Source organism: Cornus florida, unplaced genomic scaffold, assembly GCF_030987335.1.
Source record: "Cornus florida cultivar Cherokee Brave unplaced genomic scaffold, ASM3098733v1 CherokeeBrave_3.0.0_Hap2_Chr10, whole genome shotgun sequence".
Lineage (NCBI taxonomy): Eukaryota > Viridiplantae > Streptophyta > Magnoliopsida > Cornales > Cornaceae > Cornus > Cornus florida.
Window position 1 is genome coordinate 77538439 of NW_026775580.1, and position 144179 is coordinate 77682617.

At 34.3% G+C, this 144179-nt stretch overlaps 12 protein-coding genes, 1 long non-coding RNA gene and 2 other non-coding genes across 21 annotated transcripts in view; 7 read left to right on the top strand and 8 right to left on the bottom strand.

Annotated features, from left to right (window-relative positions):
- LOC132278877 (pentatricopeptide repeat-containing protein At2g01860) overlaps positions 1–1930 on the bottom strand; it is a 2279-nt gene extending 349 nt beyond the window's left edge. The window contains exon 1 of the mRNA XM_059780772.1: positions 1–1930. This exon is cut by the window's left edge and continues 349 nt beyond it. Within this exon, the coding sequence (XP_059636755.1) occupies positions 1–1478 (1478 nt within the window). The 5' untranslated portion in view covers positions 1479–1930.
- Positions 1931–3663: 1733 nt separating this feature from the next.
- LOC132280637 (small nucleolar RNA snoR101) lies at positions 3664–3729 on the bottom strand. The gene has a single exon (XR_009471644.1). It is a non-coding gene; the product is annotated as a small nucleolar RNA snoR101 (small nucleolar RNA).
- Positions 3730–4291: 562 nt separating this feature from the next.
- LOC132278987 (uncharacterized) lies at positions 4292–7525 on the bottom strand. Of its 2 annotated transcripts, none has more exons than XR_009471189.1 (2): positions 7454–7525; positions 4292–6696 (listed from the first exon to the last, which is right to left on the bottom strand). It is a non-coding gene; the product is annotated as an uncharacterized LOC132278987 (long non-coding RNA). The 2 variants fall into 2 exon arrangements; XR_009471188.1 differs by having other exon boundaries at positions 4292–6737.
- On the bottom strand, positions 6659–6723 carry LOC132280636 (small nucleolar RNA snoR101). The gene has a single exon (XR_009471643.1). It is a non-coding gene; the product is annotated as a small nucleolar RNA snoR101 (small nucleolar RNA).
- A 6934-nt stretch (positions 7526–14459) lies between the features above and the next one.
- Positions 14460–18337, top strand: LOC132277037 (WUSCHEL-related homeobox 8-like). Its single transcript, XM_059778743.1, has 3 exons — positions 14460–14844; positions 17302–17823; positions 17962–18337. The coding sequence occupies exons 1-3, from the start codon at positions 14598–14600 to the stop codon at positions 18048–18050; spliced, it is 858 nt and encodes a 285-aa protein (XP_059634726.1). The 5' UTR covers positions 14460–14597; the 3' UTR covers positions 18051–18337.
- Positions 18338–19327: 990 nt separating this feature from the next.
- Positions 19328–23727, top strand: LOC132277038 (uncharacterized protein At5g43822). Its single transcript, XM_059778744.1, has 7 exons — positions 19328–19457; positions 19581–19722; positions 19860–19978; positions 20533–20712; positions 21297–21353; positions 21987–22051; positions 23100–23727. The coding sequence occupies exons 2-7, from the start codon at positions 19591–19593 to the stop codon at positions 23141–23143; spliced, it is 597 nt and encodes a 198-aa protein (XP_059634727.1). The 5' UTR covers positions 19328–19457; positions 19581–19590; the 3' UTR covers positions 23144–23727.
- Positions 23728–24281: 554 nt separating this feature from the next.
- LOC132277035 (F-box/kelch-repeat protein At5g42350-like) lies at positions 24282–27742 on the bottom strand. Of its 2 annotated transcripts, none has more exons than XM_059778741.1 (2): positions 27338–27742; positions 24282–26369 (listed from the first exon to the last, which is right to left on the bottom strand). In XM_059778741.1, exon 2 carries the CDS (start codon positions 26276–26278, stop codon positions 24536–24538), a length of 1743 nt encoding a protein of 580 aa, XP_059634724.1. In that variant the 5' UTR covers positions 26279–26369; positions 27338–27742; the 3' UTR covers positions 24282–24535. The 2 variants fall into 2 exon arrangements, with proteins under 2 accessions (XP_059634724.1, XP_059634723.1); XM_059778740.1 differs by having other exon boundaries at positions 27325–27742.
- Positions 27743–33651: 5909 nt separating this feature from the next.
- LOC132277036 (probable protein phosphatase 2C 27) lies at positions 33652–39848 on the bottom strand. The gene is made up of 4 exons (XM_059778742.1): positions 38679–39848; positions 36385–36579; positions 35210–35415; positions 33652–34550 (listed from the first exon to the last, which is right to left on the bottom strand). The coding sequence occupies exons 1-4, from the start codon at positions 38895–38897 to the stop codon at positions 33992–33994; spliced, it is 1179 nt and encodes a 392-aa protein (XP_059634725.1). The 5' UTR covers positions 38898–39848; the 3' UTR covers positions 33652–33991.
- Positions 39849–43654: 3806 nt separating this feature from the next.
- Positions 43655–45359, bottom strand: LOC132279305 (glucan endo-1,3-beta-glucosidase 12-like). Its single transcript, XM_059781233.1, has 2 exons — positions 43973–45359; positions 43655–43858 (listed from the first exon to the last, which is right to left on the bottom strand). The coding sequence occupies exons 1-2, from the start codon at positions 45324–45326 to the stop codon at positions 43827–43829; spliced, it is 1386 nt and encodes a 461-aa protein (XP_059637216.1). The 5' UTR covers positions 45327–45359; the 3' UTR covers positions 43655–43826.
- A 1588-nt stretch (positions 45360–46947) lies between these two features.
- LOC132279020 (uncharacterized) lies at positions 46948–51796 on the bottom strand. Its single transcript, XM_059780935.1, has 5 exons — positions 51594–51796; positions 48921–49050; positions 48603–48696; positions 48341–48427; positions 46948–47286 (listed from the first exon to the last, which is right to left on the bottom strand). Exons 1-5 carry the CDS (start codon positions 51652–51654, stop codon positions 47152–47154), a joined length of 507 nt encoding a protein of 168 aa, XP_059636918.1. The 5' UTR covers positions 51655–51796; the 3' UTR covers positions 46948–47151.
- Positions 51797–52704: 908 nt separating this feature from the next.
- Positions 52705–60495, top strand: LOC132279709 (MLO-like protein 9). Its single transcript, XM_059781739.1, has 15 exons — positions 52705–53447; positions 53550–53607; positions 54034–54332; positions 56472–56588; positions 56885–56936; positions 57091–57179; positions 57938–58012; positions 58187–58275; positions 58417–58466; positions 58605–58645; positions 58730–58903; positions 59163–59198; positions 59283–59350; positions 59600–59660; positions 59979–60495. Exons 1-15 carry the CDS (start codon positions 53319–53321, stop codon positions 60147–60149), a joined length of 1509 nt encoding a protein of 502 aa, XP_059637722.1. The 5' UTR covers positions 52705–53318; the 3' UTR covers positions 60150–60495.
- A 1989-nt stretch (positions 60496–62484) lies between these two features.
- Positions 62485–67002, top strand: LOC132278701 (outer envelope pore protein 21B, chloroplastic-like). Of its 4 annotated transcripts, XM_059780556.1 has the most exons (6): positions 62497–62700; positions 63929–64003; positions 64103–64255; positions 64647–64787; positions 65961–66075; positions 66905–67002. In XM_059780556.1, exons 1-5 carry the CDS (start codon positions 62608–62610, stop codon positions 66042–66044), a joined length of 546 nt encoding a protein of 181 aa, XP_059636539.1. In that variant the 5' UTR covers positions 62497–62607; the 3' UTR covers positions 66045–66075; positions 66905–67002. The 4 variants fall into 4 exon arrangements, with proteins under 4 accessions (XP_059636541.1, XP_059636540.1, XP_059636539.1 ...); XM_059780558.1 differs by lacking the exon at positions 64647–64787 and having other exon boundaries at positions 62485–62700; XM_059780555.1 differs by lacking the exon at positions 66905–67002 and having other exon boundaries at positions 62498–62700; positions 65961–66449.
- A 3327-nt stretch (positions 67003–70329) lies between these two features.
- Positions 70330–71241, top strand: LOC132279270 (RING-H2 finger protein ATL8-like). Its single transcript, XM_059781199.1, has one exon. It carries the CDS (start codon positions 70426–70428, stop codon positions 70969–70971), a length of 546 nt encoding a protein of 181 aa, XP_059637182.1. The 5' UTR covers positions 70330–70425; the 3' UTR covers positions 70972–71241.
- A 5900-nt stretch (positions 71242–77141) lies between these two features.
- Positions 77142–81333, top strand: LOC132278674 (protein MULTIPLE CHLOROPLAST DIVISION SITE 1). 2 transcript variants are annotated; one of them, XM_059780517.1, is made up of 6 exons: positions 77142–77219; positions 77304–77372; positions 77497–77751; positions 78552–78718; positions 79019–79406; positions 80840–81333. In XM_059780517.1, exons 2-6 carry the CDS (start codon positions 77328–77330, stop codon positions 81041–81043), a joined length of 1059 nt encoding a protein of 352 aa, XP_059636500.1. In that variant the 5' UTR covers positions 77142–77219; positions 77304–77327; the 3' UTR covers positions 81044–81333. The 2 variants fall into 2 exon arrangements, with proteins under 2 accessions (XP_059636500.1, XP_059636501.1); XM_059780518.1 differs by having other exon boundaries at positions 77144–77372.
- A 52462-nt stretch (positions 81334–133795) lies between these two features.
- On the top strand, positions 133796–139071 carry LOC132277903 (zinc finger BED domain-containing protein RICESLEEPER 2-like). The gene is made up of 6 exons (XM_059779742.1): positions 133796–134030; positions 134268–134605; positions 136783–137282; positions 137442–137516; positions 137625–138904; positions 139001–139071. The coding sequence occupies exons 1-6, from the start codon at positions 133796–133798 to the stop codon at positions 139069–139071; spliced, it is 2499 nt and encodes an 832-aa protein (XP_059635725.1).
- Positions 139072–144179: the final 5108 nt, after the last annotated feature.

Genomic DNA, 144179 nt, shown 5'->3' on the forward strand with positions numbered 1-144179 from the left:
CCAGAGACCTTGTAGATCGTGAACAAGTCCCGGTAAATGTCATATGTTGGAGTGAGACCTGCCTCCTTAAGTTTGGAGAAATATCTAACAGTCCTTGGGAGATCATTCAAAGCAACTAAAAGCTTTATTACCACGCGATAAGCAGGAAGATCAAATAGACAATTTGAACCTTCCATTTCCCAGACCAGTGTCAATGCCTCCCTGTATTTATTCGCTGAATAATGGCTATGAATCATGGTAGTGTACATAACCACACTTGGACCATCCCCGGATTGTTTGAACCAGTTAAAAAGACTCTCCGCTATTTCAAATTTCCCAAGCTTTACACAGACTTTCATGATAGATGTACAGTCCTGCTGGCTTAAATTCAGATCTTCTCTTTCTCCGAGTTCTTCTAATAAGGTCAATACCAGCATCTCCTTATCTGTGTTCTTTCCTAGTTCTAGTATAAATTTAGCATATATGCTGGAACCCAACATTCTTTTACCATCCTTGGCAAGTAGAAGAAGCCTCCAGGCAAGTTTGAAGCTTCCTCCTTTAATGAACCCCCTTATCATTGCCTCAATCACAGTCCGACTAGCCAAGCTCGTGAACTTCTCAAGGTCGAATGGCAATTTTAACTCACGAGTCCTTGCTAAGACCTCAACAGTTGAAGCCAGAATCCGATCATCCGGGAATAGTTGAGGTTGCTTCTGAGCCCAGGAGAACGTCTGCAGAGCACGGTCTGGAAGACCCATGTGTCCTAACTCCCGGATTGTCAATGATAAGGACCCCTTTCGCAGGAATGGAACCCACTTCTTTAGAACAACAGATGCATCTTCCTCAGAGGGAAGGTTTCTAATTTCCTTGGCCAGATTAATTAAAATACTCGGGTTCTTGTATACTTGCTTGGATAATGATTGCCGAGAAGAAATTGCAGCTGAAGAAGCTCGTTTCTTCGGTGTGGGAAGTCCCAAAGGTCGAAGCTTGTACGGAAGTGGGAGTGGAAGAGGCCTGTCCCTACTCAATTTTCCAGGTTTTTGAGGAATCCTTCCTCTAAAGAGAGATGAGATTGCTTCAATCTCATCTTGTTCCCAAACTGTATCATCATCTTCTTCTTCCTTTTGTTCCTCTTCGTCTTCACTATCCTCAGTTTCAGTGTCATACTGCCCATCAGGCCCAAGACTCTTGTCAATAGAATCAGGTGGTCCATTTTGAATCAAATCTGTATGTGAAGTGGTATCGGTGACATTGAGCGTGTCCTTTTTGAAGAAGGTGTTAACCCCGACGTCTGGTGGAAGTTTGGTGCGTCGAGGATAACGAAGGTTCTTGGGCAGTTTTCGATGGTAAATTCTGGTACTAGATTGTGCCATCAACAATATTCTACATATGCTTGATGGGTGCGTGTCAAATGCAGCTCTGCTGAACCGTTTGACCCCACGAAAAACATGCATTTCTGAGACAGGAAGCAGACAACGGGATGAAATTAAGCTCTCCATGTCTCAATTTTGGATGATTGAGGAATTCAAATGTGAGGTTGCTGAGATTTTGTATTACATGAGAGAGCAATATGTTTCTCGGAAGGAATTGGAAGGCAATCGAGCTGGCGTGGGAATTTCAACAAACAACTGGTGGGCATGAACATAGAGGATGGATATGTACGCTATTACGGAAAAACGATTGGGACTATCAAGGAACTGAGTCTCTCTCTCTCTCTCTCACACACACACACACACACTCACTCTCTCTCTCTCTCTCTCTTCCTTTTGTTGAGTGAGATCAAACAAACACTACCGTTTTTACGGTAAAGGAAAGGAATTTTTCGTCCGAAACAAAAACAGGGCCAATGTGTGATACGGTGCAGAGGTAGGACCAGTAACCAAAAAACCTTACCTTGATATGACACCTTCCATTGTTATTCTAACTCAATTCATTTTATTTCAAGTATTTGTGTAAATGGTGATAATGCCCCCATATTTATTATTTACTGAAGTTAAAGTCTTTATAATTTTTTTTTAAAAAAAATTATGTTGACCAAAATATTAATGTTGACCTGGAAAAATACTATTCACTTTCAAGGTTGTATTACTTTTTGGCAAATATGTATCACATTTTGGGCATGCCGTGTATCATTTTTGTTTTGGGCACAAAAATCCCACTTTTTGTGTACGTAACAAGTACCACTTTTTGTGCGTAAGATACTATTTTTTTGTGCAATATAAAACGTGATACTTGATGACCAAAAATAGTACCTGTATGCACAAAAAGTAGTACCTATGTGTCTAAATATGGTACTTCTATAAGGGTAAACAGTATTTAAGACTTTGACTCTATCAAATGGTAAATATAAATTATTAGCATCATTTATATGAAAATAATCCCTAAGTGTGTAAAAAGGAGAAATACATTTTAAAGAGACAATTTACACAAAAATTTCCAAAGTAGCAAAAAAATTCACTAAAGTATGAATAGTAAGTTTGGTGCCAGTTTGCTAATTCAATTCCGTAATTATGAACCACTTATTATAAAATTTTAAGTGACAAAAAAATCAATGAAAGTTTTAAAAAATGTCAAAGAAATATTTATTTTATAATTACCACTTAATATTTTCAACACTTAAAAATTGATTCTTAAATTAATACTTTTCAGTTCTGCCAAACAGCACTTGGCATGTACCACCTTGCTCTTATTGTTGTTACTTATTTGGCCATTTAAGTTATAAAAATGACAAGCATTCTCATTACCCATTTTTACCGTTATGTTCAAAATTAGTAAATTCACTAATATTTTCAGCACAGAAAGGAGGAGCCTTCATAAGGTCAGCAACTTTGACAAAGTAGTTCCAGTTTCTTGTCCATGGGTTTAGAAATGAAACCTCGCAGTTCCAATATATAAAAGGGAGTCAACACCAACACAATCCTAACATAACACGAATATGATTATTTTTATAGCAGCTGCCAAAATCAGGAGTGTACAAGAAACATAAAAACATGCTGTCTAAATTGTTCCTAACCAACTAAAAAACAAATGACTCCGGGTAGAATATCTCAGGAAACCAGTAAGAACGAACGAGTAACTAGTAATACTTCAGATGTAAAGGAGAAGTTAAATGTGGGAAAAACAATACAAGAAATAGAATATTATAACTTTTGCAGCCAGAGATGAAGGAAATAGATCATGATATGTGCGCAATTGAAATGTCATAAGGAACAACTAGAATGATTCAAATAACATGCACAGCATGCACACATGCACATTTGACATTCCTACCAACAGCCAAAACAATGACAATTAAAACAAAGAAAACCAAAACAATGATAATTCCTACAAAAATATCCCATGACATACAATTACCAAACATTCAGAATCCAGACTCTAAAATGGAACTCGCTATACAATACACAATTTGCTAGTACTGAAATTTAAAAATTTTTGACGATTGAAACTGACTTGTGTTACAGACCTCCAGTGTGGATAAAAGATCTTAAAACTTTCTATAAGACCTCTCACACCATCACCCAAGATGGAAAGCAAAGAAATATATATATATATTTTTTGGAAGTTAAGCAAAGATGATTTACCCATGAACAATAAGGAGGACAAATTGTATTTATATCGCTAAATGAGAAGCCAAAAATAAAAAATAAAGAAGAAGAAGAAATAAATGGGAAGTGTGAAGACTAGGGCATCAGTTATAAAGACTTGTCAACATGTGAACTTACCTGTAAGTTCAGAGATCAAGTGTAAGCCATCATTTGCCATAAGGAAACGCGTGTATATTAATAAAAAAAAATTTGAAACATATACCCATAGTGGAAGAGGCATAGCACTAATTTGTTGCCTTTTATGATTCCAGGTTTAAGCATGTTACACTGGTGCAGGCGATAGCTAGTAACGGAAATATGATTTATGAATAGAAATTTGGTCTAAGCAATGCCACATGATAAAACACGTTGGTATTACTTTATGCATGATATAGTGGAATCACATGATGAGTAGAAAGAACATGAATGTGCTGCATTATCGAATTAAGAAAGATCTGCTATTAGTATCACTCCAACCAAAAAAAATTACAATTCTAGAACATCCCATCCAAGACCATTGGATGGAATGAGCCCTTAAAATTCAAGAATAATGCAAAAAATAATTAATTAATTAATTTAAAAACTAAAAATGAAAACTTAATCTAATTCTTCACTATTTTCTATTTTGGTCTCAAAAATTTTAGAATCAAGTTATGCTGCAATAAGCATAGCCAAAAACTAACTATACAAAAAATCTACTAATAAATTTGTAGTAACCCAAAGGATAATTTACCAAAAATAAAAGTAGCCCACCAGATCTTCATTTTGTGAGATGATTCTTAGGCCGGACGCCTTTGTAACAGATGAATAACCCAAGATCATGCCAGAGCTCAACTTAAATGAGTTTGTTAACCACTAAAATCAAACTGCATACATGACCATTACCATCTATTAACTTAGTACAATCACAATATCAACCATCTACGCAACTATCTCCTTTCATGTCTTCCTAATTTACATGGTAACTCTTTTAGTCTAACAAGAGAATGCCATCACTCACCTTCAAAAGAGAACAAACTAAATTCTGAAAAAAAGTTGCTGCTCAAATTGGTATGTATGATACAATTGCTAGCTTGGAAATATGCATATCTGGAAGTCCTAATGCAGTCGCAACCCAAAAAAGAAACTTCCCTGTTCATCATTCATGAAAAAAGCAAAACCTCTCCACCACCTGAAATGATGCAATCCAAGAACTCCCTAACTTCTTTTGTATCTTTAAAAGAGTAAATATTAGCAAAATCACAATCCAAATATACCAAACCCCACTGATCCTTCTCAAAGCAATCCAACGCCTACTCCAAATCCCACCATACTAATGGCCTTGCTTTTGAAAATTTTTAAGCCAAAATTTTCGATGCCTGTAATTTTTGACAAGAAATGCCTTTGCAAGCATTGCATGCTGCACCAAATAATCAAATGCTGTGGCAAGAAACTCCTAACCAAAACCACTTGTCTTCATCCCCTCTTTATATAGCTTGTTAATATCCAATCGATCCTCTCAATCCTCAGTCAATTTACTAAGGGCAGCAGCTACCTCTCCAAGTTTTGCCAAAATGCTTTCAAGTTGATCTGTCTCATACGAGATGCGACTTCTCTTGCCATGTTGTCTTGATTTGGATGACGTTGCACTTGATGAGATCACTCTTTTACCAATCTCTTTCTCCATTGATGCTTCTTCAGTGCTAATGCCATTATCTAAAGGTACTGACTCAAGCCATCGGTATATTCCAAATGTGTCGTTATCTCTTCCTCCATTGATGATTTACTAAAATTTCCTTTTGCTTTATTCTTACCGACAACTAGAGAGATTTCATCATACATTTCAATATTTTTGTTGAGGTACTTCTCATGACTAGGATTCATCTGTTTTAGATTAAAAAAGAGAGTGACAAAATTTCAAAAACTATAATAGTTCCATATTCATTAAAATAACAACACTGATCATGAAAAAATGCATACCTGAATATGTTCATCATATACAGTTGGATTAACTACTACCATCTTCATATTCTCATCCCATTCAAATCCTGATTTTCAACAAAGTTGGTCTATTGTCGACCATACATTTTTTACAGTTCGAAGACAGTGTTCTACATGATCGGACGAGCATTCAAATCCAAAATGCTCATTTATTGCATTTGCTACTCGATAAAAAGAACTAACTTATACCTGTTATTAGGTTTATTCCCGTTATTCACCTCATCGGCATGCATATTCAATAGCATCCTCTCCATTGGTTTTGTCCATCTAAATTGTTTGGAACCTTCTCCTTTTTTTTTTCCCATGTAGGTCAGTGTCAATATAAGACAACAAATAGAATCATACAATATAGCTAAAAATTAAACATAGCAGACTTAAGTGGTCTCATTGAGATATAAATGCAGTATTATAATTGTCAGAAAAAACACCATTTACATGATAACTAAAACAAAAAGTTGTTGCTCAACTGAGGAACACAACAGATCATAAAACACCTTGAGCGAGATTATATTTTTCTTCTACATGAAATATAATATAAGGTGGTGAATGAATCAGAATTTTTCTTCAACAAATAGAATTATAGATTTATCACTTACCATCCACTGGAAAAAGATTCTAGATTTTTGTTTGTTTGAACTATGAAGTTTATCAAGTTTACAGTTACTAGTTATTACTTAATACTTCAAGATATAATTGGGGCATTAAAGATAGTGATCTGACCCAAAATGTAATTCATATTGGCCTTCTTGTTCACAGCAAATATCATATGGAAGACTCCAGAAAGGATTTTGTTTAGCCACCCCCATTACAAGAACGACCCAAATAATACTATACTAGTTGGATTAATTATGACATGGAATCCAACCTTAATTATTGAAAATTGTGATCACTAAACCTTTAACACATGTCATAAGAAAAAAAAAAAATACAATTAATTTTTGACAATTGAAACTGACAACATGTGTTACAGGCCTTTATTGTGGCAAAAAAAAAAAAAAAAAAAAAAAGATCTTAAAACACTCAATGAGACCTCTAACACCATCACTCAGGATGGAAAGCAAAGATAAATGAGACGCCAAAAACAAAATGAGATAAACAGGAAGCGCAAAGAGTAGGGCATCAGTGATAAAAACTTGTCAACATGTGAACTTACCTGAAGTTCAGAGATCAAGTGTAAGCCATCATTTGCACAAACTTTGCACGAAGATACCGAAAAGTAGATAAATAAACAAGGCAAGACAAATTATGCAATTATTTCATGAAAATATATGAATATTTGCATTGACGATGAATTGCATGTATATAAAATAAAATTTGACACACACATATATATAGTGAAAGAGGCATAGCAACATATTTGTTGCCTTTCAGCATTGTCTGCTGGCTAAGATTCCAGATTTATGCATGTTAGATATTTGGAACAAAAATACCGGTTATGAACTTAAAAAAGAAATTTGGTCTAAGCATGCCATATGATAAAACAACTTGGTACAACATTGTATGCTATAGTTGGGCCATAAGAAATCCAAATTAAATTGAAAAAATACGAAAAAATGCAAGCCAGGAAGAGAATACAAAACAAAATATAGACTCAGATTTCTAAATGCAAGTACTATCCGATAAGTTTTGTTAAACCCACATCTCTGTTCCCCATCTTACTTCATATTTTGTAATATACACATATATATATTCTTTATCGCATAGCTAAATAATTACATCAAGAAATGAAAAAAGAATAAGAGCATATGCCTAATAAGATTTCTTTAACAATATTTAATAAATTCAAACACGAGAAAATTCGTAAAATCTCAGAAACTCATGAAATCACACATATTATCAGATTAAACATAACCAAATCGTTCATTTAGCAGTAATTCTCGAGTAGAAGAAGAGATACGGACAGTCCATACCATATGGTAGTAAATTTATTCACTTTTGAGGATTTGATCAACAGCTTCATTGTGTCAACTAGGGTTCATCTCCTAGGTCTAGCGAGAGTGATGGAGGGTTTTATATGGAGACATTCAGAGTTTTCATGGACCACGTGTGGGCCTGGGTTGGACCAATCTCCTGATTAAATTAGTTAGCCCAAGTCTGACCACTGCGTATTTGGGCTAAGATTAGTTCAGCCCAGCTGATACCATTGTATGACTATTTTTTAAAAAATTAAAAAGAAAGCAAATAAATAAATAAAAAGCTTCTTCACAAGAAAGAAAAGGGAAATGTGTAGCTTTGTTATTAAACTATGGAGTTATTGTGTAGCATCAATGAAAAGTTCACACTCAAAATAAGTAGTCACATGAGCTCTCTGGTGTTCAAATATTAATCCGAGAATTACTTAATTTATACCTGATGTGAAATAGAATACGTTTACTCATTGTTATACACACTCTTTATATAAGATTTTTACTATCTCACGAGGGACTCACACCCATGCAATAGTTCCCTTTACTCAAATTCTAGAGCCCCTAGATTCTTATATCATCATCACAAAAGCCAATTTCACATGCAAAAATACTAATGTTTATGTTACCCTTGTATTAACACCAAAATCACCAAATACACATTCGCATCGTGGTGCAACACAAGCACCAGTTCAATTCACTATAGTTTGCACTGTTTATGGTGAAAGCAAAGATGCTCCATCATTGTTTTTTCATAAAGTTGTTGCATTAGTTTTACTGATTAGACGTCCCAATTGTATGAAGTGTGGAGTGTGTTCTAATTAAAGCGCCAAAGAACTATAAACTGATGCGGGTTGTTAGATGCACCAAACTCTGTCGGGACCAAAGGAAAACCCTCAAATTATTACAGTCTCTGGAACGATTGGTCCGGGCAATCACACAATACTTTAGCAAATGTGTCAAAATGATATAAGTTTTATTTATTTTTTACTATTATTATTTTTTATATGTCTAGTGTTGATTGGCCGGAGCTATTTAACACTTTTAAAAGTGTGACTCGGATGAGACACTTTACTATGTTAATTAAAACCGAAAGCAATATTCACTCACACTAAAACCAAAGTGTTTGCTTAATCGAGCTACAGCTCCAATTTTTTTTTTTTTTTTTTTTTGTTCTTTTTTTCACACAACTACTTTATTATTTTGGGGACTCAAACTTTCAGCATTCGCCATTCACTTTGGGATGAGGAGGAGCTACAACTCCTATTTGAGTGGACTAAATCGAGTCTAATCTAATTGTTCACAGCTTAGAGAATCATTTTCTATCATTAGAATTGCTCTGGACCGAAATAATTATAACTAGGGGTGGCTCAATATAAGTTGAGGTGTTGGACGAAAAATATAGAAGTGGCCTCTTAATATGTAATATATTAATACAACATAATAGATAATAATGTTTATTTATAAACTATTTTTTTATAGATATTTGAGGGAATAAAATATAATTTTTATTAATATCTTCATTTTCTTACTTATTTCACCTTTTTTTTTTTTTTTTTATAGTTCTTCTTCATAAAGATCAAGTCACTAATATATTTTTGTTCTGCTATTGTAGAATCTTTTACTTCTTTAAGATGACTTGATTGTTGATTTGTTTTAATAATTAGTTATAACAAATTTATTAATAGTTCCATTTTAAGATTGAATTAGTTTATCTAATCTTCTTTTCTTTTTAAATTTTTCATTTTCAAATTCATATATTCTCGGAGGCATATTCAACAATACAATTAAAATGTGAGAGAGGAAGAGGAAAAATATGTGAGGAATAAGGGGATAAAAGAGAATATAGAAAGTTTCGCCAATTTCATAGTGATGGATAAAAATAAGAAAAAATGGTGAAATGAGGAGACGAGAGAGGACATAAAAAAAAAAAAAAAAAAAAAAAGAGAAAGAAATGAGATAAGGTAAAAATCTTTTGGAGCAACTAGTATATCTCTCTTTATTGGTTAGGGTCTAACTATACAAGTAAATAAATTTTTTAAGTATGCTACCATAATATAAGGAAATAAAAAAAACATTTGGGCTTTTCTATTGGTAGGGGTCTAATTTTAGGAAGTTTTTATTTTTTGTACACTAATTTTAGGAAGGTTATATTCTAACCAATTAAAAAAAAATTGGAGCCTTCCTATTGACTAATGAACTCGAATTCAAATTTTAACTTGACTTTTGTATATTTATAGTTTAAAATCAGCCTTTCTCTTTCAGTTCATTTTTCTTTAAATTTTAATTTATTGAATATTATTTTTGAAATGTTTTTTCTTGACAAATAATCCTTGGAAAATAACTTTTTAAAAATATATATGTTTAAAATTTTCTACATTCGGTATAATTTGTAACCAATTGATATGTTTGTGCTTGGATTTAAAGATTTGGTTAATAAAAATGATAAAGTGTTACATTTATTTGAACAGAAATAACTAGATCATGATGTTTTTGTGACGGTGTGAACTTATAACATTATAATATTTTTATTTTTATTTACACAAAATGGTATAATACAATTAATTTTTCATGTTATCTACTGAACGACTCATACTCTACTCAGACACAATATTGTTTGTTTTTTAATTTCTCAAATCAGATACTTTATAGGGTTACTACAATTTAATTTTGGAGTTTTAATAGATTTATGATCATAACGATTTTAAAATGCATTGTGTTATAAAATAGTATTGAACCTTATTCATAACATTTCATTTTCCCCAAGCGATATAGAATTATAATACTTTATAATTTGTCAGTGTAATAAGTCGTCCAGTATTTCACACCAGCCCACACTTACAGTTTCAACACTCATTAATCTGTCGGGACTAAAGGTTGGGTTAGACGAGTTTGAGTGGAATGTTCTACAACTTGTGACGTCTAGGTTGAGTTGTCAACTTGTCAAATTGCACCAGCTAACGTGTGTCGTTACCATTTCATACTTTCGTCCTCAACTATGGTTTATAGACATTGAGAGGTGTGGGAAAGGTCTAAACCTTCATTAATGCTTGTTAGTATTCAGAACCCTACAACTATTTCCTCCGACGTACGTAGTCTAAAAAAGGCAGCCCACACATAATGTCGTGTGGAGTCAATTTATTTAGTCTAGGAAAAACAAAATACGTGTAAGAAGATGTTTTAATTTGATATTATTACGAAATTAAATGATGATCCGGGGATGCAAACTCACTCACAAATTCTATGATATTTCAATTTGCTTTGGAAGACACTATCAAGCAATCCAACGGTGATGAGGGGGTAAACTCATAGAATCGGTCTCATCACACACACATATATATATATATTATAAACGTCCTCATTTTCTGACTTACAAGAATGGCTAGACTAAATTGGCATGTTTGCACATGGCATGTCTGGTATTCGTGTTGGAAAAGTACAAAATTCAAGTAAAAGAATGCATGTAGGTTTGGGAATGTCCCAATCAGCCGCCTTGAATACGTTTAAATTCATTTGAAATACGTGCACTTTGAGTTGAGAATAGCACTAGTCTAGTCCACAAACAATCTTTTGCAAGACTGGAATTCTTCTGGTCACAAGCTCTCTGAGTAGAGAGAAAATTCCAAATAATACCGTGTTCTTTCAGAGAAATTATTAAATACTTCATAATATGATATTAAGAAGAGTAATGATAGAGAAATCGAAAAGGAATTTTCAAATTAGCACCGAATTTGGTGTGGTTGGTTATACTTATCACGTATTAAATAATTATTTTTTGTAAACTGTTTAAGTAGATGAGGTGGACAAAAATACGTCAGATTCTGGACTTATTCGAAAAAATCATTTGGTGACTCTATCATTTTCCTATTAAGAATAATAATAGGTCTTGGATCACAGATGTGGTGGTGGACATCACTACATTCAATAACTTGATATACTATATCCTAAGGGTATTGGTGGATTCAGGGGTGACGAAGGAGTAGCCAGAAGCGGAATCCATTTCATTATGTATTTCTAGATCCGCCCTTATCTAAGAATATTTAACACTTTCATTGAACACACACACAAGCACAACAGTAAGCAATGTGTTCATAAAATTTGGGATCACATGCATTTGGAAAGTGGGGTGTTTGGGAAGGATTAGGAATACTCTATGGTATATTTTTTAAAGATATGTTTGCATTCCTCTTACCAAAAAAAGGGTGGGTCACTTTATTTCCCTCCCTTCCTTTCAACCAAATAAATTTGATAGATATGCACATTCTTTTTCCTCTATTTTTTCATTCCTCGTACCAATTGAAGCATAAATATATTTTCTCTTATTTCCTCTCCAACTTGTACGGCTCATTGTTTTTTCCCACACTTTCACCTTCTAGTCACTTTCACCATCCCTCCATGAACTGTTTTCTTCCACCCCACCTTCCACTCCCAAGTCCCAACCCAATGTTTTGTCTCATTGCTATAATAGTTGTTGTATAAGATTTCTAACATATTTGTTATATATTTTTTTTATAATAAAATGTGTCTATAATTATTTAAAATTATATATATGTGTAAGCAATTAAAAGGTTATATTATAATTTGTGTTTGATTTGTTGACACCATCGTTCAAAACATAACCTAAATTAAATTTGAGCGGAGCTTTATATGAAGAAAAAAAAATTAAAAAAAAAATTAATGTTAATATAAAAATTTATAGATAAATAAGAATGGATGACAATAGTGACTAAAAAATATAAGATTAATAGTAATATTTAACGTGTGAGAGAACAATAAGTATAATGCGTGTGAATGATAAAATAGGATAAAACAAAATTAGATGGTATGACCATATTGACCGTATATTAAATGATGAAAAAAAAATCAACCAAATTTTACATGAAAAGAAGTAGTCAAGAATAATTTAAAAAATCATAATTTAAATAGAAATACGATACATAATAGAAAAAGAGATAAAAATATATATATATATATATACGTGACCATCCCATTTATATATCACGATGACTATTATGAAAAAAAAAAATTCAAATTAGTTGTCTAGAAAAGAATTTTCTAACAATAAATCCTAATAAATAAAAAAAGTTGTAAATATAACCATATAAATACTTCGAATCTTTGTTTACATTAATTAGAGCAGTTCAAATTTCAAGGAAAAATTTAAATATTAACTACTTAAGTTGGCATATTTACAAAAATGACCGTATCAAAATAATATATGAGTAAAAGAGCTAATAAACTAAAATAATTACCAAACAAGGATTTAAACTTTTTTTTGTCCAAATTACCCTCATCACTTTTTAATTTTCCATCCCCCCTCATTTATCTCTACTTTCTTTACCACCACGGTACCACCTACCACCATTACCAATACCCACCACCACCACCCACCTCCATCACCGCGACCAATATCCCCCGTCACCACCACACCCCCACCCACCTCCATCCCCACCTTCCACCATCACCACCACACACTCATGATTTTGTCCTCGGTGCAGTGGCCGAGTTCGCAAGTGAGTTGGAAGATTCGGGTGGCGTAGTGGGTCGGAATTTTACTTGCCGGCGATGCACGTGGGGAATAATGGTTTGGAAGTCAATTTGCATAATGTTGAGGGGTAATTTTGTCCTAAATATATACCGACATGTCAAATACATGATTAATAGTGTAGAGTTATCGTATTTGTAATATATTTTTTCTAAAAGTGGCATTTTTCATCCATTCATTTTGGATTTGGTAAAATTACACTTACGTAAACTTAAGAACTCTTAATAACAAATTAGTGTATTTTAAAAGTTGATTTTTTAATTTGGTTGAGTTAAGCAAAATAATTACATATGTATAGAAAACTATTGTTTAGGTACAAGATACCATCCAAACTCTTATTTTAAAATATCATTCCTAATTTAACAATAGTCCTTTCATTCAAAAATTTAGAAAATCAAGATTTTCTAGTTGTCTTTCAACTAGAGGGCATTTTGCATGTGAGATATATATTACCAAAATAAAAAAATAAAATAAATAATATATATATATATATTGCTTTTAACATTAACAGTATCTCCCGATCTATATATCGGTTCAAACCTATGTTAATTTAGAAATATACAAATAATTTAGTGAAAATTTATTATATATATAGAAATTTTATTTTATTTTATTTATTTATTTATTTTTTTTGTGTGGAAATTCATTATATATATAATTTTCTATGCACATAACTTTAATTATATCTCCTAATTCATACCAATATAAAACCTTACAAATGTGAAAATCTTCCTTTGCAAAGAAAATATATATATACACACATACAGACAGTACACACGAGAAAGGGAGATCATGAAATTAAATGGTTGCTTCTGTAAATTGGACATGAACAACTAGTTTTTTTATTTATAAAAAAAAGTATAAATTGAGCTAAATGATGATCATCTTAAGGCGTGCATCACATCAAAGAAGACTTTGCATGCATGAAAGAGTTTAATTATATTTTTCTATTTCAGGACTACTTTTTAATTGCTTGATTTTTTACTATATTGAACTTTTTTTATTATTTGTATAAATTCCCGTGTGTGTATTATATATATATATATATATATATATATATATATATGATTCAAAGTTAACTGAAAGATATTATTTTCTTAATTTTTTTAAGTTAAAGGAATTATATCAAAAAAGTATTTGATTTAAGGAGAATATTTTAATATTTTGAAATAAGAGTTTGGAGGGTATTTTGAACTTAAATAAAAATTATTGATACACATGTAAATATTTTACCTAATCTAACTAAAGTAAAAAATAAACTTTTAAAATAGACAATTTTATTATTTAAAACTTCTAACTCTGTATAAATGGAGATTTCCTATTTGTTATGTATGAAAGTTAAAGCGGTGTATTTTAAATAATCCCAAACTCTAAACCGGTGAAAATTACGGGTGGGGTATGTTGATACACTAAAGTGCGCAGGTAATTACGGTCGTACCTAAATACGCACGCCATTTATGCTAATCCCATTCGTCTTCAACTTTCTTATCTTTTACAACATATATACACTCATATATATGTATGTGTATGTGTTGCTTCAATTGTACTCCGTTTTGTGATTGCTACATGGGGCTTAAATGAAGTAGCGATTGATTGATTCCCAGAATGGGTATGGTGAGAAATGTAGCCGAAGCTGATGAACAATTGGGAGTGATGGAGTGGAACAACCAAGAACAACAATTGAACCACCACCAGTATGTGGGTGTTGGCGGTGGCGGTGATGTGATGTACGCGAAGGTGATGACTGACGAGCAGATGGAGCTCTTACGGCAACAGATCTCTGTCTATGCCACCATCTGCGACCAACTTGTTGAGATGCACAAGAACATTACGGCTCAACAGGATCTTGCTGGTCTATATTTTTCTCTCTCTACTCGCTTTCTCTCTCTGGAACATGCTTTCGGTATTAATTGCTCATGTGGGTGCAGTAGTAATTGTTGGATTGATGTTCTTGTGTTGTGTTTTACTGATTGAAGCATAGAGGGTTTTAATGGGGTTTTGAAGGCATTTGTGATTTTGGGTCCTTTTCTTTTTGTTTATACTCTGTTTGTGTTTACTTTCTGGAATTTATTTATCCAAATAATTTTCTATTTAATTTTTAATAATCAATCTTTCAGAGAATTATAGTTGTGGTTATACCGTTTCTTTTCTTTGATCATGTCCGAATTCACCTTCAAAATTATTTATTATTATTATTTTTTTGTGAATTGTCTTTGATGGTTAATGTATTTTCTCTCTTGGGTTGGTTTGTTAAATTGATATTGAGTGAAAGCATTCGCTCTTACCCCTTTTGGTATTCTGGTATTGGAAACAATAATACTGAAAAAAAGTGTGATTTGGAGTGTTAATTCTGGTAGGATGCAGCATAGTTTGAGGACGAGAAGCTGAAGTTAAACAGGCTGCATATAATCCTGATGCTATTTGACAAACTGTAGACCTGAGTGCGGTGTGAGATGAACAGGCTTGAAGTCTTATTATATGATATGACTTTCAATAACTGGGGTTTATCTTGTTGAAGAGGAAACTTCGTCATTTTGTATCTATCTGACAATGCCTGTTTTGGGTACAAATATACAACTACATGTGACTTGGCTTGCATGTCTATAAACTTTGTCTTCTACTAATTCAATTACCAAAAAAAGAAAGAAACTATGTCTTCTATTGTGGTAGTCTGGATTGAATCATTTAACCGCTAACTCAAATGTTCAATTGGTGTAATTTATATTCTTCATTTCCTAGAAATTATGTTCATATAAAGGACAACTTGTTTACTGTGTCATACATTCATTTTTAATTCATGTTATGCACTTCAAGATTTTCGTGAATATTAACTATGGTTGTTTTAACTTGTATTCCAAGTATGATGGGCGAGGAGGTGTTTTACATGCAGGACGGTTATCAAAATTAGATTGGCATTTAGCAATTTATATAATTAGAATCTCCAATTGATTGTTAAGAAATCATAGATGTTCATTTTGCATAATTTAGCTCTTTAATTAAGTTGTAACATGTAATTTTACATGAAGAAGATATAGGTATAGTATTGCATGCAGTTCATATATTTACTTTTCTCATTCTCTTGATCATTACTTCTAGAAATTAAATTCCTCAATGATTTGCTCAACATTCCAACTTATGTTTTGCTCCAAAGCTCCTTCTGAATTTCATTATATAAGTCCTTGGACATTCCATCTTTTATGACTTTTTGAGTAAGTGGGAAGTAGATGTGGAGCTACTAGACTACTAATTGACATGTATAGAAATATTTGGTGGTGCAGTATGAGGCTTGCCATACAGTTATGGAGTTGGAATCTGGTCTATGTTTGCCCTTTTCTTTTACGTGTATCCTTTCTTTAAGTGGATTTTTAACAACATTATGGGGTTTCCTTCACAGCTTCACATTGTTTCAGTACTCACCTGCCCAAAAAAGAGAGTTAAAACTGCCTCATGGCTCTTTGTATCATAATGAAAGTTCCATCATACTGTTCACTCTTTAATTCTGAGAAGATACAGAGCGCGATGCGTTATGTATTATTATCCACCATTTTCCTTTTACCTTTTTTTTTTTGGTTGCTCTTTGGTGGTTGGAAAGCAATTCTAGCTCTTTTTAAGAGTTTTATGTTTATTTCCTTTATCTGATCTTGCAAAATGATGTGTGTTCAAGAGTTCCCTGGTTCCTTTTTATGTTAATGCAGTATTTAAACTAAATTAATATTGATGCGCGTCTTCTATTATATAAACAAAAGTTCCAATTTTTTTATTTCTTTATAATAATAATAATAATTCATACAGACAATAGACATGCACGTTGTTACTCAATTAGAATGTGAAACTTTAATTCTTGTCTCCTTTTATTGGAGACTTTAAGGCCCTGTGGTCGTTCATAGAAATGATAATGCATATATTAGGTTATTCTTTTCTTGCACTAATTTGTAGTACAATTAATATTTAATTTTCCATTGTTTGAAAAATTGAAAGTTTGAATCACGTTTAAGTAATTAGTCCCCTGTGATCTTTTAGAGATTAAGCTTGAAATGCAAACTTCAAGTTAATTCATCATTGTTGAAACATATTCATGCAAATTGATGTGGTAGGCTTCTGATTATGGTATTTCTGTTCTTGTTTAATTGAGTTCAGAACTGTAACTCCAATGTACATGGATTCCTAATCCTTGGCACAGCTTCAACCTTTTTCATACTTGTCTTTCTGGTTAATACATTTATTTATATGAGGACAAATGTTATATATTTATTTGATATGCTGGGGCCTCTACTGCCTTTTAAAATTATTCGGCTCTTCTCTGGTTTAGGAATGAGGTTGGGCAATCTATACTGTGATCCCTTATTGACATGCGGTGGCCAGAAGATCAGTGCCAGGCAGCGATGGACTCCAACTCCTATGCAGCTTCAGATTCTTGAGCGTCTCTTTGATCAAGGCAGTGGGACTCCTAGCAAGCAGTTGATCAAAGATATAACTACCGAGCTTTCACAACATGGTCAAATTTCTGAAACAAATGTCTATAATTGGTTCCAGAACAGGAGGGCTCGATCAAAAAGGAAGCAACCTGTTTCAGCACCAAACAAGACAGAATCAGAAGTAGAGGCAGAGGTTGAGTCCTCAAAGGAGAAGATGACAAAACCGGAGTGCACTAAATCCCATGAGAACACGGCTGCAAATGATGAAAATGTATATTTCCAGGATCATGAGATAAGTGCTGAAATGCATTGCTTGGATATGCATTCCAGTAAGGAGGAGCACATGTTCTCATCAGATCATTTTTTGAGATCTCCAGGCAGTTTGGGTCATTTAGCTTTGCCCGAGAGTATTCCAAGTATGTATCCACTAGTGTATGCTCTCTTGTTATTGCCCCAAATCCAGATTAAAATATGACTTCACATTCCCATGCATATATGTCATGTATGCATTTGAAATCTTTGATGCTCATGTCACTAGTGGTTTGTGTGTGCAGGAATTGACCAGCTGCTGATTGGTAAAATGGAAGTTTCAGGGGGCTTTAGTCCTTATCATCACGGAGATGGATTTGACCACCTCGGATGATGATCCTCCTATGTTTTTATGTTGCAGTGGCTTGATCACAAACTTATCGAACCTATGGTTTGGAATTATATCAACATTTAAATAGCATAGTAAAGCATAAGTAGCATAGTAAACCATGAAGCGTATATGTTTTGGCTAGAGTTGTGTGGGGTTGAGAATTATGCAATTCCATTCTGCATTTACAGGAACCTATAGAGGTATACTAGTTGATTTTTGTAGTAAACACTGATTGCTGTTTGTTGTGTGTGATTCTATTGGAAATTAAGTTGCTCTGTTTAGTGCTTGTACCATTGAGTTTTTGTCTGTGTTGAACTGGGCTGCTTTGATGGGAATTCTACTCTCTCTCTCTCTCTCTCTCTGGTTTGATTCCATAACGAAAGGGCAAATACCATTTTCTTTGTTTTTTTTTGGTAAAATTTGGTGTGTAGATGAAAAAAAAAGGTCCAAAAATGAAATGCCCCTTAAAGCAGGCTTGAAGGGTTGAGAGAGGATGATTGTAAGAGTTGGGCGGTGGTTCATGCCTTCTTCAAACTGAGGGAAGCAGCAGAATGGTTTCATCCAATGTCTTGCATTGATTGGTGCAATTACATTACTCAGTTACCCTATTTTTCATCAACTCTTTGAAATCAAATTTCAATTTCATAAAGATTCTTTTGTTAAATCTTCACTGAAATGAGACCAATTACACATTAATATTGTCATGTGACTGAAAAATACTACCGTACATAAGTTATAAACAAAAATTGTAAGACAAAGCCAACCATTTCATGTGGAACTACGGAATGATACTACGGAGTATTTTTTTGAATAATTTTGAAAACATAAGACAAAATCTGATTATTTTGAGATGAAGTTTTTCTTAAATTTCATTTTTATATTACAGTTTTTTTTTTTTTTTTTTTTTTGGTATAAAACAATTGACCTGTCAAACCTGCTTTTAAATTAATTTTTTTATATTCTAAAAAAAATAACTCCATTTTTGGAGAAATGGGACTGAACATCATTTTTGACAGAGATTTGGTGTAAAAAGGAAGGAAAATTAATTAACAAAAAAAAAAAAACCAAAATAATATAAACTCTTCTCTATTTTTTTTTTTTTAGGGTGGGATTTATTTGATACCAAGACTCTTGTGATCTTTATGTACCGGTCTTTATGCTTATACAATATTTTATTTTGTGTAAAACCTTTCACATAAAAATAAAAAAAAAAAGAAAAGAAAAAAAATCTCTTATTTATTTATGTGTTTAGTTTGAAATAATATTATTTCAAAATAAAATAAACTCACATAAAAACCAAAAAACAAACTGAACACACGCTTCTCTCTATTTCATTCGCGCTCATCTTAGAAGACGACATACGCCTCACGGCCCAATTCCCTACTCTCAGTCTCATCAATTTGACTTGTGGTATGAACTATGAAGTTGATGACACACTTGTTCACAATTAGAATCTCAACCCCAACTTATATGATTTTTACAGTAGACTCTAAACACTCTTTAAACCCTAATTGTCAATTTTGGTATTTACAGTGTGTGTGTGATGGAGGCGATGGTGAAGAAATATCAGCAGAAATTCAGAAAGGTGAGGGACGAAATGAGCCGATGGGACGAACTTCAATCTCGATTGCTTTCACAGTTCGGAAACGCATCTTCCGTCATCGGTAGATTACAGGTTCTTCTACTATTATAATACGCATATACACAAACACACACGTATGTATACTATTCCTAATTTTAGCTACTCAGCAATTCCTTTCAGAGCTTATAGTTCTTAGTATTAGAATGTGTGTTTTGTCTTTCTATGATCAGGTGATCCAGGATCCCAAGAATTATGGTGCTTTGAAATGCGTTGGCGGCATCAAAGATGCAGTTTTGAAGAAGCAGATGGAGTCTTTGGAGAACATCTTGCTTTCAATGAAGAAGACTCTGTAAGTTAGGAACATCTCTTAATAGGAATATAAATATCTTTATATGTAAATAGATATTTATATATGAATATATAATTCATTGGGATACACGATATACATGTTAAAGTTGCGAGGCAGTTTGCAAAAGGTCGATCAACCAGACTTTGGCACAGAATGGACCAGTCATTTTGCTCAAATCCACGGGCCAAAATCAACTAACTGATGGGAAAGAAAAATGATCAAAAGGGTCAATATGATTTCATTTTATTAATACATGGTCACTGCTTTTATGATTTGGGTTGTATCATCACATCTTATGTTGCATTTGGTTGCAGAGAAAATGTTGGAAAACTGTATACCTTCCAATATTATTTTTGATTTTCAATATAATTAAGTAGAGACGTTTGGTGTTATAACGCATTGCAATGTTGTGTATAACTTTTAATTGTCACAATATGGGCATATTTGTTTATTGTTTCACAAGCAATTGGTTTAGTGTGTTAGATGTTGAAGTTCATGGATGCTTCTGACAAGAGTTTTGACTGTTTGTGCTCTTGATTGTGAATTGATATCAGGGAAGAGCTTCATGGTATAGTTTCGTCGCTTGAGAAGATTTTTCGTGAGGGTAGACAGCTAGTTAAAGGGGGTTCTATTAAGCCAACCCTGAAACAACTGCATCAACGAGTTGGCATAAAACCAACTCTTGCAGATTGCTTAGACGGGCTTAGTCTTATTCATGAGATGCACCAAGCAGAGTATGGATGCCTCTCCAATTTGCTTCATCATGGTCTTCTTTTCTTTTTAAATCATTGTCAATTGTGATTTAAAATGGCTGTTTCTTTGTGCGGTAAATGAGCTATCATGATACTTAATGGGTTGGTAGCTAGGTCACTCGGAGGATAATCATTTACTATTAACTTGGGCTGAGTGAATTTTTATACCATTAGAAAATGACCATGATTCACTAACCTTTAGTCACTTTCTAACTGCATAGTTTTGTATTTCACTTGACTAAGTTTACTTCATGTATGACATTCCTATATTGTTGCGAGTATAGGTCATTGAAAAGTTATAAAGTGATCAAATGAGCTGTATTGTTGTTCCAGTGGAATAACTTGGTCTCTCTCTCTTTCCTCTCTTTTTTCCAATGTTTCTACCTTCATAGTACGTTTTAGTGTTCTCTGCTGAAGCAACACTAAATTTTATATTGCTTGGTCATTGAATTTGTTGACATCATATTTTCTTACAATGATTAGTTGAGACTATTACTTTGGAATAATAAAGAGTCAAAGGCACTTTGATATTGCTTACCAGTGCCTTTGTCAATTGTGATTTTTAGGTACATTCTCAAATCATCAGTGATATCAGCACTTTCAGCACTTACCTTGAAACCCAGGTATGTTTGGGTTATTCAACATCCATTCTTAGGCTTTTATGTCCAATATATTCACTTTGAAAATTTATTTTAGAGTTACTTTCTTGATTCAATTTAATTGAGCAATTTTTATTTTTATTTTTATTTTTTAGAAAATGAATATCAAATGTAAATATTGAACATAAAATGAGTTTTGGTCATAATATTTTTTCAATGCAATTCAGCAATTTTAGTCATGGTGCCTTCTTTCTTTCTTATGTAGAAACCCAAGTCTGTCAATCCTAATCTGTTAGAAAATTCATTGACCAATGTTTCATCACCTTATTGGATCTCTGAAGCCAACATTTGCTATAAAACATGATTTTAAAAAGTAATCTTTACTATTGATTACTCCAGTCCATTATTTATAGGTTTATACGAGTCATAGGTTTCCCAATATCAACACGCTGAAGGGTAAAACAGGAAAAATACTTCTAATATCATAAAAGTAGACATTATGGACTGATTTGCGGCTTTTTAATAGTTTAAGGGTTTCTTTGTTATACCAGGGTGTAATTGCAAAAAAATTGATAGGTCAAGGGTTCTTTTTTGCATTTTGTGTTACATTTTATTTTGTTGGGATTATTGATGTGTCTTGGATTGTTTCCTTTGCAGTGCGAGTGATCTAGGAGCTCTCCAGCAACTTTTGGTTGATCAACCTAACATTCCCAAAGAGGAAGGTAGGCAAAGGGTTTCATAAAAAATAATGTAAGAAAAAGATATGTGAAATATAGCCATTTTTGGGTTGGAATATCAACACACAGCACATGATCAGGTATTTCTATGTGTGATTAATCGATATTAGTCTGATTTTATTTGTCATCAGTAAATTGATTGAGTTGAGAAGTAAATTAGAAAATGTGGGAACTATAATAAACAGATATAATGTATACATCATAAAAGGGTAATGTGGAAAGTATGAGATGCTGCTAGGTACCTTTTGACGGTCCATCAGTTGGATATTCTATGCTTCCGAGTCAGTCTGTTGACATAGCATTGACATCATAGCAAGGTTGAATCAAACTTTCTTAATGTCTACTGAAACTAGAAATAAATAAATTCTTAATTATTTGGAAATAGATTTTATTTAATTACTTTTTCTTGAGTAATCAACTCTTTCCTTGTATAGTTCTCAATGTTTCTACCAAAAATTGAAGGTTAGTGAATTCTTCAATCAGGTTGATGTAGGAACAGATGCAGTAACAATATATGTTGAAAGTTTTAGAGGAATAAAGTTGATACAAAAGATGGATAATTGGGAATCTTTTTTTTTTCTCTTTTTGTATAATTATGAAGTTGGGTACAAAGCTAGTGGTAGAATAAATTTTTGAGTTCAATTTATTTGGATCAATATCTATATGGTTTTTCTTGTGCGACAGATCATGTTGCTGCTTGAATTGGGAGACCTTGGCAGGACTATCCTAGAAAATCGTCGCATTTTTTGTTGGTCATTGTAGGAAGTTCGATCAAAACCTGTAGATATCTATGAGAAACCTGTATTCCCTTTGTAGTGTGGTTGAAAACTCTCTTGGGATGAACTCTCTCGTGTTCTACAAATCAATTGGCACCTTTTTTTCTTTCGTTATTTTTTTCTTTTTCTTTCTCCATACTGAATTTGTAGAAAAAAACTGTCTAGCACAAATATTTAACACTACATTCCTTGGCATCATCGATTCTCCACTGATTTTTACTTTTTTACCTTGTCTGATAGCAATAATTTCTTTGCAGTTCAATACATACTTGACATCATATTTGCAGAAGAAATCTGTTGATTTATTTTCCCTACGTGAATGAGGATTGAAACTTCGAAGTATCCTGCATTTTGGGGACCTCTTGGTTTTAGTGATGATGGCAGTGTGCTTGTTTCCTCCCGTCGAGACTACAAAAGATCCCTGCAAAGGACTTCAGTCACTTCATTTTTGGCAGTCACTATTTCTGGAGATTTGTATGGAACCAACTTGTCTTAGATGATGGAGGAAAAATGACGAGTTTGATGGCGAGAATCATTAAATCACATGTATATTTGTTGCAAAATTTTGAGGAAAATGAAATTATTCTCTCATTTAAATCCGATGCTGTTTATTTCTAGTTTATGCATCATAATTGGTTGTTTGGAAACATCATCTTGGGATGATCTCGTTCTTTAGGAAATGTGGCATCTTAGGCAAGTAAAGTTAATTTGCGGCTGGCTGAGATATTGGTTTCAGTATGTTACATGTATCTTTATTTTATTTTTTTGTAATACCGGTGGATGAATCTGGCAGATCTTGTGTAGTCTGGTTTGGTGGTCCAAATTATACATGTAAGTCCCAGCTTGTTGCTTGGAGTGGCTCTATGCCAGCATGTTTTCTTATCAGCAGCGTCTTTGTCATCTGCTAGTATTATTTTGGGTTCTGTAGCACACTCGACTCAACAATGCAAGAGCTCAAAAAGTAACACGTTTGAACTAGTCCAGAACCAATTAAGCCATCAACGATGTGGAACTAAATTCGTTAGGCAGCCCGAATCATCAAACGAACTTCTTACAAAGAGGGGTTCAGGTTGAAACCCAAGGCAAATTTTGAACAAGTCAAGAGCAGCAGGCTCATTTGAGCAAATGCTTGTTTAATTTGGGGCAACACTTCACACCTTTACTGACGTGACAGCCACAACTTTGGTGGATAAAAGCGTAACAATTGATAACCGTGTGTGTGTACAGGTTGCATGGAATTGAAGTCTTGAAATTGGAATTTGAAAAAAATTTGGTCCAATTCCATGCGGCCGAACACACCCTTCATGAAAATTCAAATTCTCAAAAGTGAAATGAACAAAAGACCTACTTAGCCAATTCATGCATAGAACAGCTCAGGCCTTAAGTATTGAAAATAGCAAGAGCCAAGAGTAATGCCAACTGATGAATAAAGCAAAGCATTGCCATGATAAATACAGAGTCAATTTCTTTCAATAATTGTGAACAAATTACAAGGAGACCTAGCAAGCATACCTTAAATAAGAATCTGAACAAGAAATAGATGCCACATGTAGTCGCCATAATACAAGTTCATTAACCAAAGAATTCAATTGAGAAGGAATATAACATGTCGCAAAGCAGAGTCAAAATCTCTAGACGAGAGCAGATAGTTGCCCAAACTTTTCTGCACAAGGTACACGGTGTGGAAATGACATTACATACGTACCACTGCAATTGATTTTGTCATGCACGAAGAAGCATCCAGTTCATGAGCCGCGTGATTCCTCGAAATATGACGCCAGTTAGGTGTTGCATCAGACACATCACACACAGTCATGAAGTCTAAAACCTGCCCAAATATTTTGAACATTTCAACCCCGAATATCAGGTTTCTATCAGCCACAAATGCAGCATTCCAATCCATTGGGGCATCCGGATGTATTGAAACTTCAGTCCAAGTTAGATACATGAGATTTAGCTCCCAAAGCTTTCTAACAGCTTTGTTTCTCCTGCCTATTTGACCATCCCCTTCACACCAGGAGACAGAAAGCATGAACAGCCGGCCATCACAAGATATGAGTTTTGGGTAGTACTCATGAACACGGGGTGGGGACGGAGCGGTTTGGATTCCAACCCAGTAGCCCCTTTCTATGTCATACCCTGCAATCTTGTCCATTTCAGAATAAACATAAAACATCCCATTACAAACAACCCCAGAACAAACAACTCCAAAGTCCGCAGGCAACCTCTGGATTTCCACCCATTTATTTGATAAAGAATCATAAATTTCCCCAGAATCCAAAGGCTCATCCCAGGGTCCAAGACCCCCTACAGCAATGAGCGCAAACCTTTTACAATCTTTTGTATTTGAGCGGTCACTTTTTTGTTTGACAAACTTGGAAGTCTTTACATTGGCCAACAACGAAATCTCATTTTCATCATGAGAATTTCTGAATTGACGTCTTACAGAAAGCCTGTGAGGATCCTCATAAACATCTGACACCCCACCAACTCGTGATCGGGGGAAGCGTCTCTCTTGCCTATTTTGCTGATTTCGGGCAATAAAACATTCCGAACTGACCTCAGAAATTCCTAAAATGGGTGTTGATCTTGCATACTTCATGGATGCAACTTTACGCCACGATTTAGTCAAGGGGCTAAAGATCAATACACCTTTATGTGTCTTAAACGAGCTCCTGTCCACCTTCCCAAAGTTTGTCAAACTAGAACAACCTCCAACTACATAAACATCGTACTGGAAACTGGCAACAGAGAACAAGAACCTTCCCTTGAGAACTTCAGCATCTATTCGATGCCATTGGTTAAGAGAGACATCCAGTGCATGTATCTCTCCAGGGCAATAGCCATCTTTAACAATACCAAACAAAAACAACCATGGACTCTGATACAAACCTTGCCGTCTCATCCGCATGAACTGAGAAGTTGTAGTCAAGTTTCTCCATTTCTTGCACACAAGGCGAGCATTCATGAGACTAGTTAGCGGGAGTCTTACCAAGCACATTTCCAGAATGTCATCTGGAAGAAACACGTGCATTCTACTGTTTTGTGGTGATTCTTCAATCTCTAGGCCCTTTTTGTTATTCCTCTTCCAGAACCTCTCCTTCATGCCATATGAGAAGCAATCCACAGCAGTTTCCTCAGTCCCACATATATTTGTGTATCCTTTTCCTTCTTCACTGGCGCTTGACCATCTTCTACCGCCTGAATCCCCAAACTCTTCACTTGTGTCAGCGCCTACTTTGCAACCACCACCCCTACCATAAAGAGTGAGACAACTCAAGGAAACCCCCCTTCTATGATCCTCTTCCTCAGCTTCATTTCTATGAATCTTCTTTTTCAACTTCTGGCTAACACTTCTGACAAGACGTTTTGACACGCTCAAAGACTCAAAATCCTGATGAAACGATGTTTCTCCCATCAATTTTTCAGAAATCATCTTGTTTTACTGTCTTTCTCGAGATGAATACAACTAAACTGCGTGCAATTTGCATAGGACGTCATTCTCTATCCTGTTTTTCATCGTTCATCTGCAACAAAAACATGGTTAGGCCAAAACTTTCTCACAGAGGAAACTATCAACATAAAACTGTTCATAAAAAAATGCTACCTAGAAAGGATATCAATTTATAATACCCATTAAACGCATCTACATTGCTGTATTAGATAAGGGAGAGAAAATGAAAAGGAAAAGGAAAATAAATTGAAAATTTACCCTCTTTCTGTTTATTGGGGAAACTAAAAAATTCCACGAAAAATAAACAAATAAAAAAAAAAAAAAATTACTGAATCTTATGTTTGGCATTATTTTGGTTTCTACAAGAAATCTACTTGGGGGGAAACCTCATATCAACTATGCCAACCAGTAGCTTTTAGTGGGATTGGTTGGAGGTTTTCTATTTCTTCCATCCAAACACTGAAACCATTACCTTGTTTGGTTAGGTAGCGGGCGGGGGGGGGGGGGGGGGGGGGGGGGGGGGGGGTGGGGTGGGGTGGGGTGTGGGGTGGCAAATCGAATACGGAACTGACCTTGGGCATAATTCACACAAAGAAAATGCTTTCTTCAATCCAATATTACAAAAATGTAAAGGCTTGGAAACACAAATTTCCATCATTTCCTATCCTTTCTATGCAACCAAACAACAAAATCAAATTTTAAAGAACTGAGACATGAATGCACACCCAGAAAACGATAGGTGCGGTTACATTTTACTTCCAGAAATGGAATCAAACGCAGCACTAAAGATGGAATTACCAGATCGACACCATTAAATCCAGATCAAATCACTTCCCAAATTAAAAAACCCAGATCAAAACAACAAAATCATTTCTACAATAACATGAGATTCGGCAGTTCCATATCAAATCCAGGACAATAAACAACATTTTTAAATGAAAACAAAGTCATAAAAGGAAACATATATAAATATAAACGTGTGTATATACACATACCATTTGAAATTCAATAGGTATAAAAGAGGGTACCTAGAGAAATTGCCTGAAATTGCGATTGTAATTATTGACTATCCGTTGAAATCAGAATCGAACTTCGAGGGCAACAGAAGATTAGATCCAACGGCATTGACTGCTTCCGATTATCTGCATAAAATTCGAGCTTTGGGGACATACTGATTACGCTCGACTACATATAAAGGAAACAAATCTGAATGATCTAAACATAATCGATTGTATAATCTAAACGACTATTATAATTATATGAGTGTACTCTGTATATATATATATATATATATATATATATATATAATTACACACAGATACACACATGTATGTTGTAAGTACAAATGGTGTATGATTTTAGGTTGAAGAGTGAAAATGTGGGGAATTTAGTAAAGCAAGTCACGGCACCCACTGAGCTTAAAAGCGACGCGTCAGCCCTCATTTTTCTCTCTCCTAACCATGTGGAATTCTCTGCCATCAATTATCTTATCTGCCTTTCGTTTTGTTCTTTCATGGGTCACTCAAATCTTGCTCTTTTTCTATTTTCTTTTTTGTCTTTTTTATTGTATATATATATATATATACACACACACATATGTGTGTGTTGTGTGTGTGAGATTCAAATTATTTTGAGGTGCTCGTGAAATTGTGCCACGCCAAAAGAAATAACAATAAAATATAAAATAACATATTTATCCAATAATTTAATTTCAATATGCAGTGATAAAGTTTCCGTAAATATATGTATGAAAAATGATAAAATATAAGAAAACTAAACACATTTGATTACATTTTTCACTCACTTGATTATAGCTTGATATATCAGACTTTCAAATCTTATATTATGATTTTATATGATATTATTAAATTTTTTTATATTTGACATAAATGTAAAGAGTGTTTTGATTCTACTATTAGAAATCTCCAACTAATAATTATTAAGATATTCAATAATATTTTTTACCAATAACTATGAATTGCGAACCAAAAATTCTTCTAGTATCATCCTTTTTGTTACTTTTTCTTAAATCAGTCTCAACCTTCATTCTATTTTTACACGTCTAATTATTACAATTAATAAAGAAAGTGAATATATAATTTACAATTAAAAATTTCACGTGTAGCAATATTAATTGAGTATCATTTTATCTAATACATCAAGTGTTATAAAAATGATCTAATTTAAAGCACAAATGATATTGCATCGTGATGATTAAAGTAAGACCAAAAGTAGAGAAAAAAATGTTTTTTTTCAAAAGATACTTAGGGAAACCTTTAAAATATGTTATAAAGGTGATATAAAAAAACAAAATAAGTTCTAAATAGGAAAGTTGTTACTTTTAATGAAAATCAATCAGTCAGGTTGTCAATAAATATTCACGACTATTTTCTAAAACATTATCATGGCTATATGCTTAATTGCATATATATATATATATATATACAACTAAAAGTATATTTTATTTTTGTATATACACAAGGTCTTTACCATATTGGAGCTCTTTTGGTCAGAGTAGATGAAATGATGCCTTAATCACCAGTTTTAGATTATGGATATATTTATTTATTTGAAATATAATTACACATTAAATAAGAAAATTCAAATTAAACACCAATTATTACATTATTTCAATGTTAGAATTTTCAGAAATGTGTTCTTATGATATAAGATTAAGCAATTAAAACTCTGGATCAATACAATTTCTTCAATGATTTTTATTACCATTCAAAAGCATTTCACCCTTTATTAATCAACAAATCATTGTATTAAATGTTCCAACATAACCTTTTATTTTAGCGTTCTTAAAACACATCAAATAAATTCTTTGATACAATATATTTCAATATATATATTTATTACAATCTTTTGCTCATCAATGAGTAAAAATTCATCACATCAGAATTGTTATATATATATATATATATATATATATATTTTAATAATTACTATTAATTTTACATTAGCGGTCACTATGCATGAATGAATTTATTTTTAAAAAAATTATTTTATATAGATATATACATACGTATGTATATATCTATCTCGATCATTTGTCATCTTTATTCTATCAAAAAGTCTTGAACTTTTGGTTTGAGGGAGAGAGGTGGTGACCCTACCCTCCAATGATAATAATATTTGGTAGGTTAGAGGTGGACTCACTACCAAACAATCTGTTGTCAATAGTATGATTATTCTATTGAAACTATTTTCCAAATTCTTATTATTCAGTGGCGTAGGTGATGGCCATTTCTTTTGGTGGTTGAGATGATTTCAATTGATTGATGTCTGTGCACTAAAAGGTACCTCACTTGATATTTCTATTATTTAATTTTAATCAAATTTATTTATGTGCTCTAAAAAAATTCTATTTAGTCATTTATGCAAGTTCAAATTTAAGGATGAGTACTTTGTATATAAAAAATCCTAGGATCATACCTATAAAAATCTTTACAAAATTTAAAGGTTCTGAAAAGAAAAAGAAAAAGAAAAAGAAAAAGTAAGTACGCATGTTGAGGAAACTCCTACAATTTGGGAAAAACTTCATTACACCTCCAATATTCCGTTATTTATACTATTAACTAATTATATTATTTTATGTACGTAAAAATGTTTTATTTTAGTGTCCTATAATTATGAAAAAGACTTTATGTACCTTTAATACTTTAATTAATTATATTATATCACATAAGTAAAAATGCTTTATTTTAGCATCTGAGAAAGATTTTTGTACCTTTAATACTTCGTTATTTGTGCTATTAACTAATTGTATCTGATCACATAAGAAAAAATATTTTATTTTAATAGATCCTATCACTACATTACACTATTTAATAAATTAGTGAAACCATGTTCTCATTACAACCAACGTAATTAAGTTTTTCTTCTATCGTTACATGCATTGTTTAATAAGTTAGCGATATCATATTATCACTATAAGGCTTAATTAAAATTTCCTCTTATAATTGAGCTTTTTTAGTAGTTATCAGAGTGTTATACCGGTCTTGCCCCCACTTTGTTTGGGACGGCTTTGAAAATGCTTAATAGAATATGGTCAAGCATGGGGTTGAAAAAGTAAAAAAATTATGTTGAAAATTTATCATGATACTAAAAAATACTAAAATATAGCAATTTACTTTCTGAATTCCCTTGCGTTAATTTCTCACCACTCTTTTGTGGAATCACGACTCTTTGTCTCAGCCATTTTTTTGTGGAATCGCAACTCTTTGTCTCAGCCAATGTAACACGTGTATCATCAAGGGCACGATGACTTGACGACATTTTCACTTTCATCCGACTTACCTCCGACAGCCTATTCATAATTTCAATGATACAACTAAACACAAGGTTGCATGTCAATGACAGTCATATGCTACCTATGTCGTTTCAAAGGCATTCTTATGTCAACTCCCGAAACGATATATATATATTAAAATAAATGATTGAGTGGGAGGATGGGGCAGGGAATTTAAATGGATGGGATTTAAACTGAAGGGAAGGGAAATGAAATGAGGGATGTAAACCATTTTGGATGGAAATGAGAAATGCTATGGTACATTAGGAGGGAAGGGGAAAGGACCCACTGTCCCAAACCTGATGTGTTGTTATTCCTGGTTATCAACTAGTCGATGGGACCATATTGTGTTGTGCCCTTTTGTTTGTCACTCACTGCAAGTGCTTGAGCAAGGATGGTTGTTACAACTAGCCCCAAACCCAATTAAAGAATACTTCTCTCTCTCTCTGGTTTAAAAAGACCATTCCATTCTATGGAGGTCCCTCACAAGAAGAAGAAATGGGCTGAGGATCATACATGGAAGAAATGCTAGCACGAGAAGAAAGCCACATGCACAAATACATATGTTTGATGCAAGGCATCGGTGTGACACTGGCCAAAGAGTCTCTGATGATCACATTAGTCTTAAATCGGGAAGAAGAGAGGATTTCGTTAGAAAATTGTGTCGTACCTTAATAAGTTGACCGATCCCTAATTTTATAGGGACAATGGTAGCGTTTATGTTGGGAACATATTTTCCTTTGCTTATCCATCACGAAAATGAGAGCTATTGACTATTCTTATCCTTTAATTATTGTGCATCATTTAATCTCTTAACTTTGGTGACGGTCAAACTTCATGTTGAAAGTCTGGTGTCACTATATATATATATATATATAGATATATATCTCACATTTGAATTCAATAAAAGAAAATTATTTATCATAAAAAAATACTGTAATGTTCTTGGTATATTAATGATTGGTATATTAATGATATGATATCACCAACTGATAAAAGGTTGACACGTAAAAATAATATTATAATACCTATAACATAATATCATTCGTGAAGAGAAGTCCATTTGCCAGATCTATTATATAAAAATTCATCTTTAACCTATAAAATATTTCAACTAAGAAAATGCCCCCCAACAAATTTCCCTTCATATGAATCATAAAACCTAGTACTATATACATAAACATTATACATACATATATAGATAAATAATTAATGGCATTTAAATCATTGGCATCCACTTTGCAGTAGTCCCCATTTACCAACTAACTAGAATATATACCGTTGAATAATAATAAATCTAGCTTGATCACAGCCATGCTAAATAGGAGGACAGCCAAACAACACTTGGTCTCATTAATGACCCACATGGGCTTTGAAATATGCTTTGACATCTTGTACACATACTAGAGCTTTTTAAGTAATACTGAAAGAGCAATAGGCACTTAAAAGAAAGAGAAAAACTAGTACTGCAATGAAGTCACACACATTATTAACTCATTTAAGGCGAGAAAGGTAGACCATTATAAATAAATTTAAATTGGTGAACGTTAACGGTGGACCATCATCACCATTTTTCTTCATTTGTAATTTTGTATGGTGCCCTAATCATATTTTCGAATTAGTAGTGGTCCAAAGTCCAAACACATCATATTATTATAAGGCCTTTGTTATATGTAGTAAGTGGCACATAAAAACCATCATTTATTTCTCTCTCATATTTTAATCATATCATTTCTACTAATGGTTAAACTTTCATTTGATTCCTTTTTTAAAAGTAACATGTTTGAATGCATGTCCTAATGTGAAAACCGAAATAAAATAATTTTGAATCAATTATTAATAAAAAAAACAGTGTTGTTCCAACATGCACACATATATTGACCCACTAATTATGAAATAAGATTATCTTATTCAACGAATGAAAATGAATGATGGAGACGAGAAATTTTAGAATACCTCAGGAGCATGTGTTTTTAATCACTATCAACCGTTGGATCATCTATCAGGGAGCTTCACTACTACATCGAATTGTTAATAGTGAATGAATATTTTAAAACTTCTAGAAGGAGGTAGTACAAGATATTGATATTTTGAAAAATAAAAAAGAGTAGTTAGAAAGAATATAGTACCATATGGTATTGATCACTAAGAGGAACAAAGTTGAAATTGGACATTTAACAATGTATTAGGTAGTCGGATGAACTTTTTTAATGGATGCTGTTATAAAGGCAGCCGAAACTTTGGGTGTGGAATGGTACACATACACCAACCGACTGCTTTTTAGCAAAATCAAACACATTACTAGTTACCCAAATATTCTCCCTTGGCTGTTTGTTTGTATAGCTCGAGATATGGGGGAATGCGAAAATATGTCTTTAGTCTAATACTTACATACACATATTGTATACATATAGTAATATTTTATATATATATATATATATATATATGAAATTTTGTTGTTTTATGAAAGAAAATAAGCTGGGGAAAGATGTTGAAGATGTCATGTAGAATAGTTGCCAAGTTATTTTGCTAGCAACACCACATAGATGTTTTGGTTTAGTCTTTCAAAGATATCTACTTGTATACTTCCTATTTGCATGCCAAACTACCACCATGCGCACACACGTGCGGGAAATCCGACATGTACAGTTTAATTTTCATAATAGAATATAGTAGTTCTCAAGAATTCAAAAAGAATTATAAAGAACAGTTAAATGAAAACATGTCTTTTCACAACCGGTTTCTAAAAATAGAAAATAGTTCATGCTGGTGAGTACATCGTGCCAGTGTGATGATCCTCACCCTGAGTGCACCGGACACCACAGTTCAGTGGAGGGATAAAAGCCCGAAATTAAAAACCATCACAATGCTTCCTATCTTTTTTTAACAGAATTATGTCCATGCAACAACTTCAGGATGCAAAGTTCCTAAAATTTCAACCGATTCACTGTCAAGAAGGCGAGTCCATTAGAAATTCAGAAGGAAGTTGACATAATGACATGTACAAGCAACTAGCTTAAACATATTGACCCTGGAAATCTACAGATGATACAAAACCAAATCAACGATAAAGCAGGCAATGAATAACTCATTTCGAATGTTTCAATAGTAAAATTACAACACACCTCTAGAATTTCTATAGCGGGGGATGGGAGGACATGACCCCATGCATCTGGAAAATTAAACAATGAATTCTTCCAGTTGATACAACATAACTTATATAAAATGTACAGGAATAAATTCAAAAAACGAATCCTACATTAAATTCCCCCAGAATGAGAAAAGAGGCTACAGGAAAGCAACAGCACCAGCACCAGCACCAGCAGCTTGGGATAAAAAATGTCCCGTGAATGGTATGGTAAGCTCATCCTTTTGCACATGCCATTTTTCACCTTTTCCTCTCACGAGTTACTGTCCAGTACACCCTTGAGAAGATTCAGCCCTTCTGCTGATATACTCCTCCTAACTCGGGATTGAGGCACCTCTATCCGGGGAGGAGGGTCGGGAGAGAAACAAACCACAATAACTGTTAGATTATCACATGTATTGCGCTTGAGTGCTTCCCTCACCAGCTCTCTAGAGCATCTTTCAGGGTCATTGTGGAGCATCAGTTCCTTCCTTGCCATTGTCACAGCACCCTGGCTGCTCATTACATCCCAGAGACCATCACACCCTATTATCAAGAACTCATCATCCTCGGTTAATAGCGTCTCCTGCAACTCTGGCTCTGCACTCAAAGGACAGGCAGAACCTTTAGGACCCTTCATGTGCCAGTCTCCAAGGGCACGTGACACAGATAATTGGCCATTGAGGTAGCCATCATATACGGCTCCACCAAGTTGTTCTATTCTTAGTTTTTCGGATGTGCAATTGGGTTTGTGATCTTTGGACAGCTCAACTGCTCTACCTCGTTTCCCCAACACAGCCCGACAATCCCCGGCATTGGCAATTAGCATTTTTCTGCAAAAGTAAAAACAAGGTCAGGAATAATCCAATGAGAACTTTTCACAAAACTTCTCATTCATAATGAAGTGGCAGTGCAACTTTCGAGAATTAAAGAGACATTAATGGTCCTTTATTTCAAATTTGCAGTTCACTATTAACTTTAGTGAACCCTCTCTCTCTCTCCCCAACTAGCGATAACATGAAGGTTACTACAAAAGTAACTACGCACAATCCTTATTATAAAGTAAATATAGGATATGGGTTGAATCTCTCTCTCTCTATCACACGCGTGCGCGCGCATATTCAATCCTTCATAAAAAAAATAGATCACTCTCTCTCTCTCTCTGTCACACACACACACACACACACACTCAATCCTTCATAAAAAACATTGAATCACAGCCGTTTTCTCTTCTTTCTTTCAAATCCTAAAGCATCTCTTACATGTTTTTCCAGTAAAAACTAATAACTATATAAGTATTACTGATGTTTGCAAGCCGAGCTTCAATGTGGGATCCTTAATGAGTACATGTGCTGCATAGAAACACTTGAGAACTGTCCTTGCAACTAGTTAAGGCGGTTCTCAAGGTAATTCCAATGACAATATATACCAGTACCATTTTTAAGTTCATATTTACACTGACAAAATAAAAACAATTCTTCATCCCACTTACCTTCCAAAAACAAAACCAGTCAGAGCTGTGGTGCCAGAAGAGATGTCAAGAGAAGTATCATCTGCAAATGCATGGTCAGCTTTGACAAAAGCATTCTTAATTGCCTTCTCCACACAAACAGGAAAATGGGAGTCCTCAACTATAAATTTAAGGATGTTCTTTCTGATAAATGATGCTGCATCTGTACCACCATGGCCATCAAACACCTGTGAAAATTAAATAATAAATATCACATCATGAAAATAAATAAATTAAACAAAGAAATTGAATACTAGTCCATGTAATCATGGTGATGATTCAATATATTGAAAACCTCCAAACTCACCCTAGGCCATAAAAATTGAGAATTGCAACACCCAGATATTAGCTGAATAAAGAAAGGGACTGTCTATGATTTGATAGAGAGTATATCAGAAGAAACAAGCCAATTAAAAATAATAATTAGGGATCATTTTAGATTTAGCTCATACAAGTTTAAGAGCACATCTGTAACCTCTCATGGTTTCTGGGAATTAAAAACCTCTTGATGCTTTCCTTAGTTCCATTACATCTAACTTCAACCACCTTTACTTCACCTATTTTAGCCAATCCACCTTAATGTTTCAATCGGGAATAAATTGCAATTCAATGTCCAAGAGAAGAACTCTATTTTTAAGGAAATGTAACAATTAAGGCCCATGAGAGATCAGTTATATTTTAAAAGCCACGAGGGAGGTCTGATCTTTTCTGATGACATCAAGCGTATTTAGGATATCAAAATCCAAAGCTAAAATGTGAAATGATTTCCAAAATTCGCGATCTTCTGCCATGATCCAGCTAGATGTTACCCCTCTCAATTAGATGTGACTGATTATAAAGTCAAATGGTCCAACAAAAAAGCACTAATCAAATGCTAAAATAGATCACCTAAGTCCCAATTCAGGAAAACATTTAAAGGAAAATTTGGTCCATGAACATCGTTTCAGTGATTGTACATCATGTGTGCAGGTCAATTATCCAGTATCGGTCCATCAATGTGGGATACTAAGGGATCTGAAGAGGGGTGGAAAAGATAGAACAAGTGTACAGATCCAGACCTTATATATGCACCTGTCTATCATAAGAAATCATAATGCAAAGCAGAAGCAACATTATCACACAATCTAATTAACGCTGGATTCCAAAGAGTCACACACCCCATAGAAAGCTCCACAAGAAGGGAAATCCGCAGCTGCACCTAAATGTTCAAGAAGATTATCTATGCATACGTGCTCATCCTCCATGTATTGCTTAGGTCCTTTCTCAGCACAGCTTCCAGATCGAAACACAGGTATAAAACTTGATTTTCCATCTGAAGGCGACTTGATGCCAAAAGCCCCAAAATCAAAGTCCTGGCAAGGTTAAATAAATAAAAATTAGGCACTTCAAATCCCTTATGCAGAAAATATATATGAAATTAAGTAGAAGATTTTAGGAATATGACCAGTCCTCCACTCAGTTGCCCATAATACAAAGGAGAATAAGAAAGAATTGCTGTTTAAATGGCTTTCACAAGGTTCCAAATTCTTTTCCTTCTTTTTTTTTTTCTTTTTTTTTTTTTTTCTAAGTATAAGGTTCCAAATCAATAGTTACTTTTTCACCTTAATAACAGCAAAAATGAAAATATCTAAAGTGCTAGGCTCAGTTTTATCCAGAACGCGGCAGAAGTGAGAAGGGAGAGAGCGCAGTCGCATTGGTTCACTGTGAACATAACAAGTCTACAAAAACATAAGATCTCAGGCAATAAAACGGTGGAAGGCACAGACAACCAGAGAATATAAAAAAGATATAGTTTATATATATTATAGAAACTGGAAATTAGGTATGAAAGATCCTTTTAGACAGTTGTATGATATCCTAATACACAATCACCAGTGATGATGGCCTCGTATTCCTTAAATTTTCCAATGATGATCACAGGATATCTAAAGTTGACCTTACACCAAGTGAAATTAAACTGTAGGCATACAAAGTCCTAAACTTCTTCTATTTAAACTCAATTACTTCATTAGTTGAATTTATTCAAGGATTCTATTGATTAAAAGGCTAAAAAACGTGGACATGGATATAGAAACGGGATACGACACAACATACACACACCGACACAGCATATCTTTAAAAAGTACGACTCGGAAAGTCATAAAACAACCACCAAAACCTAGTGATACTTCCTTGCCTTCCAAAGTAGAAGGTCAAAGGTTCAAGCTCCCACAGGGACAAGTAGGTGTGATCGTGTATTCTTGCCAAGGTAAAAAAAAAAAAAAAAAAGTCATAAAACAAGAACATGGTATTAAAATATATATTTTATACAGAAAACGGTACTTCGTGACAGCTAAACATAATATTTTATGATATGACTAGATTAAATTCTTAGCTAAAGGAAAGTCTTATAATCTTATGTGATGTATAACGTTCATTGGTCACATGATGGCGAGTTTCCAAGATGTATCGATCATGTGTTGAAATTAAGAAATGTCTTTTTACACATCCAAATTGTTTGAATGTATTGGGAAGCGTCTAAAAGGTGTTGGTGCCCGCCACCTGTATAAAACAGACACAACTTATATGTGTCCACGCTTCTTAGATTAAAAGGTTAAAACAGTACACCCACTTAACAGAATCATAATAGACTATTAAGAGCTTAAACACCAACATAATATATATTATATAGAAACTGAAATGAAAGATCCTTTTACTCTAAATTCCTAATACACAACCACCAGTGAATATGGGCCAATGGCTCCATATCGTTTTAAGTTCTCCAATGATGATGATGGACTATAGTAACATATACAATGAAAAAGACAATAGAGCAATTTAAGTTCCATGGGATATCTATAGTTGACCTGACACCAAGTGAAATCAAACTGAAGGCGTATAAAGTACTAAACTTTTTCTATTTAAACTCAATTACTTCATAACTTCATAAGTTGAATTCATTAATAAAAATTATTAAAAGCTTTGAAAAATTAAAAGGCTAAAAAGCATGGACATGGATACAACACAACACAAACACGCAGACAAGGCAAATATTAAAAAAGTATGAATTGGACACAAGAAGAAGATGACAATTTATACAGAAACAGACTTCATGGCAGCTATACATTAGTATCTTATGACAGTATGACTAGATGAAATCCATAGCTATAGGAAAGTCTTATACTCTTATGCAATGTATAAGGTTCATTAGTCACGTGTTAGCAAGTTTCCAAGAAGTATTAGCCTTGTCGAAATTAAGATATTTATTTTTAAATTATAGAAATATCCAAAATGATTGGCCACACTGGGAAGTGTCTAAAATTGTAGAAAACATATACAACTTATAAGTGTCCACACTTCTTATATTAAAGGTTGAAACAATGCACCCAATTAACAAAATCATAATAGACAGCTAACAGCTAAAACACCAACTTGATATGATCAAATTTGATTAAGTAAAGGGTCATCTCACCAAGTTAGCGGCAGCAACCAGCGTAGCAGAACTTATAGAATGGCGTACAACCGAGAGGTGCCGTGGAGGTTTCCTACTTGTCATTTGCTTCAAATTATCTGAATTCTCTGAAATTTCATCTTCCACATTGGAGGCATTTTCGTTATTGTAACGGCCTTCTGATATACCGAATGGAGGCGAGAAATCAGTACCTGCAGCCATATTCTTTTTCCACAACATAAACTATGTTCCTCGAGAGAAACCTTAAACCAGACAAACTTTCTACAAATAATCCTGTGATCGAAAATGACTGTTCAAACTCTATCAAACTTCAACACTGTTTGCAGACAACCAATTTCTGACTCAAGTAGAAAACCCGAACAGCCAAAAATTGTCAACCAAATGAAGCAAAACTAAAAACTGTTTCTCAAACGATGACCAAATCCACAACACACCAGATACACTTGAGCCTTAATCTTTGTCGGTTTCCTTCAAATACCAAACTTCTACACCGTCACTTCAATCTTCAAAAGCCAATTAATTGTCAAGTCTCTAACTTTATCGACCCAAATCAATTCGCATATAACAGCATTCAAACTTGTACAAACCTTCAGTCACTTCTTATTAGACAATCACTGAGAATTATATCAACATAAAAAAAAACAATTTCACATCCAATCCTCAAAACCCTCACCAGATTTCAAAAACTCGCCAAATACGGAAACTTGGTAATCCAAAGAAAAATATCAACTGAGAACAATAATTCATATATACAAGCTGCCAAATTCGTTAAAACCCAGCCAAAAAAACCCAAGATTTCATCCAATCTCTAAAAATCGCATCAAAATTACAAGAATCCAATTCTTCCTACAAATAAACAGAAATATATAACCCTTAACTTAAAAAGTAGGAATTCTCACATATGACGATGATGATTGCTAAGCCTTTTTGCCTTTTGGTAAGTCGACGGGTATTGACGAAACCCTAGATAGATATCTCCAAAAAAGAAATACAGAGAGAGAGTTTTAGAGAGAGAAAGAAAAAACAGAAATAGCAGAGGGAGGGGCGACAGAGAGAGAAAGGAGAAGTAAATTGTTGTTTGTTGGTATACGGTTGGCAACCGGCGATTCCAAGTAATCCGGTGGATCTTGTAGCTGTCAGGCGGGAGATGCCGTTTCTCAAACGTGTTAGGTTTTTATTGGCGAAGCTTCTGGTTGACCGGATGACCTTCAGTTTAGTTGATGGTCAATGCTGCCAGTGCGTACCAGCCGTTGGATCCACAATGGACGGTTGGACGCTGTCCAATGGTTTCTTCATTTATCTGAGAGGGTAGGTTCGCTAACGGACGTTAGAGGCGTGCGTCTTAGATTTTCGAGGAATACGTGTCCATTCATGATTGGTAGGTAGTGGTCTTCTGGCTAGGACAAGGTCTACCAACCAAACAAATAAACACATTTGTACTGATTTCACACTTTATTTTACTACTACTATTTACTCACTTAACGAATTTTTTTAATTTTAATAGTCAAATTCATGCCAATAATTAATGGGTATTAATTGAGATGTTATGATTTTGAGTAGACAAATTTAAGTGTGCGGCGTTAGTTTTATATATATATATATATATATATATATATATATATATATTTGAATAGTTGAACATTTTAGTCTTTAATTTCCCATTTAAGAAAAAGGAGATACTAATGAGAATTTGAAATGACTTTTGTGCTGACAAAAGCTAAGAAAAAATTGTTTCTCAAAGCAAAAAGAAGTAGGTTGCCAAAGGTTAACCGTTAATGCAAATAAATCTATATTTTTTAGGAGATAAAACAATTTAGTCATATATACAACTTCAACTTAGATTCCAACTCATGACTTTTTTAAAAAAAATTTGAATCTAATACCACTAAGTAATTACTTCTTATTAGTTAAATATATCCACTAAATATATCCACTTGAAATTGCAGTTAGGTACATATGGTTAACATAGATTTCATACAATAGGGAAGATTTTAATTGATTGTCTATAGGAAAAATAATCCACTTTATAAGTTGATATTGATTTACTCATTCATTTAAGTCTTAAAAAAAAGACTCTTTTATTTTTTTTCTTTCTTAAAAGTCCAAAATTTATCTTTCCTTAACCTTCTTACAAATCTTCTGGAACTAATCCTTACCAGCGAAAATGATATTTTTATCATAAGAAAATAATATTAATTGCGAAAGTCAATAACCGACAAATCACAAAGATGTAAGTAATTTAGGTGTGAAGTCTAATAGACACCTTGAGAATAGTTTGTTGTCTTGACTCTCTTAATGAATAGAGTCTCGTAATGAATAGTAATGCTCGACAACTTTAAAGTTTGAAAATTGTCAAAAAAATAAAAAAAAAAAAGAAAAAAGAAAAAGAAAAAGGAAGAGGTAATTGTTGGACAATAATTTTTACCATTTGTGGGATCACAACACAAAACAAAACCAAGTTCGTGAGAATATAGTATTAATTATTGCGAATATTGAGATAGTTGACATCAGTGATCTTTCCCACCTCATGCCTTGGGCATTTGGTCATTATAGCGGGATTTGCACGCGATCGCCTTGAACGCGTGTGAAATGAAAAGGGGACTTTAGTTGCAAACCCCAGTCAGCAATGTCTAAAACAGCCCTCGCGATATCATATATTTACCTTCTGTTATAGCAAATTAATTTCATCATGATTTTTCATATGATGAATTTGTCAACACAATTATAATGAAAGGGCACAGAGAAAGTACCTGGGAGAGCGGCCCATTGGACTGTTTAGTACTATGTTGCTTTAGTTGTATTAATAATTTGTTACGGCCCAAATAACAGTTAGAGGAGACATGGCCCAATAAAGATTACTTGTTTCATTTCACTCATAACTTCTTTGTTGTATGTTTTATTTATTTATAAAGATTACTTGTTTCATTTCACTCATAACTTCTTTGTTGTATGTTTTATTTATTTATTTATTTTTTTTGTGATGCACCTCATGCATGTGGTATACATACATGATACATAACACAATATAATATTTAAATCGAGGTACAACTGAGTCTCCATTAATTTTGTTGCATCCTCCATTAATGTAATCGATGTTGAAAATCATTCAATATTCGTTTCGCGATGCCGTTGGAATGAAAAAATAAAAATAAATGTTTTTATCGTAATTTTCTTTTTAATAAAAAATATGTTAAAGAGTGTTTAGTGACAAATTATCTATTTGGTAACAAATTTTTTCTTTTTTCTTTTTTTTTAACCAAGAGTCTTATGACCTAACGATATTTCCTCTATCTCTTAAAGTGAATGATGAGTGTATTTTTTAAAGTACTTCTATTACTAATTTTACAATAATATTTTTTAATAAAATATTATGATATTGGATAATAGCAACTTTATAAAAGTAGGGATGGAATTGTCTTTATAAATTAAAAAAAGGGATAAATTTGTCTAAGTTGAAACAATTAACTAAAATATAGAACCTCAAGGACGTTTTAAATGTTACCAATTTTAGCTTGTCTTTATAAAAAAATGAAAAGGATAAAATTGTCTAAGAAGAAACAGTTAACTAAAATATAGCACCTCTGCTTGGAATTTTACAAATTACAAATTTTTTAGCATCATTCAAAAACTCTACGGAGCTAAAAGTAATTTTAATGATTGTCGAACATGTCTAAACACAATTTTTTTTTTTAAAAAAAAAAATTTTAAATAGTTGAAAAATAATCTCAAACGATCTCTAAATTGTTGAAGCCACAATATATCGAGATTCAAAATAATAGTCTTTCAATTCAATTTGACACACACACACACACGAACATATCAACATAAAAAGGTGTATGTTGGAGTATTCAATTATCACTTACATTTCAATTTTCAAAGAGAGGGAAACAGTAGTAGGTCGCATCGTTTACTTATGTTGTGTTTAGAAATATTGAATCGATACTTTAGATTTGGTATTTGGAAATATGTTGTGTGATATGGAATTATTTTTTATATTTCGTCAAATGTTTTTAGTCTAAGTACATATCTAAAACACTCATAAGGATTTTTTTGAGCAAATAGCACCCCTTTTATTTTGAGTAAATGACTTCCTTAAAAATTTAAAAATATTACAAATTAGGTTTACCGTTAACAAACCACGTGCCTCACGCATGATTAGTTAATTGTATTAAATAAGGAAAATCTCCTTATTTGACTCCGAAAATGCCCTTACCTTTTTTCTTTTTTTTTTTTATTTTATATATATATCTCATCCTGTCCTTTAATAAAGGTCATAATTGTCATTTTACAACGGAATTTTTTACTACTTTTTTTTTTTAATTGTAGAAAGGGAATTTTAGTATTTTTATGGCTCCATTAACAACTTAATGAGGGAAGATTTTTGTGCACTCCTAAAATAAGCGTCAGAAGATGTTACATATGTGTTAAATGCTTGCAAGCCAATGTTTTATTGTCCGCACAATGAGTTTATGGCACATTGCACAAATGTTAATTTATTGTATAAATGAGTAAAAACTCAGTTAATGGAGGTCACTGAGAGAATGCAAATTCTGAAGATCGAAACCGTTATTTATACAACCAAAATGATGTACTTAAAAGTGATTTATATTAACCCAGACTTTTCCAGTAATGACTGTTTGGATGGACTTGAATAGCATGATCCGATAGTCAAAATGTACTAGTATTATTTCTGATTAATATAAACTAAACGGTGATTCGATTCCATGTGAAGTAGTAATATAAACAGGCATAAAGTAAAAATTTAATGAAAAGAAAAGGCCTTTGATTGAGGAGATGTTTTTAACTTTTATCATGTGCATCTTTTATCTTTTTGCTTCTCCCTATAAAAAGGGTTAAAAAAAGCTAGCTTGAGACCCCACTTTATGAAAAACCAACCAAATATTCAAAACACTTCATGCATGGTACCTTTGAATTTCCTAATATTGTCACGGATCAAACCAACGAATTCTCGGCTCTTTAAAACCAAACAAATCAATGTCACATTTATCTTCAACAGTACTCCGATTAGATAATGATAACACTAGCTACCAAACAATGCAAAACAACTGTCAACACAATTCACACCCGATCGTAATGTTTGAAGTTGGGCTAAAGTGTACAATATTATCAGGCTTTCACACTACTTTTTTATATGTCGTCATAACGGCATGTCCCGTAACCTGCTCAGATGGAAAAGGGGGCAAGTAAATTCAAAAAATGCACATGAATAGACTACTAAACATAGGAAGAAATGACAAAGAGTGAATAAGTAAGAAATGTGATAATGTACTTACTTGGGTCACTGAATGTAACAAGACCAGTGCCTTTGAAATCACAGTTCCAATAGTTCCTCCCATGCATCTGATAGTACACATTCATGGCGTATGATGCATGTGCATGAACTTTATTGGGCTCAAAACATTTCCCACTATCATAGATCTCTCTGCAATCCACACCACCTGACCCACAACAGAAATCCAACACTGCTTGCACCACCTTCTCGTCGGCGTGTGGCTTCGCCACGCACCAAACCGACGGCCCCCTAGCCACGCCGGAAACTTTCTCGCCAAACCCTAATTTCCCACCACCACTGCAAAACTCGCAGCTCAAATCCACATCATACACCTTAGATCCGTCACCATTAAAAATCCCAAAATTTCTCTCGCTAGCATCCCCTTTTTTCTTGTTCTCATTGAACAGTGCAAACACAAATATCTCTATATTGTCCTTGGGCCTCATGGGCGTGCCTCTAGTAGACTGACCACGTTCAATCAACCTAGTGTTGTAAGTTTTTGCATTTTCCGGCGTGGCTGCAGTGTCACCGGACTCACCCTTCGACGGCCAACCGGATTCCGATACTGTGATCTGGACCGACCGGTTCCCGAACCCTAGAGCGCTGATTGCTGACCGTGCCGCATCAATTTGTGCGTCCAACATATTGGTGTACATGTACCCCTTAGGGTCGCGTACCCCGGTACCGGTAGCATTGCCTAGTAATGCATACTCTAGGCTAATCGTGCCGGGGTTGTCCCGGTACGCGAAATAGGGATAGGCATTGACCATGAAGGGTGCACCGGTGTCAGCGAGGAAGCCGACGATGGCGGTGATGGTGGGGATCAGGTTGATGGCAAATGTGGAAGCTGAAGGCGGAAATGAAGAAGCTAAAACTGCCATGCTATGTGGGGTTGTGACCTTAATCTTACGATCAAGCCCACGTGAAATCAGCACTGCATGCAAGTTCTGCATGGCTTGGACTAATGCCTTGGGGTCCAAGTCATCGTGGTCTTGTGTCAGGTACTCGTTGCCCACTGCAATGGCCACCACGGAGGTGGCCGGAATAAACGGCGCGACTCGGGTGCCGAACCACTGGTCGGCCGCGGACGTGCCGGCGCTTATGTTGGCGACGTGGTTGTTTTCTACGGCGACGATGAGGTCAATGCCGGTGTTGGAGAAAGCTTCGAGGATGTCTGGATTGGTGTCGTAGATCTTGACTTTGTCTATGAGGGTGGATTGAAGGAGCTGAGCCACCCTCTTCGGCGGAGGAAGGTTGTTTCCAAGTGTGCCGTAGTTTATTCCGACGCCGGAAACATTATGGAATAGGGTGAGTAGGAGTGAGAGGACAAGGAACTTGGTAGGACTAGGAGCCATTGTGTGTTTTTGACTGAGTGTTGTGTGGACTTCTTATTTAGTATGAATATATGTCCTGTTGCTTGCAGAGAAGCCCATCGAATTCTGTTAGAATTACAAGAGTGCCACTGATTTTGCTGGCCTAATATTATTATATTATTTATTGAATTAATGAGTGAAGGTATGTCACACAACTCATAAATAATAAATGCATTCTGAAGGGTAACATTGGAAGGGAATAACTTATGGCATTTTGGTTATTTTAAGAAGAAACCGGGCTATCTTAGCCAAACTACAATAGACCAAAATCGGTTAGACAGAGAGATGGAATCTTTTTGGTAGAGGCAAGCAAGCTTGACTATTTCTCATGCGATTTTTACGTTGGCTGAATTGCCCTCCTCTTTAGCATCTTGTAACATTATTTCCCAATAGACCTGAAGGTTATAAATGGAACTCCATAAAAGAGGCTGTGGTATCCAGCTGAGCTGCAAAAGACAATCACTCTTTCATGCTTATATCACTCTGATAAAAGTCTGAAATTTTGTTCGGTGTTTTATCTTCTTTTTCAACATATAAAGTAATGTGTCCAAAGTGCAGACACAATAATTGGAAAATTTGAAAAAAGGTCTTCTTGATTTGAAATATGGGAGGGGCCGTGTGAAAGCCCACATTTTGGGTTTTGAGTAGTATTTGGTCATCTAGATTGAATTCAACCCATGCTTTAATTTCTAAATTAGGATTGCATAAAAATTTGTTACCGTACACAATTATATTTTAAAAAATAATAAAAATAGTAATCAATTTGTTATCGTAATAATTAAAATATTTTGATAAAATTGTGGTTCAAGACCTAATCGAACCGATACGATAATGATAATTCGGTTATAGGCCTCAACGGTTCCAATTTTTCAATTCGGTTTCGGATTTTTTAATTTTCAATTTAGTTCCACCCTAACATGGATCCTCATTTATATATCCCCTGTAATAAGACTAAATAATGATGTATTAAATTTGAATATTTATTTATTTATGTAAAGTGGCATGTGTACCATTTTTGTAGATACGAATCACACAAACATATTTTATACAATCTCAACCACTGAATTTCTGTCTTGGTAAAAAAAAGAAAAAAAACTCGTATTAGGTTTGTTTCACTGATATGAATCAACATGATGTACAATCTTCAAGATTTTTCACCTAAAATGCAACGGAATCACTCAGCAGCTGATTTGATATCAAATCTTACCAACCATACGTACACAAATTACACATACCGCGTTGAAATAGTTGAATGCCAACAGAACAAGACCAGGTTACATAAAACTTCATTGCCCAAGAGAGAGAAATAAAAAAGAAGGTAATAATTCAGTACTAAGTTTAAAGTGGAAAGGAATATTAAAGCTTGACATGTTACAAAATTCTAATCCGTCACATATTTTTTTTATTTTTTATTTTCGAATTTTTGAAGTAGAAGATAGTTATATACCCACTCTCCCCAAAGTTTAAAATGAAATTTAGACACAAGACTTCTGCCGAAACCTGCAATGGCTTCGGCTGAAGTCTTCGGACCTTTTAGCATTGTCCTTCTTGAGAACATATCTAAACTGGAATATCAGTTAATGCACCAAAATCGAAGACAAAATAAATAAAAAGTTCTGTATATAAATCAGATGAAAACTTCCTTTTTTATATTATTGTTTATCATATCAAGAAAAAACATAATTTCTCAAGCTAGGAACTGCCATATTCAAAGAAAACCACGTTCAATGTCAAGAGACAAATATAAGTCATTCAACTATTATTCCTTAATCCGGTAATAGATGAATTATATGTGAACCTGAGCATCTTATACAGGAGCTTCAAGTTCATCTGGATTTACGGCCACACCATTCGGGGGATCTTCTGATCGGAGCTGAACAGAAACATTATCAATAGCTGAGTTCAGCTGTTCAATCTTCTGTGTCAGTATCTTCCGAGTTCTCTATAGATAAAATATCAAGAAAGGAGAAATATAGAAATATTTATCAGTGCTGTTTGGTTTGTTGATAGTTTTGGTCAATTAAACGAATGTAGAAGTTGACTCTAAGTTAAACAATAGACATTTGTGATTAAGAAAAAATAATCACAAATGACTGGAAAACAAATATGAATGAAGATGACTTACCCAAAAAATATATATATATATGAATGAAGTGATACTGAAGATTTATGTCCAATAGTTTTTCATTATCTTTAACCACTCTGCCATCGCGGAGGGATTATTAATCCATGAATTAATTCAGTCATTCAGTTACAATGAAGCAAAGCACTTCAGCTGTATTGTGTACAGCCCAAAAGGGAAAGACAAACTTTTTTGGAGCCGCTCCGCAGTTTGCAACCTAGGAGTTGAATAATATATATATATATGTATATAAATATATATATATGTATATCGATGGGCATAACACACACCTGCATCTCCCAATGGGAGCTGAACCTTGCATCCACTCCCTAAGGAGTGGCAGGAATACTGCTCATGCTAACAGCTGGCAGATTCAATACCAAAGATTTTTTTTTTTCTTTCTGACAAGTGTTTCAATACAAAAGAATACTTCGGATATTCTACTTCTATGTAGTTTCCAACCACCATTTGCTTGTTTTTTTTACCTCCTTTTCAACTTGTGCATATGATCCAATTTATGCTCTCATAATACGGAGAACCACTTTTCAAATACATGAATGATGCATATTTAATCACATTGCTGGTAGTCTACTTGTGTCAGAATGCTCAGGGCCAATAATGTATGAGATTTAGTACTTACATGATATATGAAAAATGTTTAGACATTCAGGTATTTTGGGGGCACAGTGGCCAAGGGAAATTTTGAAGAGACAAGCAATAATTCTTGTACATAATATATGGAAATTTAAGCAAAAAAAAAAAAAAACGATATAATTAAGATAAGAATTTTGAATGCAAAACCTCAGAAAAGAAGGGGTGGGGTTGATCATGCAAAATAACTTAATACAGATAAGAGTAAGGAGCAATTACTCACTTCAAGAGCTTTTTCTTCATCATAGATGAATTTGGGCAGTTTCCTCATTAAATCCTGTTTGTCAGCTCCAGCTAGTGCTCTACTAATCTGAGGAGGAACAAAAATTTTAGGTCCAATATGGCACCAATTGGTACTAAATATCATTTTTACAGTAAAATTTTTATAACATGTATTGACACCAGAATCGACTGACCCATGAATGGCAGAAATATGAACTACATCAATTTGAATAAGATAATTATGGTAGGTAAAACAACACAACCTGAGGGGCACATATACAACCGAGGGAGCCAGCGAGTAATCCTCCCAAAATAAAGCCACCAACAAATGCGCCACTGATAGGTATTCCGTCATCACTGTAATAACATAAGTAGCAATAAACTGTTTGTAAGAATGCTATCCTTATAATAGCTGAGACCATTGATGGAAAAAGACAACAAAACAAGGGGAAAAACTGCTTAAATTACAAAAGTAAAAACAATCATTCTATTTAAATCTTCCAATAAATCTTCAATACATTCATATTTATACTCAAACTTGAATGGCCTTATCACAAGAGGGCTCACGAAAGAGATGATACCTATACCCTGCTTGAACAGTAAGTGCCCTCCTAGAGTTGGAAATTTGCCGCCTTCCCGCTCGATTGGTACTGAAGGACAAGTTGGTGGGCACACACCCCAGACATTGGTCCACTGATTTCAAGGGTGCGCCTAGCATTAAATTTCATTAAAGTAAAAAGAATTAGGGAATTAAGCATGATGATTAAACATATGATGCAATCATAAATGTGCCAAGAATTGTTTTGGTGGAAAAAATGCACCAAGTGTGCGATAAGTGATAAAATACATATCATGCATTTCAACTTCAAAACCAACAAAAAGGCCAATTGGTGTTTGCCATTTTAGCTTCTTTTTTCATTTTAAGAGGAGTATGTGGAATTAGCAAGAAGGCCATAGGTTAGTGGCCAAACAAGTTACATAGTCCATAAAGATGGTTTTCAAGCTCCTAGCAGTACATGAACCCAATCTGGGGTATGATCTCCAAACTTACCAACAAAAACTGATGACATTGCTGGAAAACAATGATTCTCATTTTACAAAAAGGGAACCGAAATATTAGAAGTCATCATACGAAATCCTCCCAAGTTTTGTTGGATTGAAACCAATTTTAGCACCTATAACATCAGTTGTGTTAATTGAAGCCATCAATCACCGAATAAGTTGCAACCATCAAAGTTACTCCATGAAAAAGTCTTTTGTCCAATAAAAACCCAAAAATGGGAATGTTATGTACAAGAGGTCCAAATGTTAAGTTCTACTTAACGTATATTTATGAATTTCCACTCTAGACAAAATTAAGTAATTAACCATCATTAAAATTTTCAAAGCCTATAACTGGCCTCATAAATATGCAGTTTGTTGAACTAGGAGAGGAAAGAACTGAGCCTCTGCCAGTCACTGGCAGCACATCCACCAACCATTGTAGACCAAACCACACCCCTCCTTTCTTTCTCTACACCGTCCAAAACTCAAACCACTATTATCATAGAATGACAATATCTGCGGCCATCACAAATTTCATCTGCTATGGTCCCAGACACCTTGTGTATCACCAGCGAATTCCATCAAAAGTTTAGAACTAGTAAAAACAACAAATCATACAATCACAACCTAAGAAGCATGGACATGTCACTTCACGGACACTCTTGGACATGTCTCCAGCACTTCAGGACTGTGTCCATAATTTAAAAATAATTTTATTATTTCGGACACTTGCCCGACACATCTCGAACACTTGCTCAACACATTTCCACACTCAACAACATATCGCACACTCCGTCTTATATAAAACACAGCAGTCCAATAAACAAAATTATGAACATATATCAAAGTGTCCAAGCTCTTTTTCTTTAAAAAATTGACATTGAGAACATGTCATAGTATGTAATATGAACAAAAACATAACTACAATAACAAGATAGAATAGTAATATCATATATAATATAATATATTCCTTTTGATATTCAAATAGCTCCCCATTCTAACTTATGTAACTTTACTATAAAATTTAAAAATTAATTATAGTTCTATAATTGTCTTAAACTCAGTAGATATATAAATGAAAATTTATATTTATCTTAGCCGTGTTCATGTTGTGTCAATGTCCTATTCTTGTTTTAGAATTTAATATCCATGTTGTATCGTGTCATGTCCATGCTTCTTAGACCACAACCAAACCACAAGAATTATTTTCATCATTGTCAAAATCATCATTACAATCACTGGCTTCAAACCCAATATGCTCCCAAAATCATCAACAGAAACTTTTCAAAGTTCTAATAACCAATCAACTACATCTCTAACTTAGGGGTTTAATTTGAATTTGCATAGAAGCAGCACACTCCACACTCTATTAGGATAATGATGTCTCAAATTATCTATTTTAGAGTCGTGTTTAAGGGTGTAACTTTATGATAACTATGGGCCTCGAGGGAGTTGGGTTTGGGCTCTATCAATAGTTACGTAGGTTATTGTTGAGGGTATGAGTGGAAAGACATGTAGTCCGTGAGGACAATCTCGCGAGGGTGTATAGGTTATTGTTGAGGGTATGAGTGGAGAGACGTGTAGCATGTAAGGGCAAATCTCGCGAGGGTGGGTAGGGTGGGTTTACGAGTTTGTAATATCTCTACATGATTATAATGAGTCTCCTCATCCATGGACGAAGCTTGAGTTTGGGTGAACCATAAAAATCTTGTGTTGTCTACTGTGATTGCTTTATTTGTTTACAAAGTGATTTCCTTTTGTAAATCTTTGGCTTCCTCTGTGCCCGTTAATCTGTTTGATTCATGGACAAGTTCGAAATATCTAAAACATGCTAATGAAAGGAACACATTATTTAGCCATTTTAAGCATTTTTTTTTTTTTTTTTTTTTTTTTGCTTCTAATCTCTCTCATCCTTTTCCCAAGAACCAAACGGAGGCAAAAATCTAAAACGTGAACCAGGACCGTCGATATAACATGTGATTTGAACACTAAAACCATAAACATACAAACATTTCCGGTAAAAAATGTAACAGATCCATGCAAATTCAGCATTGTATGAATCGTAGAGGAAAATACACCTTAAACAGCAAAAATGAGATAAAAATTGTAGTTATAATAAGATAGTGAACACGTACGAAAATTTCAATTATTATGAAAATAATACTAAAAATAATCAAATCGAACAATGAAAAGTTAGTGATCAAAATTACCGAATGATGACTGGACTGAGAAATTCTTGGTTGAGACCAACGAAGTGGAGAGACAACTCATCCTTAGGGTTTTGTTAAGAGATCAGAGTTTAGAGAGAGAATGGGGAGTGAGTGTGAAACGAACCGACGGTGGAGCAGAGGAGCTTTAAAATAGGCGTTTTTTTTTTTTTATTTCTCCCTGTTCGATGATCTCGATGCTTCAAACATTTTAGAAAAAGAAATAAAAAAGTGATACAGTGCATTGCGGACAATGAAGCGATCATGGTTGCGATATACTTGCCGTTGACTTGTTTTTATTATTTTTCTTTTTTAAGGTCAGATTTGAGGTGGGACACATCATCTCTGAACACATCATCAAATTGTATTAACTGTAACCCAGAATCACGCAAGTCGTTGTAGTATAGTGGTGAGTATATCCGCCTGTCACGCGGATGACCCCGGTTCGATCCCCGGCAACGGCGAATTTTGATTTTCTACTTCGTTTTTTGGCTTTCAGAACTTAAAAGTTAAAGTTAGATCAATTTGTGGTTTTCTGATTTCTACTTCCTTTTAGAACTTAAAATTTAAAGTTATATTATGAATCAATTTGTTGGTCTTCTGATGGCTTTCAAAAACAAAACTACGAAGTTTGTAGTTTGCCTCCATTTTTGATTAGTTTGGTCCTAGTGCTCTCCTCTCCATGTTTGATTAGTTTGGTCAAAAATACAATTTATAAAAATAATTTTTTTTTTATATAGAATTAACTATTTCATCATATAGATGTCACTTACTCTAACTTGTCTAACCTATCCTTCCATCAAATGAGTGTTTTTTTTTTTATATATATATTTTTGGATAAGAATGTTAGATTAAAAGTTAGAGGTATACATTTTTAAGAACAAATTTATAAATTGAGAAAATTAAATAAAAAAAAGATTAATTATCAGTCCATTAATAAAGTTGTCATTGTCTTCTATTTTTTTCTTTTGTCTCTCTCTTCAAATCTTAACAAATAGTTTATATATACAAAAAAAAAAATATATATATATATATATAGAGAGAGAGAGAGAGAAAGAGAGTATTAATGCGTTTTACGATGACTTACAAAATAATAAACACTTTTATTATTAAGTTTAAATTTTGAAAGGCAAGACCAGGGTCAAAAAAGTCATAAATAATTTATTTCACAAACCATCTTTAATTTTCATAGATAAGTAATGAGAACTATATAAAATTTGGGGGGGGGTCAACTTTAATTTTCTTATACAAAATTACCATTAATAAGCATGAATAATTATAAAAATTGGTATTAATATTCTATACAAAATTAGTATTAATAATCATTAATAACTATACATTATTAGTAGTAATAAGTTAAAAAAAAAAAAAAAATGAAAAATGGAAAAATTGGAAAAGACTAAATATAAAAATTGGAAAGACTAAATATAGGGCGAATCCCTACTTACACTCTGGTCAATAGGTTGGTAAAAACTAGAACCATGGGCAAACCACGTACTCTGCAAAACTACAACTCACCACCACCTCTTTCTGTCATTTCCAATCCCGGTCCAGTTCCGTTACCACCAACAGAAAAAAATGAAAAAAATTGAACCGTCCTTCCGGAAGGAAGAGAACAACAACAATACAATGCAATAATGGTTCATTTTTCCTCAAAATCACCCATTTCTGAACCCTCGTGAATCTCTTCTTCTTCTGCTGCGTTTCTCCCTCTCTGGTTGATCGAAAATGGCTGGAGGAGGAGATACTCCGTCCAGAGAGCTCGATGAAACACCCACCTGGGCCGTTTCTTTGGTTTGTGCGGTTATCATCATCATTTCTATATTGTTGGAGAAAGTTCTTCATTCGGTTGGAGCGGTAAATATATATATATTTTTTTCATTTATTTTATTTTATTTTTTTGTTATTAATACAATTTCATTTGATGAACCCTTTTTTTTTTGGCTTCCCCTTTGATAGTGGTTTGAGAAAAGACGCAAACCTGCTCTGGTTGAAGCTCTAGAGAAGATTAAAGGCGGTAAGGTTACCATCATTTTTTTAATTTTTAATATTTTTTTACTTAGCTCCATAGAAATTGAAACCCAAGGCCAATATATATATATATAAATGAGGTAAATATATGCATATTTTTATGCAAGTAATGGGGGTTTCTCAATGTATACTTAAAAGGAAATGATTTTGAGTTTTTATGTATATGATTATGTCAAATTCTTTGATTGATTTATTGAGTGGTTCTACGATTTTTTTTTTTTTTTTTTCTCACACGGGACTTTAAGCAACCACCTTAATGGCATTAATGTTGAGTCTGTTCTGCCTCGATGTCAATATCTTAAAAAGGAAATGATTTTGTGTATTTATGTATATCAATTTCTTTGATGGATTGAATTGGGTGGTTCCTATGGTTCTTAGTGACCCGTTGTGCTATTTCGGATTGATTTTGCAGAGCTTATGGTTCTTGGATTCATTTCCCTTCTCCTGACATTTGGGCAGAACTACATTGCCAAAATATGTATTCCTATAAAGGTGGCAAACACAATGTTGCCATGCAAAGTGCAAGATCACGACGACACTCACGAAGCAAAGCATATGCTTTCAGATCCTTATGATTTTGTGACGGAACATCACCGGAGGCTTCTAACGAATGAACACAGATTTTTAGCTCTTGAGCCCGAACACCAGCGGACGCTTCTATTGGATGAACGTAGATTTTTAGCCGATGCTCAAATTCCAGCGTGCAAGCCAGTAAGTGCGTCTTGCAAATACTATTAGATTTTGAATCTTGACTGTGATATGGATGCTTCGGATAGCAATGAAAAGCTAAACTTATATGCGTAACTATAGTTTATGCACAAGTGCACAACAAAGCGCGATGTATTAAATACTCTGAATACTCTTTGAACATAGGATTAGATTAAAAAATAATAATAAAAATTTGGTGATTCCAGCTTATTTTCACCTTCTTCAACTGTCAATACTCTTTCGATCTCAATTACCAATCTAATTAATCCTTTCTCTAAGTATAATGCACATCTATTATCCTTAGATTTTGTATCTTCATTATCTCTGCAGGCCAAATATGTGAACTGGCCTTTTCAAATTACTTTCCTTTTGGTTAGTGTGGTGAAATAAATTGAAAAGACATGATGGAGATTGAGGTGAAATGGAGTATAGCACCCGAGATGGGAGGATATATTGGAAATGTGGATTAGTTTCTTGTGATTTCACATTATATGTGAAGTTGGGAAAGAAACTCGTTACATCAATGAGGCTAGACCTATGCTAGGAAGAAAGAAAATGTTGGCGCTGAAAAACAAATGTACGGAAAAGCTTGGAGTAACAGTAGTGGGTGTATCTGCATTGAAAATGATGACACAAATGAATTGAAATGTTACGAAAGATATAAGATTAGGCATGACTATGAGTCATGAGAGTTGTATGACTTGAAGGTGATGAAATTAAAGGGGAGGAGAGGGGGAGGGGCGGAGGGTTAGGGAGTCAACGAGGGCATGTAAAATTTACAGGAAGAGATGAAATCACAATAATTAATTGAATGATGTCCTACATAGTAATTCATGGGATGTGTAGGTTTTGTATTATTGACCAAAAGTAGCTGATGTATAAGTAGATGCTGCTTGTGGATTGATATCCAGGTGAAAAGTCAAATCAGCGCTGTTATTTCGAATGTTCCACAAACAAGGTGCATTGTACATTATATTAGTATGCTGATTTTACCAACATCTTTATGCCAAGAACCCGAGGGCTAAGAAAAGCTAGAGCTATTGAATGCTTATAACTAACTTTTTGCTGCCTGTAATTTTATTTTGGCTTTGGTTTAAAGTGGTATAAGGATTACGAAGGCAAATTAATTTTGAGGAGCATCTTATGTATCGCCATATAAAAGGTTTCTCAAAAGGAGCAATACGTTGAATATGTGGTGTGTGCTTTTTTTTTTATTGGTTTCTGATATCAATTGAACGAAGCAACACCTTAAGAATTGTTCACTTTTTCCATTCTTGTGAATTATTTGAGTTAAATGACCATCAAAAGAAGCTGGAAGGTTTCCATAACACAAGTTTTTGGTCATCCCATTCCCACAGTATATAGGAAACCTTGGTGGACTGGACTTGGAAGACATGGGAAGTGTAATTTAAAAAATCCACAGACAAAAAAAAAATTATATATATATATATATATTTTGGGAAAATCCACTAAACAACCTAGTTAATCACTGCTCCCTGATAGCTGTCTGTGGTCCATGATTGGTTATCGGATCTGTAGATTTAGCTTGTTTTGTGCATGCTATGGTTAAATTATAGCATAGTAAACTTTGTCGGCCGAAGTACTATTTTCTAAAATCAAGGCACACATTTATTTTAAGAAAGAGCAACTGATTTAACCACATCTCAATTTCTCTCTTTTTATTTTCTTTTATGCTAAGGGCTGCACTTGTGCAATGATAAAAATTTGGAATGTCAAGCATAGAATGCAGATTTGATTCTGGGAGCAGAGAATTCCAAAATCATGCCAAAGGTTGGCTATCTATGCAGAACCACATAGAGTAATGGCTATCTATGATTTCTTGTATGCTAAACTTATTAATACATGTAAAGTATCACCTAATACCATCTGCACGAATGATCATACCATAATTTTAATATCTCTTTTAATCAAAATCGCATTTTCTAATAAAAATATGGAGTTCAACTTTAATGCAATTGTCCAGCTATTATGTACTCAAGCTTTACTCCTCGACTCTTTAACTTTTTCATTCACATTATGGATTTGTATAGGTTCTAAAAAATTAGTTATGAAATATATGTGCATGGATTACATGAATTCCTGTTCTTCCCAGGTAATAACTAATCCAGTTCTTATCAATAGGGGTTCGTGCCGCTTATATCTGTCCATGGATTGCATCAGTTACACCTCTTCATATTCTTTTTGGCAGTGTTCCATGTTGTTTTCAGTGCAACGACGATGATGCTTGGGAGAGCAAAGGTGGGTGCTCATATGTGATTGCTTTTTGTATCTTTCTCATGTTACTTGAAAGTTCTGTTATTTAAAAATGAAGCAACCGGATGCAAGTGGCATGAGGGGTTCAAGAATCACCTTGAGATAGTTTCTTTTTATCTTTTCTAGTGGCAAATAAAGTTGCTTAGATGATCATGATTGGTCTTCTCCTCTATGCCAAAGATGGCCTTGCCCATACAGACAGCCTTCCATCTTGATTCTATATATATATATATGGGGAACAATCTACGCTTAACTTTCATTTAAAAATTTTGTACATGCAGATACGCAGGTGGAAGGAATGGGAGGTGGAAGCTGCTAAGGAATATGAAAATGGTATTTTGCTTTATTATTCTAGTAGCTTAACATATTCCACTTTGACGTTGCCATTCTCCCAACTGAGAAGCCGCCAATATCGTTAAATTGTTGCTTTTGCTCCTAGTATATTTCATAGCCGGATTTTTTAAGTTTATGTGTGCCTCTCGTGCAGATTCTATGAAATTCAGGCTTACCCATGAGACATCTTTTGTGAAAGATCACACCAATTTCTGGACCAAAACACCATTCTTCTTTTATATTGTAAGAAAGCTGAAATATGTTGCTGAATCATTCATTCCTGTTTTAATAACATATTGAATTTCTTGCAATAAAGGTGACAATATGCTAGTTAAATTATTCTCTCTCTATAACATTTTCAGATACTTAATTTAAAAACAGATCTTGTTTGTTTAACAAATTAAGTTGAACATTTTCCTTACCAAATACTTGATTATTGTTTTCTCTTTTTTACAAAAATATCCTGAATAACCCTTCAATTCCTAATGATTTGTTGTGCTGATTAATTAACTGTCTATATTGTGGGATTTTGGTTAGCACTATGACTATTTGGTTTGAATTTGAAAAGGAAAAGTTACAACTATTAAGAGTTGTTTTCCAAAAGAAAATAAAATTATTTATAGCCAGATTTATTGGAAGCTCAAAATTAACACTGGTTGGAAAATATAGTCCTTGACCTCGCCAACTTAAATATTTCTTAGTGGTGGCTAAAAATGGAGGTTAATATTTTACGAGACCTTGTAGAGTAACACTATGAATCTTCATTATTGAATTTAAATTCAACTTATATAGTCAAAAATATTAAAAATAATAAATTTATTGACACACATTTATTACTCAAGAAACACTCTTCTAGTCTAGTGGAACTGTGTTTTCTTTCTAATTTGTTGATTTGTTTGGTTTTCATACGGTTACTAGAGTCCCCTTGATGCAGGTAGGTTGGTCTTCTTTTGTACTACATTTTAGACTAATTTGATGCTCAATTAAATCAAACCTTTCAGGCATGCTTCTTTCGGCACTTCTTCAGGTCTGTTCGAAAAGCTGACTACACCACCATGCGCAATGGATTTGTCTCGGTGAGTCTTTTAAGTGCAAGAATATAAAAATTGTATTTGTACTTTTTAAATTGGTCAATTAGTTCTTGGGATAAGAATTTAATGTGAGCATTTTGACATTATGCTAGTATTTTTGTAGTTGGTTGACTAATTAAATTATGACCAAAAAATAAATAAATTGTTAAATTCTTATAGGTTCATTTAAGACCTGGAAGTAAGTTTAACTTCCAAAAATATATCAAAAGGTCATTAGAAGACGACTTCAAGGTAGTTGTGGGAATCAGGTACTTTTCTGTCATTAACATAGTGATTACAGTCTTATTACTTGCAGTTTTGTTTTGAGAATTTTGCCTTGGGACTGCCCTAATGTGGTCACAAATTATTTTCTGCACACATCTGACTCAATATTTTCCTGGTGCTGTTAGTGCGCTGCTATGGGGTTTTGCGACCATCAATCTGCTTATTAATGTTCGCGGTGAGTGAGTTTTTCGTTTTCCTTCATTTGATAGTGGAGTTCAATTTTATATATGGAAATTTATATTGACAGACATATTTTGCTTTCAAATTCACAAATAAGACTCTGCCATTCATTTAACCATTTCATTTCTTGCAGGCTGGCGGCTTATGTTTGTGCTGTCCATAATGCCTCTATTTGTAAGAAAGTTTGTTTCGATATAATATTCTATTTCGTTGCTTTTAGTTTAAAAAGGAAAGGGCTGATTATTGGATCGGTTAAAGGTTCTTTTAGCAGTTGGAACAAAGCTCCAGTCTATTATAACACAGATGGCTGTCGAAATCCAAGAAAAACATGCTGTAGTTCAAGGCATACCTCTTGTGCAAGTCTCTGATAGACATTTTTGGTTTAGCAAGCCTCAGTTTATTCTCACTCTCATACATCTCACACTATTTCAGGTAAAATTTGCCTCATTTTACTTGATGAAAAATGAGAAATATATATAGTGGTGGAGGTGGCATGCAATTCAGTGGATTAGGACTTAGGAGCCACCCATGTTTTATAAAATGTGGTGGGAGAGGAGAAAACAAGCTCGATGTAGTGGGAACAAGTTTTAACCATTTCTAAATAGTATATATATCACATTTAAATACTTATAATTTGAGGCTCAGTATTCAAAATTCTCTAACAACTTGATTTGCTTTCTCACGTGTTCAGAATGCCTTCCAGTTAACATATATCCTGTGGACAACGGTAATGAACAGCTCTCCTCTTTTTCCCTCGTCAACTTTTGGCAAATTCATCACTATTTATACGAAGTGATCTTTCTTTGTGCAGTATGAGTTCGGGACGCATTCTTGCTTTCTTGAAAGTTTGCCTCTTGTAATAATTCGACTTGTGGTAGGGTAAGTAGGAGTTTCGGGAAGCAATTCCATTGAACAATTTACTTCTACTGTAACTTTTGCAAGAGATGTCCTTGAAGTACCTAAATATTGTTCTAGCTTGACAACTTCAAACAAATTCATTGCTAATCCCTTTACAAGAAAATTTTAATGGAAATTTTTAAGTAATTCATCCAAGAAGCACATAGTAATCTTTCCTGATAGAATAGTAGAACATTCTGTTCTGACTAATTGGGAGATTTGATTTTGCAGGTTTATTGTCCAATTTTTGTGCAGCTACATTACACTTCCACTATATGCCCTCGTTACTCAGGTACTTGTATGATGCAAATAATTTCTTCTTGTCTATCCTTTTCTTTTTTAGGCTGACGGGGTGGGGGAGGGGGAATTTATGATGTGGGAAAGCAATAGGAACTTGGTCAAAGATTAATAGGTAGAATGAGTTTCATATAGTAAATAATGCAGTTCCAGTTCAGTTAGCTAAGACTTTTTAACCAAGTAACCTCTCGCCTTTTCCTGGTTCACGTTATAATGCATTCAGATGGCAACTTAATTTTCTAATGCTTATATATCGTTCGTAGTGTTAATTCAATTAACAATAGGGTACTTTTTTCCTGTTGGGAATTTTCAGATGGGATCAACTATGAAGAAGACTATTTTTGATGATCAAACTTCCAAAGCTCTAAGGAACTGGCAAAAGAATGCCGCCAAGAAGAAGCAAGAAAAGCCTCCAACTCGGACTTTAGGTGGGAGCCCAGTTGAGTCGCCTGAGAATTCCCCCAAAATCGGCCATGTTCAGTAATAAGGATGCTTGATGTCATGGTTGCACCAGGGCATTCACTTGCGCTGATGCCTATCGGGGTCTTTCCTTCACTACATTTGCACCATGCATGTATCTATTATGAGGAATGATATTAGTTCTGTTCCATCTTACACCTGATCAATTAGGAATGGTATATCGGTGCAAATTATCAGGCTACAATCCGTTTACTCGCTGATTGCTCCAGCACTGTTTGTAGTTGGATTGTATAATGTATACAGATTTAAAAAAAAAAAAAAAAAATGGTTCTGGTTTGTTTCTTAGGTACGTTTCTTTCCAGTTTTAGTTACATTTATACATTTCTGACCTTCGTAATGTACACCCTACAGAAAAGGACTTATACAATATACAGTATACATCTGATTTTATTGCTTGTGATAAAAGTTCTGTTTCGTTTCTTAGGTGACATGAAATTATGGATGTTGTTTCTATGAGATTTGGTGAATTAGAAGAGATGGGACACTCCATAAGCCTCTGCATTGTTCTTCTTCTTCTGAATCATATTGATTTATCTATGAAAGAGGTTGATGATACTTTCTTCAAAATTGACTATTTCTCCCTAATTGTCTGCGATCAAGTCGACGAATGGATCGGATTGACTTGAAAAGTGAAAATATTTGTAGAAAATCTTTTCAGTATGAATATGTTAGAAACTTGTGACTCTTGGTAAAACAGTTTTCAATTTCTTGTTACGTACCTTACTGGGCTTAGGGTTAATGCCAAGCCTATAGTAGTGTTATCTCCTCATCCTTCCATGATAGAGACTAAGGGTTCAAATATGTAAATATGGCATAGTGCATGGATGTGTGTGTGTGTGTTGAGTTTTGTGTACTTGCCAAAAAAAAATTAATTAAACAGGTGGACAATTCATTGCTTGCCATGGATTCAAAAGAAATGGAACATCACGCTGTTGCAAAGAAATTTCTATTTGCTAATCTAGTATGGAATTGTAATTCCAAAACTTTCTACTTCCAAAAGCATTAAACTTGTGCAACTTTGTATCAAACAAAATTACAAATCTCAATTGTAAATCATAAGTATGCTTTAATGGTACCTTTTCAAAACAAAAACATAATTGTATTGAAACAGTAGCAGATATGATATAACAATAATTATAGTAATATCATAACTTCATCTTCTAAATTATGTACCAATATAATTTATAGCATAAACTAGAAATGAAGCTCTGTACTATATATATATTATTAAAAAATTATATATTTATATATATAGCCATGCTGATATGGTATTCGTTTCTTACTTTTCTTTAGAATTTGATATGTCGAGGTATTCGTGTTTCGTGTTTGTGTCTATGCTACTTGAAAGCAATAAGGAAGAGAAGAAAATAGTTACTAGTTGAACGAGAAAAAATGAAATTAATCTTTTGTTTTGTACGAGTGCAACAACTTTGGGTCATGTGATATATGGCCATACGCACGAGTGAGAGATTGTTGGAAAGGTAGACATTATGGATTCGATTCTCAAGATAGTCATCTCGTGAGGGAGGGATTGTTGACAAAGTAGCATATAATGCTGCTCCTTACAAGGGTAGGCCTGGATCGAATGCCATATAAGACGTGTCTTACCTTCACTGAACACCAATTAATTTTTAGATATGATGGCATGGCCAATTTAATACATCCCAATATATTTTCTCCTACATTATTACTAATAGGCTCTATTTGTAATCTCTCTCCCTCACAATTTGATTAGTAAATCTATATATATATATATATATTTTTAATGCCCTAACACTTTCTTAACATTCCTCTTACAAAATTTTCCTTTCAACTTGTTTGGTATGTTGATATCACTAACTTGTCCATCAAACTTCCAAGCTACTACTAATATCATGATTTATTTCTATTTACGATGGTATTGAGTATTAAAAATGATAATTGCCATTAATCCTATTGTCTTATATTTGCTACTATTATTATATTATTATTTAAAAAATAATAAAAGCCCGAATTAATATTATAATCTACTATTGTTGATTTGAACAATGGTCTAAAGATTTGTTCATACTTGTATCTCCTCTACCCTTTAAAACAGTTGGTGAGGGTTCTAATTTTTAAAGAAACAAAGTAGGTGTGTGAGTGTGTGTGTGTGTGTGTGAGATGCAAAAAAAAAAGAAGAAGAAGAAGATTTGTTCTTATCCTCGATAATTAAGAGTACTTTGGAATAACAAAAAAGAAAAAGAAAAAAGTATACTCTTATTATTTTTAGATTTTTAAAATTAAATTTTGTATTTCATATATATTTTGTTTGTGTATTTTGCTAGTATAGAATCTATATAGTAAAGTGATATTAATCTAGATAGAGCACGCTACAACTAAGGGATAAATACCCACTACAAGACAGTTTTCACCATATCTAGGGTTGTTTGTTGTTGCGAGGTCTTATACTCTATCCCAGCAATAGCACTCCTAAAAGAGTAATGGAGACTTCTCTGAGATATGACTGCGACTCAAGAGCTTTGGTAATCCATGCGAAGGAGAAGATCGCCATCGACTCCAAAACCCACTTGCAGGTACAAACCCTTCTCTAAACACTTATTCGTTTTCTTTTAGCTCTTATCTTCTAATCTTTTTTTATTTTTATTTAATCTCATTCCATATAATGTTTGCCAATTACTATCACACTTCTTGTTCCGAATCTATGCTATTTTTATTTGCTTTTTGCATATTTAATCTGTTTGAATTGTTAAAAAGAATGTCATTGCAGTTTATCAAATCGTAATTAATGGTGTAATGCTTGCAAAATTTTCAATTCTTATAATATATTCATTTTGATGTTGGACTGTGGATGATGAACACCATTAATTGCGCGATTGAGGTTTATCTACAAATGTTTAAAATTTCAAGTTTTATATATGCCTAACATTCGAATTGCAAGGGCTATTGGTTCAAAGTTTGTCATTTTGGTGTTTAAAGTCAAGTGTTGGTATGTTGTGCCGATGACGCTTTTTACTTGTAGAGTTTGAATGATATGCCCCATTATAGTGATCTTCTTTTTCTTAATTGAAGATGATAAAATTGAAATTTTGACCAAAATTACCGATATTTTGGTGTTTAAATTACATTGGGAACAAGTTATAGGATTCAGCACCTCTAGCTTTTTTCCTCCCAGATATATAATGTTCTTAACCCATAATATCTCACCCACTAAAACCTTATAAATTATTGAAAGCTGTTTCTTTTTAATTGATCATATATATTATCGAATCGTCGGAAGCCCTCTTGGATGGTGATTTTGAATTATTGGATAATCTTATATGAATGTTGCAGCTGGAAGGCAAATGATATCTAGGACTTGAAGAGAGAAATGGATGGGCAGTTGTAAAAAAAATATCCAATATTCTTTTCAGCATCATCTCTCTTTCTCATTCTCTCCCCATATACATATACACATATATATATATATTTAAACTAACTAATTATGTAGTTGAACCCCCTTGTGTGCTTGATGCATTGTCCTTTTCATTTTACTCCTAATGGTATTCTTAGTGAGATACATTAATTGGAAATTAATTTTGCTTTCCTTTGTTCTGTTTGACATTTGGCTTCTACAGATCAATTTCAATAAGACGCTGTCTGATTTGTGTGCTCAGTTGTTGTGAAATGAGGATTCATTATACATTGTATCTAGATGACTCGGATAGTCTCAATCAATATAATCTTACTTCGACCTTGAGCTTCAGTATATGAACTTTCCTATAAGTTTCCTTTTCTTCTTGTGTGTCTACATGTGTTTGCCAGGTTCATGGCGAGCTAGATACAAAAATTGGAGTTCCATGTTATTTAAGTGCAGTTATGAGACGCTTCTACCCGGATGTATGTACTCATTCTTAGTGGTTATGGCAATTATTGTGAGAAGTTATACAAATCTTTCTGTCCTTACATTAAGTTGACATATCTGATAATCGTCTATAGTTATCGGCCAGCCTTGGATTTGGGTTGCACTATAATGGACAGGAAAAGTTCCGTTATAGCATGCAGGGCAAGAAGGCATTTCCTGTGACAACCAATGGATTGTTAAGCTTTAATATCAAGGGGCGATATGACATTGATAAAGAATTTAAAGAGGTTGGTTTTGTTCTGTCTTAAAAGAATTGCTATGATACATGAGAATTGATCCTCAACCTTCGTAATAAAGTTTGCTGGAGCAGGACACCTTTTTTTCTTTCCCCAATCCTATTTTTTTTATTTAAAAAAAAAAAAAAATTGAATTAATGAAATTTCAGATTCTTGTACTGCGTAACTTTATGTTGTTCACTTTTTTAGTCAATTCAGTAAATGCTCTAAGGGTGCACGATCCATGCGAATTCATCAAATTGAATTCATAAAAGCACATTGCAAATGAAGTTCCCTTCATTTTCTCCCATACAGGATGACACGGTGTAAAATGAAGTGTTGGACATTAATCTTTTTTATTTTTTATTTTTGGTGGTACTTATATATGGTAATGCTTAAACAGAGGACACCGAGTGGGGCTGCTGAATTTACTTTAGGCATACTGAATTTTCAGAAAGACCAAGATGTAAGGCTCAAAGTTGGCTGTGAAGTCATTCAGGAAAAAGCCATTAAGGGAAAAAAAGTTAGCAAAGTCTTTAACATGGTACATTTCCTCGATTCGGTACTTTTCAGCATAATTATGCATTTTTCGTCTCAAAATTTGCGAATTCAATTAATTGTGAAGTCATAATTCCCTTCTCAAATGCAATCATTCTGTGTTTTTATTTTTTATTTTTTTATCTTTACATATTAAATCACTTTCCCGTTGCACTGTTGGTTTTTTATGAGCCAATATTATTATTATTTTTTGACGTGTATCTCTTAATTGCATATTAGTTTCCTTCCGGTACCCGTTCTTCTAATATTTGTTTTCCTGGAGTGGACAGTGTTGTTTTTGAATATAAATCCCAATAGCCAGATTGCATCTAACAACAGTACTGGGCCCAGCACTATTGCATGCATCACTCCCTGTGGGTACCTACCATGGTGTTTCAGAGTCTCTTTCATTGCAGTGTTTAAGTGGAAGTTCAGAAATTATGAAACAATGACTCTGGCTGTGGTTGATAGCTGCAAATTCAATAAAAGAGGAAAAAAGAAGTTGTTCAATGGATCCCAGGACTTAAATTAACTGAAACGTTTTACGTGTCATAATCATCGGAATTTCTTGGGCAGCAATGAATTAAAATCGTCAAATGACTTTCTTTTTCTATATATATACATACATGTGTGTGTGCTCAACTCTACATTATCTTTATAATATAGGATTTTGTTCAATATTGGAAAAGAGTGATCACACCAGAAGCTCAAGGCTCTGTAACTATTTGATTAGAAGGAATATCACAGGTGGGGTTGAAAGGTTTATTATCTAATGAAAAAAATAAAAAGGTTCGATCTTGAATAATATTTTGGCCAGTATGAAGAAAACTCGGAATTAATAAATTAACTCCACCGCACTCTCCAATAGTTTGTTACCCTCTGATCCTTTCGTATATTCATATGTTCTTTACAGGAAAAAATCAATTCTTAATGATTAGCTTTAAATGCTTTAATCCGTTAAACTCTAGTTAGTTTCCTTGACTTCTGGACATCTGTGTTGTGCAGTATCTATCAATTCTTAATGGTTAGCTTTACAGGTTAAAATCCGTTAAGACTCTTAGAATAGTTTCTTTGACTTCAGGAGACATGCGTTGTGCAGAATGTGTAACATGTCTTTTGGTTTTCTTGAAGTTCATTATATTCACCTCTTCTGCTGAATTCACTTACCCCTCCATTTCAGGTTCCATACCTGCAGATCAGGGAAAACAATTGGACACTGAATGCTGACATCAATGGAAAATGGAATGTCAGTTATGACTTGTAATTGAGGGAGTGCTTGACATACTCTTTTGAAGGTGATATGTTATAGTTACAAAAGATATTTCTTATTTCTGATGGACAGACAGGTGCTGAAATGACCCTTATTGGTGGGGTTCGTTATCTTCTTATATGATAGGGGGGCCTCTTTTGGGTGGACCTTCTGTCAAGCTGACAAAGGGGTTTATATCTGCCTCATATAACATTTAATTAGATTTTTTTTTATCTTGGCTCGAATGCTCTGTAAGTTGAGGAAATTGTCCTCATGGCGGGAGTTAGGCGGACAATGTTTGTTGAATGCTGAATATGTAGTTTATTAGGGAAAACTTCAATCATTAAAATCTCTCTATTTATTTTTTATTTTTATGTAATATACTTTGTTCTAAATATATGTCTCTCGTTAAATTTTTTACGTAATAGGTTTTCTTCTAAATATATGTCTTTATGGTCCCTGAATCTGCCTTTCTTACCTTTCCATAGCCGATAGGAGTTGCTTTCTTCCATTTACCACTTATTCCTTCTTAGATTTCTTTGGCTTCTTATCCCAACTATCTATGTTAAAGTTAGGTAGGGTAGGGACTCTCTCTCTCTCTTTATCTTTTGCACTCAACCACTTATATTGTTAAAAGGTTGTTAAGGGGCTGAAAACTTTGAAACCTAAGATAAGTTGAGTGCATAAAATAATTGGTAGGTGAGATAATCTTTTATCATTTACATTGAAACCTATGATATTATCTATAATAACAATATGATCCCTCTTTGCATTGCACTGCGCATCATCCATTTTCTCAGCTTAGCACCCCACTGCTTTAAGAACTTGTCACTTTATTTTTCTGTCATCCATGGTTTTTTTTTTTTTTTTTTCAGGTGCCGTTTCTTTCTTTTTCTAGGCATTGTCCGCCATTGTTCTGTCCTTTAAAACCAGGTGATGAGAATTGAAATATTTCTTCTTCTTTTTTTTTTTTATAATTAAATATAATCGACGTTCAAATTATTATTATTATTTTATGTGAAAAGAACCTTGTTTGTTTGAGAGGTTATTAGGGACAATGGTAAAGGGTGCAAAACTCGCAATTAATTAGTTTATTTAATGTCAATTTTTGGGTTGATTTATAGTGATTAGGGTGCTGTTGTATGATTTAGACGTTGGCGTGGGTGAGTTAGGCCACGAATTAATATCGAACATAGAAACAGAGTTGTGCATGCACATGGGTGCATATGGTTTGTCCTATTCAATAGTAGTTATGGGTGTCGAAAGGAATGTTATCCAACTTTTGTTGTCTCTTATTATTTGTAAAGTGGAAATGCATTTGATACCTTAATACAATAAATTTTGCCTCTTAATACATTTTTATTATTTGATAAATACACCATATTGAGTTTTGGAGCATTGAATTGGCATCCTAAATTTGGATTTAGAAGAAATTAGTTTAAAGACTCAACTAAATTTCTTTCCATTTTAAATTAGAACTCTAGATTCGCTCGCAAACACAGCAAGTGAGTAGTTGAAGTGTTGCAAGCAGTCAAGTTGTTTTGTTTTGTTTTTTTGGGTTTTTTTCTTAATAAAAATTTGTAAGTGATGGATCACTTGAATCATTCCACTGTTAGTTCCCGTGAATTCTCTTTTTTCAATCTATTCTATTATACGTTATGTCTCCTCATAGGTTAAATTTTTTGAACCGTGCAAGTGTTGGTTGGCATAGCATCCTCATACTGTTTTAAATGTCCATCCGGGAATTAAAAAATGTTTTGTAAAGGTGAAGCAACAAGATTAAAAAAAAGTCCAGTGTATTTTCAAAAACCGAGTCAAATGAAATAGCCCAAAAAAGGGCACTTTTCAGAAATTTTCATGCTTTTAATTTGTTATTACACTAGGCTTTTATTGTGATTGGTTTAGAAAAGTTTGGAGTTGGTAGTATGAAAGAAAATTAGGGAGAGAAAAGATGTCTGTATTACAGGATAAGTACGAGAGGAAAGGATCCATGTGACTGGGTGTGCAACATGTTGCTGTTGGCAGTCTTTATTACACAATTTCTTTTGCTTGTCACGTGCCTTTTGTTTTCACTTTTTGTTTTTGGGATCTATAACCTAACCATGAACAAGATTGATTTGGCATTGGGTATTGATACATAGGGCCATTTTCACACTTAAAAAGGGCCATTTTCACACTCAAAACTAGTTTCAAGTGGACCCGTTTTAGTTAAACTTTTTTTCCATTTCATCATCACTCCAAAAACAGATGACCCAACTAAATTGTGCAGAGAAAATAACAAGAAAAAATTGGCTTGATTTGCCCCTCATAAAACAGAAAACTAATTTCGGATAATTATAAATGATAATTTATTCAAAAATAAATATTTTCCTAATGGAGTTTTTATAAAATAGTTTTCAAAAACCGTGGATCAAACATATTTTTGTACAATATTTTACTTTTTATTTATTGAAAAAGAGAGCTATTCTCGAAGACTGAATCAAGCTTAAGTTTTGTGGTTTTTAATGGAGGGAAAGCTATGATGGAGTTGTTCTCATTGGAGGTGCGTAAGCTTGTTCATTCGGCCATTGGAGTCGCACCTTTATGACATGATTGGATTCCTTCAATCATTGGTGTTTTAGAAGAAAATAAAATGGTCTTCCAAAATGTCTACGAATTCTTCTTTGCGGTCGAAAATAGAAGGCAGACGCGCACCTTTAACAACATTCTGGTGGTGCCCAATGCCATTCTATAGCTTGTTATTTGTTTTCAACGGTGTTTCAAAATATTATTTCAAGGTAAAATTGAGTGACAATTAAGTTATACAATTCCTTTAAATTAGTGTCGCTTTCATGTTCATGTTTTCAGTCTATGTAATTTAGATTTTGCTGTATTCGCGCTTACACTTTCGCTCTGTGTTACTTAAGGTGATCATGAAATGTAAACTCTTAGTTCTCCTGCATTTTAAGAATGTTAAAAGGATATAAATGATGTATTTTTAGATTTTACAAATATAAAAGAAAAAAGAAAGAAAGAAAAAGTGACGGGTTTTGTAAAATTACTATTGAGACAATATTTAAATTCTCATTAATGAGGATTTATAACATACTCACGGTTGACGTAGAACAATAATAAATTAACATACGTAAATACATGCCTAATTTGATTGTTTAGAATGATAGCTTGAATTAAATGTTGGTGGGACTTTGTTTTACTCAGTACTAAATAAGTTTCTAAATTAAGAAACACTCCATGAAGTGGAGCATTGAGGCAGAGCAAATGGTGGCATAGAATGGAAAAAGGAGGTGTAATCATAGTTAAATTTTTGGATGATAAAGTGGTTGTTATCTTATCTCGGACAAGAAAAAGGTAGTGCCATTATTATCTATGGTAACAAGATACGAGTAGACTTGCCCTACGCACTACCAAAGTTGTCAATTCACTTACACTGGCTTAGAGAAAAAAACAAAAATAGAATAACTCAAATAAATGCGTAGATGAATTGGATAGGATCAAAGTTTTAGACTCGAGAATTATTAAGAAGTACGTCAATATCATGTTTTGCAGTTCACACAACTGAAATCGAGGCTTTCTTCATGAACAACTCCATATTCTACCACATGCATGTATAGTCTCTTAGTTCTACATATATTAGACAATTACCGATAATAAGAATGACATTAGGTTATTCTCTAGATTACAAACATGTCAATACAAAAATAATTATATTTAGGCCGAAATATTCAGAAATGATGTATTGTGGAATTTACGGTGGGATCCTTTCTTTGTGTCTGTCTAATTTCAGAATAAAAAATAGCAGGGGTATAGGTGAAGAAAAACTAGGACAAGGGTGCCTATTAAAGAATTATAAGTTTAAATTTGGGTTGGATTACCAAAAAAAAATTATCATGTTCTTTTAACATCATTGAAATTAAGGTTTTCTTTTTGAACGATTTCATATTCTACCACATGTATGATGTAACTATAGTCTCTTAGTCTTACATGTACTAAACTACTAATAATAAGAATAATATTAAATTATTCCTTGAATTAAAAATGAGAAATGTTTGAATTCAAAAAATAATTATATTTAGGCCAAAGTCTTCAGAAATGATGTATTGTGGAATGCATGGTAGGATCCTTTCTTTGTGTCGGTTTAATTTCAAAATAAAAAATATCAGGGGTATAGGTGAAGAAAAACTAGGATAATGGTGCCTGTTTAAGAAATATAAGTTTAAATTTTGGTTGGATTACCCAAAAAAAAAAAATTAAAATTAAAAGGTTTGGTTAAACCAGCTAACATGTTCCTTATAAAAGCACCAAAAGTTCATTATGCATAAAATGAAAACGTTAAAAACTTGAAGAAGGTAGAATTCTTCTCTCTCACACAGACACACACAGAGCTCTCTTCACATGAATGATGAGTCCTCGTTCAAGAATTCTAGGAAGTGTAAATTCGACGACGACGGAGTCGCCGGAGGTCAACACCGTCGACTCGGACTTCGTCGTCATCCTTGCTGCCCTCCTGTGCGCCCTAATCTGCGTCCTCGGCCTCGTGGCGGTAGCTCGATGCGCCTGGATTCGCCAGATCGCGGGCAGAGCCGCCGGCCGTTCAGCTCCTCCGCCTCCGGCGAACAAAGGCCTGAAGAAGAAGATCCTGAGGTCGCTTCCTAAAGTCACGTACACTGTCGAAGACGCCGGGAAATTCTCCGACTGCGCTATCTGCTTGGCGGAATTCGTCGCCGGGGACGAAATCCGAGTGTTGCCGCCGTGCGGCCACGGATTCCACGTCGGATGCATCGACACGTGGCTCGGATCTCATTCGTCGTGCCCGTCGTGTCGTAAGATTCTGGTGGCTAGGTGTCAGAAGTGCGGTGGCTTGCCGGCGAGCTCAGTCGCCGGAGCTGAGACTGAGGCCCGATTGAAACAAAGAGAAGATAATATCAATAGGTTCTTGCCTTAGCTTAGAAGCTTTGTTTAACCTTTTTAAATTCTTCAAGCAATTAGGGTTTGGAAATGAAAATTAGATTGTTCAGAATATAAATCTTTACATCTGTACATAATATATATTCTGAACCTACCCCCAAAATTTTATATATATATATATATATATATTCTGTAATATTTATGTAGAATTTTTAGTTCCTTGTTTGTGGTTACAATTTTTATTTTTCTGTTTTTATGACTTGTGTTGTTACAAAAAGTTTATGTGGATCAATTTCATTTTCTTGCATCTTAATTTTTTTTTTTACTGTAATTCCAAATGGGAAAGTACAAAAAGAGGTACTATATATGTTCTAATTTTAGGTGACCCATGGAATCAATTAAAGGAATGGGACCAAGGTTTTTTGAATTTTGACATTGATTTTACTTTCAGGTCAGATTAAATGGCCCACTTAACAGTTATTTTATCTTAAACCTTCAAAAAGTAAGTGGTTTGGCAAGTAATTTTCTTATTTAGTTCTTCAATCTCACTTATAGGAAGAGTTGATTGGAATTGGAATTAAGAAAGGAAAATAATTCTTGTACTAACTTGTACTGAATGATTGCAGTGAATTGTTAGACGTATTATTTTAATTGGTCAATTATATAATAAATGAGAAAATGAAACCCTTCACTTATTTATATTGAGTATAAATAGTCAATTAAAAATTATTTAATTAGGCATTTCATTGTAAGTATTATTGTGTCACTAGTCATTAAAAAGAATTTAGTTTAAAACTTAAATTAAAAATTGAGTAGTTATTATAGTGAATTGTTTAACCGAATAATTTTTAATTAGTTATTAATATCAAATACAACTAAGTGAACGGTTTTAGTTCTTTATTTATTGTATAATTGACCAATTAAAAAAGTAGGTCTAATAAATTATTGCAATTATTCGGTACCAGAATTATTTTTTTTTAAAAAAATTAATTTTTAATTTAATGCGCGGGTCAAATATAGTATGTACTCATTTGTTAGTGGAGTTTAGCTTCAAACTTATTATTGGCTACGAAGTTCAGTTTTTAAAATTTGTCACCAAATTTGAGTTCGCGAATAATGTTGAAATGAGAAAAGAATAATCTTAGCTCGATTAATTTGCAGTAGTACTCATAAATGCAATTTATTTTGTCTGAATTATGTGACACAAATAATGAACTTGTCGTTATAATCTTGGTTTATTCCTTGCATAATTTTTATTTTCATTCCTATTGGCTTTTGGGGGATGAAAAGGTCAAAAAGAAAAGGACTTCCCAAGTTAAAGTAGTAATCATTTAAAAAAACCACTTTCAGGTTTTTTCACTTTTATACAAAAGCATCACTTTAAACTTCTATAATAGAAAATTATCCCCCTACCTTGGAGTATCGATTATGTGGTGATTTTTGATGAATATATAATTATTTTGCTTAATTGAATGAGAGTAAATTTTACTCTCGCTAAAAATAAAATAAATAATTTGAACAACCTTCAAATAAATGATTGCCACAAACTCGATGCCACTGGTATCCAAGAAGTATTATGCCACATAAAAGGTAGAATATACTGTTTTCACAATAATAAAAAAATGGTTGCATCCACAACCTGTTTTTCATTTATTTAATACAATGATAATGGTCGTTCATTTTTTTTTAGGGAATGTTCAACCTTTCAAAGTGTTTCATAATTTATCATCGCAAACGTGACGGATCTATATTGAAAGTATTGGAGACAATTACCCTCAATATATATATATATATATATATATATATATATATATAAGTAATCTATATTTACAATTTATTTATTTTCAGTAATATATCCTAAGTCTTATAAAGCAGAAGAGGGAGTAGAAGCGAGAGCGAATTCGAAAATGGGAGCGTGAAAGCGACAGAATTAAATCATAAATAGTGAGAATTTGAGGCAAAGCGCGCGCGAAGCGTAAGAGCGGGAGTGTACTTGGAGCATGAGAGCGACATCCGTTGAGAAGGATTGTGTGACTTAGAATATATCCATGAAATATTACATTTGCGCTTCCTAAAATTATTTTAAAAATACATTATTACCCCGCAAAATTCAATTTTGTCCCCTACCTTATGTCCTGTCTACAGTCCTAATTGGACACATCTAATTTTTTTGTCTTACGTGCACTAAGCAATGGACACACGCGGTCTTTCCATCCCCTATGTAGTGAGCAATTATTGCATATGTCGTCCTCACATTTGGTACGTATTGAACAATTATTTAAAAGAATTCCTTAAAAATAAATTTGAAGAGATTCGAATTCTAAACTTTGAAGATGTAAAATTGATTAAATTACAAAAGTAAACCATTCGTAAAGGTTTTTTTTTAGTATTCTCTCGCCTCAAATACAAGAGGGGAATGGTTAGCTCCTTTTTATAATAACCACTGCAATAATAGTAAAATATTGAGTATGAATATAGTCACTATTAGTAGTATAGTGGTAAAAGTTGGTCAAATGCATAGCAAAGCGAATTTGTTCTTGACTTCTTGTTTACATAAACAACTGACAACTACCATCAATAGTCGGCAAAACCACTAATTAAGCTACTAAAAATGGTAATCAATACAATAATTTGAAGATATAATTAATTAGTACCAAAATGTCACCAAAAACAACTAACTAAGATAGTGTTAGTTCAACTTATTGGAATTATTAAAAAAATAATGGACTATTATTCCCTTTTATTCGGAGCCGTCCAACAAAATAAGATGGATGGCCCACCAAAATGCCACTACAGCCTAATACATTGCCACCACGTGTGCACTCATAATCCTACGTGTAACGGTTACACCTATTAGAATGCATGGCCGCAAATCATGCTCTTGAGGGTGGTAATATTTTTGTTGAATTTTTTAAATCCCATATAAAACAAAAACATTGTGACATTTTTGTAACACATGTTACCAAATATGTTATTTATTATTTATTATTATTTTTTTTACCAATTTGATAATAAATATACCAAACAAAAATGATTGCCAAACATGTATTCAATGTCCATAATTTTTTTTTTTTAATTTTATTTATTTAATTAATTTTTTTTGTAGACAAACAAGATTGATATGCATGCTTGTAAACAAAAAATTAGATTTATTTTTATTTATTTATTTTTTCAGTTAAATTAGAAATTAGAGGTGCAAAGGTTCGAAACCGAGCTTCCAAGGACAACATGAGCAATCCAACCAGTAGGATGCCTTCACAAAAAAAAATTAAGGATGACAACGAGACGGAGTTGGGTGGGTTTGGCTAAACCTTATTCCGTCCCATTAGAAAATTCGTTATACTAACTCCACTCCGATTCCGAGACGGGTTTATAATTGGTATACTATCTCCACTCCGATTCCGGCAAATAAAGTACCGACTCTACCCCACATATGCTGTTTAATTGGGGGACGAGGTGAATTATGCCACTTTTATTATTTAGTAAATAAAACTAACCCAATGTACTTAAATTGGGCTGATAAATAAGTTGGCACAACTTAAAAATTACCAAGTAGTGAATATTTAATATATTAACCAACATTTTCAATATTAAATATATATTTATAATTTTTTTAAAGGTACATATATAATCGAGGCGGGGGCGGGTTGGATTCATTAGTAAATCTGCCCCTGCCCCATACCCTCTTCGGTTTTCAATTTTTTTTTTTATCATACTCGTCTCAAACCCGTCTAGGGGCTATCAAATCTATCCTATTAAAGGGCGGGCAGAGCGGAAATACGATGGTATAAATTGACATCTCAATGTTAGCGCTAATCAATATATGATGATAATCATGGTCATGTTAATCATAACTCCTTACACTTCTATCTATCTTCATTAATCAACAAATTAAACATAACTAATTACTGTAAATCCTAAAATTAGAATGTATGACTCGAAATCATGATCATAATGACAAAAGAGATTAATTCAGGACTTATTAATTGGCAAAGTTTCTGTTGAGGTTTATTTTTAGTGCACATAAGACACAAACCAAAAATTCGTTGCACGTCTCTCAAAAAAGAAAAAAGAAAAAAGTAAAAGGAAAAAATATGTTTGCATTATTGTAAAAATATATTGTATTTTTTAATATATATATAAAATAAAAAATCTACCGACAATTGTATAGCTAAAATAACAAAATCACATGAAAGCATTCTTATTTTGTTTCAAGATTCAGACATTTTTTTTTTAAATAGTTGACACCATACAAAACGTAACAAACATTATTTGTTTATATTTCTCTCATTTCACAACATAAACATTAAAAAAAAAAAAAAAAAAGTTATCAAAAGCGCCCTCAATGTCTATCATTTTTAATTTAATTTTAGATAAACCGGATATGTTTGCTTGAGAAAAGAAAATTAGACATGATTTACGTTAATTATATGATAATCATGGTTATGTTAATCAATGTTATAGAATCAATTTGTTCTTTTTCCGGAATAATTTGAACATTGGCACGAAATTTTTTTCTTCATGATAAATGGCCTACTAGTTTGGTGGTACAATGAATATGAATTGAACCGGATGAAAGTGGTTACCGAAAAAATGGACATGCATTTGGAATGAGCAAGATGCCGTTTATTGCTGAATTGTCACCATTTTTTTTTTTTTTTTTCCTTCCTTCCAGCAAGATTGAAGGTTTCACGTGTTGTGCATGCTTTGGTTTTTGATTTGCTAAATCTTGGGAATTAATGCTTTGGTTGGCGTTTTTGTCGTGGGTCCGTTACAATAGACAGCAAGTCCGTAACCTGTTTAGTAAATAATTTTTTTTTTTTTGTATAATGTCAAAACATTTTGTAAATAGTGTTTCAGGGTCGAAATATCGATTTGATATTTTTTATATGCTTTTGCATAGTATCAACGGGTATTGTAGCAATGCACAACATCTAATTATTATTATTTTAAAATAAAAAAAATTCTGAAATAATCTTTTTAACTAGTCGTCAGTGGTATATTTTAAAAACTTGCAACCATGATTCGCAATATCGATCACGGTCACTGTGTAACGGATTCTGACAAAGTCGGTGTAAATTGGCCGATACTAATCGTTTATCAGACTTAAAAAATGATTACGTATCGACCCATAAGTTGAATCATGCACCATTACCAAACGGGGTCTCATAATCCATGACTTTATTTCAAAGCAAACCCTACATTAATATTATCTCACAGTATCTCGTTTTAAAGTAAGTTTGGTTGGAGGTATCAATTAGTCAAAAATTAGCTGGAGTACAGTTAGACAAGGAGTGTTCACTAATCAACGGGCCAGTGACCTAACGATATTAGCCTCTTATTTTTTAAAGGGAGATTAAGGATTCAAGTGTCAGAAGAGACAAATGTATGTGAGTACCAATTAAAAATAAATAAATAAAAGAGTGTTTACTATACACTAATCAAGAGAAGCTTGTTGTATTAGGCATGTGAAAAGAAGGGGAAAACCAAACCTATTCTCTCCTTGAAAGAGAAAGGAAAAAGCTGAATACTTAGCACGAAGCGCAAACACTTTTCTTTTTTTAAGAGTGTCACAGTGGCTCAGGCATGTGTCTGTCACGTCTCAAATTGTTGTGAAATTTGAAATTTTTTATTTTCGTTGGACGCGGTTGGAACACGGGCAAGACATGACGGAAAGTTGCTTCAATTAGTTGTTTTATTTATGATAATGTGGAAAAATTCTTTATGTAGAATACTATATTATATATTATTATTTTTTTGACGTATTACTATCATTTTCATGTTTTATTTTATTCAAATTTATTAAATCGGTTCTTTCTTTAACGTGTTACATTTGAACGTTGGGAATTCGAAACTCCTCGAAACCATTTGAGAAAAATTTAATTCTGGTGTATATGGAACAAGGAATTGCATGTCCACAACACCATCGTCCACCAAATAAAAAAACAAAAAAGAACTGTCCAAAGCCATCAAAGGCCAAGTTTGTTGGGCTGTCCAAACAGAACTTAAAAGCATATAGATTGGGAAATCAAGATGGCCCTCCCAACAACAAGAACATCGACCCACCTTGTCTCTATAGTCTATACCAAACATGAAGTCCAGTGGGCTAGCCCAATGCTTGAGCAGGCTCAATTATTGGCCCAGTTGTCGCCGTCTCGAGCTGATGAAATGAAAAATCAGAAATATATTGTCCGCGCAGCCAAACAACCCATTTCAGAATCCATGGAACTAGCTAAGCTGGAGAGTGAGTAGAACCGGTTGAAATTCATCTCGCAAAACAAAAGGGTAACCCTACAAACCCTAATTCTTATATACTGGATTTCGAATCATAACCCTAATACATATACATATATACATGTATATTGGCAGGATGAGATTTTTCCTTGTTCTGTAATGGCATCAATTTGGACTCTCCAACTTCACACCGTTTCTTTTCCGGTAAAAATCACATTCCAGATTCTTGTTCTTTTGCGCTTCAATCTCTCGCTGCTATATAGTATATGCGTGTAATTGCTTTTGTGCCATCATCATATCTTACTCTCATTCAATTTGTATTTTGAAGCGTCGATTTCCCCCAAATGTACTGGAAATTAGAACCTTATTGGGGTTCAATTGTGGTTATCTGAATCGGAATCGAAGGAAGACATGTCGAAAGTTTGTTTTGAGAGCCTCAAGCGATTCGGTGAGTTCTGGTGCCGACAAGCGAGTAGAAGATGAAGTGGTCATCGAGACGAAGAGAGATAAACTGGTGGGCTTTAAAAATCGGGTTGAAAGATTGCAGCAAACAATTGGCTCTCTTCCTCATATAATTTTGGTGGTAATTTGTTTCTCTATCTTTTATCTGTACTAAAATGTGTTGTCATGGCATTAATCAATGCATTCAATTGGAATTCTTTGTTTTTGAGCGTGCAATGGCAGGTTTAGGCACCCTTGCGAAAGTAGTTAAGACCATCCTCCGTTTGGTGTGTATAGCTAAGTATTACATTGTAGGGTGTTAAGGAATCAACAGCTTCCAATTTTTCGGTTGGCGTTTGTCATTGAATCGTAATGATAACCCCTTTCTCCATGGCACATTGGGATGAATAACCGGACAGACATTTTCGTAATAGTTGCCGCTGAACCTTCATTAGTACATCTATTCACCGAGTTTGGACTTTCCTTGCATTTGTGTCAACACTTGATTAGGAACTATCATCCCAAGCCCTGCAACTCATCCTAGGATTGTCTTTGGAGAACTTGTAACAAAAACGTACTAAAGTAGTGGAATAAAAAATCCAAATTGGTATGTTTCATAGCACATTCTTCCACTATGGTATTTATTTGAAACAAAAATTAGCATTTTGCAAAGTGTTTAATTAGTGAAAATTTATGTCTATGGCTGTTCTAAGAGGTGGCATATGAACCAAGTGAGTGATGGAAGCAAGATTGGCTTTCCATGATGGGGAAACATATATAAATATCTTATATCAGGCTGCTTTCCATGACCGGAAACATAACTAATATTCTATTGAGTTATGCTTGTTTGATTAGCTTCCTTGATTTGGAATGTGATCTAGAATTTTGAAGTTTGAACTTTGGTAGTTTATGCTTATGTTGTTTGTCCTTTCTTCATCTCAGAAGAAAAGTCATTCTGGAACTAGTTTTGCAATTGGGATATGTGTCTTGGCAACTATGTTGGCTATTGCAGTGAGAGTTCATGCCTTGAGGAAATCAAGGTCCAATCGTCCAGGAACGGTAGCTGATCTTGTGAGGCGTGGCCAGCTGAGATCCGATAGAAGAGGCATGTATGATTCGAACTCTTACTCTCTGACAAGTGAGTGTGTGTGGGTTTTAACAGATTTACTTTCAGTGGTTTTGAATTGAAAACGCATTCACATAGCATACTATGAAGTTTAAATGTTAGCTCATCCACTTGTAACCTCAATAATGCCCATGGATTTTAGTACATCCCTGGGACTTCTGTTTTAATATGCAGATGTTTTGCTGGTGTTCTAATTTTGTTACAAGCCAAATTCACATTTCATCTATAATGCTTGTGTTGCATGATTATGATTGGTGCTCCACATGAAATTTCTTCTTCACAGTTCTACACCTCTCAAGTACGAAGACCCATTCAACAACCCAATGGTGAAGGTTGGTAAGAGTAATTCCACTGTCGAAATGTGTGGGAAGGTTTATCGCTTAGTGCCAGTGACTCTTACAAAGGAGCAACAAGCTATACATCAAAAAAGAAGATCACGTGCATATCAGTGGAAAAGACCAACATTATTTCTTAGAGAAGGTGATTCAGTACCCCCTGATGTGGACCTTGATACAATTAGGTGGATTCCTGCAAATCATCCTTTTGCGACTACTGCAAGTGATATTGATGAAGATTTGGCACAAAACAATGTGTATCAAAAGCATGGTGTTCCATTCCGTATTCAGGCTGAGCATGAGGCACTGCAGAAAAAGCTTGAAGCTCTACAGAATGTAAGTACATATAGCACCTTGTGGTTTACTTTACCTGGAAGGTGAAAAATACAGCTCTGGTTTCTAATATTTTTTAACATTCAATGCATATAATTGAGCCTACTTAAACGTCTGGATAATGCATCCAGTATCAGTGAATTGACATTGAGCCTTTAGCTCGAGTGGCATCTGTGCTTCGTCCCATGTGGAAGGTTGAGGGTTTAAGTCTCCTTTGAGGTAATAGTGGCCAGTGGGTGTGAGTGTTAGTTGGGTGTATGCAATTACCACTTACCATTTTGCTGGTGGAGGTCCACCAATTACCATTTTTATCGTGGACCTTAAAAAATACTTATTGAATGAATGCCAAAACACTCATTTTATGTCGTCGTTTATACGTTTGATCGTATGAAGTCTTAGTTCTTTGGAAATCCTACACGAGAACCCAACAAAGTGCCGCCACACAGGTAGAGTATTATGTAATTTGTACAATTAATATGTCAGGAACATCCCAATCAACTTGTACTTATAAATATTGTGGGTATATCACAAATGGGTCTTATTCAAAATTTTTATGTGGTAAGTAATTAGAATGATTTAATGATTTAGATGCGTCTGGTTTTATTTTGTTATATTGTCATATAATAAAAGCTTTTTCGAAAAATGTAGAAAGTTAATGAAATAGGTGGTCCTAAATTATATGTTCATAATAAATTTTCATAAGCAATCACCTCAATGGACTTATCTCTTTATGCGCCTCTTTGGTTCAGATATGCCACATGTATGATGTTTCAATGAATAAAAAAATAAGAAGGAAATAGTTCACATGTAAATTTTTTTCTGGTTAAGGCCCCTCTTTTAGGTGAAAGGGTTGGTCTTTTGTTACTTCCTTTTTCAAGGACTTATATTTTGGACCACTGATGATGTTAGCAGGAAATATGTCTTGTTAGTCATTAAAAAACACAACATTCAGTAGCAGACACGAGAAATTGGACAGAAATATATAGGGTATAGAGGTATGATCATGGTTGGTGCTCCACCAAATTTTCTTGATATTTATTTAGATTCTAATGCATGATGTCACTGTGCCATCTGGTTTGTTTTTAGTACTAGATTTTAAAGTGATCTACTGCAAGTACAGAGTCAAATGTGTGTAGTATGTGATGGGCAAAAACACATTGTTAATGCCCTTTCTCAACCACGGCCAACCTGTTTGATTAGCTTGGAAAGTCTTGAACAAAATTTATAGAATTGCTTGATTTTTTCTTTGTTTTTGTGTTTCTTATTGTATATGTTCGTTTGGGATTTTGATGTGTACCCTTTAGTTTATGTATGATAACACATGTAAACAAAAGATGATAATTTGTTTACTATGCATGGTTACCTGGGTTTTGGTGACCTCTGCACCCAATCTTGCATCACCTATCTTTTAATAAAATTTACATGCGTGTTTACAGGAGCAGAAATTCAACAAATTATTTATTGATCCTGGTGCTGTCAAAGAGTTTGAAAGACCATTTAAGTCGAATTTGAGGCCAGACGAGCATGTAGAACCGAGCCCATCTAATGGTGATGTTGGCTCTAAGCCTTCCAAATCAGATCATGCTCCTAGTTCCTTTAAAAGCAGCAATTCAACCTATGAGGAAACGCAGAAACCCTAAGCTACAATTGATTTTCAGTAATATTCTCTGTACCTGCAAAATCAAATGACTCTGATGTTTTGACTTTTGCCAAAGACAAATCCTGCATTCCATTTGAGATTGACTCCTGTTTTTTCAATCCCACTGCCACCATAATCTTGTTGAAATAGCTACGGTTGGACTGTAAATAGGATTTTGTGTTTTATACATTTAAGCAGAATTTGTGGATTTCTTTATTGCAGATTCCATTGTATATTTGTGGAGAAAGTGTTTATGTGCAACACTTGGTTCAACTCCATTTTTCTGACAAATTTTCATACAAGTCGCAAATCGATGCACTCATGTTATTTACCACCAAGGATATTAGGTTTATATACAGCCATGGGTACTTTTTGCTACCTGAATCACTGCCTTTTGCTTATTCAGGCGTTCTGAAATTTGGGAAACGAATCATAGTTCAAGCTGAGAGGGTTTTGTTCTAATGTTTTAGTTGCAAATTTAGGTTTTTGATTCCATAGTAATGAAGGATTTGATTTCCTCATAGCGGTCTAGGTAGGAAAGAAAACTTCGAAAAATATGAGATGTAACCTAAGTTTGAGAATTTTACATGCAAGGTAGACTTGGTTGCTATGGATTGTTAGAAGAAACCACGCAAAATTTTGATTGATGAAATATGCCCTTTGAACTAAATGTTGCTTTTTTGGGAGCTCTGCTTGGCTATGATTTCCCACGTGTGGAGCGATCTCATGTGAATGATCATATCCTTTCATTGCAGAAATCACATGTGTGGAGCGATTTCACATGAATGATCGTATTCTTCCATTGCAGTACAACACGGTGTTGTGTATTACAGGATCCTTGGTCGAAAACATATTGTGTTGGATTGATCTAAAATCTTCTCGCGGATCTCATGTGAATGATCATATCTTTCCATTGCAAAAATCAAATCGCATCTGTGGAGCGATCTCATGTGAATGATCATATTCTTCCATTGCAGTACAACACGGTGTTGTATTGCAGGATCCTTGGTCGAAAACATATTGTGTTGGATTGATCTAAAATCTTGTCGTGGATAGCTAAATTTTAACTTTTGAGGTGATTTGAGAAGTGCCAATGATAATAAAAAAAAAAAATTAAAACAAGAAAATTGATTATTCAAATTTTCATTTTTTTTTTACCCTCTCTCGTCCCATGATTGTTGAAGTCTCTCTATCTAATCATCTTTGATGAAAACACTTTCAATCCCTACATTACTCAAAAGTGAACACTGGTGGTCATTTATAGGTGGAAATATATCAAAGGTTATGTTGTATTAAACGGTTAGATTCAGGATCTGATCTCATTCTATTACTTTCATTAAATTGAATTTGGTTTTATATTCTCATGATGATGTTTTAAAGTTCTACAAAATAAATCTAAGTTTCAACACTTTTTAATCCAAAATTCAAGATTCGAAATCTAATGTTTTTTTTTTTTTTTTTTTTTTAAATAATAAAAAATAAAACCATCACTTCATTTCATAAAAATAATTAAACACATAAAAATTATCCATACACATTATTTTTATATTCTCATCCATTGTTACCAAAATCGATCCAAATCGACTACTCCTTTGAAGAATTATGTCCAATTTATGACCTGGGTTTATCAAGAGGGCAACATGTTTGTTCATATTCTGAGTCAACAAGCTATGGTGAGAAAGGACTGGATTGTGTTGGATTTTGATTTTCCTGGTGCAGCTATAGAGTTGGCTTCTCCCTTGCTTGGCTTGGGAAATATATATACACACATACTCATATTCTCTAACACAAAAATTTTCAGATTTTAACACACTTAATTCCTCTTTTCAATTTATTATATCCAAAGCACTTAATTATTGATTCATAATTCAACACACTTAATTATGTATGATTAAATATACTTATTTTCAAACAACAACATTATGAAGTAAACACATTTTATTCAATACATTTAATAATTATAGAATTAAGCACACTTAATTTCATAATTAATGACATAATTACTGCAACATGAAGATATATTCATATGGGTTTTTAATGAATCATGTATTTTAGTTTTGCCCTCTTTTTGCATATGCAGCGATAGGAAGATGCGTCGTTTTATCATTACCATGTTCTTCTTCTTCAGAATGAGGAAAATTTCCATTCTTATGTGCTACAATTGCAGCGATAGGAAGATGCGCCGCCCCCACACTACCTTGTCCCTGAGGATTTATATGACTTGCTGCATGATATAGTGCCGCCATCCCATCAGGTCCTCTCACAAGTGCGGACCCATGGACAAATAAGAGAGTGAGAACAAAGAAAACTCTGAACAAGACCGCCATGAAGATTAATTAATCCTTCCTTAGAGGCTCTTGCCAAATCCACTCTGTTTTTTTTCCGCTTCCTCTTTGTCTCTATTTATACTTGCCATAAGATGCTTTCAGGGTCTGCCAACAATGCCTATATAAAGAAACTCCTCCTAAATTAATGTTTATTCTCCACAATACCTGCCAAAATAATAGTGTGTGTTCATACGTGTATGGTTGAATTTGCTACCCATGTCAAAGTCAATCATATGATTCATAACATTTACTATACATGTTGATACGATTATGGTTGGATAGTTATATAACCATATTATTTGACTGGATTTGAATTCTTTCTTAGCTTTCCCACTGATTGGGTAATTATCTAACCATACTATTTAATTGGGTTTGAGTTCTTTTTAGTTTTGGCAATTTAATTTCTTCTAGACGGATTATTATGGTATTGGAAAATGATTTGTAAATGAAAATAAACACTGTAAAACCAAATCGAAAGAAGTTAGCCTTTTGGTTAAGAAAAAAGACAAAAATAAATAGTTAGGTGTAAAATGTTTAGATCTCTTTTTCACTTGCTTCTCTCTGTTGCAATAACACAATTCTACATTTTATATGATGATTAGAAAATTAATGATATTCAGAATGTAGAGTTTGAATGAAATGGGAGAGTTGAAAACTCTCAATTCATTGGAAACACTCAATTGGATCTCACATCGATCACTATTGGAAATCTCTGGCTTCTATTTTATTCAAATTCTTTTGCCTTAAAAGTCATTTTCCAGATTACAATGCAAAAAATGAGATCAGATTTTTTTCGGTTAAGTGGACGAGTCTAACAACTTCCATCTTATCCATTAGATCAATTTGGAGCAGTAAGGAGCCATAGATGTATTTGTACTGCACCCACAACAACTATAAGTATATTCTTGAAAACATCTTGATGGAGTGTGTGTGTGTGGTGCTTCAACTAATTTTATCAGTAAATAAGCTTCTGTTAGACTACAAAAGTTCATCCTATTGAAAAGCTAGATATCTTCGAATAGAATGGTGTCCTAAGATTCATTGAGCCTACGATAACTATGTTGATAGAACATTGTGTCCATGCACCTGAACACATTTTTTTTTTTTTTTTTTTCTGAATAAAAGATATATATATACAGTGGTGTAGCCACAAAGGGACAAGTGGGGACAACTGCCCCCACTGAACTTTTAATTTTTTTTAATTTTATATTGATTTTTTTTTATTTTTTATTATTTATTATTTTTTATATTTGTATAATTGCCTCCACTAAAATTTGACAATGCACGTATATGTACTATATATAAATACACACACACACACACACACACACACACACACACACACATATATATATAATCAAATGACCATTCACGGTATTACACAAAAATGTATATATATAATCTTTCCAAAAAATATGATATTTTTTTTCTTCTTTCTCAAAATATTATATTCTTTCCCACTTTCCCCCAAAAATACAAGATATTCTTTCACATTTTTAACTTTACCACAAACAAATGCGTTGTTTTCATCACATTTTCAGTCAACATTTTTCTTTTAGCAAGTCTTCAACATTACAAAAATTCTTAAAATCCAAACAAATACTACAGTGCAGAGACAAGTAATCTGATATATATATATTTTTATCATCATCTAAATTTCAATTATTATGCCATGAATATTTTGAAAACTCGACTGCACAATTGAATGGAAGACCAATGGATGAATGATATGATGGTTGTGTATATTGAGAGAGATATATTTAATACTGTTAACAATGATGTTATTATTCAACACTTTCAGAATATGAAAAATCGTTGAGGGTAGTTGTGAATGTACTGAGTAAAAATATTATGAATCAATGTTTTAATTTTTACATATATTATTTTGGTTCAAATTATATATATATATATATGGGTTGTGATCATTGAGATAGCTAACAAGTTAGGCTCCTTGATATTTTATACCATTGTTAGATTTGATTTTATTGTATTGATGTGTAGGTGAGCTGGCTAATAAGTCATGACACGCTACTAATGCCATTATTCAATATGACATTTATTTATTGTTGTTATATATTTATATATATGTTGTTGGGGATAATTAACTCCCTCTAATCCACTCAATGGTTGGCTATTGTTGAGAGTTAAATCCCTCATTCATTACACATGGCGGAAGCATCATCACATCACATCAACACAAGTATATATAGAGATAACAATCGCACATCCACGCACCACACATTGTTTTACATAGCTTGCCCAAGGTTACGTCTATGGGCGAGAGAGATTTCACTATTATGAATCAAGGAAGAAAATATACAACCATATGTCAAAACCCACTCATTCACTCATCATCTCTTATGAGGCTACATGTATACACTCGGGAATTACATACACTTTCCATTCTCCTCACAACACTCACCCTTAAACCCCTTACATCTTTTCTCTCTTCTCTCTCTTTCTAAACCTCTCATACCCGTATCTATTTATGGAGTCTTCAAACCCAAAATGTTGAAAAAGTATTCCTCAACTTGCCTATAAGAAGTTACCATAATGATCAAAACTCTAAAATTGAAACATAACGGGATACACTTTCTTTTATAACTTTCAACCTTCCAAAACAAAATAGGAAACTAATTTTCTGCATAAAAATTTTGAACCACAAATCGAACAACCTCCACCTCGGCTCAAAATTCAATCTTCACGTGTTTCTCCATACCCCCAACTCGAATAAGGATCTCTTCATAGCTCCACCTTAAACAAGGATCTCTTCATAGCTCTACCTCAATTAAAGATTTATCCACTTTGAACAAAAGCATTATGATGAACTTGAGAAACACTTTAACAATCTTCACCTTTTCTCAAATTCATCATTCTTCATTTTTTCTTCCATCTTCTCTATCCACCCCGTTGGTGTTCAATTGCTCCCGCATGGCAACCCACCAATCTTCAACTCATCTTCATCAATTGCTTTTCTAGATAAAAGTAAAAAACCTCTCATCTTCACACTTCGTATTCCCCTTTGCTCTTTATCGGGCTTAGAGTAAACCTCTTCATTCTTCACACCCTTTTCCCCATCTTGAAAACTAGCACTCACTCTTGGCTTGTCCTCAAAACTTGTTCCTTGTGGGCTTTATCTCTATCATCTTTGCCCTATCTTGAAAACGAGCATCCTCTAGCTTGTTCTAAGACTCGTTCTTCATGGGCTTCACACCATCACCTTCTTCATACCTTCGTGTCATCATCAACTCTGATTGAATCTCCATAGCACATCACGATTATCTTCTGCTCTGATAAACTTCGCAGCAATCTTCTTCTAATGATCTTCAGGACCAATCACAGGCTTTGACCCACCATCGGCTCTGATACCAGTTGTTCAGGATAATTAACTCCCTCCAACCCACTCATGTAATGTTATGATTTATACATATATATATATGTGTGTGTGTGTGTGTGTATTAAATGGAAAAAGGTAGGATTTTTTTAATTAAAAAAAATGGTGGGACCTACCACTTTATTCATTTATGGCTAAGAGGCATTTTGGCCTTACCTTTCTCTCTCTCCCCGGTAGTTTTCTCTTTTCCTCTCTTTATTTTCATTTTTATTTTATTTTTCATTCAAAGCTTCAAATCTTGATTAATTTTCAACCAGTGAGAATTTTTGGATGCTGTTTGCAGCAAATCGAAGAGCTTGGCGAGATCTTCAAGTGGGTGTAAGCAATTTCAGTTTTGGTGCATCTTAGGATTTTTGAAATTAGGGCACAAAATTGGGGGTTTTCATCATTTTGGAGGTAGGGGTGTTTAATCTACAATCTCTTGGTTCTTGGTGAATTATTCTCTTTTAATTTGTAGTATAACATGTTAAATTGTGATTAATTCATGCTAAGTTGTCTTGATGTTATGTGTATGAGTTATAATTCCATGTAAGTTTCATGTTTAGTGACGTGTATGTTGATTGTTGATGAAATATGATATAGACTTGCTTAAATGATTATATTTTTAATTTAGATGTGTGATTGTTGAGATTGTGCTAAGTGTAAGCATGTTAGGTTTTGTATAAAATTCCTTATTAAGCATATAAGTTGTTAAGGTTGAATTGTATAAGTTATGTGAATTTCATGCTTAAATGGTATGCATAATTGATTTTTTTTTTTTCATAATTAATTGATTTGTTGAAGGGATATGACAAAGGCATGCTTAAATGATTATGTTCTTAATTTAAATACGTTGTTATTGAAAATTGTACTAATTGTGAGTATGGAATGTGGTGTGTAAATTTCCTTATTAAGCATGCAAGGTTGTTAAAGTAGAATTATATAATTTTATGAAACATTTTATGTATAAGCATTGGGAAAGAAATGAGAAGTTAATTTTAAAGGAAAATAAAATGGGTTTTGGGGAAAAGTTTTTGAATGGGTTTATGAAAACCTGGCCGCCTAACAGTTGCTTAAAACTGCGGCGTTAGTGTGGCCTAGAGGGAACTTGGGAGATTTTCCTAGCATGGTTGAGTTAACTGGGCCCCAAATGACGCCTTGGAGTTGCCTTGTGGTCAGGGATAGTTAGCCAATCCTTCTCTCGTGCCGCCATGGAGTTGCCATGGGACGGATTGCACTAACGGTTTGGAAATGATGGCAGAAATGATTTTTGGAAAATGGGGAGTGACATTGTATGACATTGCATCCCATTGCACGACATGGTTCGTTATTACTTGGATTGTTTGTTATTGATATTATGGTATTTAATTCCAGCATGAATTACTTAGCAAAAGCTTAAACCATGATCGCAACAGTTTATGTTTTCTCCGTTTGTCTTCTTCGCGTCCGGCGAAGTTCAACCCTCAGTTCTAGAATTTTTCTTACATTCCTAGGGTTCAATTTAGGTTCATTCAATCCTAGAAACTCCTCAAATTCCCTTGTGAAAATATTGACAAAAATTTAAAACAAAAACACAATAGTTCATAGTTTCAAAAGCGAACAGGGGTTTAAAATTATACAGAGACTCTATCACGCATAAACATCCGTTTTAATAATTAAATTAGATTCCTGGAGACTATAGAGAATGCACAGAACACAAGTTTACAGGAGGGAGATAGAATGAAACTTGCCTTTAGGCTTCGGTTTGAAACCTTTCAACGCCGGGTCTCTAAATTCCGACAACCCTAACACTGTTATCCTCCTCTGACCATTGTTCCCTTCCTCTGTGACTTCTTGATTCTATCCAGAACCAACCCCTTCATTATTCGTTAGCCTCACAAGCTATCATCAAAACCCTCTCTGTTTCCCCTTAAGCTTCTCTATAGTTTTCCTCTCAAGACCTCTCTTTGGTTTCCTCTCAAAACCTTATCACGTGAATAGAGTTCTTCCCAACCCTAGCAGACGTATCAGGATATATATATAGGCATCCCAGTCTTAAGTCTGATTATATCCATATCTCTATAGGCTTTAATTAAACCCTAATATAAGTTGGCGACCTAATTATACAAAAAAACAATAAAACCCTATGACACAAATAACATATAAAAGCTACCAAATATGATATACCAAAGACACGTCAATTAAAACCAATAAATCAAAGAAGTAAATTTAATCATAATTAAACAATTAAATAAAACCAACCAACAAATAATTATAATTAACCAATTAAATAAAACAAATACATAATAACAATTAACCAATTAATTTAAAATAAAGTCACATTAAATCAACTAAGCAAATAAACCACATAAGTCACATAATTAAATCAAAATGCTATAAAAACAAAATTAAATTCCCTTTTTATCCTTTTAAAAACTAGGGGTATTACATTCTCCCCCCCTAACAAAAGGAATTTCGTCCTCGGAATTCACGAAACTCTGAATTATTGTCGTTTTAAAATTCATTTCCATTTTCGTGTGGTATAGCCTCTTTTAGGTAAGCTCTACCAAATTCCCAACATAACCAACAATATACTAAGTTTCCATGTAAAAGAAATATAACATAAATGTACAACTCCTAGGTTTTTTCTATCAATGATCCAATCATACCTATATTTAGCAAAGGGTAACAATCCCTATTCCTTCCAGTTCCATGGAACAAACACATAAAATTCATATGCATCCAGCGTTTAACACGTTGGTAACGCTAAATAATAGGATACTTCCTAAACCAATAACCAAAATCCGTGAAGAGTCAGTGCGATATGTGAACCTGACCTTCCTCTAAAAGACAATGTTTTGCCATGATCCGATATCCTGTCTAGAGATGTGAAGCATAGTTATTGCTCTAACACCTTCAAAACTCCATTGACATAGCAGTGTTTAACTCCTATACGAGATAACCACAGACTACGACTCCGTTATCAGTGCAAGGAGGAACTTGACATAACATGCCAAAACAAACACCACCAACAGTGATGTCCACAATCGAACTTGCTTGATCCACGACTCCTAATTCAGATGGAAGTAAAATTCTAACCAATGTCGGTACTTCCTACCAACCATCCCCTCCCGATCGGTCCTACTTCCATGTTGATATAGGAAGTAGCTAAACCTCCGATGATATCCAAGTATCAAATTTTTTTTTTTTTCCCACCCTGTTAACAGATGATACTCTTTGAGCCAGATATGTATATGTCCCTATCCGTACCGCACCAAAACTAGCATTGCATGTTATGATGCAACTCATAACTATTTGACTGCACTGTAAAATTTCGCTAATTTACATCGCAGTTACTTTAACCTTACTAAAATCAGGAAGACACTACTAATCTTCCTTTAGTACCCTAAACTCATCCAAGTAAGGTACTACTTCTTGTGAGATCAGCTCCAATATTTTAAGTTAACTATCTCCATTCCCCTAGTAATAGCAAATGTGATTATTTACACATGTTAAAACGCAACAGATTGCGTAACAACCACCGAGAGTTTAATTACCATATCGGTGAATAAAATCATCCTCCTCCTTATTACTTCCACTAGACAAAACTGAATGCAAAGTGTGAGTCACCATAGCTATGCATCTAAGCCGTCTCATAATCCGTGCTAGTGATAGGAACTGATATCTTACCAGTTCTGAAATAGATAAAGTGAAACTGATTTAATTGTATCAGTCAACCAATATTCCGATTAGGATCCTCACCTTTGTGTCAACTTAACAATTTCTCCTCTAGATCCCTGGAAACTACTCTGTTAGTCCCGCTCTAGCATGAGAAGTGACTACAAGGATCCAATGATCTTTGACGATCCATCTAGATTACCTACTAGATATCAAACTTTGAGGTAAATCATTACGTCCCTCCTCCTACCTGCCTCCCAAACATCTGCTTCCTTTTGCGAAGCATCATGTTTCCTCCGAGACCAATTAAAGAACTAAGAGTTGTAAACCTCAGTCCTTACATCCTCCTTCCAGTTTGTCAAATAAAAGTATTGTTAATCTGGTAACACCAGCTTCCATAATTAGATGTTCGGTCTCGTCTTCAAGTCTTTGACATCTTACTTGTCTAACACAAGTAAGTGTCTATTAGACATCCTGTCTAACTGCAACCACATCTGGAAATCCTTTCATCCTCCAAATAGGCAACAATTTCCGAGCAACAATTATTTGTTGCGAGTTGTGACCTTATATATATATAAAAAAATTCCATATTATTCGTGCAAATGAAGTGATTTTATGTTCTCCTTGATATGCAACTCCGGCAACTCCTTCTAACGACATACCCTTAGGAGCCAAGTTCTTGATTAAGGATAGACTGATGAATAGTTAATTTACTTTCCTTAGTTGGTGCATTCCCACAAGTACTTAAACCAGTACAAAATCTTCCTGCTGACTTGGGACCACCTCTTTTATAAATTTTCGAGACGATATTAAGCCAAGTCAGTTCCTCTGATAAACCATCGTGACGTTACAGTCTATCCAATTAGTCTATATCATTTGACTCGAACTGCCAGTTTACCTATCCTATCCTGAAAACGTACTATAGCTACGCATGTCCAGGTTCATTAGATTGGCTAAGGGTAGCTATACTTACCAAATCCTATGACCACACGCCAAAAATTCAAGCGTAATGAACGTTATTACTCCAAAATGGTAGTTAGTTGCTTCACGCTTGTATCCCCAACTAAACCGTATCCCAATCCTGAATAATTAACGAGAATGAAACACGTAATGCACACACAATAAAACACAATAATACACAATAGAATCCTATGTAAAACATCGTTCTTTCTAGTAAAGAAAATCTCTTTTACAAATCAACTTTACCTGATTGGTTCACAATCATTTTTTTTTTTCCTAGTTTCGGAGGTAATCACCCAACCTGATAGCTCAAAACAACATCCATTTGCCTCAGCAAATTCCAAAGGCTTAACCTTCACCTTCCTTAATCGCGGAATGCAAAACGTCTAATGTAGCTTTAAGGGAACCACTTAGACCCTCACAACCTAATTCCGATACTCCCCGGAACGTGATATAAAATCATTGCCTCGTTCTGAGAAGAACTCCATCCAATTCCTGAACCCCTGAAGAGTTCCTTTATCTACCTCTTTTAAGGGAACACAAAACTTTAATTATATGTAGGTCGATCCACGCCAACTCTACCAATATTGTTCACTATACTATTAGGGAACTAAAACGCCCTTGCACGATCCTTGATTTTCAAGAATTCAATACCCTTCTTCTTGGGTATACTAAAATTTCCTCCACTAGAATCCTCTTCGGACTCCTAATCCTCGTTTGTCTCCTTTATGAGAACAACTAAAATCATGTTGGTCCCTTTATACGGTGACCTAAACCACACACCTAAATTCTTCCATGGCTTATACTTCTAGAAGTAGCGCCAACCGGAACTAAACCTTCGATCCTAAGTTTTGCTTCTGATAGAGAACTCGATAATGTACTCCTCTACTCCTTTGGGTCTGATTCGCCGTCGCCTTGGACCCTATCCTCCTTCTAGTGTCAATCATTCCATAATTATGAAACATAATTGACATCTGCTCCTCCTAACAAACTATAAAAGAGTACAACGAATCCTAACATAGCTCTAAGTTTTTAAGAGACGCAACGCGGAAGACTTCTAACGAAAGACACTCCTAAGGACACTAGAACCTGGAGTGCTCCAATACCAACTGTGATACCCCTTGATTCTAGAGCCACGGGTGATCAAGTCCGAGTACAGAACCGAGGGATATCAGACAATCAATATGTAAACAAGTAGGAAAAAAACTTGATTAATAATAAAAGAATAATTCGCTGAAAGAAAACTAAAATGAAAATCCTCAAACCTTAAATAATAAATTAATATAATTAAAATCCGTACAACTCGGGAATCCACCTAGTGGACCCCTAATCCCAAATCCTTAAATAAATTTACAGAATTAAAAATCCAAAACCAAAATAGAAAGGAAGTCCTATGTAAGCGGAAGAGTGAGTGTCTGTATCTGCATCAACACGATCAAGCTCTAAGCTTGGTACTGACGAACACCTGAAAAATAAGAGTGGGTCAGGCCCACATGCAAGTTCCAATCTACTACAATCCGTACATAAACCCGATACGCAGATACATCCTAGATAGCTCAACAATAGCTAAAGTAGTCCATATAGATATAAGTACACACTATAGGACGTTCACCAGCCCACATAATCCGTCTCAACTCGAGTAGAACAACCAGGGAAACATCATTAGGCCTAGTTATCCATCCTAGGCGATATACGCACCCTAACTGTGATCAGGAGACTCAAGCTCATATCACGGCATCATAAGTATATATTTAAATCCTTCCTAATACAGAAAAGTAAAGCAACCATCCGTGATGTCGTTCAATTATTTTAGTTGACAGGACATGCATCCATGTAGGAGTTAACTGTTTTAGTTAATCCATTCCGTATGTACGATTGGGTTGGAATTAGCGTTTTGATCTAATCCGTCCCTCCGTATGTCACCGTCCCATACCGGTACATACATGCATATGATCAACAGATGATGCACATTCAAATGAACATAAAATATATCCAGAAACCAGCATAATAGAAAACAGATATTATTAAGATCCCATCATGCATCCAGTATATGATATATCCATAAAACTTCCATTCAAATTGCTAAAACATAATCAATAATTTAAATCATCCATATCCACATAATTAAATGAACAGTAATTTTAGCAGTTCCTCATTTAACATCCATGGCATGACATAATAATATTCAGAATTTTAACCTGAGTATATTGTAATAAAAAAATTCCCAACTAGTACTTCCATACTAGTTCATTTACATTGCTAAAATGAAGACTAGTATTTAAATCCTTGACGGCATGCAAATTAATCTTCAAATCTCATGACGTCCCTTTAAATGTCAATTGTAAATCCTGTGCCGGATATATTGACACTCAGAAGTCTAAACTACACATTATATAAAACCCCCAAAAGTATTTTATACAGATCCATATAAATTGGATTAAAACAAAACCAGTGATTAAAAATTCCCTCAACTCCTGACAGCATGTAACTTTTATCTAAAGTTCATGATATCTATAACCACAGTAGAAACCATCGTTCCTAGAACCTGATTAGATTATATAGGTTATTGATATAAAATCCCAAGAACAACTTCCCTTTCAGTCCATTCATTTAGTTTAAATAACTAGAAATTTAAATATTTCTCCTTCCTTGACACCATGCATAATTGTGTTTATAATTCATGGTGTCCCTTACCCACAGCCTAAACCATTACTCCTGGGTCTTTAAATATGTTATATATAATATTTTAAAACCCCCAACTAAACTTCAGTATTGCATTATAGCCCCAGCAGTCCAAAAACCACAAAAAACACGTTCTGGGCACTTACCAAAATTGGAGCCGCCTCCAATTTTAAGTTGAGCCGGATCCACCCATATTAGAGCCACCTCAACACTTTGTGGAGCCGGCTCCACTTTAATGGAGCTGCCTCTATTGAAGGGTGGAGCCGCCTCCACTTCTCCAGCCTTCGTTTTTCCTTCTCTGCTTCCTCTGTGTTACTTTCTTCGCGTCCGGCCAAGTCTCAATCCTCTATCCCAACTTTGTTAAAGATTTTTAAGGTTCAAATTAAGTCCTAATAAGCCTAGAAACGTATTTAATTCCAGCATGAATTACTTAGCAAAAGCTTAAATCATGATCGCAACAGTTTATGTTTTCTCCGTTTGTCTTCTTCGTGTCCGGCAAAGTTCAACCCTCCATTCTAGAATTTTTCTTACATTCCTAGGGTTCAATTCAGGTTCATGCAATCCTAGAAACTCCTCAAATTCCCTTGTGAAAATATTGACAAAAATTTAAAACAAAAACACAATAGTTCATAGTTTCAAAAGCGAACAGGGGTTTAAAATTATACATAGACTCTATCATGCATAAACATCCATTTTAATAATTAAATTAGATTCCTGGAGACTATAGAGAATGCACAGAACACAAGTTTACAGGAAGGAGATAGAATGAAACTTGCCTTTAGGCTTCGGTTTGAAACCTTTCAATGCCGGGTCTCTAAAATCCGACAACCCCAACACTGTTATCCTCCTCTGACCATTGTTCCCCTCCTCTGTGACTTCTTGATTCTATCCAAAACCAACCCCTTCATTATTCGTTAGCCTCACAAGCTATCATCAAAACCCTCTCTGTTTCCCCTTAAGCTTCTCTATAGTTTTCCTCTCAAGACCTCTCTTTGGTTTCCTCTCAAAACCTTATCACGTGAATAGAGTTCTTCCCAACCCTAGCAGACGCATCAGGATATATATATAGGCATCCTAATCTTAAGTCTGATTATATCCATATCTCTATAGGCTTTAATTAAACCCTAATATAAGTCGGTGACCTAATTATACAAAAAAACAATAAAACCCTACGACACAAACAACATATAAAAGCTACCAAATATAATATACCAAAGACACGTCAATTAAAACCAATAAATCAAAGAAGTAAATTTTATCACAATTAAACAATTAAATAAAATCAACCAACAAATAATTACAATTAACCAATTAAATAAAACAAATACATAATGATAATTAACCAATTAATTTAAAATAAAGTCACACTAAATCAACTAAGCAAATCAACCACATAAGTCACACAATTAAATCAAAATGCTATAAAAACAAAATTAAATTCCCTTTTTATCCTTTTGAAAACTAGGGGTATTACAATCATTGATAAGGATCTTTCTTACGAGGAGGACCAATTCAGATCCTTGACACACAATAGAAGGTGTTGAGGAATAAGACAATACCATTGGTGAAAGTTCTCTAGAAGCATCAAGGAGTTAAGGAGGCTACTTCGGAGTTTAAACAGGAGGTTCGCTCTAAGTATGCAGAGTTGTTTTCTCCCTCAGGTATGCTTGATTTTGGGGACGAAATCTTTTATTTTGGGGATAACGTAATGTTATGATATATATATATATATATATATATATATATGTATGTATGTATTAAATGAAAAAATGTGGGATTTTTTTATAAAAAAAAAAAATGGTGGGACCCACCACTTTATTCATTTTGTAGCTAATTTTGGCCTCACCTTTCTCCCTCTCTCCGGCAGTTCTTTCTTTTCCTCTCTTTATTTTCATTTTCATTTTCTTTTTCATTCAAAGCTTCAAATCTTGATTAATCTTCAACCGGTGAGAATTTTTGGATGTCGTTTGCGGCAAATCGAAGAGCTCGCAAGATCTTTAAGTGGGTGTAAGCAATTTCAGTTATGGTGCATCTTAGGATTCTCGAAATTAGGGCACAAAATTGGGGGTTTTATCATTTTGGAGGTAGGGGTGTTTAATCTACAATCTCTTGGTTCTTGGTGAATTATTCTCTCTTAAATTGTAGTATAACATGTTAAATTGTGATTAATTCATGCTAAGTTGTCTTGATATTATGTTTATGAGTTATGATTCCATTTAAGTTTCATGTTTAGTGACATGTATGTTGATTGTTGATGAAATATGATACAGACATGCTTAAATGATTATATTTTTAATTTAGATGTTTGATTGTTGAGATTATGCTAAGTGTAAGCATGTTAGGTTTTGTATAAAATTCCTTATTAAGCATGTAAGTTATTAAGGTTGAATTGTATAAGTTATGTGATTTTCATGCTTAAATGGTATGCATAATTGATTTGTTGAAGGGATATGACAAAGGCATGCTTAAATGATTATGTTCTTAATTTAAATACGTTGTTGTTGAAAATTGTACTAATTGTGAGTATAGAATGTGGTGTAAATTTCCTTATTAAGCATGCAAGGTTGTTAAAGTAGAATTATATAATTTTATGATACATTTTATGCATAAGCATTAGGAAAGAAATGGGAAGTTGATTTTAAAGGAAATGAAAATGGTTTTGGGGAAAAATGTGTAAAAGGGTTTGTGAAAACCCGGCCACCTAGGAGTTGCTTAGAGACTGCGGCGTTAGTGTGGCCTAGAGGGAACTGGGGAGATTTCCCTAGTGTAGTTGAGTTAACGGGCCCCAAATGACACCCTGGAGTTGCTTGTGGTCAGAGATAGTTAGCCAATCCTTCTCTCATGCCGCCATGGAGTTGCCATATGACGCGTTGCACTAACGGTTTGGAAATGATGGTAGAAATGGTTTTTAGAAAATGGGGAGTGACATTTCATGACATTGCATCCCATTACACGGCATGGTTTGTTATTACTTGGATTATTTGTTGTTGATATTATGGTTATATTATCTTCCCGGAGTTGTATGATCCTGTTTTCTTTTGCTCTATTCATTATTTGGATTCACGGGGTAACAAGAGGTGTGCCTTAGGCACCTCCTACTGAGCTTTTGCTCACCCATTCCTCTTAACATTTTTCAGAACACGGCAAGGAGGTGGCGGATGACAATATGTAATACCCTAATTTTAAAAGGATAGTGTCGGTAGTTTATTTTATGGTTTTATTGTAATCTGTGCATTTGTATGTGGTTATTTGGCTATTTTCTTATTTGTTTTATTTATTGTTAATTAATTGAATTAATTGTAGTATTTGTTTTATTTAATTGAATGATTTAATTGAGTATTTGTTTTAATTTTTCTTTCTTTATTATATGCTTATGTGGATTAATGAATTAATTGTTTTAATGGTTTTCGTATTCATTATAATTCTAAGTTTTTATGTTTTACGGTTTAGCCGACTAGGTTTATTTCTTAGTTGAGGTTTCTGTATCGTAATATAGTAGAATTAGGTTTTCCTTAAACCTTTATAAATATAGTATTAAACGTCAGCTTAGGGTTTATAAATCAAAAACCCTGTTCACGTATACAGAGAGGGACTTGAGAGAAAACAGAGAGAACTGGTTAATGCTTCGGCCGTGGATTAAAGGTCGGACCAGGGTGAGACAGAAGGAGTATTGTTCGTGTTGGAACCAAGGCAACAGAGGAGTCGGGAACAGTAGGAATTGCCGAAAATTTTAGGAAGAAGACGTTGAGGTTTTGAATCGAAACCTTAAAGGCAAGTTCTATTCCTAACTCTCTCCCTTTGATCGTGTTCTTTACATGCCTAAAGCAATTCCAGGAGTAAATAAACGTAAAATTAATATTTCATGTATGTGAAATTTTATATAAAACAGTATGTGTTTACATGTTCTAGTTTTGCTTGATTTTGCGTTTGTTTGCATAAATACTTGTTTGAATTGATTTAAATGGAGGCATATGAAATTTTATAATCTCTGGAACACACTGGGACATAGAATTAACCAGTAAGAACCCTAACAATGGATGATAGAAGGAACAGAAGTCGCCGGAGGTGAAACTGGTGAAAGAAACGAGCAGAGTTGGTCATTCGGGGCAAAGAGGCGGCTCCACATGGTGTGGAGCCGGTTCCACTTAAGAGGGAGGCGGCTCTTCCCCCTTTCTCTTGATTTTTGACGATTTGTTAATTCTGGGCTGGGTTTTTGACGTTCCAGAGATAGTTAGGGGCTATGGATAGGAAGTTAAATGATGTCTAAGGACATTTTAGAGCTCCAGAGGGTTTGACAATACATAATAAATCATAGAGAATTAGTATATGGAACAGTATGAAGTTCGTAAGTAAACTGGCATATTGATCTTGGATGCGGATGATTCAATTTGTTTATCTCTAAGTTAGTAGTTGACTTATGGCTGTTATCGTTTAAATCATGCCACAATGATATAAAAAATAAGCATGTGAAGTTATATATTCTATTATGCTTATTTGGAATTAATTGGTTTGCTGTTTCTGGATGAAAATGATTTTAAATTGCTTAATCTTAGGATAGCAATTCTCATGGATGAATTTTCAGTTAATCATGTTCCAGTGTTATAAAATATGCATGTGAAGATATATATTCTATTATACTTACTTGGAATTAGTTGGTTTACATGTATGATCTGTATTATCAATCAGTGGACTTTGCGGAGTAGCATCGAATAAGCTTGTTTTACAGAATTTTATCATGCTTAGTATGGAACAATTGATGTTTATATTTAATATTTTAATTATCAATTGTTAGATGTATGGATTAGTTGATGTTTACATTCATTGTCTATATTATCAACTATTGGATTGATGGATTGTATGCACCGGTACGGGACAGTGTTATACTAGGGGGATTAGCTCAAAAACGCTAAGTCCTACTTACTCTGGAATTAAGGAATGGATTAACTAAAAGTTAAATCCTATTGATTTGTAGTGTTAAGGCAACGAATAGTTGAGCGGCACTACTATGGATTCTGGATGGATTTTAAATATATTGTTATGGTACCTCGATATGAGCTTGAGTCTCAGGATCGATGGTTAGGGCGCGTATATGCATTGGGATGCATAGCTGGCTATGATGGTTGGAGGTGTACCCTGTTAGGCTTAGGTATACATGCCTACTTCGGGTGCGTTTTGCATGTTGCCTCTATTCATGTTGAGACCGGCCTGTAGTCCAGTGAGAGTCATTTAGTGTGAATATATATATATTTACGGACTATATAATTATTGCTGAGTTGGTTAGAATGTACATGCTTATCGAGTCTTTGCTTGGATTGTAGTAGGATAAAACTTGTTCATGGGCCCGACCCACTTTTATTTTTCAGGTGTTCGACAGTTCTAGTCGTAGACTCGATTGTGCTAAGTAGAGACTATCACTTACTCTTTCGACGACGTAGGACTTCTCTCTGTGGTTGAACTTTAGATGTTCTTTCAGTTTACTTTAATTTCAGTTTGGTTTTAATTAAGGGTCCACTAGAGATGGATTCCCGAGTTGTTAAACTATTGGAAGGTTTTGAAATGCTGGATTTTAAGCATTAATTTTAAAGGATTTTATTTTTTAGAATTCATTCAGCTTTTATTTATTTCTTATTTCATTTTGTATTCCGTGTTCATTTATATATTAATTGTTTGATATTTCCTCGGGTTTGGGCTTGGGCCTGATCAACCCATGTCTTGGATCTGAGGGGTATCACACAATCCACCACAGGCATGTAAAGACTAGAAGTGTATTTTGAAATCATTTTGTAAACTTGAGCTCATTTTTTGTATAGCACCATGACAGGAATGTATTAAGTTGTTTAACATGGGTTTGTATTATAACTTTGAGCTTGACTTTACTTTGTTGTAAATTGAACTAGTTATAAAGATTATGTAAAATTCTTATGTAGAAGAAGAAAATGGTGTTGTCTTGTATCATATTATTGATGTTCATAACCATGGAATGAAGAATGTATTATTTGCATTATGTGTTGGGACATGTTAGATAAATTTTGAAGGTCTAAGAGAGGTCATTACACTTTTATGCATTAAAGCTGGTTGTTGTAGGACCCTTTTTAACAGAGGTCATGCCGAATTTTTTTTTTTTTTTTTTAATAATTGGAATAATTTTAGGGTCATTAGAGCTCAACGTTCTGCTGTTATTGATATTTAAATCCCTCAATCATCACACACAGCGGAAGCATCATCACATTACATCAACACAGTATATATGAACATAACAGTCACACATCCACACATAACACAATATTTTACAGTGTTCACCCAACTCTAAGGTTACATCCATGGGAGAGAGAGATTTCACTATTATGAATCAAGGAAGAGAATATACAACCACATGTCAAAACCCACTTGTTTACTCATTATCTCTTATGAGGCTACATGTATACACTCACGAATTACATATACTATCCCCTATCCTCACAACACCCAGAAAAGCTAGATACCTTCTGTGAGATATATTTTTGTAAATTGGCTTATTTCAGTAACAAAACAAGTCCTAGTCAAGTTGTAATTTCAATTACCATATCCGACTTGACATCGACTGCGGAATTGGAAGTTTGTTTAGAAGAGGAAAGTAATATTGATCATCGAAAAAGAAAGAACAACGATTAGGACATCGTTTCCCACTTAGGACACATTGATATACATGGTATATTTTTAGAGTTCAAAAATTACAGAATTTCCAAGTTCATATTAGATTCTGTTAAGTGGAACCGGTACCAAGATATGGGAACCAGTTCCAAGTTCTAATATAATAGAACAAACTCACTGTCCTTTAGGAACCAGTACCAAGATTGGGAACCAGTTCTATAAGTCCTGATTGTAAAAAAAGTCCAGTTTCCTTGATCAGTTTAATACCTTTTTTTATCCAACTTTCCTTCCAAGTCCTATGCATGAAATTTCCTTTATTTACAGAAGGATTAGGACTTTACAAACCTCTATATGAACCATGTCATATACATTGGTTTATTTACGGCTTTTGTTATATAGATTCAATATTCTTAAAAGCCTTAGAAGATTATTTTTTGCAGAAAATCGGAGTTGATTTTTCTGTCATCTTTCTAGAACACATACACATAAACACATAGTGAGTTTAGAGTTGTGGTGTTCAAATCCTTATCATGATCATACAGTTGCATCTACAACGATCAGACAAAAACAGATCTTCTTCTACATCATTCAGACGATTGAAGAACAGAAGTAAAAGCAATCACACTTTGAAAGGGTTGGGGCATTCGAGGAGTGTTGTCTAATCTACCTGCTACTTTTCTACAAATATCAAGCATAAGCCTGAGGTCAAGTTGCTGTTGGACGGGGAGTCGTAAAGCCAGAGGATTGTCAGCAGTTGGTGTTTGGTAGAACAATAGGGTGTGAGCCAGAGTCAAATTTCAGTATACTTTGTTTCAAGTATAGTGGATTGGTTTACTTTAGACTGCACAGTCCACGAGGTTTTTCCCATAACAGTTGACGTATTTTATCAATTGGGGTTTCCTCGCTAAAATCCTAGTGTCATCTCTAACATTATATTTTGTTTTATTTTATCTGTATGTGATTAATTGTTTGATTACTAAAATAAGTAAAGTTGGTAACGACACAGATCTGTTTTAAAACAAATAAAACTTTCTAAGTATTTTCTGCTGCATACGACTCACAATTTGGTATCAGAGCCAATCTCTACACATTGAGTTGATCCTTGCTGAAAAGTTTTGTTTTGTTTTTCAAAAATTATTTTCAAAATCATGTCTTATGTGTTGAAAGAAGGTGGTTCTAATTAACGTGGTCCTTTATTTGAAGGAGATAATTACAATTTTTGGAAATCAAAGATGAGAGCCTATTTACAAAATTCTAGTGGTAAAACTTGGGCAATAGTTGAAACTGGTTACAAACTTCCTACAGTAGATACAGCTATGGATGGAAAAATAGTCAAAGAGTTAAAAGATACTTTTGCTTTTACTACTATTGAAGCTTAGCGTAATGATGTTAATGGCTAAGCTTTATATTCAATTATTAATTCTATTATTCCATCTGAATATGTTAGAATTTCTGATTGTAAAACTGCTAAAGAAGCATGGGATATTTTGCAGGTTACTCATGAAGGAACTTCTAAAGTGAAGTTGTCCAAAATTCAGTCACTTTCTCATAACTTTGGGAACATTGTGATGAAAGAAGATGAAACCTTTTCTGATTTTTATTCTAGTCTTCTTGAAATAATTTCTGAATTGCGTCACTTAGGTAAAAAAGTTAGTGATAAGAAAATCTGTGAGAAAATCTTAAGGTCTTTACCTAAAAGATTTCAGATTAGAGTTGAAATAGTCACTGAACATTGGGATTTGTCTACCAGTAAAGTAGATAAGATGGTAAGTTTATTGAAAACTTTTGAGATATAGAATTTTGATTTAGACCAGAAGGAGAAAAATTTTGCTTTAAAATCTACACAGGTTGAGAATTCAATGGATGACAACTCTGATGATGATCTGGAATTCTTGTCAAGGCAATACAGTCAGATTTTGCAAAGGCAACTGAGAAGTAGGAATAACAACATGGCTAATCCTAAATTTTTTGACAAAAGGTCAAAGTTTAGGTTTAATGAAAAGAAAGTAGAAAAATTAAAAGAAACTGAATTCATTTGCTGGAATTGTGGTGGCAAAGGTCACGCATCTAATGTTTGTCTTAGTCCTAGGAAAGAACAAAAGGATAAGAATTAAGGAAAAGCAATGAAAGTTTATATGTTTGAAAATTCTACTTTAAGTGATAATGATTCTCCTCTGGATGATACTAATGATTTTTCTTACGTCGCTTTTCTTGATAGAGGTCCTCATGTCATGTCTTTATCTTACTGATATTTCAGATAACGAAGACAATGAGTTTTATCATGAACAGGTACAAGAGGCTGAAAAGGACGATGAAAAGTTGAAGAAGATGGTGAAAGAAATTATTGAAGTCAAACAGGCGATCAATAAACTAGCAAATGAGCTTATCCAAGCAAAATGAGAGAATAAAGATCTAAAGAAACAGATTGATGAAGCAAAAAGGAAAGCTTTTGAAAACAATTCCGTTATCACTGAGCTTGAGAAGAAGATCATCATTCTTGAGGATAAGTAAAGTTTAGTTAACTTATTGAAGGAATGTCTTGCTTTGAAAAATGATTATCTTAAAATTGAATTGAAATCTAAAAAGGATAAACTGAAAGGGTTCAATATGAGTCAAAATAGTTTGAATAAGATAATTAGTATGGGTAAGGATGTGAATGATAAAACAGGGTTAGGATTTGTTAAAGGTTCTTCTAGTAATCAAGGTAAAACAACTTTTGTTAAACCTGTTATTAGGCCTAATCCATGTTTGCCTGATGTATCACATTTTGATAAGTCTTATGTGCCTAAATTGTTGCATTGCATTTTTTGTGGAAAGAATGGACATAAGTATAATTCATGCCTTCATAGGAAAAAGAAAGACTTTTCTGAAAATCATTCTAAAAATTCTTATACTAAGAAAAAGGTGCATTCTAGGAAGAAAAAGAATGTTGTGACACCTAAGATTTCTAAAGTTGATAATTTGCCTAAAAAAGAGGTAAAAAAAGAAAAAGAATTTCAGGAAATGAGAGTGAGATCTGTTTGGATCAAAAAGTCTGATTTGATTCATTATATGCCTGTTGAGTCCATGGAATATGTTTCCAAAAGGACTTCACGTTCAAACTAAGTCCTATGAAATTTAGTGATCGTGGCTTGTGTTTAAAAGTAAAATTTTGTTACCATTGGATCATTTGTTAGGGTTTAGTTAGGGTTTTGAGTTTCTGATCATAGTTTTCATGATGTGTTTGAGAAAATTCTTCCATTGAATTTATGATCTATCTTTGAATGTAAATTGGACACATGATTTTTGATTAAAAATGGATTCTTGGTTTGTAATTTATACAATGAAAGTTGATTTGCATTGATTAAGGAATTTTTTGATTTGAATCTTTTAAGTTCATAACCTTTTGTGCATTAATCCAAATCTGAAAATTTTGATTAAAAATCTTTGAATTATTGGTTAGGGTATATTGATCATAAAAGCTATAAAGGTTATTGTCTGAAAAAAATAGGAGCTTAAAAAAATGAATAAATTCAGTTTAAAAAAAATGTTGAATTAGGAAAATGCTACTTATTGAGATGTGTTCGAAAGCTCCGATTAAACTTTGAAGTGGAGCTTGTTTTCTGCTCTTTAGAGTGAAAGCCACCTTACTTAGAAAAATTGCTCAAAGACAATTTTATCTTGATGTTTTTCGATCAATATGGTATGGACAATGATTTATTGATAATTGATTGAAAATTGATAAGATAGATTGCACACACTTACTTAAACTTGCTAGATTGATTTCTAATTGTTTCATTAATATTTGCAAGTTAAAATTTATGTGGTGATTATTTTTTAAGAATTGAAATTAATTGAATATTTTGTGGAGTTGAAATTTTCATTCATAAATATCTCTGAAAATTTTCTGGAAATATTGAATTAGGTGTGGACTTGAAAGACTTTGGTTGACTGCTCAATGATTTGTTTTTAATTGTGCTTTGTTTTAAAATTAAAAAAATTGAAAAAAATTGAAAAGTTATAAAAAATTCAAAAAGATTTTTGTTTTTAGTTTGTAGTTTTTTTTGATTTGTTTGATCATTGAGTAAATCACAAAGTCAAAGGAAAAATTCTCTTGAAAACTTTTTCAAGGAAGCTTACTGTCCATTTCTTACCGGTTTCACCTATTCGCTAACGGTTCAAGGTACACAAATGTTAGGCTCAAGTTTCTGGAGCCTGGCTACCGGTACCACAAATTTGGCACCAATTCAAAAGTGGTCCAAATCCATATTTTAGTCACTGCCCAATGGGAACCGGTTCCTGGCAGCAAGATTGGGTATTAAAGTTTCACTTTTTAACTTTGTTGGGCATTGTTGCATACACTTCCTCTCTCTATATATTGTGCTCACTCTCTATCTACAAAACTCCATAGATATATACATCATATATATTATCTTGATCTTCCATCCTTATCATCATAACGTTGCATAAACAACATAGAATCGTTAGATTGCAAGTTAGAATGAAGATTAAAGGTTGAGTTTTGAATAGAATTTGTGGAGTTTGGGAGTTTGAGAAAATTAGAGGATTGGTTAAGATATTGATCTTTTGGGTTGTTTAAGAGATTGAAGTCTTGGGTATTGATTGTTGTGGCTTTAATTACTTGTTGTGTTGATTGGTTTTTGGGATTTTGAAGAATCAAATTAAGCTTGTCCAAGAACAAGTGTTGAAGGACACGCTAAGTGTTCGACAAATTTACCAAGTGAACTCTGAAGTTTCAAACCAAATTTCTTTGAACACAAGATGCCTCCGAGACTATCTAAGAAGGACAAAGGAAAAGGTATTGCTTCTCCTCCACCCCCAAAGAAAGCCCGAACAACAATTTCTATTTGGGAATCGCAAGAGGGTTCAATTGTTCCAAGGAATGAACCGTCTTCACCTAGCTCTCCTACCACTGAGATACCACCTGGGTATCCATCAGTATCTGACACAGGGAAGATTCAGTTTGCTCAAGAACACTTTTACAACGAGCATGCTTGGTAAGTATACACTAAAATGTATAAGGATGGTTCGATTAAGTCAGAACGAAATGTGAACTTGAAGAAGTAAAGAGATAGTCCGGGAAAGAAATTGGTTGATTATATTGAGAAGTACAAGTGGTTGTTCTTTACCACTATGGCAAATTCCTATAGTCCTAATCTATTTCACTATTTTTACTCAGATATCCACAAGGTTTATGACTCAGGATATTTTGAGGTTTCATTATTTGGGAAAGACTATGTGGTACATACAGATGTGATTGGCAAAGTTCTTGGCATTCCCAAGAATTTTTCAAACACTGGCTATCATCTTCCACTGGTACATTCCGACCTAAAGTGAGAAGATAGTTATAATGAATTATGTGTTCCAGACTCACCAAGGTTTCTTGAATACATCCCGAATTGCTATTTTACAAATGAGGCGGTTTTTCTCAATTTATTTGCGATCTCCAACCTTGGCTACTTTGGGAAGAAGGATGTCATTTATGTAGATTGTGTAGAGGTACTATATCTTCTATCTATTAATGTAGAGATATATCTTGACTCTTCTATATATGGACTGATGATAGCGCATCACAAGAATAATTCCAAGAAGAAATCATCTCCATTCCCTATGATCATTATGGCATTATATGGGTATTTTGAGATTCCACTTCCACCCCGTGCTCATCATATTGAGATCATATCCGAGATGGATATAAGGGCTTTTAACAAGGCTAAATCTATAAGAGCTTCATCTAGGAAAGCAAGCAGGGGTGCAACTGCTTCTTCATCATATCTTTCGGAGGTTACTACGCTCTTTCCAACTAAGCGAACGTTTAACACTCTGGATGCCAATTTGCTCTATTCATTGATTCTTCAGAATCAAAAAGCCTTGATAGATGCTATTTTTGATCTTTAAGAGGATGTTAGGTTGCATAAGGAGTAGAAGACGGGTGGTACCTCTGAGGATGTATACAAACTAGCCCCTCCAGATCCGTCACTTGTGGTTGAGGATGATAGAGATGAGGATGACGAGTCAGATGATGATGCAGACGATGATACCAGTGGGAGTGACACTGATGGTGGTTGTGATACCCCTCGATTATAGAGCCACGGGTGATCAAGTCCGAGCACAGATCCGAGGGATACCAAACAATCAATACGTAAACAAGCAAGAGTATAAAAGAATTTAAAATAAAATAATATGCAGAACAGAAATCTAAATGTAAAACCTCCAATGATAAACTTTAATAATTATTAAACTTTCCAATCTGTACAACTCGGGAATCCAACTAGTGGACCCCTATTAATCCCAAATGGTAAAACTTTACAGAATTCAAAATCCAAAAACTAAAATAAGAAAGAACATCCTATGTAGTCGGAAGAGTGAATGACTGTATCTGCATCACCACGATCAAGTCTAAGCCTGGTACTGAAAATCTCCTGAAAAATAAGGGTGAGTCAGGCCCACATGCAAGTTCCATACTACTATAATCCATACATAAACCCGATACGCAGATACATCCTAGATAGCTCGGCAATAGCTAAAATAGTCCATATAGATATAGGTACACACTATAGGATGCCCATTAACCTATAGTCATCACACCTATGTAGAAGGTAACATGCAAAATGCACGTAGCGTAGTCGTGCACCTAGACCTACCAGGGAACGTCATTAGGTCCAATTCTCCATCCAATGCGATATACGCATCCTAACCATGGTCCTGAGACTCAAGCTTATACCATGGCACATATAATAAATATATAAAGTCCGTACTCCTAATACAAAATATCATCCATCTGTATAGTGGTCTGATATATGTATAACAAATCCATCTTGAAACCATAATAGGTCATTCAATTTATTTGATTGACATGACACAAGTAGGTGAGGGACTTAACCTTTATGGTTAATCCATACCTTAATCCAAATTAGGTAGGACTTAGTGTTTTGAACTAATCCATTCCCAATATAGGTAGGTCTTAGTGTTTTGAACTAAGCCATCCTTAATATGACATCGTCCCATACCGGTTCATATATATCCATATAAGTAGGACCTAACCTTTTTATGGTCAATCCAACTCATTCCAAATTAGGTAGGATTTAGTGCTTGAACTAATCCATACCTAGTATGTCACCGTCCCATACCGGTACATACAATCCTCCAATTAATATAGTTGACAAAACAATATTAAATAGTCATCAACCACATTCCACAATATGCACAAGACAAGTTAATCTATATACATAAATATTAGGCATTCAATACAGAACCTAAAATCCAACTCCAATAATGTAAATTGCAACACAATTTGCACACATTTACATTTTCCATTATAATCCATGAATTGATACAACTTAGTACAATTTTAAGTATCAATTAAACCCAAGTTAAGCACAGGGAAATTCAGTTAATTCATTATACTTCAAATACTATAGAATTATGATTTATATATATATTTAAATCATACACAACAACCTTGCCAAGCTCCGGTATAGAAACCTAGCAAATCCTCCAATATAGTCCACGAATTGATACAGTTAATAGGAATTTGAGTATCAATTAAACCCAAGCTAAGCATAGGTAATTTCAGTTAATTCACCATACTTATAACACTGTGGAGATATGATTATATATAATTAAATCATATAAAAACTTTGACAAGTTCCGGTAAGTAAAAACTAGCAAAAACAGTGTGCATCCTACACGCCTTTTCCTTAGGTTCTTCTTGCCCTATTCCTTAGTCAAATTATGAATTTATGTCTCCTCATAATTTTACAGGTTTATGACCATCATATATATCACTTAAAATAGTTTAAACGAAGTGCAAAATCTCTGTATAGTCCAAACACAGCCTAAAAACCAACAATACGCAAAACTGGGCGTTTAAAACCAAAAATCCCAACTGAGCAAGCTAAGTTACAACTGAGCAGGCTAAGTTAGAAACTTAGTCGGTTGAGTTGCTAACTTAGTCAGCTGAGTTGATAACTTAGTCGGCTTAGTTTCCAATTGAGTCGGCTAAGTTGCCAACTTAGTCGGCTCAGTTTCCAACTGAGTCGGCTAAGTTGGTGCTGAAGCTGTCTTCTTCGTTTGTTCAGCCTCTGTAAACCCTAAAACTCCATTGTTAATGCCTCTAAGCTTCAACCTTTGTCCCATACACCCATACTAAATTATTTTAAGTCTTTTAGTAGGCAAAGAATCAACTTAAACAACAGTTCACTGGTAGTTTTGCTTGAACTATGTGCAAGAATTCAGGTAAATGTTTGTCCAAGAGCTGAAGTGAACAGAGATAAAATATTTCCTTGGTTCCTTAAACAATTGTAATTTATTTTTCTGCTTTAGGTAGATTATACATTGTTCTTAGGGTTTTGTCACGAAATTGCCAAAGGGGGAGATTGTGAGATATATTTTTGTAAATTGGCTTATTTTAGTAACAAAACAAGTCCTAGTCGAGTTGTAATTTCAGTTACCATATCCGACTTGACATCGACTGTGGAATTGGAAGTTTGTTCAGAAGAGGAAAGTAATGTTGATCATCGAAAAAGAAAGAACAACGATTAGGACATCGTTTCCCACTTAGGACACATTTATATACATGGTATATTTTCAGAGTTCAAAAATTATAGAATTTCCAAGTTCATATTGGATTCTGTCAAGTGGGAACTGGTTCCAAGTTCTAACATACGAGAATAAACTCACTATCCTTTGGGAACCAGTACCAATATTGGGAACCAGTTCCACAAGTCCTCATTGCAAAAGAAGTCCAGTTTCCTTGATCTGTTTAATACCTTTTTTATCCAACTTTCCTTCCAAGTCCTATGCACAAAATTTCCTTTATTTACAAAAGGAATAGGACTTTGCAAACCTCTATATAAACCATGTCATATACATTAGTTTATTTACGGATTTTGTTATACAGATTCATTATTCTTAAAAGCCTTAGGAAGATTATTTTTTGCAGAAAATCAGAGTTGATTTTTCTGTCATCTTTCTAGAACATATACACATAAACACATAGTGAGTTTAGAGTTGTGGTGTTCAAATCCTGATCGTGATCATACAGTTGCATCTACAATGATCAGACAAAAACAGATCTTCATCTATATCATTCAGATGATTGAAGAACAGAAGTAAAAACAATCACACTTTGAAAGGGTTGGAGCATTCGAGGAGTGTTGTCTAATCTACCTGCTACTCTTCTACAATTATCAAGCATAAGCCTGAGGTCAAGTTACTGTTAGACGGTGAGTCGTAAAGCCAGAGGATTATTAGCAATTAGTGTTTGGTAGAACGATAGGGTGTGAGCTAGAGTCAAAGTTCGGTATACTTTGTTTCAAGCATAGTGGATTGATTTACTTTGGATTGTACAGTCCATGAGGTTTTTTCCATAATAGTTGACGTATTTTATCAATTGGGGTTTCCTCGTTAAAATCTTGGTGTCATCTCTAACTTTATACTTTGCTTTATTTTATCTGCATATGATTAATTGTTTGATTACTAAAATAAGTAAAGTTGGTAACGACACAGATCTATTTTAAAACAAACAAAACTTTCTAAGTATTTTTCGCTGTGTACGACTCACAATTTGGTGTAGTATGGTGTTCTAAGATTCATACAGCCAATAATAACTATGCTGATAGAACATTGTGTCCATGCAACTGAATACATTTTTTTTTTCTTCTGAATAAAAGATATATATATATATATATAAAACAAGTTAGGCTCCTTAATATTTTATACCATTGTTAGATATGATATTATTGTATTGATGTGTAAGTGAGCTAGCTAAAAAGTCATGACACTCTACTTGTGCCATTGTTTAATATGACATTTATTTATTGTTGTTATATATATATATATATATATGTTGATGGGGATAATTAACTCCCTTCAACTGTGATACCCCTCGGATTAGAGACACGGGTTGATCAGGCCCAAGCCCAAACCTGAGGGATATCAAACAATTAATATGTTATAACGAACATAGATTACTAAAGGAAATAAAAAATAAAGTTTAAGCTGAAAGGAACTAAAAATAGAATCCGCAAAATAATATAATTATTAAAATCCATCAAACCCAAACTCCAAAACTCCATCAGTTTACAACTCGGGAATCCATCTCTAGTGGACCCCTATTAAACATCCAAAAATAAACTATAGAGAGAATCCTACATCGTTGGAAGAGTGAATAGAGACCTCTGCTCAGCACGAACACGTCTAAGCCTGGAACTGTCGTGTACCTGAAAAATAGAAGTGGGTCAGGCCCACGCGCAAGTTCTATACTACTACAATCTAAACAGAGGCCCGATACGCATGTACATCCTAAACAATTCAACAATAGCTAATAGTCCGTAAGTGCATATATATATAGTCACACTAAAGGACTCTCACTGGACTACAGGCCGGTCTCAACCTAAATAGAGGTAACATGCTAAAACGCACACGAAGTGGGCATGTGTACCTAAACCTAAACAGGGTACACCTCTAACCATCACATCCAGCTATGCATCCCAATGTATATACGCTCCCTAAACGTTGATCCTGAGATTCAAGCTCATATCGAGGTACCATAACAATATATTTAAAGTCCATCCCGAATCCTAGTAGTGCCGCTCAACTAGTCGTTGCCATGACACTACAATTAATAGGACTTAACTTTTAGTTAATCCAATTCTTAATCCAGAGTAGGTAGGTTTTGGTATTTTGAAACTAAACCATCCCTAGCATACTACCGTCCCATACCGGTGTATACTATCCAATCATCCAGCAGTTGATAATATCAACAATTAAAGTAAACATTAGCGAAATCTATATTTCCATTACTGATACTAATAGGTATAGTGTAAGCATCAATAAAAAGAATCAGATATATACATAAATAGATTCAATTTTATATCTAATACTGATACTAACAGACATAATGTAAGCATCAAGAATCATGGTCACTGTATGTACACAAACTTACTCAGTTTAGGTTGTTTCATTTAATCAGATATAATGATAAGATTATTTTAAATTATCATTCAATACTCAACAGTTGATAATACATACATTTAAGATAACCATTAACAAGTCCATTCCTCCAATAGTTGATACTAATAGCATTAATGCAAGCATCAAGACAGAACCACAGTAGGTGCATATACCTACTTAGTTTAGGTTGTTTTACAAAATCCCATTAGTGTTAATTTAAGAATTATTATTCTTCAACACTACCATATTCCAAGCAAGTGTAATTCAGATACATACTCATGATATAGAATTATACATGTTCCAATTATATCATTCGTCTCAAAAGATTTCAGAATTAAACACAGTCTACTCACATAATTCAACATTATGGAATTACTTGTTTAAAACCCTACTGTCCAAACTTTTCTACGTAAGTAGACTTAGTTAATACCACATATGAAGCTTTAATTTATCTCTATACATTACTTAGACCTTCCATATTCAATTCTGCACTCAATTGAAAACTCCAAAATCAACCATTGCATGCAAAACTGACTGGAAACGAAGAAAATTACAAAAACTGAGCAAGGAGACATCTCCAACAATTGGAGCTGCCTCCTTTAAACCTTGGAGCTGGCTCTAATTTCTTGGAGCTGTCTCCACACTAAGGGGAGCCGGCTCCCTCTAAGGGAGAGCCGGCTCCCTCCCTCTCTGCTTCGTCATTCTCTCCTTCGATGAACTCTGCCGCCTCTACACCTCACCGTTTTGACTTCCAAATCCTGTAACCTAACCCTAGTGTGTTCTCAGTCCGTGTTTAAGTCCTTATACCATTATTATTCATGAATTTAATTCAAGAACTATGCACACAATTATCAAGTTTCAACAGTTTAACAGCCATGCAACACATACTGGTGTGTATCAAACTTTAGCACGAACAGAGAAACTTTTTAAGTTACAATTAATCCTTGAATAGTTTAAGAATGCAAAGAACATGAAGCCTAAGGGAGAGAGTAAGGATAGAACTTGCCTTACACCGACGTTTGTCTATAATTTCCGGCGAAACTCTCATTTGTTTGCTCTCTGTTTAACTGCCGTCTTTAAAACTGCTCTCAGACTTACGATGTTGTAATCTTCTTCTTAAAACCCTAGGCAGACATCCTAAGTGAGTATTTATAGGCCACACAAATCCTAAGTTCCCTCAACCCTAATCGAATTTCAAGTTTATACAATGACGGCTACTGTGTATACCTAATAGAACGATATAACAGTCACGTTTGTTTTTTTTTTTTTTTAAAACAAATTAACCATTTTTACTTTAATTACCAATTAAACTTTATACCAATTAACCAAATTACACTAACTAAAACATTTAACAAATAATTAAAATTAAATAACACACGTAAGAAAATAAAATTAACTCAATGAAACAATTTAAATAAATAAAGTCAACAACCAGGTCAACCTATCAACGAATTATAATTAAACCAATTAAAACATTAAATAAAACAATTAATGAAAAGAAAACAATTAATCAAAATATCGAGACTATCCTTTTGAAAATTAGGGGTATTGCATCAACCCACTCAATGGTTGGCTATTGTTGAGAGTTAAATCCCTCCTTCATCACACACAGAGGAAGCATCGTCACATCACATTAACACAAGTATATATGGAGATAACAATCACACATCCACACACAACACAATATTTTACATGGTTTACCCAACTCTAGGGTTACGTCCATGGGCAAGAGAGATTTCACTATTATGAATCAAAGAAGAGAATATACAACCACATGTCAAAACCCACTTACTCACTCAACATCTCTTATGAGGCTACATGTATACACTCGAGAATTACATATACTCTCCCCTCTCCTCACAACACTCACCCTTAAACCCCTTACATCTTTTCTCTATTCTCTCTCTCTTTCTAAACCTCTCATACCCTTATCTATTTATGGAGTCTTCAAACCCAATTCTTTGTTGAAAAAGTATTCCTCAACTTGCCTATAGGAAGTTAACATAATGATCAAAACTCTAAAATAGAAAAATAATGGGATACACTTTCTTCTATAACTTTTAACCTTCCAAAACAAAATAGGAAACTAATTTTCTGCTCATAAATTTTGAGCCACAAACCCAACAATCTCCACCTTGGCTCAAAATTCAATCTTCACGTGCTTCTCCATACCCCCACCTCGAACAAGGATCTCTTCATAGCTCCACTTTGAACAAGGATCTCTTCATAACTCCACCTCAATTAAAGATTTCTCCACTTCGAACAAAAGCATTATGATGAACTTGAGAAACACTCTAACAATCTTCACATTTTTCTCAAATTCATCATTCTTCATTTTTTTCTTCCATCTTCTCTATCTACCCCGTTGGTGTTCAATTGCTCACGCATGGCAACCAATCAATCTTCTACTCATCTTCATCAATTGCTTTTATAGATAAAAGCAAAAAATATCACATCTTCACACTTCATATTCCCCTTTGCTCTTCATCGGGCTTAAAGTAAACCCCTTCATTCTTCAGACCCCTTTCTCCGACTATCTTGAAAACTAGCACTCACTCTTTGCTTGTCCCCAAAACTTATTCTCGTGGGCTTCATCTCTGCCATCTTTGCCCTATCTTGAAAACGAGCATCCTCTAGCTTGTTCTAAGACTTGTTCCTCATGGGCTTCACACCATCACCTTTTTCATACCTTCGTGTCATCATCAAATCTGATTGAATCTCCATAGCACCTTACGATTATCTTCTATTCTGATAAATTTCGCAGCAATCTTCTTCTAATGATCTTCAGGACCAATCACAGGTTTTGACCCACCATCGGCTCTGATACCAGTTGTTGGGGATAATTAACTCCCCTCAACCCACTCAATGGTCAGCTGTTATTGAGAGTTAAATCCCTCAATCATCACATACAACGGAAGCAATATCACATCACATCAATATAAGTATATATGATGATAACAATCACACATCCACGCATAACACAATATTTTATATGGTTCACCCAACTCTAGGGTTATGTCCATGGGAGAGAAAGATTTCACTATTATGAATTAAGGAAGAGAATATACAACCACATGTCAAAACCTACTTACTCACTCATTATCTCTTATGAGGCTACATGTATACACTCAGGAATTACATATATTCTCCCCTCTCCTCACAACACTCATCCTTAAACCCCTTACATCTTTTCTCTCTCAAAACCTCTAATACCCATCTCTATTTATAGAGTCTTCAAACCCAATTCCTTGTTGAATAAGTATTCCTCAACTTGTCCACAAGATGTTACCATAATGATCAAAACTCCAAACTAAAAAACATAATGGGATACACTTTCTACATAAATTTTCTGCACATAAATTTTGAGCCATAAACCCAACATATGTGAGTCATAATACGAGCTTAAGGTCTCGGGATCTTTGGTTAGGACTGAGGTGTATATTGCCAGATTAGATGGGTAACTGGAATAGGAGATGTGTGTACCCTGGTATAAGGGGAACTCTGAACCACCTCGTGTGCGATTTTTCCAAGTGATACCCACTACACGGTTGAGACTGCCCTATTATCCAGTGAGAGTCTTAATGTGTATATATGTATCGACTATGTAGATATAACATGAGTTTGGCAAGGGGTCTATTGATTGCCCGTTCTTTAATCGGGTCGTAGTAAAGGAACTTATTTATGGGTCTAACCCTCTATTTTATTTTTCAGGTCTTGGGCAGTACGAGTTTTAAAGTTGTTCGTACATATCAGAGTTCATTCATCTTCACTCTTTCGTATCATTGATATAGGACATTTCTTTAGATTGTTCTTTTATTTATCAGACTTAGTAATTGATTATTATTTTAGTTTTGGGATTTATATAGGGGTTTTGTATTTATGGATTTCTGAGTTGTATTATGGAGAATCTTATTGATGGATATTTATTGAAAATTATTCATTGAGGATTTAATTATTTAATTAGTATTTTAGTTACCTTTTATCTTTTATTTATTCTTTATTTATCCATTTGTATTCCATGCTTCTTTTTTAAAAAATATTTGTTTGATATCCTTCGGTTTTGTGCACGGACCTGATCAACCTTGTGTTCTGAAATTAGGGGGTTTCACAAACATCAACCTACCAAATAGCCATGGGATTCACATTTTGGGTTAAAAAAAGTCGTTGGCCAAGTTTCCCTCCAAACATATGGGTAGTTCAATCATTTACCATAGCAACTTGAGGAGATTTCAGTAAAGTAGATAGGTCCGTCACTAGGAGGGGTGGTCTATGTATTAGTCTCTGTTTGTGGTGACATAAATCCCTCCCTATAACACAGGAATTAAGAATTCTCACAACAACAAGATCTACTCGACACGAATTAGGATTTAATGAAACCCTTCACTGGAATTTTTCACAATGTTTTATTATTAGAGGAGGTCAGTGTAATTTCAAAAAGTATAAGGTCCCTGTAATTATAGCAAACCATAGGTGAAGTCTATGTAATTTACACTTTTTTTCTATTTGAAAGTATAAAAATATGAGGGTTAAAACGAACTTTTCACATCCAAAATTAACTTATGTTTGCTCATTAACAGTTTCAGGGGAGGTCGAAGTAATAAGTCTCAAACACTCCATCTGTGTGTAATTTACAAAACGTGAGGGGTGGTCAGTGAATTTATCCTTCAATAAAATTACATCCTTGATAACTTTAACAAAGAAACTACTGTGGAAGTCCGTATATTGTAAAATATTATTAGCGTCAACTTACAACCTTGGCAACTTACTTATTTATTTATTAGTTATTAGTTACATACATAGTTAATTTTTGTCCTATAAAATCAATTTTTAACTTTATATTTAGTTGGATGACAATATATGGTATGCATCCTCTATGGTTGCACCACAACGCTTTACAACATCGATTCACTTTGATTAATCACATGTGGTAGTGATCACGTGTGAATTATCATGACCTTCATTTCAGTACAACATGGTGTTGTGGTGTTCTGTATTACAAGGATCCTAGCTCGAGAAGATATACATCATAAATAGAATTAAAATAAATTTATTTGTCCAGTACAAAACATTATGTTGGATTGATCTAAAATCTTCTCGCGGATAGTTGAATTTTAACTTTCGAGGTTATTTGAGAAGTGCGGATCCTCAATTGTAAAAGTTCATTTTACACTCGTGCTATAAGGCGTTTTGCGTCGTTTTACCATAAATAATTCTCACATCGTTGTTTTGTAAACCGTTACAAATTTAAACCCCAAACGACATTAACTCCACAAACGGTGGTACAGCAACGATAATAAAAAAAAAAATTTAAAACAAAAAAGTTGATAATTCAAATTTTCAATTTTTTTTTACACTCTGGTCCCATGATTGTTGAAGTCTCTCTCTATCTAATCATCTTTGATGAAAACACCTACAATCCCTACATTACTCAAAAGTGAACATGGGTGGTCATTTATTGGAGGAAATATATCAAAGGTTGTGTTGTATTAAATGGTTAGATTCAGGATCTGATCTCACTCTATTTCTTTCATTAAAATTGAATTTGGTTTTATATTCTTATGATGATGTTTTAAAGTTCTACAAAATAAATCTAAGTTTCAACACTTTTTAATCCAAAATTCAAGATTCGAAATCTAATGGTTTTTTTTTAAATAATAAAAAATAAAACCATCACTTCATTTCATAAAAATAATTAAACACATAAAAATTATCTATACACATTATTTTTATATTCTCATCCATTGTTACCAAAATCGATCCAAATCGACTACTCCTTTGAAGAATTATGTCCATTTTATGACCTGGGTTTATTAAGAGGGCGACATGTTTGCTCATATTCTGAGTCAACAAGCTATGGTAAGAAAGGACTGGATCATGTTGGATTTTGATTTTCCTGGTGCAGTTATAGAGTTGGCTTCTCTCTTGCTTGGCTTGGGAAATATATATACACACATACTCATATTCTCTAACACAAAATTTTTCAGATTTTAACACACTTAATTCCTCTTTTCAGTTTATTATATCCAAAGCACTTAATTCTTGATTCATAATTCAACACACTTAATTATGTACGATTAAATATACTTATTTTCAAAACAACATTATGAAGTAAACACATTTTATTCAATACATTTAATAATTATAGAATTAAGCACACTTAATTCCATAATTAATGACATAATTACTGCAACATGAAGATATATTCATATGGGTTTTTAATGAATCATGTATTTTAGTTTTGCCCTCTTTTTGCATATGCAGCGATAGGAAGATGCGTCGTTTTATCATTACCATGTTCTTCTTCTTCAGAATGAGGAAAATTTCCATTCTTATGTGCTACAATTGCAGCGACAGGAAGATGCGCCGCCCCCACACTACCTTGTCCCTGAGGATTTATATGACGTGCTGCATGATATAGTGCCGCCATCCCATCAGGTCCTCTCACTAGTGCAGACCCATGGACAAATAAGAGAGCGAGAACAAAGAAAACCCTGAACAAGACCGCCATGAAGATTAATTAATCCTTCCTTAGAGGCTCTTGCCAAATCCACTCTGTTTTTTTTCCGCTTCCTCTTTGTCTCTATTTATACTTGCCATAAGATGCTTACAGGGTCTGCCAACAATGCCTATATAAAGAAACTACTCCTAAATTAATGTTTATTCTCCATAATACCTGCCAAAATAATAGTGTGTGTTAATACGTGTATGGTTGAATTTGTTACCCATGTCAAAGTCAATCATATGATTCATAACATTTACTATACATGTTGATACGAGTATGGTTGGATAATTATATAACCATACTATTTGATTGGATTTGAATTCTTTCTTAGCTTTCCCAATGATTGGGTAATTATCTAACGATACTATTTAATTGGGTTTGAGTTCTTTTTAGTTTTGGCAATTTAATTTCTTCTAGTATATGATGGATTATTATGGCATTGGAAAATGATTTGTAAATGAAAATAAACACTGTAAAATCAAATCGAAAGAAGTTAGCCTTTTGGTTAAGAAAAAGACAAAAATAAATAGTTAGGTGTAAAATGTTTCGATCTCTTTTTCACTTGCTTCTCTCTGTTGCAATAACACAATTCTACATTTTATATGATGATTAGAAAATTAATGATATTCAGAATGTAAAGTTTGAATGAAATGGGAGAGTTGAAAACTCTCAATTCATTGAAACAGTCAATTGGATCTCACATCGATCATTATTGGAAATCTCCGGCTTCTATTTTATTCAAACTCTTTTGCCTTAATAGTCATTTTCCAGATTACAATGCAAAAACATGAGATTAGATTTTTTTCGGTTAAGTGGAGGAGTCTAACAACTTCCATCTTATCCATTAGATCAATTTGGAGCAGTAAGGAGCCATAGATGTATTTGTACTGCACCCACAACAACTATAAGTATATTCTTGAAAACATCTTGATGGAGTGTGTGTGTGTGGTGCTTCAACTAATTTTATCAGTAAATAAGCTTCTGTTAGACTACAAAAGTTCATCATATTGAAAAGCTAGATACCTTCGAATGGAATGGTGTCCTAAGATTCATTGAGCCAACGATAACTATGTTGATAGAACATTATGTCCATGCACCTAAACACATTTTTTTCCTGAATAAAAGATATGTATATACAGTGGCGTAGCCACAGAGGGACAAGTGGGGACAGCTGCCCCCACTGAACTTTTAATTTTTTTTAATTTTATATTGAATTTTTTTTTTATATTTGTATAATTGCCCCCACTAAAATTTGACAATGCACGAATATATATATATATTTATATATATATATATAATAAAATGACCATTCACGATATTACACAAAAATGTATATATATAATCTTTCCAAAAAATATGATATTTTTTTTTTCTTTCTCAAAATATTATATTCTTTCCCACTTTCCCCCAAAAATACAAGATATTCTTTCACATTTTTAATTTTACCACAAACAAATGCGTTGTTTTTATCAGATTTTCAATCAACATTTTTCTTTTAGCAAGTCTCCTTGATATATATATGGGTTGTGATCATTGAGATGGCTAACAAGTTAGGCTCCTTGATATTTTATACCATTGTTAGATTTGATTTTATTGTATTGATGTATAGGTGAGCTGGCTAATAAGTCATGACACGCTACTAATGCCATTGTTCAATATGACATTTATTTATTGTTGTTATATATTTATATATATGTTGTTGGGGATAATTAACTCCCTCTAATCCACTCAATGGTTGGCTATTGTTGAGAGTTAAATCCCTCCTTCATTACACATGGCGGAAGCATCGTCACATCACATCAACACAAGTATATATGGAGATAACAATCGCACATCCACGCACCACACATTATTTTACATGGCTTGCCCAACTCTAAGGTTACGTCGATGGGCGAGAGAGATTTCATTATTATGAATCAAGGAATAAAATATACAACCACATGTCAAAACCCACTCATTCACTCATCATCTCTTATGAGGCTACATGTATACACTCGAGAATTACATATACTTTCCATTCTCCTAACAACACTCACCCTTAAACCCCTTACATCTTTTCTCTCTTCTCTCTCTTTCTAAACCTCTCATACCCGTATCTATTTATGGAGTCTTCAAACCCAAAATGTTGAAAAAGTATTCCTATACTTGCCTACAAGAAGTTACCATAATGATCAAAACTCTAAAATTGAAACATAACGGGATACATTTTCTTCTATAACTTTCAACCTTCCAAAACAAAATAGGAAACTAATTTTCTGTATAAAAATTTTGAGCCACAAATCGAACAACCTCCACCTTGGCTCAAAATTCAATCTTCACGTGCTTCTTCATACCCCCACCTCGAATAAGGATCTCTTCATAGCTCCACCTTGAACAAGGATCTCTTCATAGCTCTACCTCAATTAAAGATTTCTCCACTTCGAACAAAAGCATTATGACGAACTTGAGAAACACTTTAACAATCTTCACCTTTTCTCAAATTCATCATTCTTCATTTTTTCTTCCATCTTCTCTATCCACCCCGTTGGTGTTCAATTGCTTGCGCATGGCAACCCACCAATCTTCAACTCATCTTCATCAATTGCTTTTCTAGATAAAAGTAAAAAACCTCTCATCTTCACACTTCATATTCCCCTTTGCTCTTTATCGGGCTTAGAGTAAACCTCTTCATTCTTCACACCCTTTTCCCCATCTTGAAAACTAGCACTCACTCTTGGCTTGTCCTCAAAACTTGTTCCTCGTGGGTTTTATCTCTACCATCTTTGCCCTATCTTGAAAACGAGCATCCTCTAGCTTGTTCTAAGACTCGTTCTTCATGGGCTTCACACCATCACCTTCTTCATAATACTGTTAGGAATAGTGCACGTTTCCTAATGTATTATATTTCGATTCACTATGAAATTGATAGTGTCCATGTAATTACAAGAAATATTTATATATATGTATGTGATGGCAATCAATGCATGATATATAAATAGTAATTATAAATTGTTCATAGTCGGTAATTATGGATGGACTCATAATTAATTAAGACTTGAACAGGATCCGCGTTAGGTTGAGATATATTGCGAGAGCCGTCGTATGCAATTACTCCCTATCACCGTCATGGTATTAGACTCTTAAGCATGAGAAAAGTATAGACTCTTTTATTAATTAATAATTACTTTGATTTGTTCGGCGGATTCTTCGGGATCCTTAGACCGACACTTCGGGTAGTTATGTAATTAATAGTTAGAGGGTTATATTTTCAATATTTGCATCATTACTACTTGTATTTATTTTGTATTGATTATGGTTGATCACAAAGTAAATTCGAAGGCCTTCGTATGATTTTAGACAAAATGATTTATTATATATTTATTTATTAAATTATTATTTTTGTCAAACAAATATTTTATTGTGATCGAGCCAGAAATAATCAAAGGTATCAAAATAAATATATTAATTAAGTAGTCGGATTGATGGCTATATTTATCCGATAACTAATTATGCATAGAGGGGTCAAAGTACAATATTGACTTAGAGGTTATTTATTATTTAATTGGAGTTCAATTAATTTCTTTTAGTGGAGTAGAAATTAATTTATGAATTAATTTAATTGGGTCCATGGACCGGGCCAATCATTAATTCATTGTAGCCAATAAAATAATAGGCCCAATGGATTCTCACTCATAGCCCAACTTGATATTGGAATCATATTAGATTTGAGACATGTAAATTAGAGATTGAGAATGATTCGTTGTTTCCTTTTCTTTACCTTTATGTTGCCTATAAATATACATGGTCTATGTATATTTTAAGGGTGATTTTGATGAGAGGAAAAAAGGAATAACTTTTCTCTCTCTAGAAAATTAGGGTTTATGTTCTCATCTAATGGAGGCTCCCACAAGCCTAGTTTTCCAAGATCATTCATGGAGGCTTATGAGTGATTCTTAAAGGCAAAACAATTACCAAGAAGATGGAGATCCAAGGAGAAGGCATCTTGCTAAGGGATCTACAATAAGTGAGAACATTCACTTTAGAGGAAAGTTTTAAAGGTTTACTCAGACCTTTGATGTAAGTATTCAATCCATTAATTGAATGATACATCATATTTTTATTTTTGTATAAAACTTGTCTCTATGTGATGAATCAAGATCTATGAATCAAAATCCCTCGAAAAGTTTTTAAAACTTGCACGTTTCCCAGCAGTGGTATCAGAGCATGGTTTGATTCATTACTAGAGATCATGATTTTATGAAAATCATCATTCATGGATCCAAAATTATATTCATATATATTTTTATTGATGTATGTTGATATATGATTTAATATGTTGATATATATTGATACATGATGATGTATGAATAATTGTGAATGAATGATGATGTATGGTTGGGCCATGGATGAAGCTTATAGGAATATTGAATGTAATTTTATCTTTGGATGAATGTAATTAAGGCTTTGATTTAGCCGTTTGAAAGTTCAATGATGTAATTTGTTTTTCCCATTGTATTTCAAGTTGTAAATATTTTTAAAGCCATGTAATATTCATCAAAGGATGCTATGAAGCTCCAAGAAGGTCCAAAAGGGTTAAATTATGCTTCAGTAATTTTCTGGAATTTTTTCGAATTTTTTGGAATTTTTCTGGAATTTTTTGAGGCTTAATTTAATTTTCTGGGATTTTTCCGGATTTTTTGGAATTTTTTCGGCGTTTTTCCGGTGGCCGGAGCTTCGCCGGCGGCGAGAAGAGGCGTCGGAGGTGGCCCGGATCAGGTGTGGTAGCGGTTAGGTGAGCCTGGCGCGTGTTCCACACGCGCCAGGAGTGGACTAATCAATGGGCAAGCTGGCGCGTGGATCTCACGCGCCAGCCATGGAGGTTTTGTCCTCCACGCGCGTGAAGGCGCGTGGAGGCGCGTCCCACTCGCCCCAGGCGCGTGGGAGCGCGTGAGGGCGCGTCCCACGCGCCCCAAGCGCATGTCGGCGCGTGGGGACGCGTGGGAGCGCGTGCAAAGACCTGCAGCATGCCCCAGGCGCGTGTGAGCGCGTGTGGGGCCCTCCAGGCGCGTTCCAAGCGGTGTTTTGCTTATCCTGGTGCGTACCAACCTTATGTGGGTGTTTGCAAGCTGATAGAAGATCTTCGCGCAGTGATTAGAGCAATTAAATGTTAAAAGCTGATTCCATTGGCCATTTTATTTGCTTTATCTGTCATTTATTTATTTATGCGATGTATGAAATGCATGGAATATATAATTGTTAATTAATTATTATTCATGCATTAGATCCATGATATTTATTTAAATGGCTTGATTTATATTAGTTAAATTATGAAAATTAATTGGATTTGATTACTAATTAATTAGAGGGCACTTATTGGGAAACGAAAAATTATTTTTATAAATTATTTTTGAAGTGTGCCTCAAGTTAAATATTAGTGAATCGTTTAAAGTCCAAATATTTTCTAAATTTAATTGGATTAAAATCAAGACGTTTTGCATGCATTATATCATGTAAATGAATAAAATGAAAACCCTAATTATGAATGATTAAAAATTGAGTGGGAGCGGGGATTTTTATACATTCCCCATGGCTTTTGTTATTAACACCATTGTAATTAGATCTTCAAAAATAAGGCCCCACGCATGATTTGAAGAGTCTTAATATTACAAGAATGGTTGTCTCATGAAAATACAAATATTAAATGTTCATTGTAATTAGATCTTTAAATATAAGGCCCTACGCATGATTTAAAGAGTCTAGATTATAATGACAACATATTTAATGTTTAATTTTTCGTTAGAGTTTTAATAACGTTATACACTCAATCTAAAATCAATAGTGTTAGCTTCCCAACGAAGTGGTCTATACTAGGTGATTTTAGAAAGGCTAAATTAAATCGGGAATCATTTCATATGATAGATAAGGCATTGTCTTAAGAGATATGGAAATGATGGGATTTGCCCGCCAATAGCAATAATGAACTTCGCCAACCGAATAAGTTATTGGCGTATTGGTTATTCGATTTTTCATGCAGTGGTTAAGGGACCCACATATTATTATTTTAATGGAAGTGCTCGCTTAATAGCAAATGAATCTCAATAATAGTAATAATGAACTCCTCCAACAGGATAAGTTATTGACATATTGATTAGTTGATTTATTATGCTACGGAGTTGAGGGACCCGCATTAATTAAAAGGGATTGTTCACCAATAATGATAATGATCTCTTGTTCGATTGAGATTTATTGTATTATGTGGTTAACAAGCTCATTTTAATTTTAAATATGCATGACATTATTAATAGTTCACCTTGCATATTGTATGAATGCATTTATATTCAGATTAATTATGTCTAATCCAGTTTATCTGCTTGCTTACATATTCTATGATATTGGACCTTATTTATAATGACTGGAAAATGAACTTAGATATTTTATTCACAACGTAAGGGTACAAAATGTGTTTATTACTCCTATACCTATCTCTTTTACTTTGAGATACCAAATTTGACATTAATGCTTTTAATAAATTAGATAAGGCAAATGATATGACTTGGTGCAATATTCTAGAGTTTAGCTCGAATATACTCCAAAGCTAACATTTGTATTATTTTATTTTTTTCAAGCATCATGTTAAATGTCAATAAAATGTTTTGGTGAGATTAGATAGAGAGTATGCCAAAGTACTATGTTAGACTTGAATAGCATCAAGATAGCCTAAGGAACTCCAGTATGAAACCGAATTTTGAAAAATGATTGTTTATTATTTAAAATTAGCTGGAGATCAATAGGGCTGACTTGGGTGGTAAGTTTCAAGTTGACATGATTATTGTCTTGTTACCAAACTCGTTCGATTCTGTTATAGTGAACTAAATAAGGAATCAGTTTGAGTTCACACTCGCTGATATTCTTATAGAATTGGTAACAGATGAAGGGATAATCAAGAGTATGGGCGTTTCTATCAATCTAACCTAGTCTATACCATCTTCTTCTAGGCCCAAGTGGACGGGCAAAGCAAAGAAGAAGGATGATAATAGGACTAGGCTAGCACAAAACATAGGTATCCAAAAGGTTAAAGGGAATAAGGCAGTGTATGTTGAGGGCAAAGAAAACTGTTTCTTTTGTCGCTAACTAAGACACTAAAGGACAAACTGTCTAAGCAATGACGTGGCATAGGAAAATATATATTTAATCATTGAGCCAGGTTCTGTGGTTGTATCTATTAATTTCTGATGAATAGATTCTGGAGCCACTAAACATGTTTGCAATTCATTACACGGATTTCAGGAATCCAGAAGTCTCGATGATATGGAATATATTTGTACTTGACCTGATGTCAATGTTGTAACTAAGTCAGTGGGAGTATTACATCTGAAATTAGAGAGTATGAGGATATTAGTATTAGAGAATTATCTTTATGCACAGAGGTTAGACGCTATCTAATTTTTGTTTCACTTGTGGTTTATAAAAACTGTGTTGTTATTTTCTAAAACTGGTTTTATAAAATTGAATAGATATGCGATTACTTCTGGTGCATTGAAAGATGGTTAATATACTATAATCACAAGCTCTTAAGATTTGCAGGATGTAGAAACTAATGTTACATCTTCTAGATTGAATGTTAAGAGAACATTTGTTATTCCTGACTCATTGTATTTTTGGTGTCTATTTTTGGGTTGTAATCAATCAAAATGAGATTTAAAGATTGGTTAAAGAAGGTTTATTACCTAGTGAGGCAGGGGAGCCTAAACCAAACTTGTGAATCTTGTTTTGAAGGATAGATAACTCTAAGGGCTTAATCAGCCAAATGAAATAGACATAAAGAACAATTGGAGTCGGTACACACGTACACGTGTAGTCTTATGAACATCCAATCAAGATTACTCACGTTTTGGATAAATTTACCTGTTGCGACACAAGTCTTATACTTTTGGTATATTCCGAGAGGGTCAAGACTGATGTGGAGCACAGATTAGGTAAACTTATCAAGACACTTCGATCTGATCGAGTATTTGAGTATTTCTTGGGATAGTGCAAAGACTATATGGTCAATGAGGGTGTTGTGTACCAGTTTTCCGCAATTGACGCTAAATTAATTTAGGTGTCAAATAGGAATAACAAAATTCCACTTAACATGGTTAGATCTATGATCAGTTATGCCACATTATCTCTTTCATTTAAGAGTTTAGCGTTAATGACATCGATGCGCATTATGAACTGCATTCCATCTTAGTCTGTCTCAAGGATACCGTTGAGCTGTGTTTTTGACTAAATCTTAGTTTGAATCACATGCACATATGGGGTATTCTTGCACATGTGCGCTTGATATGGACAAGTAAGTTGGAAACAGATCATACGCATGATAGATTTGATAGCTACTCTAAAAGTTACTAGAATGGATTATTTTATGATCTCAATGATAAAAGTCGATTGTTTACACTCACTGTTTATCTATAGGAGGATCATATTATGAATTATATACCTAGTAGCATAATGTTAGAGAATATGGTATGAGTACCAAATGTACCAAATGTGAACACACTTATTACAGAGATTGAGAATAATATATGAATTCCCTATTAATGCGTTAGCATCATCGATTTCTACATCGGTACATTGATGTAGTGGGAGGATTATCATCCAATTCGACAGAATCATGTTTTTAGGTGAGACCATTATGAACATCCCTGTTAAACATGAGTTGGACCCAGTAAGCTACACGGAAGCGTGAACCGATATGGATACAGATCGTTTTGGTGAGTTACTATGAAATCAGAGTTAGAATCTATGTATTCTAATAAATTCTGGGATCTTGTAGAACTTTCTAGTAGGGTGATTCCTATGGAAGGCAAGTTAATCTACAAAAAGATACCAGAAGATTTCTCAGTGAATAAATCATGAGTGTACAAGGGAATGTCATTATTTTTCCTAATTCTATATATATTGATGACATCCTACTCATTTAGAATGATGTGGAAGTTTTGTCATTAATAAAGAGGTAGTTGTTCAATTACTTTTAAATGAAGGATTTTCAGGATGTAAGCTAGATTCCTGGGATCAAGCTTTTGCAAGATCAGGTTAAAAGGAAAATAGGCTTATCTTAATAATCCTACATTGATAAAGTTTTGACCAGGTTTGGTATGCATAACTCAAAGAATGAGTTCTTGCTTTATTGATATGGATGGCTATCTCTAGTAAGTAGTTTTTCAAGACTATCAAAGGAGATTGAGCAAATGAGACTGGAACAATATGTTTCGGCATATGAGAGTCTCATATATGCCATGGTCTATACCAAACAGGACATCCGCTACATAGTAGGAATAGTCAGTAGAGATCAGTCCAATACTGGACTTGACAACTGGTCTATTGTGATAAATATCATTAAGTACCTAAGGAGAACCAATGATATCATACTCATTTATGGATGTGATGATATGGTCCTAGTCAGGTATGCTAGTTCTGATTTTCAATCAGAAGTAGATATTATGAGGTTAATGACTTAGTGTATGTTCACTTAATGGAAGGGAAATCAGTTGGTAGATTGTCAAGCAGATTTCAACTGTTGACTCAAACCTGCAGGTGGAATATATTGCAGCCTTAAAGGTGACAATATAAGCCTATTGGTTTGATCTCACTAATTTAGAGGTTGTGGAGCATATTAGCCTGCCTATCGAGCTATATTGCGACAATAGTGCAGAAGTAGTCCAAACCAATTACCCAAGGTTCCATAGATGAACAAAATACACTGATAGGAAGTATCATGTTCTACATGATATTGTCCGGCGAGAAATTGCACTTGTATCTAGAACATTGCATTGGAACACAACTTTGTTGATCCATTATCAAAAGGTGTCATTGATCAATAATTTTGATCATCATCTGGATAACATTGGAGTTAGGTGCAATTTGAATTGGCTATGAGGGCAAGTGGGAGCTGTTGGGATTTATATGTCCTGGCATAGCAAATTCCTGTTTGGATTAATTGACATATGTTCCTGACGTTTCTGAAATATTTATGTTTTATACAATTGGTGAATTTAATGTATTATATTTCGATTCACTATGAAATTGATAGTGTCCATGTAATTACAAGAAATATTTATATATATATATATGTGATGGCAATCAATGCATGATATATAAATAGTAATTATAAATTGTTCATAGTCGGTAATTATGGATGGACTCATAATTAATTAAGACTTGAACATGATCCGCGTTAGGTTGAGATATATTGCGAGAGCCGTCGTATGCAATTACTCCCTATCACCGTCATGGTATTTGACTCTTAAGCATGAGAAAAGTATAGACTCTTTTATTAATTAATAATTACTTTGATTTGTTCGGCGGATTCTTCGGGATCCTTAGACCGACACTTCGGGTAGTTATGTAATTAATAGTTAGAGGGTTATATTTTCAATATTTGCATCATTGCTACTTGTATTTATTTTGTATTGATTATGGTTGATCACAAAGTAAATTCGAAGGCCTTCGTATGATTTTAGACAAAATGATTTATTATATATTTATTTATTAAATTATTATTTTTGTCAAACAAATATTTTATTGTGATCGAGCCAGAAATAATCAAAGGTATCAAAATAAATATATTAATTAAGTAGTCGGATTGATGGCTATATTTATCCGATAACTAATTATGCATAGAGGGGTCAAAGTGCAATATTGACTTAGAGGTTATTTATTATTTAATTGGAGTTCAATTAATTTCTTTTAGTGGAGTAGAAATTAATTTATGAATTAATTTAATTGGGTCCATGGACCGGGCCAATCATTAATTCATTGTAGCCAATAAAATAATAGGCCCAATGGATTCTCACTCATAGCCCAACTTGATATTGGAATCATATTAGATTTGAGACATGTAAATTAGAGATTGAGAAGGATTCGTTGTTTCCTTTTCTTTACCTTTATGTTGCCTATAAATATACATGGTCTATGTATATTTTAAGGGTGATTTTGATGAGAGGAAAAAAGGAATAACTTTTCTATCTCTAGAAAATTAGGGTTTATGTTCTCATCTAATGGAGGCTCCCACAAGCCTAGTTTTCCAAGGTCATTCATGGAGGCTTATGAGTGATTCCTAAAGGCAAAACAATTACCAAGAAGATGGAGATCCAAGGAGAAGGCATCTTGCTAAGGGATCTACAATAAGTGAGAACATTCACTTTAGAGGAAAGTTTTAAAGGTTTACTCAGACCTTTGATGTAAGTATTCAATCCATTAATTGAATGATACATCATATTTTTATTTTTGCATAAAACTTGTCTCTATGTGATGAATCAAGATCTATGAATCAAAATCCCTCGAAATGTTTTTAAAACTTGCACGTTTCCCAACAGTATACACTCGAGAATTACATATACTTTCCATTCTCCTAACAACACTTACCCTTAAACCCCTTACATCTTTTCTCTCTTCTCTCTCTTTCTAAACCTCTCATACCCGTATCTATTTATGGAGTCTTCAAACCCAAAATGTTGAAAAAGTATTCCTATACTTGCCTACAAGAAGTTACCATAATGATCAAAACTCTAAAATTGAAACATAACGGGATACATTTTCTTCTATAACTTTCAACCTTCCAAAACAAAATAGGAAACTAATTTTCTGTATAAAAATTTTGAGCCACAAATCGAACAACCTCCACCTTGGCTCAAAATTCAATCTTCACGTGCTTCTTCATACCCCCACCTCGAATAAGGATCTCTTCATAGCTCCACCTTGAACAGGGATCTCTTCATAGCTCTACCTCAATTAAAGATTTCTCCACTTCGAACAAAAGCATTATGACGAACTTGAGAAACACTTTAACAATCTTCACCTTTTCTCAAATTCATCATTCTTCATTTTTTCTTCCATCTTCTCTATCCACCCCGTTGGTGTTTAATTGCTTGCGCATGGCAACCCACCAATCTTTAACTCATCTTCATCAATTGCTTTTCTAGATAAAAGTAAAAAACCTCTCATCTTCACACTACATATTCCCCTTTGCTCTTTATCGGGCTTAGAGTAAACCTCTTCATTCTTCACACCCTTTTCCCCATCTTGAAAACTAGCACTCACTATTGGCTTGTCCTCAAAACTTGTTCCTCGTGGGTTTTATCTCTACCATCTTTGCCCTATCTTGAAAACGAGCATCCTCTAGCTTGTTCTAAGACTCGTTCTTCATGGGCTTCACACCATCACCTTCTTCATACATTCGTGTCATCATCAACTCTGATTGAATCTCTATAGCACCTCATGATTATCTTCTGCTCTGATAAACTTCGCAGCAATCTTCTTCTAATGATCTTCAGGACCAATCACAGGCTTTGACCTACCATCGGCTCTGATATAAGTTGTTAAGGATAATTAACTTCCTCCAACCCACTCATGTAATGTTATGATTTATAAATATATATATGTGTGTGTGTGTGTGTGTGTATTAAATGGAAAAAGGTAGGATTTTTTTAATAAAAAAACTGGTGGGACCTACCACTTTATTCATTTATGGTTAAGACGCATTTTGGCCTCACCTTTCTCTCCCTCCCCGGCAGTTCTCTCTTTTCCTCTCTTTATTTTCATTTTTATTTTATTTTTCATTCAAAGCTTCAAATCTTGATTAATCTTCAACCGGTGAGAATTTTTGGATGCTGTTTGCGGCAAATCGAAGAGCTCGGCGAGATCTTCAAGTGGGTGTAAGCAATTTCAGTTTTGGTGCATCATAGGATTTTTGAAATTAGGGCACAAAATTGGGGGTTTTCATCATTTTGGAGGTAGGGGTGTTTAATCTACAATCTCTTGGTTCTTGGTGAATTATTCTCTCCTAATTTGTAGTATAACATGTTAAATTGTGATGAATTCATGCTAAGTTGTCTTGATGTTATGTGTATGTGTTATAATTCCATGTAAGTTTCATGTTTAGTGACTTGTATGTTGATTGTTGATGAAATATGATATAGACTTGCTTAAATGATTATATTTTTAATTTAGATGTGTGATTGTTGAGATTATGCTAAGTGTAAGCATGTTAGGTTTTGTATAAAATTCCTTATTAAGCATATAAGTTGTTAAGGTTGAATTGTATAAGTTATGTGAATTTCATGCTTAAATGGTATGCATAATTGAATTTTTTTTTTTTTTTTTTTCATAATTAATTGATTTGTTGAAGTGATACGACAAAGGCATGCTTAAATGATTATGTTCTTAATTTAAATACGTTGTTTTTGAAAATTGTACTAATTGTGAGTATGGAATGTGGTGTGTAAATTTCCTTATTAAGCATGCAAGGTTGTTAAAGTAGAATTATATAATTTTATGATACATTTTATGTTTATGCATTGGGAAAGAAATGAGAAGTTGATTTTAAAGGAAAATAAAATGGTTTTGGGGAAAAGTTTTTGAAAGGGTTTATGAAAACCCGGCCGCCTAAGAGTTGCTTAAAACTGCGGCGTTAGTGTGGCCTAGAGGGAACTTGGGAGATTTTCCTAGCGTGGTTGAGCTAACTGGGCCCCAAATGACGCCTTGGAGTTGCCTTGTGGTCAGGGATAGTTAGCCAATCTTTCTCTTGTGCCGCTATGGAGTTGCCATGGGACGGATTGCACTAACGGTTTGGAAATGATGGCAGAAATGGTTTTTGGAGACATTGCATCCCATTGCACGGCATGGTTCGTTATTAGTTGGATTGTTTGTTATTGATATTATGTTTATATTTTCTCCCCGGAATTATATGATCCCGTTTTCTTTTGCTCTATTCATTGTTTGGAAACATGGGGTCACAAGAGGAGTGCCTTAGGCACCTCTTACTGAGCTTTTGCTCACCCCTTCCTCTTAACATTTTTAAGAACATGACATGGAGGTGGCGGATGACAATCCACCACAGGCATGAAAGGACTAGAAATGTATTTTGAAATCATTTTGTAAAGTTGAGCTCATTTTTGTATAGCACTATGACAAGAATGTATTAAGTTGTTTAGCATGGGTTTGTATTATAAATTTGAGCTTGACTCCACTTTGTTGTAAATTGAACTGGTTATAAATATTATGTAAAATCCTTATGTAAAAGAAGAAAATGGTGTTGTTTTGTATCATATTTTTGATGTTCATAACCATGCAATGAAGAATGTATTATTTGCATTGTGTGTTGGGGCAGGTTAGATAAATTTTGAGGTCTAAGAGTGGCTATTACATTTTTATGCATTAAAGCAGATTGTCGTAGGGCCTTTTTTAGCAGAGGTCATGCCAATTTTTTTTATTTTATTTATTTATTTATTATTATTATTTTTAAATAATTGGTATCATTTTAGGGTCGTTACAAACTTGGTATTAGAGCGATGGTTCGAAAACCCTTAGGACGACGGGTAGAGGCCTGCATAAGGTTGTGTGGGAAGTTATTTGTATATATATGTGGCTATTTGTTAAAATGTTTTGCTATGTGAAAAACATGCTTAACTGTTTACTTGCTTACCTGCTTATGTGTTTAAATGCTTATATTAATGTGTTCATTGCATAGTCTTGCATGCTAAGTGTTTATCTAGTATCATTTTTTGTTAAGTTGTTCACAGTTGGACCTTAGTGTTATCGTTATTGAACCATTTTTTTTTTTTTTTTTTAGCACGATGCCACCGCGAAAGGAACCGAGATAAGTTGGCCCTAGGCCTATAAGGGGTGATGTTGGTGAAAGTTCTAGCTCTAATCTGGCGGAGCAAGTTGAAGATAATACACTTCTTAGGGATTTGATTACCCCTAGAGGTGTTCTTACAAGAAGGGACAATGTTGAAGCGGGTGAAGGTTCAGCTGAGTTGGCGCTGAATCGTCTGTTGCAGAATGCTTTGAGGGCAACAATTACTTCTCTTCCACAGCCAGTACCACAACTGGTAGTTCAAGTTGAGGAGACGCCAGCACAAAAATGTCTTAAGTTGATTGCGGGGTTTTCGAAGTTGATGTCGATGATGTTTGAGGGTGGTGCGGACATGATAGAAGTGGACGACTACATGGACCAAGTGGAAACCCACTTGACTTCTATGGATGTGACGGATGATCATATAAAAATCAACCTAGCCACTTACAAGTTTTCAAAAGATGCTAAGCTATGGTGGAAGTCAGTCACTAATCAGCATAAGGTTGAGGATATAAGTTGGGAGATATTTAAAGAGCTATTTTATGAAAAACATTTTCTGATTACCAAAAGGTGGGAACTAAGGAAGTAGTTTGATGATCTCATTCAAGGTAATATGTCGGTGATGGAGTATGAGAACAAGTTTACCTTTCTTTCTCGCTTTGCTCTAGAGATAATGAGAAATGAAGTTGATAAGACTTAGAAGTTTGTTTTCGGTCTCCATTACCAAATAAGACTATTAATAACGGCCCAGTATTTCAAGGTGTACTCGGAGGCAATGGAAAGGGCATTGATGCTTGAGGTGGAAGCTAAGGACAGAAATGCAGGAAAGGAACAGTTGAAGCAAAAGAGGAATGCAGGACCATCTTCGGAAGAGCAGTCATAGAAGAGGAACAGGGGTGGTCCGTCTCAGTCTCAGGGGCAGCAGTCGGCACGATCTGCTCCTACTACCCCTATACCAGCAGGGTCTGCCAGGAGTGGTGTTATCTATTATCGCTGTAATTAGCCGGGCCACTACAAGACAGAGTGTCCACAGACGTCGGTGCCACTACAAGACAGAGTGTCCATAGATGTCGGTTAATTCTGGGGTTTGCTTTAGTTGTGGCCTACAGGGCTACAGGGATAAAGAATGTCCGAATCGGGGAGCAGGCACCGGTAGTGGCAGAGGGTCACAGCAGAGGCCGTCACAGTCGGCTACAACTCAGTCAGATTTCAGACCACCGCCACCACCACAGCCTGCTATATCTTCTCAGGGTTTACTGCCAGCTAAGAGAGATACTCCTACTATGTCAATGCAGCAATTAGGTTGACAGGTTGGTAGTTCCCAGGCACAGACACCGTAGGGACGTGTCTTTGCACTTGCCCAGCCTGATGCATCTTTTAGACCATCAGTTCTCTAAGGTATCTTTCTAGTGTTTGGTTCTTGGGCTCGTGTTTTGTTTAACTCTTGTGCATTTCATTCTTTCATTTTGTCATCATTTGCACTTGCATCGAGGTTAGAGGTCAGTTTCATTGATCATGTGTTGTGTGTTGATACGCCAGTTGGGATTTCAGTGTCTTTGAGCAGAGTTATGAGGGATTGTTCCATAGTGATAGCTGGACGGAATTTTATGTTTGATCTATTCCTCCTTGAGATGACTGGCTTTGATGTCATTCATGGGATGGATTGGTTAGCTTCATTTCATGCCACAATTGATTGTTTCAGAGGAAGAGTCACAGTTTGCACTCCCGAGGGGGATTGTTTCTTTTACGTGGGAGATCAGAGTGATTCCCATACGCTATCATTGTACAAGATTCATAGACGAGGTCGTGGTAACTACTTCTTGGCTAGTCTTTTAGCCGAAGAAGATGGTGTTGCAGAAGGGGTTTATTCGGCAGTTGTTCGTGATTTTCTGGATGTGTTTCTGGAGGATTTGACAGAGTTGCCTCCACATCAAGAAGTGGAGTTTACTATTGATCTGATGCTCGGTACCGCGCCAATTTCTATGGCACCAGTTAAGTTGGAAGAATTGAAGAGGCAGCTTGATGATTTGAGGATAAAATGTTTCATCCGACCGAGTGTGTCACTGTGGGGCACACCTGTCTTATTTGCTAAGAAGAAAGATGGTTCTCTAAAGTTGTGCATTGATTACTGGAAGTTGAATTATGCCACTATCAAGAGCAAGTATCCTTTGCCAAGGATAGATGATTTGTTTGATCAGTTGAGGGGAGCCAGTTGTTTTTTAAAGATTGACTTGAGGTTAGGCTACTATTAGTTACGGGTTAGGGATGAGGATATCCCAAAGATGGTGTTTCGTACTTGGTATGGATATTATGAGTTCCTTGTTATGCCCTTTGGCTTAACTAATGCGCCAACGACATTCATAGACTTGATGAACCGCATTTTTTACGATTACTTGGACCAGTTTGTGGTAGTTTTCGTGGATGACATTCTTATGTATTCACGGACTCAGGAGGAGCACGAGATCCATTTGAGTATTGTATTGTAGATTTTGCGAGAGCACTATTTGTATGCCAAATATGAAAAGTGTGAGTTTTGGCTACAAGAGGTAAAATTTTTGGGGCATGTTATCTCGGAAGGTAGTGTGTTAGTGGATCTATCGAAGATAAAAGCGGTTTTGAATTGGGAGCAACCCAAGAATGTTTTTGAGATCCAGAGTTTTCTTGGCCTAACATGTTATTATTATAGATTTGTGAAGGATTTTTCCCATTTGGCAGCACCTATGACTCGCTTGACCCGGAAGGTGATCAAGTTTACATGGAATAAAGCCTGTGAGTCATCCTTTCAAGAGTTAAAGACAAGATTGACTACAGCTCCAGTATTGGTGACACCCAAACATGGCTTGGGTTATGTGATCTATTATGAAGCTTCACGTGATGGTTTGGGATATGTGCTGATGCAGGATGGTAAAGTTCTGGCTTATAGGTCTCAACAGTTGAAGACTCATGAGTACATGCAACTACCCTACTCATGATCTGGAATTAGCAGCAGTTGTATTTGCCTTGAAGTGTTGGAGACACTTTTTGTATTGTGAGACATTTTACGTAGGGGTGACAATTTTTACCGCCCCGCTGGTGCTTCGCCCGTCCCGCCCCTTCAATAACGGGTATGAGAACAATTTTTATACCGTTGGGGCGGGTATGGATATATTTTTGTACCCGTCGAGGGTCATGGGGCGGGAACGGGTTCTGATTCATATCCGCCCCGCCCCGCCCCGCCACGCTAAACATATAACTATATATATATATATATTATATAATATTAATAACTTATAATCAATTTATATAATATAACAACTCTACAAGTTACACAACCCTAACTTTTTTGTTTCTCTTTATCAGGTATTCCGTCCTTCTCTCTCTCATGACTTTTTTTGTTTCTTCATACTCTAATATTATTTCGTTGATATCATGTTTGAATAGTATGGTTATGTCTCTATGTTTGTGGTTCTAATATCGTACTTGGTCTTGATTTTTAAGGTTTTTGATTTCTGTAGATCTTTTTGTTTTTTTGATGTAGTCTATGATTTAAGTTATATATATATATATATATATATATATATATATATATTCTTTCAGTGGATATATATATTTATGTTTATTATATATATATTTTATCATACCCACTTGTGCATTGGAGTCTGATAACGTTCCTTTAGAACAGATAGCTTGAGTTCGAGGAAGAACGACGATGAAAGCTTGAACTCCTCAGACTAGACTATTACAAATTTGAATACTAGTTGAGAAGGTAATTTTTTTTCTTTTTTTTCGTCTCTCCTATGCAATAATGTTTCAGCTGCTTTGGATTTTACATTTGTTGATTGATTAATCTATATAAAACTACTTTTTTTTTCGTTTACTTGATAAAGGGTTGTGGGATGACCCACATGGGAATTAAATTTTTTTTTTCATTTTTATATTTTAAAAAACCACGCTTTTTTGTTTTATTCAATTATATTGGCACTTCTCATTCCCCTTTATCATGTTCATTTGTCAGTTTGATTATCCATTGAAAGTGAACCTTTGAATTAATTACTTCTATATTTTTTTTATCTAGCAAGTGGTTGATATAATGTCCCAGCTAACTCAAAATATGGAAAGTGTGCCATCTGCATCAGCTACACAACCTATAAGTTTTGATGCACCAATTGAAATCAATTTTGAATTAGCACCCACTCCAAGTTTAGGGGTCATAGGACTCGCAACATCACATGCGAGGAAGAGAAAATTGACTTCAAAAGTTTGGAAGGATTTTGAAAATGTGATATTGGATGGGCCAAATGGGGGGTCTTTTGCTATTTGTCATCATTGTAAGAAGAAGCTTGTTGCTGAACCTTCATCTGGTACTAGTCATTTAAAACAACATTTAAAGAGGTGTGTGAAGCGAACTAATACTGATAAACGTCAAAAAATGATTGCACGTTCTCCAAATGTTGATGGGTCAATGCAATTTGGCAATTTTACATTTACCCAAGAAGTTTCAAGGAATGAACTTGCTAATGCAATTGTTTTGCATGAGTATCCTCTTAGTATTGTTGAGCATATTGGATTTAGAAGGTTTGTTAGCAGCCTCCAGCCCGGCTTCACAACGATGACTCGGAATACAATCAAGAGTGATATTATGAAGCTTTATTAGTCGGAGAAAGTGAAAGCTTATAGGTTGTTTAACAAACTTGAGAGCCGAGTTGCTATGACGACTAATATGTGGTCTTTTAGACAGAAAAGAGGTTATATGTCAATCACTGCTCACTATGTTGATGAATTTTGGCGCTTGCAAAATATGATTATTGGGTAAGTATTTAATCTTTATTTATTTGTTTTGTTTCAATTACATGATATCTCAAAAGTTGGTTGTCCATCAGTGACTAACTTTTATATTTAATTCATGAATACTTTCAGGTTTGTTTATGTGCCTTCTCCACATACAAGTGAGATTCTCTGTGATGCACTTATGAATTGCTTCTTGGATTGGAACTTGGATAGAAAGATATCTACTATTACGGTAGATAATTGTACAACCAATGATGCATTGATTCAGGGTCTTTCGAACAAGTTGTCTATTCGTAATAAGTCACTTCTCTTGGATGGGAAAATTTTTTATATGTGTTGTGTTGCACATATATTAAACTTGATTGTGAAGGATGGGTTAGATATAATTGGAGGCACAATTGGGAAAATTCGTGATAGTGTTCACTTTTGGACGGCTAGCCAAGCTAGAGAAGAAAAATTTGTGGAGGCAGCCAGTCAATTAAAAAATCCATGCCATAAAAAACTGTCTCTTGATTGCAAAACTAGATGGAATTCTACATATTTGATTCTTGAAACAACTATATGTTATAAGGATGTGTTTCCACGATTGAAACAACGTGAGAGACTTTATACATCTTTGCCATCGGAGGAGGAATGGAGCTTAGCACAAGAAATTTGTCGGAGATTGGAACTATTTTATTCTATTACTGAAATTTTCTTTGGGACTCGATTTGTCACCACAAATTATCTCTTTCCAAAAATTTGTGAGGTAAAATTGGCATTGCGCAGTTGGTGCAATTGTGAGAACGAGGTGGTAAAAAAAATGGCGGCAAGTATGATAGAGAAATTTGATAAGTATTGGAGTGAGTGCCATCTTGTTGTAGGAATAGCAATAGTGTTAGATCCAAGGCATAAAATGACCTTTTTGGAGCATGTTCTTCAGAGGATACACGGGGACGAATCTTTCTCTCAAAAAGATTGTGTACGCCAAGCATGTTATGATTTACTTCAAGAGTATCAACATAGAAGTAAGGAGGGAACTAGTCTAAGTGAAGATCTAAGTGGATTGGCTGCATCTTTAAGCTCTACAAGTAAAGAATGGGATATTTATGCTGAGTATGATATAATTATTAGTGATTTGTCAAGGATTGGGAATGTGAAATCAGAGTTAGACCATTACTTAGATGAACTCGTCTTGCTACGCACCATGGATTTTAACATTTTAAATTGGTGGGTTTCAAATAAGAGTAAGTATCCTACATTACAGCTGATGGCTCTAGACATCTTGGCTATTCCAGTATCAACTGTCGCATCTGAATCAGCATTTAGTATAAGTGGTAGGTTGGTGAGTCCACATCGCAGTCGACTTAGTCCTGGCCTTATAGAGGCTTTGATGTGTTCTCAATCTTGGTTGTGGAATGATCTAGAAGGTAATGAAATTTTAAATATGCTTTTATATTGAATGTCCCATTTAGTTTTTTTCTTTTTCATTTTTTTTTTTTTTTAAATTTTACACTGTTTTGCAGCAAATGCATCGGCGTCAACTCTTTCTGCTGGAATTTCTCGGTTAACAATCTGTGATGAAGAAATAGATTAAAAGGCTTCAAGGTATAGTTTTTTTTTTTTTTTTTTTTTTCCTTCTTCCTCCTTTTTGCAGTTTAGTAATATTAACTATTGTTAAATCAATGTATAGTTTTTTTTGTATAATTAGTCACCATCAATTACTAAAAGAAGATCTGTTTTGATCTCATATGATATTGTTATAGAACATGAGTTATGCAAGTATTAAATTAAAATTTAGTGTGCTAATTAGTACTACTATACTTTGATTTATCTTGTATTATCTAGACTTAGGAGAGTGCAGTGTTATAGTTGATAGTTACAGAAGATATTGAGCATGAAAAAGATGCAGAAATTTGTGTGGAACACCAGACCTTATCAAGTAGTAGTAGACACTAATCTGTCTCTATAGGAGCAGCGGTGAGTCTCTTTCATTGGCTTTCTTTTTCTCTCTCAACATTAGTAGCGGCTTTAATAAAGCATTTTAGTGAAGCTGTTTGTGCATATGTGTTAATTGATGAACAGAGAGGCAAGGGGTCACGAATTGTAACGAACATTTTTATTTTTTATTGAAAAGGTACAACTGGTACAAGCTAGCAATTTAGCACACCGGTGTTGAACATAAGATTGTTGTTTTTCAAGACTGCTTGATGATCATTGGAATTATAGTTTTCATATAAATTTTATTTTCTTCAATTTGTTGATCATTTTTTTATGCATTAAATGATTCATTTGTTCATAATTTTCAGATTTTGATTAATTCATGAACACTGTGGAAGACATGGGAGATTGCAAATGCTAATAGATTATTTAAGGGATTTAAATCAATTTTTGTGTTTTTGTTATCTTTTGTTAATTTCAGACTTCGATTTTGAATAATTTGGGATGTAAACTTGCTTTTGTTTTGGTTATGGTGGAAAGTTGGAGCTTAGAACTTGTTATGATTTGGTTGTATTAAACCCTTATTTTTGTTGATTATGTTCTTTGAATTATGCTACTAGCATGCTATTTATTTATTTTTATTGGGATTCATATATGTTATGCCATTTCCAGGCTTTTTGTATTAAAACATTGTGGTGGCAATTTTTATCGCCCCGCCGAGGCTCCTCCCCGTCCCGCCCCTTCAACAATGGATATGAGAACAATTTGTATATCGTTGGGGTAGGGATGGATATAAAAATTTAACCCGTCGCGGGGCACGGGGCGGGGATGGATTTAGGTAAACCCGCTCCAAACCCGCCCCGTTGCCATTCCTAGTTTTACGGGAGTTTCACACTTCCCGCTTTACAGTTCATCCGGGTGGTACTAAAATGTATCACAATTTGAAACGTCAGTATTGGTGGATTGGAATGAAGAAAGATGTTGCACAGTTTATGACTAGATGCCTTACTTGTCAGTAGGTGAAGGACGAACACTAGAGACTAGCTGGTTTATTGCAACCATTGCCTGTAGCGCAATGGAAATGGGAGCAGATTGTTATGAATTTTGTGATGGGTCTTCCTAGATCACGGAGGGAAAATAAAGCCGTATGGGTCATTATTGATAGATTGACCAAGATGGCTTACTTTTTGCCTATTAAGGCAATAGATAACGCAGAGGCACTTGGTGTTCTTTATGTGAAAGATTGTGAAGTTGCACGGAGTTCCAGTGGCTATTGTTTCCAATAGGGATGTCAAGTTCACTTCGAGGTTCTAGGAAGGGCTTCAGGCAGCGTTTGGTTCATCGTTGCACTTTAGTACGACATTCGATCCATAGACGGACAGCCAGTCGGAGCGTACCATCCAGATTTTAGAGGATATGCTTTGGGCATGTGTACTTGATTTGGGAGGTAGTTGGGAGGATCACCTTCCACTTATTGAGTTTACCTACAATAACAGTTATCAGGAGAGTATTCAGCTGGCTCCATTTGAGGCGTCGTATGATAGACCTTGTAGGTCTCCTATTTATTGGACTGAGGTAAGCGAGACAGACGTCTTAGGATCCGACATTGTACTTGAGACTACTGAGAAGATTAAGTTGATTAGATAGAGGTTGCTCACAGTTCAGAGCCTATAGAAGAGCTATGCGGATAGACGGCGATGACCGTTATCCTTTGAGGTGGGAGACCACGTTTTTCTACGGGTTTCTTCACGAAAGGGGTTATTGAGGTTCGGGAAGAGTGGTAAGTTATCGCCATGATTCATTGGACCTTTTGAGATCTTGGACTGGGTAGTAGAGGTTTCCTACAGACTTGCTTTGCCGCCGCAGATGGATAGAGTCCACAATGTCTTTCATATATCGATGCTATAGAAATATGAGCCTGATCCATCTCACATTTTGAGTTGGGTTGATGTGGACATTGATAAGGATCTTTCCTACGAGGAGGACCAATTCAAATCCTTGACACACAATAGAAGGTGTTGAGGAACAAGACGATACCATTGGTGAAAGTTCTCTGGAGGCATCATGGAGTTAAGGAGGCTACTTGGGAGTTTAAACAGGAGGTTCGCTTCAAGTATACAGAATTGTTTTCTCCTTCACGTATGGCTTGATTTTGGGGACGAAATCTTTTATTTTGGGGTTAATGTAATGTAATGATATATATATATATATGTATTAAATGGAAAAATGTGGGATTTTTTATAAAAAAAAAATGGTGGAACCCACCACTTTATTCATTTGTAGCTAATAGGTATTTTGGCCTCACCTCTCTCTCTCTCGCCGGCAGTTCTCTCTTTCCTCTCTTTATTTTCATTTTCATTCAAAGCTTCAAATCTTGATGAATCTTCAACTAGTGAGAATTTTTGGATGCTGTTTGCGGCAAATCGAAGAGCTCGCAAGATCTTCAAGTGGGTGTAAGCAATTTCAGTTTTGGTGCAACTTAGGATTCCAGAAATTAGGGCACAAAATTGGGGGTTTTATCATCTTGAAGGTAGGGGTGTTTAATCTACAATCTCTTGGTTCTTGGTGAATTATTCTCTCTTAATTTGTAGTATAACATGTTAAATTATGATTAATTCATGCTAAGTTGTCTTGATATTATGTGTATGAGTTATAATTCCTTTTAAGTTTCATGTTTAGTGACATATATGTTGATTGTTGATGAAATATGATATAGACATGCTTAAATGATTATATTTTTAATTTAGATGTGTGATTGTTGAGATTGTGCTAAGTGTAAGCATGTTAGGTTTTGTATAAAATTCCTTATTAAGCATGTAAGTTGTTAAGGTTGAATTGTATAAGTTATGTGATTTTCATGCTTAAATGGTATACATAATTGATTTGTTGAAGGGATATGACAAAGGCATGCTTAAATGATTATGTTCTTAATTTAAATACGTTGTTGTTGAAAATTGTACTAATTGTGAGTATGGAATGTGGTGTGTAAATTTCCTTATTAAACATGCAAGGTTGTTAAAGTAGAATTATATAATTTTATGATACATTTTATGCATAAGCATTGGGAAAGAAATGGGAAGTTGATTTTAAAGGAAATGAAAATGGTTTTGGGGAAAAATTTGTGAAAAGGTTTGTGAAAACCCGGCCACCTCGGAGTTGCTTAGGGACCGCGGCATTAGTGTGGCCTAGAGGGAACTGGGGAGATTTCCCTAGCGTAGTTGAGTTAACGGGTCCCAAATGACACCCTGGAGTTGCCTTGTGGTCAGAGACAGTTAGCCAATCCTTCTCTCGTGCCACCATGGAGTTGCCATATGACGGGTTGCACTAACAATTTAGAAATGATGGCAGAAATGGTTTTTGGAAAATGGGGAGTGACATTTCATGACATTGCATCCCATTACACGTCATGGTTTGTTATTGCTTGGATTATTTGTTGTTGATATTATGGTTATATTATCTTTCCGGAGTTGTATGATCCCATTTTCTTTTGCTCTATTCATTGTTTGGATTCACGGGGTAACAAGAGGTGTGCCTTAGGCACCTCCTACTGAGCTTTTGCTCACCTCTTACTCTTAACATTTTTCAGAACACGGCAAGGAGGTGGTGGATGACAATCTGTAATACCCTAATTTTAAAAGGATAGTGTTGGTAGTTTATTTTATGGTTTTATTGTAATCTGTGCATTTGTATGTGGTTATTTGGTTATTTGCTTATCTGTTTTATTTATTGTTAATTAATTAAATTAATTATGGTATTTGTTTTATTTAATCGAATGATTTAATTGAGTATTTGTTTTAATTTTTCTTTCTTTATTATATACTTATGTGGATTAATGAATTAATTGTTTTAATGGTTTTCGTATTCATTATAATTCTAGGTTTTTATGTTTCACGGTTTAGCCGACTAGGTTTATTTCTTAGTTGAGGTTTCTGTATCGTAATATAGTAGAATTAGGTTTTCCTTAAACTTTTATAAATATAGTTTTAAATGTCAGCTTAGGGTTTAGAAATCGAAAACCCTGTTCATGTATACAGAGAGGGACTTGAGAGAAAACAGAGAGAACTGGTTAGTGCTTCGGCCGTGGATTAAAGGTCGGACCAGGGTGAGATGGAAGGAGTATTGTTCGTGGTTGGAACCAAGGCAACAGAGGAGTCGGGAACAGTAGGAATCACCAGAAATTTTAGGAAGACGACACTAAGGTTTTGAATCGAAACCTCAAAGGCAAGTTCTATTCCTAACTCTCTCCCTTTGATCATGTTCTTTACGTGCCTAAAGCAATTCCAGGAGCAAACAAACGTAAAATTAATCTTTCATGTATGTGAAAATTTATATAAAACAGTATGTGTTTACATGTTCTAGTTTTGCTTGATTTTGCGTTTGTTTGCATAAATACTTGTTTAAATTGATTTAAATGGAGGCATATGAAATTTTATAATCTCTGGAACACACTGGGACATAGAATTAACCAATAGGAACCCTAACAATGGATGAAAGAAGGAACGGAAGTCGCCGGAGGTGAAACGGGTGAAAAAAACAAGCAGAGTTGGTCATTCGGGGCAAAGAAGCGGCTCCACTCAAGGGGGAGGCGGCTCTTCCCCCTTTTTCTTGATTTTTGACGATTTGTTAATTCTGGGTTGGGTTTTTGACATTCTAGAGATAGTTAGGGGCTATGGATGGGAAGTTAAATGATGTCTAAGGACATTTTAGAGCTCCAAAGGGTTTGATAATACATAATAAATCATAGAGAATTAGTATATGGAATAG

Bases quoted from the DNA above. Each gene is read 5' to 3' on its own strand.
- LOC132277037 (XM_059778743.1), top strand. From the start codon at position 14,598: ATGGGTATGGTGAGAAATGTAGCCGAAGCTGATGAACAATTGGGAGTG. The intron at 14,845-17,301 runs GTCTATATTTTT...TCTCTGGTTTAG, and splicing joins GGCTCAACAGGATCTTGCTG to GAATGAGGTTGGGCAATCTA. The intron at 17,824-17,961 runs GTATGTATCCAC...TTGTGTGTGCAG, and splicing joins TTTGCCCGAGAGTATTCCAA to GAATTGACCAGCTGCTGATT.
- LOC132277038 (XM_059778744.1), top strand. From the start codon at position 19,591: ATGGAGGCGATGGTGAAGAAATATCAGCAGAAATTCAGAAAGGTGAGG. The intron at 19,723-19,859 runs GTTCTTCTACTA...TTCTATGATCAG, and splicing joins CCGTCATCGGTAGATTACAG to GTGATCCAGGATCCCAAGAA. The intron at 19,979-20,532 runs GTAAGTTAGGAA...AATTGATATCAG, and splicing joins CTTTCAATGAAGAAGACTCT to GGAAGAGCTTCATGGTATAG.
- LOC132277035 (XM_059778741.1), bottom strand. From the start codon at position 26,278: ATGATTTCTGAAAAATTGATGGGAGAAACATCGTTTCATCAGGATTTT.
- LOC132277036 (XM_059778742.1), bottom strand. From the start codon at position 38,897: ATGTTGTGGAAAAAGAATATGGCTGCAGGTACTGATTTCTCGCCTCCA. The intron at 36,580-38,678 runs GTGAGATGACCC...TAACCTTGCCAG, and splicing joins TGGTTGCTGCCGCTAACTTG to GACTTTGATTTTGGGGCTTT. The intron at 35,416-36,384 runs GTGTGTGACTCT...TAATTTTCACAG, and splicing joins CTTGTGGAGCTTTCTATGGG to GTGTTTGATGGCCATGGTGG.
- LOC132279305 (XM_059781233.1), bottom strand. From the start codon at position 45,326: ATGGCTCCTAGTCCTACCAAGTTCCTTGTCCTCTCACTCCTACTCACC. The intron at 43,859-43,972 runs GTAAGTACATTA...CCATCTGAGCAG, and splicing joins TGTTACATTCAGTGACCCAA to GTTACGGGACATGCCGTTAT.
- LOC132279020 (XM_059780935.1), bottom strand. From the start codon at position 51,654: ATGAGTTGTCTCTCCACTTCGTTGGTCTCAACCAAGAATTTCTCAGTC. The intron at 49,051-51,593 runs GTAATTTTGATC...ATTTAATGCTAG, and splicing joins CTCAGTCCAGTCATCATTCG to GCGCACCCTTGAAATCAGTG. The intron at 48,697-48,920 runs GTATCATCTCTT...ATGTTATTACAG, and splicing joins ACTGTTCAAGCAGGGTATAG to TGATGACGGAATACCTATCA.
- LOC132279709 (XM_059781739.1), top strand. From the start codon at position 53,319: ATGGCTGGAGGAGGAGATACTCCGTCCAGAGAGCTCGATGAAACACCC. The intron at 58,646-58,729 runs GTAAGAAAGTTT...GATCGGTTAAAG, and splicing joins TGTCCATAATGCCTCTATTT to GTTCTTTTAGCAGTTGGAAC. The intron at 59,199-59,282 runs GTAATGAACAGC...TTCTTTGTGCAG, and splicing joins CATATATCCTGTGGACAACG to TATGAGTTCGGGACGCATTC.
- LOC132278701 (XM_059780556.1), top strand. From the start codon at position 62,608: ATGGAGACTTCTCTGAGATATGACTGCGACTCAAGAGCTTTGGTAATC. The intron at 62,701-63,928 runs GTACAAACCCTT...TGTGTTTGCCAG, and splicing joins ACTCCAAAACCCACTTGCAG to GTTCATGGCGAGCTAGATAC. The intron at 64,004-64,102 runs GTATGTACTCAT...AATCGTCTATAG, and splicing joins TGAGACGCTTCTACCCGGAT to TTATCGGCCAGCCTTGGATT.
- LOC132279270 (XM_059781199.1), top strand. From the start codon at position 70,426: ATGATGAGTCCTCGTTCAAGAATTCTAGGAAGTGTAAATTCGACGACG.
- LOC132278674 (XM_059780517.1), top strand. From the start codon at position 77,328: ATGGCATCAATTTGGACTCTCCAACTTCACACCGTTTCTTTTCCG. The intron at 77,752-78,551 runs GTAATTTGTTTC...TCTTCATCTCAG, and splicing joins TTCCTCATATAATTTTGGTG to AAGAAAAGTCATTCTGGAAC. The intron at 79,407-80,839 runs GTAAGTACATAT...GCGTGTTTACAG, and splicing joins AGCTTGAAGCTCTACAGAAT to GAGCAGAAATTCAACAAATT.
- LOC132277903 (XM_059779742.1), top strand. From the start codon at position 133,796: ATGTCGGTTAATTCTGGGGTTTGCTTTAGTTGTGGCCTACAGGGCTAC. The intron at 134,031-134,267 runs GTTGACAGGTTG...TTGATACGCCAG, and splicing joins TATGTCAATGCAGCAATTAG to TTGGGATTTCAGTGTCTTTG. The intron at 134,606-136,782 runs GTTCGTGATTTT...TTTTTTATCTAG, and splicing joins AAGGGGTTTATTCGGCAGTT to CAAGTGGTTGATATAATGTC.